General features: G+C 36.1%; 1 protein-coding gene across 8 annotated transcripts; it reads left to right on the forward strand.

Annotated features, from left to right (window-relative positions):
* The first annotated feature begins 9,055 nt into the window (after positions 1 to 9,055).
* CNOT6L (CCR4-NOT transcription complex subunit 6 like) lies at positions 9,056 to 112,073 on the forward strand. 8 transcript variants are annotated; one of them, XM_023637902.2, is made up of 12 exons: positions 9,056 to 9,745; positions 49,728 to 49,849; positions 52,473 to 52,659; positions 53,953 to 54,038; positions 69,585 to 69,674; positions 78,309 to 78,377; positions 79,447 to 79,604; positions 81,627 to 81,781; positions 92,909 to 93,060; positions 96,461 to 96,688; positions 99,314 to 99,516; positions 104,718 to 112,073. In XM_023637902.2, the coding sequence occupies exons 2-12, from the start codon at positions 49,738 to 49,740 to the stop codon at positions 104,928 to 104,930; spliced, it is 1,653 nt and encodes a 550-aa protein (XP_023493670.1). In that variant the 5' UTR covers positions 9,056 to 9,745; positions 49,728 to 49,737; the 3' UTR covers positions 104,931 to 112,073. The 8 variants fall into 8 exon arrangements, with proteins under 8 accessions (XP_023493670.1, XP_070119731.1, XP_023493669.1 ...); XM_070263630.1 differs by lacking the exon at positions 104,718 to 112,073 and adding an exon at positions 102,015 to 102,143 and having other exon boundaries at positions 9,417 to 9,745; XM_023637901.2 differs by lacking the exon at positions 9,056 to 9,745 and adding an exon at positions 9,783 to 10,031.
* The last annotated feature ends 32,106 nt before the right edge of the window (positions 112,074 to 144,179 follow it).

Below are 144,179 nucleotides of genomic sequence, written 5' to 3' on the forward strand. Positions count from 1 at the left end.
AAAATATCCATTCCTCACAATATTTTAGGAAAATTATAGTACTGTGCATGCTTTCAGAATAACATGCCAGGTAGTGAAATCTTGATAAACTGAACAATGTCTTTCCACCTTTTTGTTTCTTTATGCCCTCTTTCTACTTCTCTATTGAATGTGCTGATATTTTAATTAAAAAGCATATAACAAAAATAAAAACAAAAATAAATGCAAAGGTTGAGCATCTACACTCTTTTGGAAATTTGGAATTTCATGGAAATTTCTCATCTGAAAAATCATTCCTATAACAACTGACTGTAACTTTATTACCAGATTCACATATCAGTGTGAGGCCTGAGTTAATGTCATGCAGTCTTTCTATGATTTCAATCTCTAGCTCATGCTTGCTACACAGGATTGCAGGTTGCCCTGAAAAACAAGAACAAGAAAAACAGAAAAGCAAATCCTTCCTCAATGCTTTTAGCATGAGAACACAGTGGCGTTTGGTACTTTTGGTAAAACAGTTATGTGGGTCAACCTGTGCATTAGCATATAATCTTCTTCTATCCACCAAATGAGTTGGTCAGGTAAAAATATTAATTTAATTGATCAGACAATTGTAAATCCTGCACTATTAAAGGAAGGAAGGAAGAACAATGAAAAGGACACCGGTAGATTGGTTCTGGGGAACTGATTAGGGTGTGCTTTCAGAAAACAAGCTATGATAGCTTATAATGAAGAAATTTATTACAGGAAGAGAGCCCAGAGACAAGCTTCTTTTAACCATTTCTTTTGTAATAACACCATTACAAGACTTATAATAATATTTATTATTTCTCATAATATTTTCACTTGTTATCTTCACCTACATGTTGTTTAGGCTATGTAACACCTTGTTTTTATTCTTCTGTTTTTGATAGACAAGAAAGCTCTGAAGTGAAAATCCTGGTAAATTACCAAAGGTAGCAAAACTATTTAATGACAGAATTGGAAGCAGAACCTGGCAGTCTAGCCTCCCAATCCAGTGCAAACAGATCTGTGTATTTCGACAACTTTTCAGGCTATGGTTACCTAAAGATTATTTGTGAAGAGATTTCTTGAATTAAACACACGCTTTAAGTATTTTCTACTTGTGATTATGTCTTTTAATTATGTCAGCATGTTTTGTTTTTATGATTTTTACTTCTGATAAAATCTTACCGAAGAAAGCACAGTAGCTGGTCCTTGAAGGTATCTTTGAAAAATTTGCAATATTAATATAACTCAGCACCAGCCTGTATACTATATCTGTGAATTTAGTCAGGAAACATTGAGTGTCTACTATTGTTAAGCTTAACATTCACTATTTCGTTTGTTTTCATGCCAACCCTGCAAGTCCATATTATATTTATGTTTCAGATGAAGTTAAGCAATTTTCCTAGGATTATATAGTGAGTGGCAGAGCCAGAATTTGTACCCAGATCTGTATTACTCCAAAAACTATAGGCTTTATACTAAACCAAGTTTACACGTCAGAGTCCCTTCTTTCAAAGTGCTGAGGTGTTCCTCCCCAGAGATGGAGAGGAAGAGATATCTGGTTAGGGGGACATCAAGTAAGGCTTTATGAAAGAGGCAGCATTGGAGCTAATGCTTGAAAAATGTGCTTGTTTTGATTGTGTGGAAATGGAAGGTTGAGAAGTGAAAGTAAAGAACAAAGGTACAGAGTGGGAAAGTTAGGGTACATGTAGAGAATAAGTTTGGAGTCCACGTTATAAAGTGTTGGCGTCCACGTTATAAAGATCCTTGAAAAAAAGGCAGTGAGGAGCCTTTACTAATTGCCATTGGCTTAGAAATATAGGTATGACTGTAAAACACAGAGTCCTAAAATTTCAATGGATCTGAGTAAGGAGAAACACCCTCTTCTTAAGGGGAGTTTTTAAAAATTTATAAAGAGTTAAGGGATTCCTTCTACTTAACAACTCAGAATTTAAATATGGATGGTGTTTGGGATACCAAAACAAAGGGGAGCAGGAGAAGAGAGAGAGACACACACACACACAAAGAGAGACAGAGAGAGGGAGAGATAGAGGAATTATTGGTTTTTAAAAACAGACCATGAAAATTTTATTGAAAGTATCTTGCTTTAATTTAGATAAACATAATTGTAAGTTTGCTTTGCTATAGTTAAAACTTTTAGTTATGAAACTCAATACAATGCTTTAACTCTGTTTCTTTGGACTCATGAACATCCAATGTTGAATCGATAGATTGTATGTATACTGCACCTATACTGAGGTTGCCCAGTAGTTTATTTCTGGTGGCAGTGTTTTTAACTGAAACACCTTTTTTCAGTTTCCCTTTCAGCTAGTTGTGTCCTGTCATTAAGTTCTGGCCAATGAAATGTAAGCAAATATTTTTGGGGTGGGCCTTCCAGGAGAGTGCTTCGGGGTGGAAGTAATTTTTGCCTTGCCAGGAAAATGGATGAGATAGCTGCAATCCCAATGGCCATTATATCTCTGATAACCTCGTTGGTGCCTTTGAACAGAAGAGAAAGAAGCACCTATCTTTGTAGATGAATTAGAAAATGTCCCTCTTCTGAGTAGATGCAATACCTCACAGTATAGAGGCCTCACTTGCTTTTTTGGTCAGGTGCCTTTGTAATAAACAAACTGCACAACCATATGAGGTGGCCCGGACAACCTTATTGGACTATGAGGCAGGAAAGGAATCCATGTTTTAAAGACAGCAAAACCAAAGAGAGAAGGAGATGGGTCCTGCTGACCATGGATGTGCCATATCAGCCCTGAATCTACTACTTCCAGACTTCTTTTATGTGAGAGAAAAATAAAATTTATTTTGTTTGTTACTGTTTTCTCTGATGTCTTTTACTAGCAGCTAATGGCTAGTAAATTAAGACCACATGGCATGATTTGAGAAGCACTACCACTAATTACTTAAACAAACGTTTCTTGAGCATTATGTGTCAGACACTCTGTGACATTCTAGGGTTAAAGACAGAGCTTACAATCTAGGATGTGAAAGACAGATGTTTGCTTACATAGATAATTCCAGTATACTGGGACAGGGTTGTTCAGTTTGCATATTGCACAAAAACATCCGGCCAAGAGGTGAGTGGGGGCTGTATTTTGACAGACTGCATTCACCCAGAAGGGGAAGCTTCTCTAGTTCATCTCCACAAATGGGATGCCTCTTTTTAAAGACTATGATTCAACCAATAATAATGTCTTCTTGTAGGTTAGTTCAGTGATTTCCAAACTTGTTTTAGCAGCAGTTAGCCTTCTTTGAAAGAACTTTTATACAGGTATACAATATATTAGTCCAGATGTCTTGGTTGTAGAGGTCTACCTCAAGTTAGTTTAGATGTAGAAAAGAATTTACTAATTAATTTATTGTAGTACTTATTGAAACAGAGGTGGGCACAGTGTGCTAAGGAAATACACAATAGGTCTTTTAGAGAAGGCTTCACAAAGGCAGTGATGCTTGGGCTAAATCTTGAAAGATGATTTCAAGAGGAGGACAGAATGAGAAAGAGCATACCATGCTGAGGAAATAGCACGTGCAAAGATCTAACAGAGCATGTCCTGTTTCAGAAGTGACAAGTAGTTCATTAAAGGCAGGGGTGAGAGAGAGAGAGCTGATGGTTAAATGGCTGCAGGTGGTGACGGTACGAGAGAGGCAGATCATTAACGGACATATTTGCTTGTGAAATTAGGTTTCAGTTTATAAATTTTGAGAAGTCATTGAAAGAGTTTAAATAGCAGAGTAATATGAATAGAATGTTTTAGGAGGATGTTGGGATTATATTTAGTAGGGATACATTAATAGACAAAATGCAAAAGCTCAGACAAGAGGTGACAGGCTGACTTAAGACATTAGCAGTGCATTAGGATGGAGGGAATAGAGTAAGGAAAATATTTAACAGGTCAAATTGGTAGATCATGGTAAGGATGGGAGAGCAAAGGTAAGGATGATTCCTAGGATTCTGCATTGGGTGACCATTCATATGATAACATGACTATTAGCATGGTGGTACTAATTTTAACAAGAGAGGGTCATACAAGGCCAGGAACAGATTTTGGAGGAAAGACAATGAGTTCAGCTTTAGACATACTAATCTCAAAATATGTGCAGACTGTCCACGTGGAGATACGCAGGAGGAAATTGATAATATACATCTGAATATTTGGTGAGAACTCCGGGTTGCAGATGTAGATTTGGGAGTTATAAGCATAAAGACAGTAGTTAAAACTTGTAGATCTGACCATCTAAGACTCAAAGAATGTGTTTGGGTCCAATAAGAAAAACATGTGAATGTCTCAACGAGGAAAAGGGGTCTATTGTGGCCTCCATGCTGCCAAATTATCTTCCCACTAAGCAGTGTCTGCAATTGCCATTGTTGTGATTTATTCTTGTAGGTTAAGGTTGTATCTCTAAGTAATTGCCTCTTAAAAATACCATTGGGAGGAATTAAACAGGCAACACAGTAGTGTAATGAAGAGAACAACTGAACTAGGGATCTAGAGATCAGTTTCTAACACTGACTTTGCCATTGACTGCCTGGGTGATATTCAGCAAATCACTTTGCTTTAGGTTCCTCATGTGGGAAATGAGGACATAAGACCAAGTGACCTTCAACATTTGGTACACTATGATTCTACCAATAATAATGTCTTGTTGTAGTTTAGTTCAGTGATTTTCAAACTTATTTAGCAGCAGTTAAGTCTTTTTTGAAAGAATTTTCACGCAGAAACACAATGGATTAGTCAGGATGTTTTGGTTGCAGAAGTCTAACTCCGGTTAGTTTAGACGTAGAAGAGAATTTACTAGTTAATTTAACTACACTATGCGAAAAGGTGCAGCCGGACCCCATGGATGACTGGAATCTGAGACTGGTGCACCACCAGGACTTGCTCTCTACACTTCTCATCTCTGTGTGATAGCTTCATTCTATACAAGGCAGTATGTGGCCAGTGGCCACTCTCAAGACTTCCTTCTTTCTTCCTTCCTTCCTGTCTTAGACTACCACTATAGTGAAACAGCCCTTCTTCCCTTAGTTCTACCTGAAACATTCTCAGGAAGAACTCAGCTTGCTTTGGCTTGAGTCATATGCCCACCCTTTAGCAAGAAGTTGTGGGACTCTCGTGTGCTGCAGCTGCCACTAGAATCACCTGTTTATAGTAGAGGCAGGAAAGGTTTCCCCAAAGGAAAGGAACATTGTTTGTAGAAAAAGGAAAGTTGGCAGGCAGACAATTAAATGGTCAATATGTAAAACAGATAAAACAGAGGCTTTCTAGTTGAAGTTCCACCTGTCTGGTCCCCTCTGTGTACCCCAGGTGGCTTCTGAAGCATACATTTGAAGACCTCAAGAGGATCCTTGGAATAGAGTATTAAAATAATTAATTTTGTTGATTGGACAGCATGCCAATTGGATAGCGTGCCTCCAAATCCTTGAAAAACTGAAGCACTAGATAGTTACTGATGGTGGTGGTGCTTACCTAGTAGAAAATTCCTGGAAAATACGGAAGTACTAGAAAGAGTGGTGCTGATGTTGACGGGGTTGGGGTGGAGATTCTGAGTATTCAGGGATCAAGGGACTTGAGACAGGGAGCGTAGAGAGGGGAGGCAGGAGGGCACCAAGATGAACTTTGCCTAGTTTGTCATTTTATCTAGGACTAACGTATATATGGCTCACTATTAATCATGGTGGAAAGTGTTCATCTTTGGTAAAGACAGTGGGATGGTCCTTGCTGTCATCAACAGTCATTCTAGAGAAAGGAACAAAGGGGAGGTTGATGCAAAGAGAGAGTTGATGGACCTGAAGAGGGGCAGAGGCAATGAGTAAAGTCACCTTTCTTGGAAGCATACACCCATGGTAGCTGGTACCCAAAAAAATATTAGAAATAAAGTAATGAGGATAGAGGGAGAGAGAGGAAGAGGAATAAGATGAGTAAAAGATGAGAAGACGGAGAGGAGTGTAGTTCAGTAAAAGGTAGAATATATCACTGGAATATAGTTTGGAAGCCCTGTCAGAAGGTCTTGGAAGTAAAAATTCAAGATCATCTTGATTAATACTTGTTTAAAACTTACATTAATGAATATCAGGTAAATTACATTTAATTATTTTACTAATTATACCTTACTGAATAATTTAAATGTGACACTTTTCTTGAAAAGTTATGTAGCTATTAGTATAAAGGTGTGTATTGAAATCAGTAAAACAAAATTTAATTGATCCTTTATCAAATAGTAATAACGTTCTTAAACAAAAACTTTTAAATCTTTGCCTTCTGAGCAAGCTGCTCAACAGAATTTCAGAGAACAGACAAAGGGACATAGTTACAAGGGATCTAATAGGTCCAGCTACCTGTGAACTTCTTTTTCTCCAAGAAAAAACTTGGAGAGATCAGCTTTACTCAAATCAAATATTAATTGCTAATTTGGAAAATACACAGGTGGTCGCTAGAACATCAAGTACCTTTTTTTTATTGAGAAGAAATGAAGCAATTCCATAATAATACGAATATACACAAGTGTTGTTTCAGAACAAACTGTACCTACACAGTGCTGCTATTATATCAACTTGGTCAAAAAGGCTTTACTTAAGCCAAAAGCCTTCACTTGGATAAATCCCTTCTTTAAAGTGATCTTTTCTTACTGTGTTCTTATTTTTAATCTTAATTAATATGAATAATTCCCATGAAATGAGATATCAAAAGAAGGTTACTATTCTGTTGCAAGCTTTGAGCTACTATAAAATGGATTTTTAAAAATGACTTAAGTGCTACTTTTTTGTTGTTGGAATGTTTTATGAATTGGAGTCTTATGAGGAATTTTTTTTATATCTGTGAAGATTTAATTTCTCAGCATTTGTACAGTGCTAACTATTTGAAAATTGCTATTTCTCTAATCTCAATCTCATTGCAAATGAGAAAAACAATAATCTATTTTTTTGGATGATAGTTATACTCAGTAATATATAGAAGTATTGCTTTCCTTTCGTTTTTAGTGAGAGTTAACGTGCCGTGGAATAAAGAGAACATCCCTAGGGTGGAGATTATTTAAACTTAACCTGCATTCAATTGATCTTTTTATAATGAAACCCACTATTTTTTTTAATCCACGATTCTTAACTCTGTCACAATTACAATTATTCCAAGGATTGTGACTCATTTAGTATTTAAAATTTAAAGGCCAACAATGAATATTTCCTATATAAATGTGAGTTTCAGGACCAGCAAAGCCCACCATTTATTAGCGCTTCTTTAACATCCACAAAGGTTCCCCCCTCTTTCCTCATCCCAGTCGGTACTGCTAGTCAGCCTGTGAGAGAGGCAGGTGTCAGATGGCTCAAGGGAAGATACCAGTGTCATCAGCTTTATCCTCCTGGGCATTGTGGTGACTATGAATTTTGTGCCACCTTTCATACTTTCATTTCTGGTTTGTTCTGTGAGAATTTCCTGTTTATGTGTCTGCTTCTCCTACAATGACTGTCAGCTACTGAAGAAGAGGGACTACATATGCGTATCTTTCTATCTGACACTAAATACAACGTCTAGAAGATAAAACACCCTCACAGATGTTTGTTTATTGTATATGAAAGAATAACTAGGAATCTATATATCTGTAGGTATTTGAAGCAGCTTAAATCTGTGAAGATATTCCATTGTCTGATTTCTATATTTTTAGGCGTTTATTTTCCTCTTTTCTTCAACATTTGGTACTATTTCTCCTTGGGGAAGAGTGTTTGTGTGCCAAGGAAAAATGCTGTGGCAAGATGCCACTGAGGCAGGTTTACTATTCTGGGCTCCTGAAGTGACTTGTTTGGCTTTGCACAAAGCCAAAGAAGCTTATTCATTATATGTCAGCCTAGGCTCAAGATAGTGGGAATCAGTGGGACTTCTTCCGGGATAAAGACCATTTTGACACCTATTACACAAGCGGGTATGGGGGTGGTGTTGCTAGCGGGGGAAATGGAAACTTAACACAGGCAGAAAACAAAGTAGCCGCGACGTGCTACGTCCTGAAGGGCTTCTTCACTCACTCACTCACACTTCCTGGTAGCAAAGATGAAAGTGGTGCAGTTGTCCTTCTGCAATGGTGGGCTCTTTTAAAAGCTGATCAGCTCTGGCTAGATGATGATTTGCATTTTTACCGCACCTTTTCCCCCAGGAGATGAAGGCCTTTTACATCAGACAACAGGGTCTAAGATTAAGTGCAACCAACACAATGTGCTTAGTATGCAAAACACCACCCTTGTGGGCAAAAAATACTGAACACTGCTAATAACCCCTTGACTAACACTGGTAAGTACACAAGACCGGAGCATGCATTGAGAAAGAGATTGTGCAAAACTGCAACAGCAGTATTCTGCTTCTAGAGCTGGTATAATTTGTTTTTGAACTGCTGGTGGTAAAAGCTGAAGCTGACTCACAAAAACAAAATTAAATCCCAGAAACTTAAAATGTCAAGGCCACATTCACCAAGTAAACATTAATATTTCCAGTTTACATTTTGATGTTTTCGCTCTGTAGCCGGCGCTGCCAAACTACTTCTATCGCGAGAATGGAAAATTTAGAAAATAAACAGGACCGGGTTATCGCAGAGCGTCACAGGTTCTTTTATTTATCTTTTGGGATACAACTTACAGATGGCACACGTTATTAACAAAAACCCACCGAAGATGTCCGGAAACATTTCCTTTGGTCACTTCACCTCTCCTGGCGTCTCGTTAGCCAGCAGGTCAGCGCTCGGCCTCGCCATCAGGCCGCCTCGCGCGAGCGGGCAGTAAACAGCACCGAGGACACGCACGAACACTGGGTGAGGCGGCCTCGCCAGTCCCTCCCCGACCCCCAACATGGCTTTGTGGCTGTGAATTTCTGATAGGCTACCAGCCTTCCCAGCGCCGCTCGTCACTAAAGCCAAGAACAGAGAGTAAGAAAACAGCAAGGGTAAAGGAGGAAACAGGCAAGATCCCTGGCAGCCGTGCGCGCACGCGCACCGCGACCCAACGAGGCGCCCAGGGGGCGGGGCCAAGGCGCGGCGCTGGAGCTCCGCCCCCTTCCCCCTCACCCCACCCCTCGGCGCAGGGGAGTGACTGACTCCCGCCAGCCCCTCCACGTCAATCAACCCTCCTCCTCGCACTCTCTGCACCTTGTTATTAATCTCAATACCGATATCGCGCGGACGCCTCTCCCCCAGCCCTCGGGGGTGTGAACGTGTGTGAGCGAGAGCAAAGGCACCGAAAGCTGGCGTCTCTGTGCAGCAGCCTCGGCCCCGGCAGCAGCAGGCGCAGCAGGAACCCCCGCAGCGGCGGCAGCCCCAGCGCCAGGAGGCCAAGGCCAAGGCCAGGCTCGGCGCGGCTCTCGGAGTAATAGCCGCGGCTCCGGCGGCTGCGGGGGCGAAGCTTCCTCCGGCGGGGGCCTTCGCGTCGGCGGCCGCGGGGCCTCTCCTGTGCGCCCAGGGTCACCGTCCCCGAAGCCCGGCGGCGCGGCCCTCGTCCCCCTCCCCGCCCCCCATCCGTCTCCTTCTCGCTCCCTTCAGCCGTCCTCCTCGCCACCGCCTCTGCCGTTCCTCAGGCGGCCCGGCCCGGCCCGCCCGCCCCGCGTCCCCTCCGGCCGGTGCCTCTCCCCCCGGCGGGCTGCCTGCATGTCTTTGCTGCACTCAGTCCCGCCGCCACCGCCGCCGCCGCCTCCCCCGCCGCCGCAGCACCAGCACCAGCCGCCCCGCCGCCGCCGCCGCCGCCGCCGCCCGGACCCCGGCGCGCTGAATGCAGGTGAGGAGGGGGCGCAGGCCCTCCGCGACCCAGGCCCGGGCGCCCTCCCCGCGTGCCCGGCCGCGCGCCGGGGTCCGGGCCCTGCCTGGCGCGGCGGCTTCCCTCCGGGGCGGGCGGGAGCGCGGCCCTGCCGTGGGTGTTTGTGTTTGCGTCTGCGGCCGCCGCTCGGGAGGGGAAGCATCGGGGGGGGCCTGGTGCGCGCGCGCGCGTGTTTGTGTGTGTGTGTTTCCCCTGCCGCGGGGAAATGGCTGCTGTTGCTCCTTCTGGGCCGGAGGAAGAGAATGAGGTAGAGAGTGTGTGCGCCTCGGAGTAGGATCGAGTGTTGGGAAGAGGAGCGCGTCCCCGGGGAGATGAGGTGGGAGAGGGACAAATGTGCGTGTGGGTGTGCGAGTTGGGAGTTTGGCGGGCGGAGAGACGGCCTGAAGGACCCACCGCGAGTGGGTGTGTGTCGGGTGTGGGGCTGACCGGCGGCTGTGTCGGAGGCGGCCGAGGTTCCGGGGTGTGTGTGTGTGTGTGTGTTGGGGGGGTCCGCGCCCAGGGCCCGGGACTCTGGGCGCGGGTTCCGTGTGTCCGAGACCCCCGAGCGGCGTGTCCCTCCCGTTCGGTGGCCGAGGCTCCGGAGCCTCCCAGATGAGAGCTGCTCGGCGGGCCCGGGCCCCGGAGAGGGAGTGTGTCCGCGGCACACGCGCGGCAGCCCGGCCGAGAGCGGCGGTCCGGGCCGCGCCGCCCGCCGCGGGCTGCCGTTCCCGCTGCCGCGGCAGGAAGCGCGCCGGCCTGCAGCGCGGCCTAACCGCCTCGGCGCCCGCCGCCTGCTCCCGCCCGCCTCCCGGGCCGCCGGGCCGCGCGGGCCCACGGCGCTGCCTCGGGCCTGGGCAGGTGAGGGTGGCCGGCGGGACGCGCCGGTCGCCGTCGGCCCGGCCGCCGCTGTCCTGAGGAGAGGCGGAGGCGCCCTTCGGCGCTCGCACGGCGGGCTCCCGCGGCTGGCGGGGACCCCGAGGGCAAGTGAAGCAGAGCGGTCGGTCTCGGGGGTCCGCGGTGGCGAGGGCCGTTCTTTCAAGGCTTCCCTCAAGGGCCGTGTGGAGGGATTCAGTCCATATTTTCATTTTTCGTTGCAAATACTTTTTCGTGGGTAAGATGTGTGCATTTTTTTTAAGATAAAAATTCTCTTGGAGAGGCGGGGGAAGGCTTGGAAGCTGACTTCCCTGTCCTCTGGTGTTGGTGGGATTGGATCGGTTTGGGGCGTTTGAAACTGTTCTATCCTGCCTCCTGGGGGAAAGGCGTGCGCGCCGAGCTGAGGGGTCGGGGAGGAAGAGGAAGTTCCCGGAGCTGTCATCCTCCCGCACTCGGCCGCCTAGTTAGCTCGGGCTCTTCGGATGGATTGTGTTCAGGGAGTTTTGCCGAGCCGTTTGTACACATTGGAAGCACTGTGCTACATTTTGGGAGATACTCCCTTATAGCTTGTAGTTAGTTATCTTAATTGCCAATCAAGATAGTCCTGCCCAGACAAACACGTTCTCCCTCACAGTCTCGAAAACCTAGATCAAGCAGCCTCTATTGTCTACTCAGTGTGAGCTCCTGGAAAGCTGTTTCGAGGGTAGTCTAAGTCAGACGCAACTATGAAGATAAATCGGTCAGTGCATTTCAGAACCAGATAGAAATGGTATTAGGATAATTATTTGCTGATTTACTTTATTCACTCTACCCTCTTCCATTTACATCTAGTTGGCTCATCCAGCTGAAACCCTGTGGATAAAGTCGTGATGTGGTTCCCATCCTTGCAGGCCGTGCACTGTACGGTGGCCAGAGATTGCTTTTTTTCTGAACCTGGTGTCACAAAGAAATGTTCCATGCTGGTCACTGGAAAGTGGGGGGAAGAATAGGATGGGTGGAGAGCTGTTTTCTTTGACCACTACTGGAAAAACAACGCATGTGGTTTAGTAGAGAAAGGACTTGTTTTACCGACCTCACAACTCTGGAGGTGCATTTTTCTTAGCTGTTTGACCTTAGGCAAGGTACTTAATATGGATAAGCCTCTGTTTTCTCGTCTGTAATAAGGAGATAATACATATATAGTAAGGTTGTCTGAGAATAGAATGAGAAAACATAATGTTTGGCACATAGTAGATGCTTAGTTAAATGTTAGTTCCTTCTGCAGCCTTGAGTGTGGGTATTGAAAAACATTTCTAAGTAGAAATATTCATTTAATTACGGAGATATTATGTAACTGTAAGTTAAAAATCAAGACAATAGAACGTTTCAGAGTCCTTTGATATACATAGGTATATATAAACAACTTTTAATGTTGTATTTTAGGAGTCTTTTTTTTAGAAATAAGATTGTCATTAAAATAGCCTGTTGTATTAGTTTATAGAGACTATATAGTCATAGTTAATTTTTTTTTCATATTTTGAAGTAGGCCATCTCTATTGCATTACTCTTTTTATGAGTTCTTGCTGTGTTGCCCAGGAAAAAGTTTTTTAAGCTATATGTATCACATATATGTTCCAGTGCAATCACGCTTTAAAAAGGATCCAAGAACTAGGGTTTGCTTTATCTGTATAGATCCAGAAAGTATAAGTGCTACAGAAATTGCTATGTAATCTTTTTAGTTCATGTTGACTGATCCTGGTAAACAAAACCTCTTGGAACATTTTCCTGAATGGAAGCAAAAATCCTCTATCAACTTTCAATAATTTTCCATTTTTATTATTCTGTGTGGAGTAGTAAATGTGTTGTGCATTTAATTTTAACTGTATCGTGGTGGAAAAAATAATGGTATGGAATTTAAGGTAAAGGCAACAGAGAGGTTAAATAAAGGTTTTTTTTTTTTTGGTGAAGGCAGAGTGAAGAGAGGTGGGAGGAGTTTCATTGGTTTAAATTTATAATGTCTCTGTTTACTAATGCCAGGTTTCCCAGTTAGGCCCTATATCAGTATTATTTATATCAGCAGTGTTAAGCTTTAAAAAAAAAACCTAGTAAAGCACTAAAATTTTGAAACATTTGTGAAGGATTTTTGTAAAGGATCGTAGGGACAACTTCACTAGAATGAAAATGTAATGGTTTTGTTAAAGTGTGTTTGTTATGCATGTGTGGGTTTACGATGAACAGAACTATCTGCCGTATGATTATATTTAGAGGAAGAATTCTTACCTTGAAAGTTATAAATGATAATTTTTAATACGTTAAAACTATAAAATAGAAATGAATTTTGTCCTTAACTAGGTATTTGGTAATTTTCATTAGACATTATGAATTATAGTATTTTAGAATACTTCATAGCTTTTTTTTTAGTTTGGGAGAATTGAGGAAAACACTTCTCTGTAATAATTGTGAAAATAGATGATACTGAATTAATGTATAACTATGTGGATTATTGGACAGTGAAATTTATTTTTAAGAGTGGCACTGCTCATGATATCACTGTTTAAACTGAAGGAATTACGTTATAACAAAATCAAGGTGGCAAACTGTTTAGGTTTTAAAATTGAATGTTACTTAAATGGACTTTTAAACAGTCCTTCCAAATTATTTCTTCTTCTTCCAAATTATGTCTTTAATTGGGTGAATTGAAATACTTAAGACTGTCCATGTATTACTTTGAGTAATGCTAATTAGGGTAATAAATACACTCCAAAATTTCAGTGGTTTAACACATATAAATTTGTATTTTGCTCACATAACAGTCTAGTGCAGGTGCTCCTGTTTAGCAGGCTTGTGGCTTTCCTCCATGTGGTAATTGAGGCACCCGGACTCCTTACATCTTATGGCTCTACCATTCCCTAGGGCCTTGGAGCCCTGCCTGTTACCCACAGACCATGTCTTAAGAACCCCCAGACTTAAAGTGACAAACATCTGCCCACATTTCATGCGTGAGAATTTGTCACAGAGCTTTATTTGAGTGTAAGGGGGATGGGAACGTAGTCCCTGGATGGTGGACAGCTTGGGGCATTTCATGATATTATTTTAGATGGTAGCATATATTTATGAAATTATGTCTAAAAGGTAAATTATAATGGTTAAAGATTGCTTTCCATCTTCAAAGAGTAAAATTGGGGGTGGGGGAGGAAGAGAGGGGAAGGAGTAAGAGCCCCAGGAGGAGGAGGAGGGAAGGAGCTCTCTTTATGAGAGGGGTTTGAATGACAAGTGAACTTCAGCTATTTAAAGATACAGGTTTTACGGAGAACATTACAATTGGATTTTATAACCTTTAGAGAGTCTCTCCTTTACTATCCAGTTATAGATTGTTGTTGTGGTCTACTGTGTTCGGGCTGTTTGAGTTCTCTCTCTTTGTACTTTGAAATCATTTGACTTTGAATTTCAGTTTCTGGCGTATAGTTTCATGGGAAACACGTTTTTTGAATTTTCTTTTTCTGTTGTTGAGATAGAGCATTATTATTATTACTACTTTATACTTTAAAGAAATACCGTTTAGGTTGACCTTACTGTGTTTTATTATTTGCTGTTGCTGTTTTTGTAATTCTAAAGTCACTGTAATTAATATATGTGAGCCTTAACCCAGAAAGAACAATAAAATCATCAAGTAAACAACAAAGGTTTAATTATTAACTTTTGCTCATGTTTCATGATGAAAATACTACAACTTTCTTTGACTAAGTGCACTAACACTGAACTTCTGATACATTAAAGGAATTTTATCTCTGGACAACTTTAATTTTAACTGAATTACAACTTATTCTTTCATTGCCTAGGATTATTGTAATGTGAAACCTCAGAGTTCACCTTTACTTATTTTATTCTGAAGAGTTTGGTTAAGGATCTGGGGAGTTTTATATATATCTGTATTCCTCAAAAGGAAGATTTTTGAGTAATTTGGTTAACTTCTCCATGGTAAATGTTTCTAGTATTTTGCATTTTGAAAATTAAAAACCTTGGTTGAGGGCCCATTCTGTACCCATTATTATACTTGGTTCTAAAGAGAAGTATGAAAGAAGTAGAAGAAACCCTTGCAAAGCTTATGGCTTGTGAGTGAGGGAGATAAAACTTATAATTTAGTTACTTCAAAATAATAAATGAACAAGTGCAAGTTACTGTAGTATAAACTGTTTACAGACATTCCGAGAGGGAGTAAGATAAAATGGAATGGTGGGTGGGTCAGGGACTACTTAAAGAAAGAGTTGAGAGGGTTTTTGTTTTTGTTTTTTTGTAACAGCTTTTTAAAGATATAATTCACTTACCAAAGAAGTAGCCCATTTAAAATGTATAACTCAGTAGTGTTAAGTATATTCACAGTTGTACAGCCATCACCACAATTTTATAACATTTTAATTACTGAAATATAAATCCTGTATTTTTTAAGAGTTACCCCTAATTCTCCCATACCCTTAGTTCTAAACAATCAGTGTTCTACTTTCTGACTATATGTTTGCCTATTCTGGACATTTCATACAAATGGAGTCTTAATATAATATGTGGTCTTTTATCATGGGTGTCTTTCACTTGTTTTCAAGGTTCACCATATTTTGTGTAATAGTACTTCATTCTTTTTTATGGCTGCATAATATGCCATTGTATGGATATACCATATTTTGTTTATCTGTCAGCTGATGGACATTTGAGTTGTTTGTACTTTTTGCCTATTATAAATAATTCTGCTATGAACATTCACATTCAAATTTTTGTGTACATAGTTTTCAGTTCTCTAGGGTATATGGCTAGGAGTGGAATTGCTGAATCATGTGATGCCTCTATGTTTAAACTTTTGAGGAACTTTCAGACTGTTTTCCCCAAAGAATGTCACCATTTCACAACCCCACCAGCGGCATATGAGGGCTTCAGTTTCTCCACATACTTGCCAACATTTGTTGTTATCTGTCTTTTTGATCATGGCTCTCCTAGTGAGTGTTAAGTAGTGTGTTATTGTGGGTTTGATTTGCATTTCCCTAATGATGATGAGTGTCTTTTCATTTGCTTATTGGCCATTCATATATCTTTTTTTGAGAGATGTGTATTCAGCTCTTTTGCTGGTTTTTTAATTGTTATTTATCTTTTTATTATTGAATTGTAAGAATCCTTTGTATATTATAGGTACAAGTCCTTTATCACATATGTGATTTGCACATATTTCCCCTATTCAGTGAGTTGTCGTCATTTTCCTGATAGTGTCCTTGGAAGAACAAAAGTTTTTAATTTTGATGAAGTCTAGCTGATTTTTTCTTTTGCTGCTTATGCTTTTGGTGTTATATCTAAGAAACCGTTTACTAATCTGAGGTCACAAAGAGTTCTGCTTCTGTTTTGTCCTAAGAGTCTTTTAGTTTTAGCTCTTACCTTTAGATCTGTGATCCAGTTTGAATTAATTTCTGTCTATGGCCTGTTGTAGGGAGTCTACATTATTCCTTTGCATATGGGTATCCAGTTGTCCCAGTACCATTTGTTGAAAGGACTATTCTTTCCCCGTTGAATTGTCTTGTCAGTCTTGTAGAAAATCAGTTAACCTTAAATGTGAAGGTTTATTTCTGGACTTTCAATTTTATTCCATTAATCTATGTGATGATTCTTATACCAGTACTGTCTTGACCACTGTAGCTTTGTAATTGAGAAATGTGAATCCTCCAACTTCATTCTTCTTTTTCAAGGTTATTTTGGCTTTTTGAGGATCTTTTGTATTTCCATATGAATTTTAGGATAAGCTTGTCAATTTCTTACAGAAGCCAGCTGAGATTTTGATAGGAATTGTGTTAACTGTAGATCAATTTGGGGAGCATTGCTGTAATAATGTTAAGTCTTCCTATTCACAAACATGGGATCTTCTCATTTATTTAGATCTTCTTTGATGTCTTTCAACGGTGTTTTGAAGTTTTCAGAGTATAACTTTTACACTTCTTTTGTTGCCTTTGTTCCTTAATATTTTATTCTTTTAGATGCTATTGTAAATGGAATTGTTTTCTTAATTTCGTTTTTGGGTTGTTCATTCCGAGGGTATAAAAATACAATTGACTTTGTGTATTGATCTTGTATCCTGCAAATTTGATGAACTTGTTTATTAGTTCTGATAGTTTTTTAGTGATTCCGTAGGATTTTCTGTATAACAAGGATCATGTCACCTGTAAATAAATATAGTTTTACTCTTTTGCAATCTGGATGCATTCTGTTTCATCTTACTGCCTAATTGCCATGGCTAAAACCTTCAGTGCATTGTTGAAAAGAAGTGCCAAGAGCACATATCCTTGTCTTGTTCCTGATCTTGGCGGAGGAAGTGTTCAGTCTTTCACTATTAAGTATGATATTAGCTGTGGGGTTTTCATTAATGCTGTTTATCAAGATGAAGAAGTTCCCTTCTATTCCTGGTTTGTTGAGTGTTTTTATCACGAAGGGATGTAAGGGTTCGGTTTTGAGGGAAGTACGAAATATAGATTAGAAAGGTGAAGATGCTGTGTACAGTAATAAGTGGCAGATAATCTTAACTTGCTTGGGAAAGAGGGAGTAGCTTTTTTCTGCCTTTTTCCCACTCCCTTCTTTCCTCCCCTCCCTACTTTTGTTGTTGTTGTTGTTGTTAGAGCCCTAGAAGTCGATTCCTACTCGTAACGACCCTGTGTACAGTAGAGTGGAACTCTGCCTCATCTTTTCGCATCATCATCTCTCCTTTAGGCACTGTATCAGTCAATGCTCCGCTGCTCTCCATAGGATTTTCATGGCCACTTTTTTCGGAAGTGGGTAGTCAGATCCTTCTTCCTAGTCTGTGAGATCTGGAAGCTCTTCTGAAACCTGTTTACCATGGGTGACCCTGCTGGTATTTGAAATAGCAGTGGCATAGCTTTCAGCATCTCAGCAACATGCAGCCATCACGGTATAACAACCCACAGATGGGTGGTGTGGTTCCCTGACCCGGAAACAGCCTGGGCTGCAGCAGTAAGAGCCCCGAATCCACTAACCATCATGGCTGGCCCCCTACTCCTTTAATGCTAATTGTCTTCCCATTAATTCATATACACATTTGGAGAGCCCCTAATCCTCTACTGAAGATTTTTCTGAATAACTCATATTTCTTGAGCAGTGGAGAATATTGTTTCTTTTGAAAAACATTCAATGAAAACAGTGTGGAGAATTTTTTTTCTGACTAATTTGATAGGTAGGTTGGAGGAAGACACAGGAAGCAGAAAGAATATTAAATCATAAATGAAGTGATAACCATAGATTTAAAAAGAAAGGAACAAGACTTTGTTATAATGAGGGTATGGTTAATGAAGAAGTCCGTGTTTAGTCTTTTAAAATTTTTAAAAACATTTTTCAATGAAATCAATATTTATTGAACACCTACAGATGTGCTAGGTAGTGCTAGACCATGAAATACATCCTTGCAACAAAGATGGTAAATTGATTAGAAAAATAATAAGACTTCTGTAGATACATGGACAAAGGATACAGACAGTTCCCAAAAGAGGGCATAGCCTGAAAAAATAAACATGTGAGAAGCCTGATCAAGTAGTGATCAGACGTGCAAGCTAAAACCATAATGAGATAGTTTGTTATCAAATTAACAAGGATTATGAATGAAAAACATTCTCTTTCTTAATTTTACTATAATAATAGCTTCGGGTTTTTGTATTTCAACTGTTTTAATTTGCCAAAATCCACATATTTTGAATTTTAGTTACATTATTTATTAATTATTGTTCCTAGTTGTTTCTAATTAATTACTGTTTTTTAACAAAGTCCTAAATTTGCTTAATCTGATTCTGTCTTACTTTCCAAACCAAACAATCTTTTTGCTTTTTTGTTTTTTTATTGTGGTCACTCGTGTAAATTTATGATGTACTTTGTTGTATTTTGACTTGTGTATACTGCATCGTGTCACCACCAAAAGTCTCGTTCCATCTGTCACCATGCATATGTGCCCCTTTACCCTTTTCACCCTCCTCCCACCCCTTTCTCCTCTGGTAACCGCTAATCTGTTCTCCTTATTTATATGTCATATGGTATTTGTCTTTTTCTGTCTGACTTATTTCATTTAGCATAATACCCTCAAAGTCCCTCCACATTGTTGCAAATGGCATGATTTCATCTTTTTTTATGGCTGAGTAGTATTCCTGTGTGTGTGTGTGTGTGTGTGTGTGTGTGTGTGTGTATACACCACATCTTACCATGTTTATTTTGAATCTGGCTGTCACCTGACTTTTTTCTCAAAACATTTCAGCATCAATGGTTTTGTTTATATAAGTTTTTAAATAATTTTCTAAAAAATTTAATAGCTTTCTTAGGAAACTTTGCTCTACAAGGTAAGGTTATGTTTCACTTGGTGTGATGATGACCCTTTGTTTAATTTTTGAAACTTTGTGTTTCTATGCAGCTGCATTCTGATTAGATATTTCTTAATTTTATTTCTTTCCTTCATGTTATAAGTCTCAGAAGTTAAATAGCTTTGGATTTAGCTAAGAATCTTCCTGTTCACAAGGCAGAATTGGAAAGTGGTAATAAAATTTTTGTTTTGTATTCTCCTTTGTAGCAGGACTATTAGTTTTCATTAATTTTTTTAATCCACTTTAAAACCTCATTACAGATAAAATTTATTTCTAATTTTTTTGAAGAAATACATAGTTCACTTTGCTGTGTGAGAGAATCATCATTCATACTGAAGAGATGCCTGGTAATTTTGGGCTTTCATATTGTTTTCATTTATTAACAACAGAAATTGGTGACACAAATTGGTGACACGAAATAGAAGTTATAATACTTTATCTTCCTTATTTGCATCTGTGGAGAGAACCTCTCTGTCTGTAGTCTTCTGGTTTAGAATCTTTTTATTTTTCTCTTCCCAAATTACTTAAATAGATTTCCTAAATGAGTAATATAGATCAGAGTTATGTAATACCAGTTACAATACTGCTGAGAGGATAGAACTAAATTTAGGATATACCAACCTTGGTGTCTTTCTACACAAAGACTTTGTTTGGATCTTTACATATATATCCCATTGTTATCTGATCATAATGTTTATATTTAAACAAAACCAAAAATCTGGCAAGGTATGTCAGCTATAGGTTCATATTTAGTGCAGTCTTCTGTGACATTTACATATAAATTTATGAAATAATACATTGTGAATTATGTACAGAATGATATCCTTTAAACAGTACAAGAATTTTAATCACTAAAAGTGTATCTCATCTATTAATATTTATTAAGCTTCTACTGACCATAAGCTATTGTATTCAGGGTTTAAAAAGTTTAGAATGTAGTCTTTTCTGCCAGGAAATGGGACTTATATTTATTGGACTACTGAGTACTAAGGACTGTGAAAAGTCACCCCCTTCCCTTTAAATATGCAGTTGAAATTAGTCTTCACAAAAATCCTGTGAATTAGACAGTATATTCTCATTTTGTAGTTGGTTAAGAATGTGAGCCTTCGATCCTTCACTTTCCAGCTCCTGGAAAACTTGTTTAACTTCCCCCATGCTTCAGTTTCCTCATCTGTAATGAGAAAGAGTAATCGTCCTTATCTGAGAGGGCTGTTATGAAGATTAAATGAAGTAATACCTGTAAAGTGCTTAGAACAGTATGTGGCACATTTGTAGTAAAAAAAACAAAACAAAACAAAACAATTCAACATAGCTATTACCGTTTCTTATTATTAGGAGACATACAAGTTGAATAAGTCCTAAATGTTGGTAAAACCAATATTTAAAACAGGATCTGTTTGACTCCACAATACTTACTCTTATGTTTATAGGAGATTTAAGCTGGGTTAAATAGCAGACAACTGAAGGCAGAATATGCTAATATGCTAAATGACAAATAACATTAAGTGCTGTAACATACAGAGTACGTATGAGAGTGTAACCTACAGGGATAAAGAGAGGAGGTAGAAGTTGATCTCACCTTTATTGTTAGGAGAAGGAAGGAAAGGAAAAGTTAATGGATTACTGCAACATTTTCCTTGCTTGTCTCCCAGCATCCGTTTTTGCTCCTTTAACGTCTGTTCCTTTATATACATTTTCACCAGAGATATCCTTGTATACCTCATTCCACATTACTTAAATTCCCTACTTAAAATCCTTCGGTAATAAGAATAGTTCCTGTTTTTTGGTTGCCTACTGTGTGCTAAGGGCAGGAGTTGGCAAGTTTTTTATGTACAGGGCTATAAATAGTAAATATTTTGGCTTCATAGGTGGCATAAGATCTTTGTCCTATGTTCTTTTTTGTTGTTGAAATTTTTTGTTCTTTTAACAATCCTTTAAACATGTAAAATCATTCATCATGGCAAACCAAGCTGTAGTTTGCCGACCCCTGTACTGGGAGATTTACGTGAATTAACTTCTTGTTAGAATCCTGACAAAACTGATATTAATCCCTATTTGATAGTTGAGGAAAATGAATAGAGAGGCAAATTTGATGAAGTCACATAGCAAGTAAGTGACAGAGCTGGAATTTAGATTTAGGTCATTGTAATTCCTAAACCTGTGTACTTTCCATGATATCCTGCTGATGCTTATTGCATTTAGAATAAAATGGAGATTTCATTGCGTTATGTGTAAGGCCCATCATGATCGTGTCCTTGTGTACCTCTCCAGTTTTATCATTTATTACTCCTCTCTCGAAGATATTCCCTAGCCTAGCCATACTGAGTGCCTGTGTAGCCCTGTTTATGCTTTATATGTGCCTACAATACTTTATGACCTCACTTACTTCTTTAATGATTCACCTTGGGTGCTCCCTACTCTGGGAAGTGTTGCCTGACACTTCCAGTCTTTGCTTTGTGGTCTTTCTCTGTGCTTGCCTGGCATCCTGTGCATTCCTTTTTCATAATATTTACCACATTATCTTGTATTTACCTGGTTTATGTCTCTGCTTTTCCATGAGACTGTGAGTTTTTAAGGGCAGAGGTACCTCACCTTTGTAGTTCAGGTGGTTTTGTAGTACGGGCTTAACCTCTAATGTGTGCTAAGTGTTTGGTGTATCTTAGGGGCTTAGTAATTGTTTATTAAATGAAGGAATGATCAGATGGCGTTGCAAATGCTGGAAATTGCACCAGCAAACATGTAGTAGTAGAAAAGCGTGAGTCCAGATTTGAGCACGAGAGGGAAATAGAATTATTTCTGGTTAACTTCCACAGCTTCAGTGGGAACAAGGAGGCTGATAAGGCAAATTGGAGAATGAGTATTATGGAGGAATTTGAATGCTTGGGTAAGGAATTTTAATTTTATTCTGGGTTCAACTCTAGAACAGCAGGTGGCTTTTACATCTATAAATTGAAGTTCTCTTAATATCTGAATTTTATGTTATTATATTGTTTTAGACGCTATTTTGTAGGACATAGCTATATAATAGTTTTGATTAGTGTTACTGCAGATGTGGCTCTAGAATCTCAAGTATCAATATTACTATTCAAGACATATTAGAATTATTGATTTTGAGCAAGTTGATAGTTTGAAAATAATTATTTAACAAGATTAATCTGGTTAAGGTATGCAGAATCAGTTGAGATCGGAATGGGAGGAGGGAAGCTCTTTTTTTAAAGAGAGAAAATTAAAATATGAAGCGAGAGTCAAGAAATAGATCTGTGTCAGTTGGGATAGAAAAGAAAGCTCTTAAGTGACATTGGTGAATATGAAGGAAGAAGTCAGAGATGACTTGAGAAATCAGAAGGAGGAGACAATTTGGGGAAGAAAATTATGAATTTTGTATTAGACAAATTGATTAAGATTGAAATGATCTCTATTTTTGTCTGAATTTAGACTCTGTTCACTTTATGCCTGAATAATTAGAATATCCTCGTGATTGCATGAGTGCTGTGTTTGGATGTGGGTGGATGTTTGGTGGTTTGGAGAAGGCTATGAAGCCTTTGTAGAATAATGATTTTAAATGAATGAAAGAAAATAAGATAAAAAAGGAACCTGTTATATTGAAATACTAAAATATATAAAAACAAATTTGTGATATTTAATGTATGTGCCTCTTTATCAGTGCACTTAAATAATAAGATCTAGCAGTGAGTCTAATTACTAACATAATTTTGAAGTAGTGATATATATAGATGATCTTCAAGATATCTATAGCAACTGTAATATATGAAAATAGAACTTGTGTTAGTGACATATCACAGGTACTGCTAATATTATTATGGTAGGTTGTTTAGGCCTAATGGAAAGAGGTACTAAATTTTAACTGGAGGTTAGTGAAAATAATGATGTAAATTTTCTTCTATACCACTTTACAGATTCCCTTAGATTTATGGACCCCAGGTTAATACTCTTTGCTTGTATTGTCTCCTGGTTTCCATTTTTTCTCTGTATTTTTGTCATAGTACTATACTTTTCTATGCAGATGGTAGTATTTTTTCATCTGCTTTTGGAAATATGTGCCCTTTTAAAAAAAATAAAGTAAAATGATACTGAAGAGCATAATTTTCTGATTATGCTATCTCATGGAGATCAAGACTGTTAGTATAATATATATAGTTCCATTATCTGTTTCTGGGCTATATGTAGTTATCTAACCACATAAACATACATAAGTAGAATCATACTATAGCTACTGTTTTTTAAACTTGCTTTTTCATTTAACAACATATCATGGCCATTTTTCAGCAATAGACATGCCTCATGCTTTTAAAATTTTTATAGCATTTAAAAAAATTGAGATGTATATTACATAACACAAAACTCACCATTTTAAAGTGTACACTTAAGTGGTTTTAGTATTTTCACTGTGTTGTGACCCACCACTACTATTTAATTCCAGAATATTTCCATCACCTTCAAAAGAAACCTCATACCTATTAGCAGTTCCAGTTTACCCATTTCTCCATCTTCTGGCAGCTGCCAATCTACTTACCATCTCTATGGATTTACCTATTCTAGGCAATTAATATAAATGGAATCCTTCCTTTTGTGTTTGACTTCTTGCATTTAGCATAATGTTTTCAAGAATATTCCATGTTGTAGCATGTAACACTTCATTCCTTTTTATGGCTGAATAATATACCATTGTATGGATATATCATATTTTGTTCATCCATTTATCAGCTGATGGACATTTGAGTTGTTTCTACTTTTTGGCTATTATAAATAATTCTGCTATGAACATTCATGTGGAAGTTTTTGTGTGGACATGTTTTCGCTTCTCTTGGGTCTATACCTAGGATGGAATTACTGCATCATATGGTAATTCTATGTTTAACTTTTTGAGAAATTGACAGACTTTTCCACAGCAGCTGTTTCACTTTACATTTCCAAACATCATGCTTTTTACTGGCTGAATTGTAATCCATTTTATTGATGTGCTATAATTCAATCCCCTATTGGTTGGTAATTGATCTTCTGATTTTTGGCAGTTATCAACACTAATACAGTAAAAAGTAATATTTATACACTTTTCCACACTTTTTTAAAGAATAAATTTCTAGTAATGGACTTGCCAGATTAAAATGGTTGCAGATTTAAAATTTTGATACATCTCATTAGGTTGACCTTTAGAAATATATAAATTATATTCCCACTAGTTGTGTAATGGATGCCTGTTTCCCCCAAACTCTTATTCACGTTATTAATCTATGCCATTCTGATAATAAAGTCACATATTTTTAAAAAACTGCAATTATTTGATTAATAGTGGGGTTATATTTTTTCACACTTTTTTGCCCACTCTCTTTATTCTTTTGTGATTTGTCTGATCATGACCTTTACCCTCAATTTTTCTTTTGGGATGTTTACATTTTTTTTCTTATTGATTTTTAAGAGCTGTTTATATTTTAGAAACATTACCTCATTGTCCATTATAAATATTACGGAGACTTCTTGCTCCAGTTTCTTCTTTATGTTTTTGCTTTATAACTTTGCTCTTTGCCTTATGGACATTAACATCTTTTTATATTGTTAATCTGTCATTCTTTTTCTTTATAGTCTTTACATTGCTTAGAAAAGTTTGCTGCACTCCAAGATTATAAGATTCTTATTCTGCATTTTCTTCTAGAAATGTCTAAAATTAAACTTGTCATGGTTTAGTAGAAGCAGCTTGGATTTTGCAGTTGGATTTACTGGTGTTCAAATTCTAGTCCAGTCACTTATTAGCTGTGAGGTGCTGGGTGTTTCACAACTTCTTTGTATTTCAGCTTCTCATTAGTAAAGTGGAATTAATAATACATAGTTTATAATTTTAGTGAAATTAAATGTGATAGTAGATGCAAATTGTCTAACACGGGATCTGGACACAGGCTGGGCATTCAGTGCATGTTTTCTTCTCTCTCCCACTCATAAACTCTTTCTTCTTTCAGCCAATTTAAAATCTGATTCAGAAGATAATGGAGGGGAAAGTTTCAAGAAATAGAGGGTGGTCTTCAGTTTTCAAAACCAAAGAAACCAAATAGGATGAGTACTGACTGAAAAGGAAATTGAAAATCGATTTAGCAATTTGGTAGTCATTTATGTTTAATGAGAACATTTTTCATTAGAGTGATAAGAGAGACTGACATATTCTAATAAGATGAGCACTAAATAAAGCCATATAAAATACATGAAGGATGATATGTGCATATGCAATATATATCCATCATTATTTATAATATCTTTGAGAAATAGTTGTAACTATTCCTTTTTCTCTCATTGTTAGAATGTTAGTAAGAGGATAGGGATGGCAATACTAATACATATATAGTGTATTTATATGTGTGCGTATGAATTGTACACAAATGTAAGTCATTTTTACTATTATTACTTATGAATTACAGTACTTGTAGCACATTTCACAATTAGTCATCACCCTGGTCAAGAACTGCTCCATTCAAATTTTATTCTTCTTGGTATCTCTCTTATGGGATTTACACACATTTCTTCGTCAAATTATGATTATTTGTAAACAGTTATATACCCTTTGTGGAAAGCAACTTTAAATGTATTTTAGAAAGAGATAGGAAGTACATAAATGTTTACAACATAGTAATCACTGTTTACATTTTTCTCATCTTTCCTAGACTATAAGGTTTTTGGGATAAGGAACATAGTTCTAATTAAAAATAATGGGTTTTTGATAAATGTTTATAAAGTATTACATTTTCTTTTCCTCTTTTTGTAAAACAACTTCAAAATAAAGTTTAAAAGATTGTTAATAAAAAATGTATGTTTAGCTCTTCCTCAAATGGAGGAATAGTAGACATGCATTATGTACAACTATGTTTTAGAAAATGATGTCAAATTCTATTCCTTGACTCTGAGTAACTGCTTGTTGTTCCTAGTATGTTGTAAGTATACCGTCCTCATTTTGTCAGCCTCAAAATAAGAAGGAAATTCTGTATTGGTTAGCTCAGGAGGAAGGTAATGAGTTTAAGTAACAAAACAGGAAATTTGTTCCTCTGTGACCTTTGATAAGTTTGTGAAGTTGGCATTTTGACTGCGGGATTGAAATTCAGAAGAGTTTTATATTTAGTCTGCTTTGTTGCTTTTGCAGAGTATCTACCTACCAGGAAAAAATAGGAATCCAAGTTAAAGGCTCTGCTACCTTTGTGGGAAATGATGAACAATACTCTTCCTTCTGCTGACAAAATCTGGGTATCTGTGTTTTACAATGGCTGGTTTTTGCTTTCACTTAGGGCCAAAGTATCCTTTTCCTGGAACCAAGCTTGGCTCAAAGCCTTTGTAAGTTCTCTTATTCTTTATCCTTTTAAGCAACTATTTTAGGAACTATTTTAAAGCTGACATCCCTTCCCTTCAGACCCTTTCCGCTCAGTACAAAGCACCTCCTTCTTGGCAGTCATTTGTAGGAGTAGAGTGGGTACTCTGGTTAAGCATTTATTCATGCCAAAAAGTTAGGGATTAGCTCTATTGTTTAATGCTATCTGTTTAGGATCAATATGAGTCAGCATTGGTCCTGCTTTTTAAATTCTTTCATAATTCATATGCTGGCACCTTGGAACCCTTTCCTGGATGGAACTTTTCTTTGTGCCTTATCACGTTTTATCCCACACAGAGTTGGTTATTAAGGTTTTTCTGTTTTACTCCACTGTTTTTAATGGAGACTTGTAGATTTAGGTACGGCTTTTCCAAATTCTAAACTCTGGCTCTAAGATAAATAAAACTAGCTTTAATACCTTTTTATGTATATTTCACCGTGTATATCTAAAGCTGAAGCAGTGTATTATTTGGTCAAAAGTATGGAACAGCTGTTATGGTTACTCTGACTTTCATCTCAGTCAACTTTGTATTCAAGATTTAATTAAATTATTTTCTAAAGAAATAGAAAAGCTAAAATAATTAGAAAAGCTATTCATCCCAAAAAGGATTCCTTAGTTAAATCCTTAGTTTTTGGTATTATCAAGTGTAATTTTCTGGTAACAGAAAACAAACGATTTATTGAATTAGTATTTATATTTTCTTGATGCAATACAACATTCTTAGTTTATACACAGATTTTTTTTCATACATAAACTTAAGACATTGTATTTGTGAAATACTACTCAATTTTTTTATTTTATGTCCTACTCGAGAGGCACAGCCTGAAATTGGAAGGGAGGAGAAGGAAAAGATGAAGTATTTTATTTTGTATAAAGTGTTAGAATGTTACTTCAGTTTATTTCATGTTTAAACATGTTGGACTGAGTCCAGTTCTTCTAGTGTATTTGTTTCTTTGAATGATAACTCTCATACTCTTGATATGCTTACTTTTTATCTAGATAATCTGTGATCCTTTTGCAGCTGCCCTTGCATCTTGTCTCAGTTTGGGTGTGAACATATTTACTCTTGACTTTGTTTATGGCAGCAAGGATGTTTTCACTTCTAGTAGGTTTGAAGAAACAGACTGTGCTGTGGATTTTTTTTGTGTGTGTGTGAAGATTTTGTGTTTCCTTTTTTTCTCCCCAAAGCCCCCCGGTACATAGTTGTATATTTTGAGTTGTGGGTCCTTCTAGTTGTGGCATGTGGGATGCCGCCTCAGCATGGCTTGATGAGCAGTGCCATGTCTGCGCCCAGGATTCGAACTGGTGAAACCCTAGGCTGTCAAAGCGGACCACGTGAACTTAACCACTCAGCCATGGGGCTGGCCCCTGTGCTGTGGATTTTGTTTGCTCATCTTTCAGGTTGCACAGCCAGTTGATCTAGGAGAATACTTTTCTTTGGGCAGTACTTGTTATTGATTATCAGTTTTAGAAGAGTACTTGCAGCAAACTTTCTGATCTTAAATTGTAGACATCTTGTGAATAGCCTACTCTTGCTTTTGTTTTTTCCCCTCCCACTTAACTTTAATGGGTTAACTAGAGTGGAAAACAGAGGCATTCAAAGGAGAATTTGCAGCAGTCAGATACAGTGACCTTTGATGATCAGTACGTTAAGGAGAATGCTGGAGAATAGACAGATGACTTTGCAAGTTTATCCTTGAACACATGCCAGACAAGTATTGGCTAGATCCATCTTGACTACATAATAGCATCTTGAGTACATAACAAGGTAGAAACCTTGTTCTCATTCTGTGGCTTTTTTCTTGCTTACCTGGATCTTACAACTGTCCTTCTAAGAGGGATGTGAGCTCTGTTAGATTAAGGTTGACAAAGAATTTGGAGGACAAGAGTACAAATAAAAAAATCCCAAGTGATTTTCTTATTCATTTTGTCAGTGTCTGTATTAGTAACTGAAGTAGGAAATGAAAGAAAGAACTGCTGATATGAGAATTCATTAGAGAAATGGGAACATGGTTTTCCTTGTGTTATTTCTAAGTTTGTTGAATAGTAAGCTGCACTATAATTGTGTTATATTTGTTGTTCCTTTGTCAGAAAAATGAACTGTTTCCGAGTCACTACGTAGTCCATTCCGGTTACTTAGATTCAGGGTGATAGGGGTATGATAGTAATAGGATTTGGATATTCCTGGGTCTCTAGACATACTATTAACTATCCATCTGTCCTGTTCTTTAGGGTTGTTGTCCCCTTGGAGTTTCTGAGGGGTCTGTATATATGAAGAAAAATGAGAATTGAATTACTGACTCATTATTAAGAAAGACTTATGCGGGGCTGTTTTCTTTGTTTTTTGTTCTCCTGAGGAAGATTAGCCCTGAGGTGATATCTGCCAATCCTCCTCTTTTTTCTGAGGAAGACTGGCCCTGAGCTAACATCCGTGCCCATCTTCCTCTATTTTATATGTGGGACACCTACCACAGCATGGCTGGACAAGCAGTGCGTAGGTCCGCGCCCAGGATCCAAGCCAGCAAACCCCAGGCCACTGAAGCTGGGCTATTTTAAAATCAAGACCTGTATGGATGTCCTACTCCTCACCTCCTCTACTTCTAGATCAGTTTTTTGGAAATCAGTTTGCCTAAGAATCAGTTTGCTGAAATTATCAAAATGGTTTCCTTTCAGCAAAATTATTTTGAAATTTATCCGTGTTGTCCTCTGTATCAATAGGCCATTCCTTTTATTGTTGAGTAATATATCATTGTTTGTATTTACCACATTTTACTTATCTGTTAGCCTGTTGATAGATATTTAGGTTGTTTCCAGTTTTTGGCTGTTACAGATAAAACTAAGAAATTTGGGATCAGTTGAGTCTTTGAGTGGACATATGTTTTTGTTTTTCTTGGATAAATATCTAGGAGTGGAACGTCTGGGTCATATGATAGGTATATATTTAACTTTTTAAGAAACTGTGTAACTGTTTTCCAAAGTTGTTCTGTTTTTCATTATCAGTGGTGTGTGAATTTCAGTGCTGCACATTCTCACCTGGTCAGGTTTTTGTTTTGTTTTTTTTTTTTTTGCTGAGGAAGATTCACCCTGAGCTAACATCTGTTGCCAATCTTCCTCTTTTAGTATGTGAGCCACTGCCACAGGATGGCCACTGACAGATCAGTGGTGTGGTGTGGGTCTGTGCCTGGGAACTGAACCTGGGCTGCCAAAGCAGAGTGCACTGAACTTAACTACTAGGCCACTGGGGCTGGCCCTGGCCAGTCTTTTTTTTTTTTTTAAAGATTGGCACCTGAGCTAACATCTGTTGCCAATCTTCTTTTTTTTTTTTCTTTTCTTCTTCTTTCTTCCCAAAGGCCCCCAGTACATAGTTGTATATTCTAGTTGTGAGTGCCTCTGGTGTCCCACGTGGGATGCTTCCTCAGCATGGCTTGATGAGCAGTGCCATGTCTGTGCCCAGGATCCAAACTGGTGAAACCCCAGGCTGCTGAAGCAGAGAGCACAAACTTAACCACTTTGCCATGGTGCTGGCCCCTGGTCAGTCTTTTTAATTTTAGCCATTCTAGTAAGTGCATAGTGGTATCTCATTGTGGTTTAATTTTCATTTTCCTAATGACTAATGACATTGAGCATCTTATCATCTGCTTACTTGCCATCTATATATCTTCTTTGGTGAAGTATATGTTAAAATGTTTTGTCCATTAAAATTTTCTTACTGAGTTTTGAGAGTTGCTTGTTTATGCTGGATACACATTCTTTATTATATATATGATTTTCAAATATTTTCTCCCAGTCTGTGGATTGCTTTTTCATTTTCTTGATAATGTCTTTCAAAGAACAAAAGTTCTTGATTTTGATGAAGTTCACCTTACCAGTTTTTTGTTTTATGGATAGTGCTTTTGTTCTGTTATTTAAGAAATCTTTGCCAAACTCACAATCAGTAAGATTTTTCTCTTGTGTTTTCTTCTATATGCTTTATAATTTTAGCTTCTACATTTACAGTTCTCTGTGCCTCTCCGAAATAACTACAATTTAAAGTAGTTGTGAGTACCAAGTGAATTAATAGTACATGTAAATTAATGTTGCTGGTTTGGAGTTAATTTTTGTGTATGATGTGAGGTAAAGGTTGAGGTTCATATGTTTGAATATGACAATCTAATTGCTCCAGCAATTGTTAAAGATTATCCTTTCTCTGTTGAATTGCCTTGGCACTTCTGTTGAAAATTAATTGGCCATATATGTGTGAATTTACTTCTAGACCATCTGTTCTGTTCTCTTAATCTATTTGTTTATGCTAGTACCTCATTACTGTGATTACTACAGCTTTATAATAACTCTTGAAGTTAGGTAGTGTAAGTCCTCTAATTTTGTTTTTCCTTTTCAAAGTTGTTTTGGCTATTCTAGGTCTTTTGTATTTCCATATAAATTTTAGAATAAGCTTGTCAAATTTCTGTAAAAACTGCCTGCTGGGATTTGATTGGGATTACATTAAATCTCTAGATCAATTTGGGGAGAATTAACATTTTAACAATATTGAGTCTTCTGTTCTATGAACGTGATGTATGTCTCCATTTATTTAGCTCTAATTTTTCTCATCAATGTGTTGTAGGTCTCAGTGTACAGGTCTTGTGCATCTTTTTTCATATCAATCCTTAAGTAAGTGTGTATATATATATATATTTTTTTTTAATAAGGGTTTTATTGGTCTTTGTGTTTGGTTTTTTTTTTCTTTTTTTTGGGAAGATTAGCCTGAGCTAACATCTGCCGTCAGTCCTCCTCTTTTTGGTGAGGAAGACTGGCCCTCAGCTAACGTCTGTGCCCATCTTCCTCCACTTTATATGTGGTATCCCTGCCACAGCATGGCTTGCCAAGTGGTGTCTTGTCGCACCTGGGATCCAAACTGGTGAACCCCGGGCTGCCGAAGCGAAACGTGTGAACTTAACCGCTGTGCCACCAGCCAGCCTCTAAGTTTTGATGCTTGTATATTGTTACTTGTATATAGAAATACAACAGATTTTTGGGGGTACATTTATCTTGTATCGTGCAACCTTATTTATTAGTTCTAGTAGCTCTTTTGTAGATTCTGTAGAATTATCTACATATATACAGTCATGTCTGAGAATAAAGGTGAGTTTAATTCTTCCTTCCAGTCTCAGTGCTTTTGTATCTTTTTCTTGCCTGATTGCATGAACTAGAACCTTCAATACAAAGTTGAATAGGTGTAAAAGCAGACATCTTTGCCTTTTAGCAGGAAAGTATTCAGAATTTCACTGTTAAGTATGATGTTAGCTATAGGTTTTTCATAGATGCCATTTATCAGTCTGCGTGTATTCTCTTTTATTTTTTAAATGAGAGTTTTTCTTTTTAAATAGGAATGGTGGTTGGGTTTTTTCAGATGCTTTTTATGCATCTATTGAGATGATCGTATATGTAATTTTAGTCTGGATATAGGTGGAGTATAGGGGATTATATTGATTTTTTTTGAATGTTAACCTTGCGTTCCTGGGATAATCACCACTTGGTATGATGTATCATCCATTTTATGTATTACTGGATTCAATTTGCTAAAATTTTACAAAACGTTTTATGTGCTGTCTTTGTCTGGTTTTGGTATTAGGGTAATGTTCACTTCAACTTTATGGAAGAGTTTGTGTAGAGTTTGTATTGTTTCTTCCTTAAATGCAAAGACGGTGTGAGAACTTTTGGACTACATATGATCTTTGTTTCCTTCTATTTCTAAAATTTTAGTTCCGTTCTTTTCATATAATAGGATGTGTACATTCTTACAAATAAAGGACAACTTCTGTGTTTTATTACTTAATGAATGAACCTATTTGGAGGGAGAGTGAGAGAAGTAAATAAGTTTTGCTAGGTACAGCACGAAGCAAGTTGATGATTGATTTGAATTTTTCAGTGAAGCAGAATTGACTTCAAGGAGCAAGGATCTAAAGGAGAAGGGAAGGCAAGATTTCATATACTTACAGTGGTATGCGAGAGTTGGCTTGTGCTGGCTTGAGGGAGCCAGTTATTAATTTTTCAGGAATTTTGCAAACTAGTTATTACATAGAACCTATTAAAAATTGTATAAAATTAAATCATATTAGAAATAAAGGTAATAAATACTCAAAACTTATCACTTCCTAATTTTACTATTATCTATGCTCTCAAGGTTATTTACATGTGAAATACAATATAAGGCTGTGTTACTGGGCATCCTGTTAATAGCTTGAAATCTGCTTTCATATGGAAGATTTTGTACCACAATTGCATATGGGAGTATTTGTAGCACAGAAATAGGCAAATGCTACTAATAGAGCTTAATTTGTTGATTGTCTAGCCTTAAGTGATGGAAGAAATATTAATAATCCAGGTTAAACTTTAATATCTTCTAAGTCTGTTGGGAATGGTACAGAAAATTAAGGAAACATTCTTCCAATATTAGACAACTGTTATCAGCAAAGAAATTGCTCATGTCATTGACAAACAAGTAAAGTTCTGACCTAAGTCTTTGTTGCTTCACTTTTATCTTTTTAATGTAAATATAATTATCAACCATCATTCATGTTGGAATTGTGCTTGTCAGTTGCAACTGTAAATTTGCCACAGAAACAAGAGTTCAGTAACAGATCAACTAAAAGATTCTGTGAGAGTCAATTGGCTATATGGAATTTATAATAATGAGTATTGTGTATTTTATTATTGTTTGTTAATTTTATGGTACACACACTTTATTTTAGTGAAATTCATAACAAATCGCGCACATCCACACCTTACATACTCTTCCTCCATATAGAGCTTGTCTGTCTTCTGATGTTGAGCATTTCCTATAGTTAGTTATACTGGCTGTGTCTCTTTTGGCTCCCCTGCCCAACACCTGGCAGTCAATGGCAGCTGCTTAGTACTCAGGAAAAGGCCCAGAGTTCCTGTGAAATTTCTCTTTTCTCCTGCTCTGTCCTCAGACTTTTCCAGGTCCAGCATATGAGGCAGTGTGGTGTATTATTGGATAAGACTGGGACTGTAGAACCAGACTGCCTGGTTAAATCCTAGCTCTGCCACCCGCTAGCTGTGTAACCAGAGGCAAGTTCCCTGTGCATCTCTAAAATAGAGATCATTAAAACATGTACAACTTAGAGTTGTTGTGATTACCAAGTGAATTAATACATGTAAAATACCATAGATAATATTTTCATGTGGTTGGTGCTCCTTGAATGGTAGTTATAACCTGTTATTTGTCTCTACTTGGAAATTGCTGAGTGCTCAGCCCCTGGTGGAATAGCTATCTTCTTCTCTTAGCACCTAGAGACAATTTTAATTGGCCAGGATGTCTTCTTGGGTCAAGAACTTATGAATAAATAGAACTCATAGCCTTTGATTTTTCCCTTTCTCTCTATTATATAAATCATATCATGATTTTTTTGCAGTAGTAGTTGATTTTCTAAACACTTGTTTAACATACGCTATATTCTGGACTTATGCTTAGGTCCTTTTTGTGAAGGGATTCTCAACCTTGGCACTGTTGACATTTTGAGCCAGGTATTTTTTGTTGTGAGGTCCTGTCCAGAGCATTGTAGGATGTTTAGCAGCATCTATGACCTCTGCTTACTAGATGCCGTTAGCATTTCCACAAGTTGTGGCAACCAAAAATGTCTCCAGCCATTGCCAAATGTCTCCTGAGGGGCAAAATCACACCTGGTTTAGAACCACTTTTTTAGAGGGGACTTCAGTGTGTGCTGTGATATGAGGCTGTGGTTTGTTATTTTAGTATATTTCTTGAAGAGAGCCATGACACTTTTATTAATCAGTACTTCTTTTTTTGACTGCCATTAGTTTTGCTCTCATATCTTTGCTTTATTTTAGCTACTTGATTTAGGTGCTGCTACTGGGATTGATCAGTAGGGCATCTCTTTTTTTTGGTGACTGCTCAAACTGATGGCTTAAAAAAAATCCTTCTTGCCCATGTAAATCACATGAATTTAGGCATCAAGGGAAGTTCTCCGTGAATAACAATATCCAGGCCTAAACTTTTTTGTATGTAATTGCACTTTGGTTTCAAAAAGAAGAGACAGGGAGTCACACATATTACTGATGATTTCACTTATGTTATGCTCGGAGGTGGTTGGGAAAACAAATAGTTCTCACTCCAAGAAAGGAAATTACTGCTTGGAGGTGGTCTGTTGTCCTTAGGCATTCATAAGTAACCTTTAGGCCCTTCAAAAAAAGGAAATAAGGTATTTTATTTGAATTAAGGTTATTGAACAACTGAAGAATAAATACAGTGTAAAGTATTATTGGTAATAAGTTTTTAAAACATGCTTTTGAATATAATCTTTATACTTCAGATATATATGTGTATCTGTATATTTTGTGGGAATAATATGGTTTTGAATCTGTAAATTAAAAAACATCTGTTGTTTCATTTAGATATGATTTGCCTTATCAGAATATTTTTCATAATACCAAATAATTTTTTAAATATTGTGTTATGTCTATATGAGTGATTTATAAAAGAAAAATATGCTGCATTCATAGCTTAAATAATACCCAAGCAAAATCAGGTTAATTTCCTCAATCAAAATATGGAAAATATGAAAAAATATTGTGGGTGCAGCAGATAAATAAACTTTAGCGAATTATATGCCAATAGTATACTTCTATGGTGTTAGGCTTATAATATCTAAACATTTCACAACATGCTTAAATATACTGCTTTTGATCAAAGAAAATATGGATGTTTAAAAGAATAGTGATTTCTTTATATAACTCATTAATTTTATGAATCTAGGTTTTCTTAAATTATCTTTCTTATTTGGCAGAATTTTATTTCTCATTTTATTAATATTTGTAGTTTTTTACAGTCCAAGATGATTTATCTTGATATTTTATGGATGTCTTTAGATAATATGTAACTTTCTCCATATTGATAACATGCTAGGTTATTAGGATTATGACAAAGATTATTTGTAAAAATGTGAATTTTACATCTATTTTCAAATATATGTCAAATGCCTTTTAATTGTTAGTTAAAAAAGCTCTTTGTGGGGCCGGTCCCGTGGCCGAGTGGTTAAGTTCTCCTGTTCTACTTCGGCTGCCCAGGGTTTCGCTGGTTCGGATCCTGGGCACGGACATGGCAGCACTCGTCAGGCCACGCTGAGGTGGCATCCCACGTGCCACAACTAGAAGGACTCACAACTGAAATATACAACTATGTACTGGGGAGATTTGGGGAGAAAAAGCAGAAAAAAAAAGTCTTTGTAAAATAATACAAAATTATTTTACAAAAGGTCTACACACCTGTTAGAATGACCAAAAATCCAAAACACTGACAACACCAAATGCTGGCAAGAATGTGGAGCAATAGGAACTCTTTCATTGCTGGTGGGAATGCAAAATGCTACAGCTACTTTAGACAACTACTTGGCAGTTTCTTAGAAAACTTAACATATTCTTACCATATGATACAGCCAGTCATGCTCCTTGGTATTTACCTAAATGAATTGGAAACTTACGTCCACACAAAGATTTGCACACGGATGTTTATAGCAGCTTTATTCATAATTACCAAAACTTGGAAGCAACCAAGGTGTTCTTCTGTAGGTGAATGAATAAATAAACTGTGGCACATCTAGATGATAGAATATTATTCAGTGCTAAAAAGAAATGAGCTATCAAGCCATGAAAAGACATGGAGAAACCTTAAATACTTATAAGTGAAAGAAGCCAGTCTGAAAAGGGTATATACTGTATGATTCCAACTTTATGACATTCTGGAAAAGGACGAAACAGTGGAGACAGTAAAAGGATTAGAGGTTACCAGGGATTAGAGGGGAGAGAGGGATGAATAGGCAGAGGGCAGAAGACTTTTAGGGCAATGAAACTATTCTGTAGGATGCTGCAGTGGTAGATACTTGTCATTATACATATGTCAAAACTCATAGAATATAAAACAGCAAGAGTGAACCCTATCGTAAAGTGTGAACTGTAGCTGATGTGTTGTCAGTGTAGGTTCATTGATTGTAGCAAATGTACCACTCTGGTGCTAGATGTTGATAGTAGGGAGGTTGTACTGTTTAGGGACAAGGAGTATGTGGGAACTCTGTACTTTTTCTCAGTTTGGCTGTGAACCTTAAACTGCTCTAAAAAAAATAAAAGCTTATTAATAATAAAAAAGTCCTTTCTTCATGTTACAAGAACAATATATTGTCAATGTAGAAAAGTTAGGAAATATAGCTAAACAAGAAAAATAAAAATTACCCATAATCCTATTATTTTCTTACCTATCCTAGTACCTGTAATCCTACTATTCAATGTATACATTGGTATACATTTTGTATACACACCTTGTTTTGTTACAAAGATGAGATTTAGCTATATATAATCAGCTAGCAATACATCTTGAATGCTTTCCCATGTACTTAAATGTCCAACAGTTTTTAAAAATTCACTTAGTGCCCTTCCACAATTGGAGAATGGACTGTTCTGACTTTTAGAGAGATGCTTTGTGCTAAATATGGATTACCAACTTTCAGTTTAGGCCACAAAAAGTAAATATCCACTCTATACTGATCATAACTTAATGTTTTTCTTTGGGATTATTTATTGCAGCCCTAGTGGTTTAGTGGTTAAGATTTGGAGCTGTCACTGAGGTGGTCCTGATTTGTTTCCTGGTCAGGGAACCACACCAACCTGTTTGTTGGTTGCAATGCTGTGGCAGCTGCGTGTTGTATTGATGCTGAAAGCTATGCCGCCCGTATTTCAAATACCAGCAGGGTCACCCATGGTGGACAGGTTTCAGCAGAGCTTCCAGACTAAGACACACTAGAAGGACCTGACCACCCACTTTGAAAAAAATTGACTATGAAAACCCTATGGATAGCAGCGGAGCATTGTCTGATATAGCACCAGAAGGTGAGATGATGGTGCAGAAAGACGGAGCAGGGATCTGTTCAGCTGTCCACAGGGTCGCTAGGAGTTGGGATTGAATCGATGGCACTGACAACAAATTGCAGAACTGTAGATTGGCACAAATGTTGGGTATTAGGACCAAATGAAAGAATTCTAAGTAAACCAATTTCTATAGTATTTTATATTTTCCGCAGCTTTGAAAAACTGTCATTATTTGAATCCCATATGTTTAATTAAATCATAGAATATTAAGATAGTTATCAGAGGAAGCTTGTAATAGGCTGTTGTCAGTGTAAAAGAGTGACTGGTTTTATTGGAGGCTAGTTCTTGTCTTTAGAGCAAGGATAATAAACAGCAATAAAAGTTGGTTAAAGTTAATTTTATTGATAAGATTGCATAGAATACATGGCCATCCAGTTACTATTGTACATATTTACATCACCATTTTAGAATGCTTGGCATCACTTCCTAACCATCATTGGAGAGTTCTTTTTCATTTATTCACTTCAAAATTGTCTCCTGAGAACATCAGGGTATATTATTTGGTATGTTTCTTCCACTCTAGTTTCTCTCTTCAGCAAGAATCTTGAGGAAACTGAATTTTAGAAAAGTTTTTTCCCCTGAGGGAGTTCATTTGTCTACCTTCCTTTTATGGAGCTACATTGCTATATAGCTCCTTTTCTTTCTGTATTTGATGTATCTATACATAAAATTAAATTACAGTATCTTTCATTAAATAAGTATTATAGAAATTTTATGTTTTTAATGCAGCCATTTATGTATACATTAAATCTGTGTACTGTATACATTACAGTATTTTTCATTAAATATGTTTTAATTCTGAAGTTTTTGAATAAAAATTTGCTGGGATAGACTAATAAATAAAACATTTCTAAAATTATAGCCAAGTATCACTGAGTGGGAATTTTTAATTGGGGCTTAAATTTGGGATTTTGTTGCATTTCTTCTGGGGCATAAAATTATTCTTTTAGATGGAGTAATCTAAATCTAGATTTCTACCTTATATGTTTATTTTCAGAATCTGAAAGAGAGGGTTTATTTTAGAACTAAAAGGTAGACTACTTGCTGACCCTGAAGAATCCCAAATTTATCGATAGTCTGCTTTAAATTGATTCTTTCAGTTTCAAAAAAGAGTATGAATACCCATTTTAGAGTTGGGTCTTACACTAACTGAATCTGTTATTACACTTGTGCTTAGAATTGTGCGTGCTGAAAAATTTGAGTTAAATGTGATGATAGTCAAATGCTGTGTTATAGTCTGCTTTTATGGTGGGAATTGACAAGAATATTTCTGTATTTCATACAAGTACGGGGTTTTTAAGGCATTTATAATTTCTTTAAGAACGCGACAGCTGAATCCCTAGAGGACATAGGTGCACTTGGAAGTGTGACTGGAAGAAGTGCTGTTGAGCAGAAGAAAGTAAAAGGGATTTAAGGAAGAAGGTAACAAGGATTGATAGTATCATGTTTATTATTAGACTCTCTTATGGCTGGCAGTTCTTCCGATTAGGAAAATGATCCATAGCAAAGAGTTAGGAAAGCATAAACAGATTATTGAACTTTCCTCTGCCTACCTGTACAACGCCACCATATCTCCGTGCCTACAGTGATATTTTCCGGCAACCTTGAACTGCTTGTACTCCCTCTCTCTTGTCTGTGTTGGAGGGGGCGAGGGAGAAGATGGGAGGGCGGTTTTCTTACTTTTCAAATGGCCTGGGTCACATAAGCCCTGTTAGCATTTATTAGTCAATAATAAAGTTGACTTGCTGTGACTTTTTGACATTTAAGTTACTAAGAGTCTGCAAAATGTTATAGATTTAACTCTTCCGATTTTACTTGTGAAAGTCAGTTGATGCTGTTTTTAGATGAACTTCGTTATAAATGCCTTCAGGTGAAGATAGAGATAGGGAAATCATACATTCTGTTTATTTGCCTTTTTACTCTCTTAATTGGTTTTTTTGGATGGTAAAGCAGTTTTTCCTCGAGTTGTTCTACTTTACCAAGAAATAAGAAGTCTTAAATTATTTTATTTCCTGAGTGCATTTCTGATGATAATATGGTGAATAATTATAAATTAACCAGTGTGTCTGGTTCACATCATCACAAAAAATTCCTTCATCTCCTTTATAGTTTTTCCCTCCTTCCACCACTAGCCGCTGGCAACCACTTACCAGTTTTCTGTCCCCATAGTTTTGATTATTCTGGAGTGTTGTATAAATGGATTGATATGGTCTATAGCCTTTTTAAAAAAATGAAATATAATTGACGTATAACATTATATTAGTTTTAGGTGTACAACATAAATATTTGATATGTGTATATATTGCGACTTGATTACCATAGAAAGTCTGGTTAACATCCATCACCTCAGATAGTTACAAATTTTTTTTTCTTATAATGAGCACTTTTAGGATCTACTCTCTTTGCAACTTTCAAGTATACAATATAGTATTGTTAACTCTAGTCACCATGTGGTGCATTACATCCCCAGGACTGATTTTTCTTATCACTGGAAGTTTGTACCTTTTGACCCCCTTCATCCATTTTGCCCACTCCCCACCCTCTGCTTCTGGCAACTACTGGTCTGTTCTCTGTGTCTATGAGTGGGTTTTTTTAGATTGTACATATAAGTAAGATCATACAATATTTGTCTTTCCCTGACTTATTTCAGTTAGCATAATGCCTTCAGGGTTCATCTATGATGTTGCACATGACAGGATTTCCTTCTTTGTTTGTGGCTGAATAGTATTCTACTGTGTTTGTGTTTATGTGTATAGGTGTATGTCTGTATGTTAACATATCATCTGTCGATAGACATGGGTTGTTTGCATGTCTTGGCTATTGTAAATAATGCTGCAATGAACATGGGGGCACAGATATCTTCGAGATAGTGATTTTCTTTTCTTCTGATAAGTACCCAGAAGTGGAATTGCTGGATCATATGGTAGTTCTATTTTTAATTTTTTGAGGAGCCTCCATACTGTTTTCTATAGTGGCTACACCAATTTATGCTCTCACCAACGGTGCATAAGAGTTCCCTTTTCTCTACATCCTCGGCAACACTTATCTCTTGTCTTTTTGATAATAGCCATTCTAACAGGTATGAGGTGGTTTCTCATTGTGGTTTTGATTTCCATTTCCCTGATGATTAGTGATGTTGAGCCCCTTTTCATATACCTGTTGCCCATCTGTATGTCTTCTTTGGAAAAATGTCTATTCAGATCCTTTGCCCATGTTTTAATCAGATTTTTTTTTTCTGTTGTATGAGTTCTTTATATATTTTGGATGTTAACTCCTTATCAGATATATGACTTGCAAATATTTTATCCCATTATGTAGGTTTCCTTTTCATTTTGTTGATGGTTTCCTTTGCTGTACAGAAGCTTTTTAGTTTGATATAGTCCCACTTGTTTATTTTTGCTTTTGTTGCCAAGTCCAAAAAAATCATTGCTGAGACCACTGTCAGGGAGCTTACCTCGTATGTTTTCTTCCAGGAGTTTATGGTTTCAAGTGTTACATTCAAGTCTTTCATCCATTTTGAGTTGATTTTTGTGTATGGTGTAGTATAGGGTCCAGTTTCATTCTTTTGCATGTGGCTGTTCAGTTTTTCTAACACCGTTTATTGAAGAAACTGATCTTTTCTTATTATATATTCTTGGCTCCTTTCTCATAAGTTAAATCATCACATTTGCATGGGTTTATTTCTGGGCTCTCTATTCTGTTCCCCTGATCTGTGTGTCTTATTTTTATGCCAACATCATGCTGTTTTGATTGCTATAGCTTTGTAATATAATTTGAAATCAGGAAGCATGATGTCTCCAGCTTTGTTTTCTTTCTCAAGATTGCTTTGGCTATTCAGGATCTTTTGTGGTTTCATACAAATTTTAAGATTGATTGTTTTGTTTGTGTGAAAAGTGCCATTGGGTTATTGATAAGGATTGCATTGATCTATGGATTGCTTTGGATAGTATAGACATTTTAACAATATCAGTTCTTTTAATCCATGAGCATGGAATGACTTGACGTTTATTTGTGTCTTCTTCAGTTTCTTTCATCAGTGTCTTACAGTTTTCAGCATACAGGTCTTTTGTCTCTTTGGTTAACTTTATTCTTAGGTATTTTACTCTTTTTGATGCAATTGTAAATGGGATTGTTTTCTTAACTTCTCTTTTTCATAGTTCATTATTACTGTATAGAATTGCAACAGATTTTTGTATATTATTTTGTATCCTGCAACTTTACTGAATTTATTAGTTCTAACAGTTTTTTGGTGGAGTCTTTAGGGTCTTATACATATACTATTATGTCACTTGCAAACAGAGACAGTTTTACTTCCTTTATGATTTGGATACCCTTTATTTTTCTTGTATAATTGCTCTGGGTAGGACTTTCAGTACTTTTTAAAATAAAGTGACAGAAGTGGGCATCCTTGTCTTGTTTGTATTCTTAGTGGAAAAGCTCTCAGGTTTGGTGATTAAGTGTGATGTTCACTGTGGGCTTGTCATTCATGACCTTTATTATGTTGAGGTATGTTGTATCTAGCCTTTTGAGTATGGCATCTTTAATTTAGCGTAATGCATTTGACATTTATTCAGGATGTATATATCAGTAGTTCAGTCCTTTTTATTGCTGAGTAGTATTTCATTCTATGGCTGTACTACAGTTTATCTAATCATCAGTTGAAGGACGTTGGGATGATTATGAATAAAGTTGCGGCAAACATTTACGTACAGGTTTTTGTGTGAACGTAAGTTTTTATTTTGCTTGGGTAAATACCTAAGGATGGGATTGCTGAGTTGTATAAGTGTATGTTTAACTTTATGAGAAACTACCAAGCTGTTGTCCAAAGTGGCTGTACCATTTTGCTTTCTACCCAGCAAAATATGAGGGGGGGGTGTGTGTGCGTATATGTATGTGTGTGTGTATATGAATATATATATATGAATGTATGTGTGTGTGTGTGTGTATAAATAAACATAGACATATGTGGGCTATGTGTGTATGTATGCAGCATCCTTGTCAGCTCTACATATTCTAAGTTTTTAATTTACTCATTCTAATAGATATGTAGTGATATCTCCTTGTGGTGCCATTTCCCTAATACCTGTTTATTGGGCATCTTTTCATGTGCTTGTTTTCTATCTGTGTATCTTCTTTGGTGAAGTATCTGTGGAAGTCTTCTGCTAATTTTTTTCATTAGGTTCTTTTTCTTATGATCTTGTTTTGAGAGTTCTTTATATATTCTGTAGTGTCTTTTCAGATGTGTTTTGAAAATATTTATTCTCAACCCCAAGCATGTCTTTTTGTTCATCTTTCAAAGAGCAGAGTTTTAAATTTTCATGAAATACAGTTTATCAATATTTTTCTTTTATGGATCATGCCTTTGTGTTTTGTCTAAGAAATATTTGCCTAATCCAAGGTCACAAGATTTTTCTCTTATATTTTCTTCTACAAGTTTTATAGTTTTTGATTTTACACTTAAGTTTATGATCCTTGTAAGTTTTTTTTATGGTCCAAGGTATGGATCAATGCTTATTTATTTATTTTTGCTTATGGATGTCCAGTTGTTCCAGCACCATTTGTTGAAGTGTCTGTCCTTTCTCTGTTGAATTACCTTTGTGGAAAATCTGTTGACCGTCTATGTGTGGGTGTATTTCTAGTTTCCCAGTTCTGTTCCTTTGAACTATATGTGTCTATCCTTTTATCCATACCAAACTGTTTGAATTACTGTAGCTTTGTAGTAACTCTGACTTCAGATAGTGGGTGCATCCAAGTTTCTCTTTCTTTTTCAAAAGTATTTTGGCTATTCTAGGTCCTTCCTTAAAAATTTTAGAATTAGCTTGTTGATTTTCACATGGGAAAATATTCTGAAGAAGAGATGAAAGATGATTTAAGCCAGGAAGGATAATAGGAATTTGACATTCATTGGAAGAAATGAGAATGTGTATTTCTAGGAAATAGAAAATACAAGCTCCACCAAAGAAGTGGAAAGATAGGGGTAGGGAGAAGAAATCATAGTCCAGGAAAGATTGATGTTCAAAATTTTAATCCAGTGTAATTACCTCCCATTTTCTGTAGGATAATTAGGTTGTATTCAGTATCTTCAGATAAGTGGGAGGCATTAACTATGAAGCATTTTAGAGCATAGCGATTGTTAGAGACTAAGACCTAATGTACAGTGAGAGAAGAAGAATTATAAGCTTTGGTTGTCCAAATTGATTGCTAATGAAATAAAATGAAACTTATCTAATAGTAGCTTTATTTTGGAAGTTTGAAGTGATTGGTAGATTTATAATCCTAGGTCTCCATTTTTCCTTTTAGTATATTTACATTTTGTGTTGGCTGCTGCTGTTTAATTTTCCCTTTAGTTGTACTCATTTCTGAATAGTGACAATAGGCAGCAATGCAACCACTTGACGAGGGGGGAAGATAGTAACAAAAAGAAACACCAAATTCTTTATAGAATTATTTGAAAATAAAATATTCTATAACCTTATTTTTCAAATAGTGTGATGAAAATGGTATAAGCTACATGAGGGCAAGAATGTTGTTCATCTTGTTCACTGCTGAGGTTCTAGTGCTTGGTAGAATACATATAATAGTAGGCCTGCAAGAAATATTTGTTGAATAAATGTTAAACTGGCCAGAAACAGGAAATTGAAAAAGTCTGAAGGTTATTTTTCTCATAATGTGACTTTACCATCATAAAACATGGATTTTGTTTTGTTTGTTTAGAATGGTGGCAGAGCTGGAGATATCATAAAAACTTTGAGATTCTTTTGAATGTTTCCATTATCATCATCTGTGGACTTAAGTTGAATGTGTCATTGAAGACAAATGCCATCCAGAGGCCCTTGTTGTAGAAGTGGAGTGGGAATGCTAGTGAAATTATTTGTTTCAGGGTGTCTTCTAAGCTCTTGTGATTGCCATCAATCACTGTTTTTATCAATATAATCCTACTATGTGCAGTGTGATTTGCTAGGTGCTGTTTTTTGGTATCAGCTGGAGAGCCCATTCAGGGAAGGTATAAATTTTATATGACAGTTGTAATGATTAATAGTTGTCCATAGTTAAAAATAGATATTGATGAAGAAATAGAAACTTCAGAAGTGCGGCAACCCAAGGGTTATTTTGCTTTATTAAAGAAGGTAAACTCAGACATATTTAATCAGAAAGGAAAATTGTCTTAATGGTTAAGACCAGATGGGAAGGGTGAATTTTAGTTAAGATGCGTATTCAATAAATAACAATGTATTCCATAACCTTTGAGAATAAATGCCAGTATGAGACAGATTTATCTGAGAATGTGTAAAATATAATAAGTAATTAACATCTTGCTCTAAAATGTAAGCAGAAATACCTAATGTAAGCCTAATTTTGTCTTCTTCCAACTTTGGGAACACTGCCAGTATCTTCATCTCTGCTTAAGATTGCTTTGCAAACTACTATTGAGATGATCACTTAGTATTTCTATGGACATAAGTGCATGTCTAATGGTTTGTATTTTAGGGTTAGATTCATTGAGTTAGAAATCTCTGATTCATTATGAAGCATTCTTTGGTGGTTGTGGCATTCTCTCTTTCTTAGTCTGAATTCTAAATGTAGTAATATTAATTGTGCTGAACTATTGACTGATAGAAAATGACCTTAAATTTAGACAGAGTGGTGAGAAGGAAGCTGTGGTTGAACACCATAAGGACTTATATCTTTATACGCACTGTAGAGCCTACTGTTTTCTTTTAAGTGCTCCAGATGACCAATATTAACAGAAGTTTAGTTCTAGCCTTTAATGCTTTACTGTGATTTGGCTGAGATTTCTTTTTGGTATGTGTGTGTGGGGGGGGTGCAGTTATGCTATGTTATTCTCCTAGCCTCAGTTATAAAACCTGAGATTTGGGATTCCTTACAAATAGTATATTTGGGTGTATTTCATACATATTTTGTAATGTGCTGTTCATAGAAACAGCATGTTATATAGGTGTCTTGTATCTTATTGACAATTTTGGAAACTCCAATTTAAATTTTCCTAGGGCAGAGTAGCCCTAGTGTTACATATGATATTGCTTGTAAGTTTTTAAAAATTAAAAAAAAATTGGAATGAATTTTCCATGAAGTCAGTATTTTACAAGTTCACCTGAAGCTTTTGCTTAGTAGAACAGAAGACTGTCTGAGAAATAAACTAATGAAAATCTTTACTGTGTGGTAGTGATTAATCAGCCTTCAGTGATGGAGATTAAAACTTGTTTACTTTACGGATAGTTTATGTAGGAACTAAGAAGTAGGAGATACTCAGATTTTTTGAACTGCAGCTATTCTCAGAAATTTTGCATTAGAATCTGAGAGGGCTGGGTCTGGCCCAGTAGCATAGTGGTTAAGTTTGTGTGCTTTGCTTTGGTGGCCTGGGGTTCATGGGTTCGGATCTGGGCATGGGCCTACACATGGCTCATCAAACCATGCTATGGCAGCTTCCCACATACAAAAAAACAGAGGAAGATTGGCACAGATATTAGCTCAGGGACAGTCTTCCTCAAGCAAAAAGAGGAAGATTGGCAGCAGATGTTAGCTCAGGGTCAATCTTCCTCACCGGAAAAAGAGAAAAAAGGAATCTGAGAGGGCTGCATAGATGATATGCTGTGGTCCAAGGAATGGAGAGAGTGATGGCAGATTCAAAGAAGTTTATGTAGCTGGTATTTGACGGGGCTATGTGGAGTATTTTTCATAGTGTCTAAATGGAGTTGAAGACTGGGAAGTTAAAAAGGTTGTATTGGGAAGGGGCTTTTAGTTTACTTTGTTACTTTGTGATCACAGAACCTCAGTATAAATTAGGTTGAAGTAATGGGAGGATCCTTTGGGAACTGATGTAAGATTTGTAGAAATTAGAAACTCTTGGGAAAAACCAGTTAAAAAACCTGCCTCTTTAATCAGTATGAAAAAGAAGATAGGGAAAAGAATTAGCTGTTAGGCTTTCCAAAATAAAACATTTCTATTTCTTGGATAAAAAAGTGTCTCTCCCTCAGTATTTAAGCCTTGGAATGACCTATATACGAGGCTATTAGAAACCACATTATTGGTGTCACATTTAGAGATTTAAATTACATTTGAATCGTTATTTTTATATTTTAAGTTATTTTGAAATAGATTTTTGTGGTATGTCTCCAAGGGAAAGTTGATGCTGGGGAACTTAGAGGGGAAGTAAAGCTGAATAGGAAGATTCAGTAGTACCAATTTACTAAGTTTGAGTTCTCTACGTTTTTAGTAGCACATTTGAAAATCTGGGACGGTAGTGATCACCCAAACTGTAGACTCTGCTGAATTACTTAGTTAACCCGAATGAAAAATGTTTTGGCTTCAATCAAATTGTCTAAATCTAGGTTCATTTTGAAGAATTAATTGACTTGTATTTTTGTAGGCTTTCTAATCAAATCCAAAAGAGACCTCCTACCCCTAATATGACAGTATTAATAATGCTTCGGTTTTTACATATGATAGACATTGGTAAACATTTTATGAATCTGTCTTGCAGGAAGAGAGTCCATAAATTTTAATTGACTGACAAAGATGGAAACTTGTGAAAATTTTTTTTTTTGAGGAAGACATCCCTGAGCTAACATCTGCTGCCAGTCCTCTTCTTTTTGCTGAGGAATACTGGCCCTGAGCTAACATCTGTGCCCATCTTCCTCTATTTTATATGTGGGGTGCCTACCACAGCATGGCTTGACAAGTGGTGCATATGTCCGCAACCAGGATCCAAACTGGCGAACCCTGGGCTGCCAAAGCGGAACGTGTGAACTTAACTGCTGCACCAGTAGGCTGGCCCCATGGAAAATTTTTAAAAAAGAAATGTAATTCTGTCTAGTAGCTGTTTTAAGATTAGCATTAGAGGGCCAGAAGACATGGCAATTATTAATCTATCTAGACTTTAAAAATATTTAGGAAAGTTGAACGTGTGGATTAATTACCATTTCTTGAGATTTATTTTTAGAAAACATTGGCTATTAATTGGCTGTGAGATAGGAACGATAGGAGGACAGTGGTAGATTTTAGGATTATAAAGCATATATTCATTCCACAAATACATATTAAGTGCGTACTATGTGTAGGGACTGTATAGAGTTGTAAAAAGGATATGCCTCCACACAAAAGTAACTCATAGTCCTTTTATAAATTTTTTTTTTTGGAAGAGTAGCCCTGAGCCAACTACTGCCAATCCTCCTCTTTTTTCTGAGGAAGACTGGCCCTGAGCTAACATCCATGCCCATCTTCCTCTACTTTATACGTGGGACGCCTACCACAGCATGGCTTTTGCCAAGCAGTCTCATGTCCACACCCGGGATCCAAAGTGGCGAAACCCGGACCGCCGAGAAGTGGAACGTGTGAACTTAACCACTGCGCCACTGGGCCAGCCCAACTCAGAGTCCTCTTAAGGAACATACCATTGAGTGGGAGCCATGATTAAAACAGCCAAATTATGTTAACCTCTAATCTTGTACTGTGTGTTTTATAAAAATGGTCTAAAATTAATGAAACATGTTTTTGCGAATTTGATAGTCTTTGTGTTTCACCTGTCCTCATTGTAGTTAATAGATTTTCAGCATGTCTTTGAATCTGGATCTGTTTGATTTGGTTTTGCTTAAGCTTGTGTTTTTATAGAATCTTATATTAGTAGGCAGAAGTATCCACAGAGATACATGTGCCTTATGATGCACAGTAGAAGTTTTGGAAACCTTGTTATCTAAGCATTTTATTTTCAGAAGTATTTTACATAGGCTGAATGTGGCAGAAAAGAAGTTTTTCCCTGTGGAAAATGATCATATTATTTGTGCTATATGGAGATCTGGGACGTTTATGGGAAATATGGTTTAGTATCACCCAAATTGTATGATAAGGTTAAAGCAGAAGGGCTTAACCTGGAAACTTGGAAGCTAATTACTGTCAAAAGATAACAAATATGGAAAACTTTCTCTTTACCCCTTTTAGTAAGGGAGAAGGAATGACTATTTTACCTTCAGAAATATGAGGCCAAATTATGGTGTGGGAATTTTTGATTGTCCTGTTATAAACTAGCTTTGATTTCTTGATACATGATAGAATACCTCTAATTTTTCTTTGTTTTCTGTATGTAACAAATTTCAGACCACCTGAAAGTAACTCTTCCATTGAGATGTAAGTTCTAAACTCTCCTTAGAAACACTCCCAGATTTAGACACTTCGTTTTGAGATGTGTGTGTGTGTGTATGTATGTAAAAATATGAGCAAAGAATCAACTATAGATACTATGAGGCAATTTACTGATTGCATGCAGGAGTTTAATTAGGTTCAGGACTTTGTCATTTGCTATTCTTGTTAGATCTGAACTGGATTTTATTTTCTGCCAATTGTCAAGCAGTGATTCTTATACTAGACCTCTTGAATGGTTACTTTTAGGGCCATTTGTCATCTGCTTCATACATTGTACAGTTGAGGAATTCTGTGTCTAGTTGGTTGTCACTGATGATTGTTCAGTGATTATTTTGGAGTTTCATGAAGAAGACTGTATAATATTAGTTTCAGTTAGGATGACCATGTAACTCATCATCCAGTTGGGCACTTTTGAGAGTGAAAAGGAATGATATTAATAATTATCTAAGAACAACAGATATAAACCAAGACTGGTCCATGTAAACCAAGATATATGATCATCCTAATTAGGATGCTTTTGATTGCAAGTAACAGAAAACACAACTCAAACTAGTTTAAACAACAAGTGAAATATATTGGTTTCTCTATCCAAAAAGTGCACTGTTTGGGAGTGCTGCAGATATGGTTTGGTGAGGACTCTGGCTTTGTTTCTCTATTTTCTAGACTCTGACTTCCATGGCTGACTTTCTTTATAGTTGTTGGATGGCTGCCAACAGCAGTCCCGTCTATATTATTCTTCATTTGTGACCAGCAGGAGAGAGAAGCCTGCTCCTTCCATAAATTCAGAATGAGTCTTAAGCCTCGTGATTATTAGATATTTCTGAACTAATCTCTACGACAAGGGAAATGTCAAGTGCTGATTGTCTTAGATATGGGATATCTGAATACCACTGAGGCAAGGAGGATAGGATTATCTTGATTGTCTTAGACTAGTCAGAGTCCATTCAGAAAACTGGTCTAGGGTCAGTCTCTCTTGGAAAGCAGGGCAGCTAAATGAGGGGGAAGGGGTGGAATAGATGTTTGAGAAGCAGTTATGTTCACTGTGAAGTCCAGTGTCATTGCTTGTTTGCATTTTCCTTTAGGCATCTGTTACTGAGATCCTGAAAGAGCCTAGCATACCGCAGATGTGTTTTTCTTCTAGTGAGAATTTGTAATATGAAATGACTTAGTAGCCTGGTAAGGGGAGAGGAAAAGAAAACTTACCATCCCTTTTTTTTCTATAAGACTGTAATAATTGTTGATCTTTTTTTTTTTTTTTTTTTTTTACAGACTAATAGGGATGCCAAAGGAAAAATATGATCCTCCAGATCCTCGCAGAATTTATACCATCATGTCAGCAGAGGAGGTAGCCAATGGGAAAAAATCTCACTGGGCAGAATTAGAAATCTCGGGTGAGTGGAATCTGAAACATTTAATCCAGGATGTAATAGCAATAATGAACAAGAGTTGAGTATTCTTATGTTTATTTATTTGTACATTTTTAATTAGACGAACGAATTGAGAAAATACAAGATGCTGAGGTACTAGTGTTTAATTTTTCTGCTTTATCTGTGATTAAATATCTTTTTTTCTATCCTTTCTTTTGAGATTATTACCTCAAGCCAGAGTTGGCGTCTGGAATTGAGGACATTGGGAGTTCAGTTTCTAAGTAAAAGCAGGTTCTTTGATACAATAAGTTTTGTTTTGGCTGTTGCAGAGTAATTATTTTTGCAGATTGAATTCTTTGCCATCCTCCTATCACCCCAGTGTTGGCAGAGTAGGAAACCTAGAAACTGTCTGTTTATTCTACAAATAAGTAATAACTGTGTTATGGGACCTTACATGTTTAGGATTTGTTAAAATAGAATATGAGTCCTAAAGACTCATAACCCCAGTCTAATAGTGAGAAAAACATCAGACAAATGCAAACTGAAGGACATTCTGCAAAATACCTAACTCAAAATTGTCAAGGTCGTGAAAAACAATGAAAGGCTGAGAAACTGTCACATACCAGAGGAGACTAAGGAGACAATGATGACTAAATGCAAAACGGCATCTTGAGTTGAATCTTGGAACAAAAAGATGTAAAAACTGGTGAAATCCAAATAAAGTCTGTAAATTAGTTAATAGTAATGTATCAGTGTTACTTTCCTAGTTTTGACAAATGTGCCATGATAATATAAGATGATAATATTAGGGGAAACTGGGTAAAGGATATACAGAACTCTGTATTATCTTGCTGACTTTTCTGTAACTCTAAAATTATTGTGAAGTTAAAACTTTATTAAAAATAGAATATAAGTACTGTTTTTCTTTTATGAATTGATATGATACAGATTATATATAGAATGTAGTTTTTTCCCGAGTAGGCTTTCTTTTGGAAGAGTTAAACCCACGTTATAGTGTCAGTAGCAAGAATTACCTGTACATTTAGCTAAAAGGTAACTGGGTGGATAGGTGATTCGTAATCAAAAGAATGAATATGAGCAAAGCCTATTAGGTTAACTGGGGTTTCTCAGCTTTGTACTGCTGACACTTAGGGCCAGACAGTTCTGTGTGGTTAGGGGCTGTTGTGTGCACTGTAGGATGTTTGGCAGCATCCCTGGCCCTCTACCCACTAGATGCTAGTAACATTCCTCTAGTTTTGACAACCAAAAATGTCTCCAGATTGTCAAAGTCCTTTGGGGAGCAAATTGTCCCTGGTTGAGAACCACTCAGTTAAACCCTGGGTAAAACTGAAATAAGTTTTTCTTTTACCAGAGCCTCTCTTCACTCGAGAACTTTGTTTCCTATTAAAATGCAAAATCCTAGTTGGCACTTTAAGGCTGATTATAGACAGCATGAAAGAACACTGGTAGAAAGAACCCTGGACAGCAGATCTAAGTTTGAGTTTACTGCTTAACAGCTATATGAAAAGTAACATTTCCCCTTGGAGATTTTTGTGCCCTTTCTACTTTCCACAGCTCTTCTAATCAAAATCTTTTGTTTGGAAAGTGATATGTAATTAAAATACCATTTTACCTTTGTAAAGTTTATGAAATAATCTTCGTATAAATTAATTGCTGAGATAATATCACATTTTGTAGAAGCTGAGGTTAGGTGATTTGCTCAGGCTTATATAGCGAATAAATGGTAAAAATTAGGACTCTGAACCAGATTTTCTGACTTTGTCTAGTACATGTTCCACCATAGCTATCAGATGCTGAGTGGTTGATAAAGCTTTAATGTGTGACTGTTTCCTTGAGTATGCAGTTAATGCAAAAATCTTAAACCACAGTTGTTAATCTGTAATTGTAACATCAGAAAACCAGGGAAATGGTTGGTTGGGGATAAAAATGGCTTTCCTGGTGGCTAATCTAAGGTTGGTTCTAAATCATAGTAATTACTCTTGTCTTTTTAAAGTTTGTGGACTAATTCAGGCCCTGGATATGGATAAACCTTGCACTATTAATTTTCATGGAGTATGTAAGAAATAGTTTTGTTAGGACTGTGACTTAAAAAAAAAATGCGGGGGACTGGCCCCGTGGCCTAGTGGATAAGTTTGGTGCACTCTGCTTTGGCAGCCTGAATTTGCGGGTTTGGATCCCAGACGTGGACCTTGACCACTTGTCATCCATGCTGTGGTGGCAACCCACATACAAAATAGTGGAAGATTGGCACAGATATTAGCTCATAGTGAATCTTCCTCAGCAAAAGAAAAAAATTCAGGATTGCTCTGCCAAAAAAACCTCAGTTCAGCCCCATGCTTTCTCTTTGAGACCATGTCATCACCTTGACACTATTGGTCTCCTCATTATGCCACCTCTCATTTAATACATGGAGGGTCCATGAGAAAGATTGTCAGGCAGAAGTGGCATGAAATTAAAGAAGGGCCAAATGTGTTTGGGGTCAATCAAATGAGATTAAATACAAAATTAAAAAGTCTAAGACAGAATATATGCATATATTTGCAGGCTCTTCTACCACTTTTTACTCCTTGTAGTTCAACCTTTGTCTTGGGCCTAGAGTTTAATACTTCAATATTTTGCCTTTTAGGTAGAGTGCGGAGCTTAAGTACGTCACTTTGGTCATTGACACACTTGACAGCACTGCACCTAAATGACAATTACCTTAGTCGCATTCCACCTGATATTGCCAAGCTTCATAATCTGGTTTACCTGGATCTGTCATCCAATAAACTCAGAAGTTTACCAGCAGAACTAGGAAACATGGTGTCTCTCAGGTGAGGAAATATTATAGATATGACTTAACTATATAAAGTTCGAAATTTACCAAATAAGAACATTATGGGATGTTACTCATCTTACAGTAGGATTTGCATATGTGTTTAAAGATCAAATGATATAAACTGTCTAGGCACAGTGCTTGAGGTGGCCTTCATTGAACATTTGTTTTCCATCCTTTAAATTTGGAGATTTCTGGCTAGAAGTGTGCTTGTATTACCAATTTCTTTTGACAGACTTGAGGTGGGTTGGGACTAAAATACTGAGTCTCGCTTTAGGCTCAAGTGTGTGATGACTAGTCAGAAATAATTGGGAAAATATGATTTGATTATAAGAAAAATTTTAGGAACACATCTCTATTTTATAAGGCAAAGTATCCTTAAGGAAACCTTTTAAAACCTGATAGTAAATGGATTTATTTCTAGTCCTTCAGGGTTCTTTAAGAATTTCTTCATAGGAGAAAATTTTGTGGAATCTCAAGACCTTGTATAAATGTTTCCAGTACAAACAAAGGTTATTTTTCTGTATTATTTATCTGCTGAGTAATAATTTAAAAAAATTACTATCGTATGTTTAAAATTAAACATTTATATTGTTTTAGAATCTTGTTCCTTACTGTCCTCTCACTGTATGTTTCTGTTGGTTTCCTTTTTTTAAAGTACTTTTTAGTTGTCTAATAAGAGGGCTGTTTATTTTTTCTATAGGCTGCCCAGAATTTCATAGTCATAAACTCAGATCATATCTGTGCTGTTGTGTTAGATCTATTATCCTGGGCTTTATTTTTAACGGTCATGTTCTCTGTTAGTCATTATTCTTCATATAGTGTCTTGATGTGATTATAGTTGTGCTCTGTGATAAAAATTGATACAGGCAATTGACTTATAGTTAAATCCTGAAGTTCATAAAAAAAAAAACTTACTTTTTTCTACGAACTAGACTAGGTTCAGGGATATCTGTTATCTTTGGATACTAAGAATATCTGTCACTCTGATTTGCATCTGATAGGCATTTGAGTGAGAGAGAAAAAGGGGGTGGGTTTAGCCTGAGAATGATATCCAGTTCCTACACCTTTAATAATCTGTGTTAGAGAATGAGTAAGTCGTAGAAACACTGTTAACAGTTGTGGCAATTACACATATTGTAGTACTTTAATGTTTCACATTTTTGGATGAGTGTACAAAAATGTGCCTTGAATGTAAACATCGCTCATGATATGTTAGAGCGTTAAGAAAACAATTGTAGATATTAATAAAGCTTGCTATATTAAACTAAAACAATTCTTTTTTGAACAGGGAATTGCTTTTAAATAACAATCTGTTACGGGTTTTGCCTTATGAACTTGGTCGGCTCTTCCAGCTACAAACTCTAGGTTTGAAAGGTGAGTGATTTTTAAAAAAAACAATGGTATTAACACTCAGTGTTGAGTTGTTCTAGCCTTTTAAAGACCATTTTGGGTGCAATATAGGTCAAGTTTTAGTATAATTTTGAGAATGTGACTCTGCTTTCTCTTGAAAGAAATGTGTTCTTCAGTATCAAATTGAGCTTCAAGATTTCAACATGCTGCTATCATTTTAACAAATTTGTATGAGGACATTTTTGTGTTTTGTTTTTGTATTTTACCTTTGATTTTCTATAAAACTCTGAAATTCCTTAGAGGAAGTATTTTAAATTAACACTGTAATTTTTTTCATTGTCGTCCTTTTTTTTTTTTTTAAAAAAAGAATGATTTAATAGAATAAACCTTAACCTTAGCCAGAATGTCTCATCTCAGGTTTTGATAGAGTAGATAAAATAGCATTGACGTATTATATGATTATAGGAGGGGAAACATTATAACAGTAAAAATGAATTATACCAAATAAGTATAATTGTGGGCATACCTTGGAGGTATTGCCAGTTTGGTTCCCGACCACAGAATAAGGCGAATATCACAATAAAGTGAGTCACAAGAATATTTTGGTTTCCCAGTGCACATAAAAATTATGTTTATACTGTAGTTTAGTAAGTGTGCAATAGCATTATGTCTAAAAAACAGTGTACATACCTTAATTAAAAAATATTTTATTGCCAAAAAATGCTAACCATCATCTGAGCCTTCAGCAAGTTGTAATCTTTTTGCCAGTGGAGTATCTTGTAAAAAAGCAAAGTATCTTCAAAGTACAATAAAACCAAGTATACCAGTATTCTAAATAAAATGTATTAATTCAAAATGCAGGCTCCTCTGACGATCTTATCTCAGTTTGAGATGAAAGTCATACTCAATTCATATAAATATTGAAATTTGTATAATTTTCTCTTATGGCATAGCATAGGAAGAAAGGTTTATTTTGAATTCAGAGGAATAAATACAGATGTCCTATATTGCTTAAACATTTTATTCTGTGTTCGTGAGGAATGAACATTAATCAAAGCCTTGTAAAGTATACACCTTCATATATTTTATTTCCTTGTTCAAAGACTATTTGAGTCTTTGTGAACATATTCTATTTGCCTTTGTTTATATCGTATCATGGAACATTAAGATCGAAGCTCGAAGAAGAATATAAAGAATGCTGACTTTGGTTGAAATGACTGAAATGATACTAGGCTTCCTTATATATTTAACCCTTTGTAAATTGGATAATTATGTGAATGATCTAAGTCTTGTGTTTTTAGGTTCTCTAAGATTTTATTGATTTTTTTAAATCATGTATGAAGTGGACAGGGGATACTTATATCTAAAGAATTTTCTTGAACCTTAACCTAAGGCATTTGAAATTTAACTGTTGGGACATTTCACCTTATTCTCTATATGTTAAATCTTACTCTTATAGTTGAAACTGCCATCCAGCTAGAGTTGGAGTGGGTGTAGGTCTGTTCCTTTCTATTAAAAAAAATTATAGGATGGTTGTCATTTTTTATAATCTTAGATTCATGAAATATCAAATTCACACTTTCATACTAATTATAATAACATATTTTTTGTTTAACATATAATAACATAGTTTTAAATAATTTAGAATTCATATTAAGGCAATATCTTCTCTGACATATGGGCCAAAGGGTTGTCCTCAGGCATTAAACATTGATGGTCCCAAGTCATAAAAAATTTAGAACTTCAATAATTGAAAATTTCTAGTTTTTTTACAAGAACGACTTCTCTCTCTTAAAATAAAATGGACCATGGCAGTAGAAGATTCTTTTACTTGTAGATTTTTTTTGTGTGAAATATAATATAAAAGAAGAACAACATAAATTTTAAAGAAAATAAAATGAATAAGTATACACCCATTACCCAACATTCTCAGTACCTTTTTAAAAAATACACTTTGAAAATCTAATTGTCATTCATATAGGAGGCAGAGTACTTATTTCTGTGTTACATAATGAGCTTCTGGAAACCAGTAAGTAAAACAGTAACCTAGTAGAGAGCGTATTAATAGTTTATATAAGAGGATATTCAGATGGCTCTTAAATATAGAAAGTTAATCAACCTTATGCATAATCATAACAATGCAAATTGAAACTATACTCAGTTTTCACCTGTCAGATTGGAAGAATTCCAAAAATTTGGTAAAATAACTGTTGGTGAGGTTATTGGGAAATAGGCACAATCCACCTTGTTGGTGTACATCCCCTGTACCCTGTGAGTTTCCTGTGTGCCTTTTCATGATTACCTCTTCATTGCTTTCCCCACAGGTTATCATTGTCCTGAATTTTGTGTTAGATATCCTTTACCTTTCATTCAGTCATTCAGCAGGTAGTGATGAGCACCTTTTATGTACAAGAACTGGGCTTATTTATGTATCTGTTACAGGTGTTTTAACTTTTATATAGATGGAATCCTACTGAATGTCATTTTCTCTGACTTGTTTCTTTTGAACTTGGTTATGTTGTAGTTTATTTCATTGCTGTATTGCGTTCTGATCTATGAATATGCTGTGATTTATTCATTCTGTAGATATTTAGGTTGTTTTTCCTTTTTTTGCTACTATGAGTAATGCAGTTGTGAACATCCTTGTATGTCTCTCTTGATTAGAGTCCCGAGGAGTGGAATTGTTGGGTTGTAGAGGCCTTTATATCCTTAGCTTTATTAGGTAATGCCATGATGTTTTACAAAGTAGTTGTACTGAAATAGACTCCCCAAAATAATATCGTTTCCATTTTTCTGTCTTCTTCTCAACATTTAGTATTGTCATATCTTAAAATTTTTCCTCATTATTGAGTATGAAATAGTTTTTAGTTGTACTCTTAATTTGCATTTTCCTAATTGCTAATAAGATTGAGTGTCTTTTCACATATGTATTGGCCATGTTTCTTCTGGAAAATTGCTATTGATGTTTTTTGCTCATTTTCACTCAGAGTATTTGTTTCTTACTGATTTGTAGGAGTGCTTAACTTTTGTCTATTTTATGTTGTAAATATCTTCTTTCACTCTGTGACATTTGTTTTCTTTTTTTGGTGAGGAAGATTGGCCCTAAGCTAACATCTGTTGGCAATCTTCCTCTATTTTTTTGCTCCCCAAAACCCCAGTACATAGTTGTATATGCTAGTTGTAAGTAATTGTAGTTCTTCTATGTGGGATGCCACAACAGCATGACTTGATGAGCTGAGCATAGGTCTGTGCCCAGGATCCGAACCAGTGAACCCTGGGCTGCCAAAGCTGAGCATGTGAACTTAACTAGACAGCCATGGAGCCACTCCCTGTGGCTTTTCTTTTTGTTTTCTTTCTTGGTATCTTTTAATGAATAGATTTGATATTTTTATTGTTTTGTTTTCTGATTAGTGCATGTTATGTCTAGTTAAACCCTGCTCCGCTCCAGGTCAGAACTATGTTTTCCTGTATTATCTCCTAAGAGTTGTAAAGTTTTGCTCTTGATAGTTAATTCTTTCATTCATTTGGAATTGATTTTTTAATATGGTATGAAGGGTCTAATTTTGGGAGAGATCTAATCTTGTTTTTCCCTATGAATAACCAATTGTCTCAACACCGTTTCATGAATAGTTTTTTCTTTTTCCACTGATAAGCAAAATCACCTCTCTCATATATCAGCTATGTCTCTCGGTCTTTTTTTGGGATCTCCATTCTGTATATCCAGTAATCAATTTGTCTAATCTTGTGCTAGTTACTAATTTATCATAGTTATTATGGTTTTATATTCAGACTTAATATCTGCTTTGGGAAGTCCCCTTAGGTTTTTCTTTTACAGTGTCTTGGCAGTTTGAGTGTCTTGGATCTTCCTCATACTAAAAAACAGCTTGTTAAGTTTTGTTAAAAATGCTGTTAGGACTTCAGAATTGCATTGAATGTCTAAATTAATTTAGCAAAATTGACATCTTAATTATATTGAATCTTCCTGTCCATGAATTTAGATGCTCTCTCCACTTGTTTAGTTCTTATTTAATGTCTTTGCATAAAATTTTATAACTTTCTGCACACTGACTGGTCAAGCACGTCTTTTGTTGGATTTGTCTCTAGGTACCTTATACGTTTTTGGTTCCTATTGTAAACCCTGTCTTTTCTATTTTTAAACTTGCTTTTTCTGCTTATTTGCTGGTGGGATTTAGAGATAAAATTTTTTAAAAAATTGATCTTATTTCATTCTTGGCTAAATTCTCATTCTTTCTAAAAATTTTTCTGTGAATTCTTTTAGGTTTTGTATGCAGATAATCATAATGACAGTTTTGTTTCTTTCAAATGTGTGTATATTTAATTTATTTTAATGTACTGACTAGGATATTTAGTACAATGTTGAATAGAAGAATCAATACTGGGTATGCTTCTATTCCCAATTTTAAAGGAAATACTTCGAAGTTTTTTCATTAAGAATGATATTTACTCTATATTTTTGGTGAAAAATTTTTTTAGTTTCTAGAAGTTTCCTTATATTTCTACTTTAGTAATCCTTATTTAAGTGCTGAATTTTATTAAATGTTTTTCTTCATCATTGAGATGATTATATTATTTTTCTCATTTCATAGATTGAGGTGGTAAATTACCTGTTTATATATTTTTTTTCCAATTTAAACCACACTTGCATTCTTGAGATAAACCCAACTTGGTGCTTTTGCACAGTGCTGGATTTATTTTAATAATATTTGTCAAGAACTGTGAAGGGTCCGAGATTTTGCCCTACTTGCAAGTTAGTAAGTTAACCACTTATTGTTTCATGGATGGTGGCAGAAGACATGAGACTCCTGGGTCAGAGACAAAGAACATTATTACTCAGGCAACAAGATGGACCCAGACAAATGCTATGTACACAGTGAGTTTGCATTGCAATTGAGTAATCCCGTGTCAAGGGTCCAGCACTTTTCAAGCAAGCAGCAAATCTTGTAGCAAGCAGGAAAAAGCTAGTCCTGCTTCTGCAGGGGATCAAACAGTTACTTGAAAGTATTGCTGTAGTTGTCCTGACTTATTACCTATGTTACTAGCTACAGAAACTGCTTAGTATCAGGAGACAGATTAGCTCAGAATCTGTCATACTTACCAAGAATGAGCAGGGGAAGCACAGAGTCCCTGGTGGACTGCTTCTCCTAATAGAATTTTTAAAGGAATTTTTCACATATGTTCATGAGTAAGATAGACCTGTGTTTTTATTATTCTTACTCCGTTGTTTCAAAGAGTTGTGTAGGATTGAACTAATTTGTTCCTTGAAATTTTGGTAGAACAACTCTATAAAATTATCATTGCCTCGTGTTTTTTTTTGTACCACCTCAATATGTTTGTAGTTACTAGAACTATCGAGGCTTTCTAATTGTTAGTCGGTCAGTTTTGTTGGACCATATTGGAACTGTTGGAATTTGTCAGCTTTTTACCTTTTCGAATTTCTTTGCATAAAAAGTTCATAATATTCTCTTGATATATTTTCATCTATTTATTTTTATTTTTTAATTTTGTATTGAGTGACATTGATGTGTAACATAAATTTCAGGTGTACATCATGTTTTGAAGTCTAGTTGCCATCTGTCACCATACTTATGTGCCCCTTTACTTACCCCCTACCTCTTCCCCCATTCCCCCACCTCCTCCTGCTCTGGTAGCTGCCAGTCTCTTCTCTGTGTCTACGTATTTGTTTGCTTATCTTCCACACATGAGTGAAATCATAATTGTCTTTTTTTCATCTGACTGACTTTGCCTAGTCTCATACTCTCAAGGTCCATCTGTGTTGTTGCAAATGGCAAGATTTCATCTTTTTTATGGCTTAGTATTGCTGTGTGTGTGTGTGTGTGTGTGTGTGTTTGTGTTTGTGTGTACGTATACTACATCTTCTTTATCTGTTCATCCATTGGTGGACACTTAGGTTGCTTCCAGCATTATGAATAATGCTGCAGTGAACCTAAGAGTGCATATATCTTTTCAAATTTGTGTTTTCATTTTCTTTGGATAAATACCCAGCAGTGGAATAGCTGGATCATATGGTAGTTCTATTTTTAATTTGTTGAGGAATCTCCATACTGTTTTCCATAGTCCTATACCAGTTCAGCATCACTAATTAATAGGGAAATGCAAATCAAAGCTACAATGAGATATCACCTCGTGCCCATCAGAATGGCTATTGTTAAAAAGGCAAGAAATAACGAGTGTTAGGATATAGAGAAACAGAAACTCTTGTAAACTGCAGTGGGAATGTATATTGGTACAGCCACTGTGGAAAACACTAAGTATTTTTAATATAGGTTTTTGTATCTTCTTTGACTCTTCAGTTATTTAAAATTTCCATGCGTATGTGATTTTAAATTTAGCCTTTTTATTGTTAGCTTTAAACTTGATTGCATTTTAGACAGGGTAGCCTGTATGAACGAGTGCTTTGACGTTTGTTGATTCTTGCTTTATGGCATAGTATGTGATCAATTTTTGTAAATGTTTTACTGTATCTGAAAAGAATATTGTTTCTCTAATTGCTGGGCACAAGTGTATGTATTTGTCCATTAGATCAAGTTTGTTAGTTCTGTTGCTCAGATTTTCTATATCTTTAGACTTTTTGACTATTTGCTTTTTTGGTAGTTAAGATATTTATGCTAAAATTTCCATTGAAATAGTGTATTTCTTCATTTCCCCATGTAGTTCAGTTAGCTTTTGATTTATATAGTTTCAGGTTATTTTATTAGATATATCAAGTATATTTATATATTGGTGTGTATTGTATATATTGCTATACTTTCTGTTGAATTGAACCTGATATTAGGTTGTGAGCCTCTTTCTCCCTTCTTAGGGTTTTCGCCTTATAGTCTATGTTGTCTAATATAGCTATGCAAGTTTTCTTTTGGTTAATGTTTGTCTAATGTATCTTTTTTTACCCATTTACTTTCAACCTTTCTGTGTACTTATGCTTAGGTGTATCGCTTAACTGGACTTTGTTTTTAATCCAGTCAGACTTTATTTTGTTTTTAATGCATGGATTCACTTGCCTTATCTATAGTGTAATTATTTATATTTTTGTGTTATTGCCATCCTACGTTTTGATTCTACTCTTTGTGATTTTCCTCTTCTTTTTTGCCTTTCTAAAAATGTTTCCCCCCCATTGTTTGTTTCTGTATACTTTCTGTTGGTTTGGAATTTGTACATTTTTTTTCTAGATTCTTAGTGGTTATCCTTAAAATTGTACCTTGAATACATTTTTGAAAAAATTAAATTTTCAGCAACGTTTTTACTGAGCTATAGTTTATATGTAGTGAAATTCACCCCTTTGGGGAATGTTGAAGACATTCACGTTTGGTGAATGTTAGTAGACATATGCAGTTGCATAACCACTTACTACCATTGAGAAATGAAACTGTTCTATCGCCACTCGAAATTCATTTGTGTCTGTGAAGTCAGTGCCGTCTCCAACACTTAGCCCTTGGCAACTACTTTTCCAGAATGTTATGTATGGCAACATACACTATATAACCTTTTGAGTCTGGATTCTTTCATTTAGCATCATACATTTGAGGTTCATCTGTGTTGTTGTGTATATCAGTAGTTCATTTCTATTGCTGAGAATATACCACAGATTTTTGTCCACAAGTTGAAGGACATTTGGGTTGTTTCCAGTTATGGATGATTAGAAATAAAGGCACTTTAAACATTTGAATACAGATTTCTGCATGAAATAAGTTTTTATTTTCCTTGGGCAAATACCTAGGGGTAGGATTGCCAGGTTGTATGATAGATATATAGTAAACTTCATAAGAAACTGCCAAACTCTTTTCTGTAGTGGCTGTATCATTTTGTATTCCCACCAAAAATATGAGAGGGTTTTAGTTGGCATGCATCTTTGTCAGCATGTGGTATTGTCAGTATTTTTTATTTTTGCCATTCTAATAGGATGTAGTAATATCTTCTTGTGGTTTTAATTATCATTTCTCTAATGAATAGTGATAGAGTGTATATTTTCTTGTGTTTATTTGCTGTCTTTTGTCTATTATCGAGTTGCATCTTTCTAATTACTGAGATTTGAGAGTTTATTATAAATTCTGGATTCAGGTTCTTTTCAGGTAAGTATTTTGCAACTGTTTTGTCCCAATCTCTGGCTTGTGTTTCTGTCTTCTTTACAGGGCCTTTCAAAGAGCAGTTTTTCATTTTAATGAAGTTCAATTTATCGTTTGTTTTCTTCTATGGATTATGTCTTTGATGTCACATCTAAGATTTTTGCCTTCCAAATACATGAAGATTTTCTTCTGGAAATTTTGAAGTTAGGTTTTACATTTAGGTCTATGGTCTCTTTTGAGTTAATTTTTGTATATGGTGCAAGGTGTGTTCTTTTGCATATGTACATCCAGTCCAGCACTATTTGTTGAAAAGATTATGCTTTCTACATGGATTCCCTTGCAACTTTGTTAAAATTCAATTGACCCAAATGCGTGTGGGTCTACTGCTAGATTTTCTATTCTGTCCCACTGATCAATGCAATAGCAAAACGTTTGATTACTGTAGCTTTATGAGAAGCCTTGAGATTATGTAGTATGAGTTCTCCAACTTTGTGGTTATTTTTCATAATTGCTTTGACATCTCTAGATGCTTTCATTTCCATATAAATTTTGGAATCAGCTTATATTTTCTGCAGAATATCCTGCTGGAATTTTTATTGGGATTGTCTTGAATATGTATGTCAGTTTTTAGAGATTCAATAGCTTTATCTTGTGAGTTAGTATTGCATCTTCCAATCTGTGAATACAGTCTTCCTCTCCCTTTATGCAGGTCTTCTTTACTTTTACTTCTCTATTGTTTCGTAGTTTTCAGCATGCACATCTTGCAGATATTTTGCTATATTTATTTGATATTTTTGATGCTATTGTAAATGATATAGCTTTTTAAATTTCCAATTATTCATTGGCATTGTATAGAATTAAAATACAATTGCTTGTTAAATATTTTGTATCTGTTGCAACTTTTGTAAACTTATTACTTCTAGGAGCTTTTACACAATTTTAATCTGTGAATAGGGACCGTTTCACTTTCTTCTTTCTGATATGTATTCTTTTAATTTCTTGCCTTATTGCATTGGCTAGGACAATAGAAGTGATGACAGTGTACATCCTTGCCTTGTTCTTGATTTTAGGGAGAAAGCACTCAGTCTTTCACTATTAATTATATCAACTGGAAGTTTTTTGGTAGATGCCTTTTCAGGTTAAATAAATTTCCTTTTATTTCACATTTGCTGAGAGTTTTTCTCATTGATGCAAGTTGAGTTTGATCAAAGGCTTTCTCTGCAATGGTTCAGATGATGATGATGTAACTTTTCTTCTCTAGTCTGTTTATGTGCTGAATTACATTGATGGATTTTCAGATGTTGAACCAGCCTTTTATTCCCATTTTAAATACCACTTAGTCATTATGTAGTCTCTTTAATATATTGTTGGATTTGGTTTGCTAGTATTTTGTTGAAGATTTATACATTTATGATCATAAGACATTGTTCTGTAGTGTTTTTCTTATAGTGTCTTTGGTTTGATATCGGAGTACTGCTGATCTTGTAAAATGGGTTGGAAAGTGTTATTAACACTTTTTATTCCTGGAAGAATGTGCATAACATTTGTATTATTGCTTTCTTAAACTATTGTTAGAATTTTCCAGTAAAACCATATGGGCCTAGAATTTTCTTTGTTGAAAATTTTTAATTACTAATTCAGTTTCTTTCATTGGTACACGACGTTGAGGTTATTCCTTTTTTCTTAGAATAGCCATTCTCTTTTAGTTACTGTTTCCCTGGCATACCTCCTTCTTTTCTTTGACTTTCAAACTATTTTGTGTCTTTGAATCTATAGAGTGTCTTTTATGGACAGCATATAAAGAGTTGTATTTTATTCATCTTGCTAATCTTTGCTTTTAAATCAGAGCGTTTAATCCATGTGGATTTAATGTGTTACTGATAAGACAGGATTTATGTCTGCCATTTTGCTATTTTTTTGATACATCTCATGTCCTTTTTGTTCCTCTGTTCCTCACTGAATGAGTTCTTTTGTGTTAAATGAATATTTTCCAGTGTATCAATTTAATTCACTTGTTTCTTTTGCTGTATTATTTTGAATTATTTTCTAAGTTGGCTACCCTGAAGATTACAGTGAACGTCTTAGTGTATAGCAGTGTAATTTGGGTTAATAGCAACTTAATTTTAATAATATAAAAAAACTTTGCACCTCTAGTTCCATTCACTTATCTTTTATGCTGTTATAAATACCTTTATACATTCTGTGCCCATCCACATAAATTTATAATTATTGCTGTATGCAATTGTCTCTTATATCAGATAGGAGAAAAAAGAGGTTAAAAACCAAAATTACACTTATACTGTTTTTTATATGTACCTATATAGTTATCTTTACTAGTATTCTTTATTATTTCATGTGGATTCAAGTTACTGTCCAGTGCTCTTTCATTTCAGCCTGAAGGAATCCCTTTTGTATTTCCTGTAGGGCTGGTCTGAGTGACGAACTCACTCAGTTTTTGTTTGTTTGGGAATGTCTTAATTTCTCCTTTAATTTTGAAGGAGAGTTTTGCTAGATATAGAATTCTTAGTTGACTTTTTCTTTCAGTACTTTGAGTATGTCATTCTACAGCCTTTTGGCTTCCATAGTTTCTGATGAGAAATCAGCTGATAATTTTATTGAGAATCAGTACATGATGAATCACTACTCTCCTGTTGCTTTCAACATTTTCTCTTTGTCTTTCCATAGTTTGATTATAATTTTTCTAGGTGCATTTCTCTTTCATTTTATGCTACGTGGAGTTTATTGAGCTTCTTGGATGTGTATGTTAAGGTTTTTCATCAAATTTGGGATGCTTTTGGCCATATTTCTTCAAATTTTTTTCCTGTACTTTTCTCCTCTGCTGGAACTCCCTTTATACAAATCTTGGTGCACTTGATGTTGTCTGATAGATCTCTGAGCTTTGTTAATTTTTCTTTGTTCTTTAATTTTTTTTCATTCTTTTTTCTTTCTCTTCCTCAGGGTCTATAACTTCAGCTGACCTATCTTCAAATTAACAGACCCTTACTTCTACCTGTCCAATACTGCTCTTGAGCCCTTCTGGTGATTTTTTCATTCTACTTTCCTGTAGTTTCTATTTGGTTCCTTTTTAGAGTTTTGATTTCTTTTTTGATATTTTCTATTTGGTGAGACATCATTCTCATACTTTTAAGTCTTTAGACATGATTTTCTCTAGCTCTTTGAACATATTAAAATAGTGGATTTTTAAAATCTTTTCTAGTAATTCCTCAGGTACAGCGTTTATTATCCTTGGGTTTCTATTGATTGCTTTATTTTCCTAGTGTATGGGACATAGGCTGTCTTGTTTCTTTGCATGCTTCATAATTTTTTGTTAAGAACTGGACATTTTAAATAATGTGGCAACTCTGAAATCAGAATCTCTCCCCTCCACAGGGTTGTTTGTTGTTGTATTTGCTGTTTGTTGCTTTAGTGACTTTTCAGAACTAATTCTGTAAAGCTCATATTCTTTATCATGTGTGCCCATGGACATCTCTGTTCAGTTTAGTGATCAGCTAATGCTTGAACAGAGATTTCCTTAAATGTCAGGAACCGGTAAATTTCCTGCTCTTGGCCAAGTAGCTCTGTGTGTGTTTTGGGGCACACCTTCATTACTCAGCCAGGAAATTTATAAATCTGCCTTAGTCTTCACTTCCTACTTGTGCAAAGCCTCAAGGTCAGAGAGAGGTGAGAGCTTAGGCTGTTTTTAGGTCTTTGCTAAGCTTGTGCCTAGCCTTTCACATATGGATAGCCTTCTAGGTTCCCAGGAATACGTCAGAACTCTACAAAGCCCCTGTTGACGTCTTACTCCTGAGCTTTTCCTTTTAAGCTTTTTGGTTAGTCTATGGTTTGCCTCAGCTGTTTCCATGACTTCAGTCAGCCATGAAATTAAAGCATTTGCCAGTAATAGTTTCCTCAAACATGCCCCTGACCCACTCCCCTGTCCTCCAGGTAGAAGTCTTTTAGCACTAGACAAGAATCGAGGAACCACCACAAACATCAGACAATGACCAGTCTTTGAGAATGAGGCTTTGAAAGATCTCCAGCTCAGTTTTAGTTGCTCCGGTGATTGCCAAGCTGCCCTGGTAATGAGGAACCAGGAAAAGTTAAAACTCCACAAATTGCTGTCCTTACACATATTCTGCCTTTTTTCTTTAATAAACACTCCTGGGTTGCTACAATCATTTGGTTAATTTTTAGAGTTCTGAAATTTTTGTTGTTGTTGTTGTTACTGTTTTTATGGAAGGGTAAATTTTTGGAGGTCCTTACTCTGCCATTTTTATTCAGTTTTCTTTCTATCTTTTTGAGTGAGCTGTGGTAGTTTCTGTCTTTGAAGGAATTCTTCTAAGTTGTTGAATTTGTAGACATAAAATTTTCTTAACATTCCTTATCCTTCTAATGTCTCAAGGGCTGTTTCCTTTTTCATTCTTGATGTTTATAAGTTGTGTCTTTTTGTCCTTATCAATGATAAGTTTATCAATTTTATTTCCTTTTTCAAAGTACCATCTTTTGGGTTCACTAGTAATCTGATGTTTTTCTGTTTTAAGTTTTACTAATTTCTACTCTTATGCTTATTAATCCCTTCCTTGTTTCTTTGGGGTTCCTTTGCTCTTCTTTTTTTAGATTCTTAAAATGGAAGTTAGATCATAGATTTTAGATCTTTCTTTTCTAATGCAAGCATTTAACACAATAAATTTACCTCTAACCACTGACTTGGCTGCATCCTACAAATATTGATAATGTGTTTTTCATTTTAATTAAATTAAAACATTTTAAAATTCCCTGTGAGTTCGTCTTTGACCTTGGATTATTTAGAAGTGTGATGTTTAATTTTAAAGTACTTTGGAATTTTCTAGGTATCTGTCTCTTGTTGATTTCTAGTTGTGTTTTTATTATGGTCAGATAGTATGCTTTGTGTGATTTCATTTCTTTTTTAAATGTGTTACAGTTTGTTTTCTGGCCGAAAATATGGTCTCTCTTGGTAATGTTCATGTGCTCTTGAAAAGAATGTATATTTTCCTGTTTTTGAGTAAAGTGTTGTATAAATATCAGTTAGCTCAAGTTGATTGACAGTGTTGTTTTGGTCTTCTCCATCTTACTGATTTTCTGTTTACTTTTTCTGTCAACAACTGGTAGAGGAGTGTTGAAGTCTCAAATACCATCTTGCAGTCTTTGGAGCTATTATTCCACTGTATTCTAGCTTCCATTCTTGCTAATGAATTTCATTGCCATTTGCATGTTTTTTCTTTTGAAGTAATTGGTCCTTTTCCCTGTCTGGTTTTAAAGTCTTCTATTTGCTGTTGGAATTCTCTAGTTTTCAGTAAAATGTAAAATGAAGTCCTTTTGTAAACTTCTTTGTATACATCGCGCTTCTTGTATCAGTTTATTCGTGTTTTTAAAAATTAGCTTTTGAAAGTTTGCAGCCTTTTTCTTTTCAAATATTGTCTCTTCTCACTTCTCTCTAATCTCTCTTTCTGGCCAGATTGTGTTTATTATTTGCTATTGTTGTGTGTCAGAGTGTAAAATTTCCTCTGGTGTCCTTGTTTTTATCTCCTCTGTTGTCTTTGGGTTTTCCCAGAGACTCTTTAAATAGAGTCTGAGATTGCAGTTCTTTTAGCTGTAATCCGCTGTTGTTATAGAGGAGCTCTATTGATGTGGTGGTGAGGTGTGGAAGGAGGAGGAGAGTCCTGTAGTTCCATGCTTAGGTCTCAGTCTTTTAATGAGCCTGAGTTGGGTATTGTCCCCTCTCACCCGCCTCGGGCTAGAGAGGGCTGGAGTGTCGGGTATTTCTCTTACCCCAGCTTGGTTAGGCTTTGGTAAAACTGTACTTGCTCTTATTCTGGTAAATAGTTTCCCTTGTGGGAGGACTTGTTAAGGAGGAACATTGCTTTCACCCTCCCCTGCCAGAAGCATGAGGGGATTTTTCTCCAGTCTTTATAGTGAGAACTTGGTGGTGCTCTTGGAGGTAAAACTCAAGGAAGTGTGGGGGCCCCTAAGACTGAGTCCCCTCAAGTTTTTAACTCTCAAGCTAATCTTCTCTGAGCCTCCAGCAGTTTGTCAATTATGACTTAAAGTATTCCAACTGATACTAGTTCCAGTTCTGGGCTTCTGCTTTAGGCTTCTTGCACCAGACTGTGATTCTCTGTGTCTGCCTGTTTGTATTCAGTGTCGCGGTTGCCCTATGACCTTGATTGTTAGGGCAAGAGTGACAACTTCCAACCTCTTTACATGTTGCACCAAAAACCAAAGTCCTGTGCTCTCTTTCTAGAGCTCTAACTTAATGTATATTAAGATTTCTTATTTTAACTCCCTTATGTTTTACCATCTCATGTTTTACATCTTTTTGACTCTCAGTGATACATTTTGGGTAATTTCTTTGAATGTATTTTTTTCTGTTCACTAACTTAATTTTCACCTGTGTCTAATCTACTGGTCCTAACTCATTCATCATGATTTTTTTACCTAGTACTTTATTGAGTTACTCTTACAACACTAGAATACTCAAATACTTAAGTATGCAGCTTGAGTAATTTTGACAAAAGTATACATGTGTGACAACTGCCTAGCTCAAGATATAGGGTATTTCTGTCACCCCAGAAAGTTTCCTTTTCCTACTTTCAAGTCAGTTGGAAACTGCCAACCCAATTTTCACCATAGTTGTTGTACCATTTTACATTTTCACCAACAATTTATGAGAGTTCCAAGTCCCCCACATTCTTTCTAACACTTTCTTGGTCAGTAGTTTTTAATTTTAGCCATTCTGGTGGAAGTATGTTGCACTGAAGATTTTTGTTTGTTTATTGTTCATTTCTGGAAGTTCCATGGTTTTTGTTTTTTCAAATCTGTGTTCTGGACTGTTGTTGCATGCTTGTCTTCTTTATTCCTTAAGGGAAAATATAGACTGTTAACAATAGCTTGTTTTTTGATATTTGATAAACCTGTATTCCTAGTTCTCAGATATCCTTGATCACAGTCATTAAAATAATTCTTACTTTCCTCTCACATTTCACTAATTCATCTTGGTGTAATACATTTTCTTTTCACTTAAAGTATCTTCTTTTCCTCCATAAATATTCTAATTGGTAAGACCTTCCCTCTTTTTTTGTGTCACTCATTCTTTCTCATACAAGGCTATTTGTCCTTCAGTTAGAATATAGTCTTCAAAGATAAATGTAGAACCTATAGGGGTTACTTCAAGGTGCCAAGTTGTGATGTTACTTCAGAATTAACCAAGATGAATATAGATATGTTTATGTATGTATGTATATATGTGATTTTGACAAACCTAAATTATAATTATGCAGTATAACTCTTGAAGTTTTTCTTTATGACAGTCTTAACAAAGAGAATATTTCCTTAAATCTATGTAATTTCTTTAAATTTATGTAACAGATTAAATACAGTAAATTTCACTTTAGAAATTGTCTGGTCTTGCGATTGTAAGTCTTACAGATTTTATTTTTGTCTTCTGCTTTAGGCAATCCTTTATCACAGGATATTCTCAATTTATACCAGGACCCAGATGGAACCCGAAAGCTACTGAACTTCATGCTTGACAATCTTGCAGGTAACTATTAATGACAAAGTGGTGAACTCTGCAGATATTACTGCTAGCTAATATGTCACATATTGCTTAAGAGCATCTGACTTTTTTTTTTTTTTTTTTTTTTATAATTGCTTATAGATTTGGAGTTGCTGCCATTAGTATATCCCATGGTAGTGGGACATTCTTCTTTTCATATACTGAGATTTCTTATTTGGGATTTTTCTTGTTTGTTAAGGTGTGCCTGTATTGCGATGAATTTCCCTCTTAATACAGCTTTTGCTGCATCCCATATGAGTTGCTATGGCATGTTATGATTTTCATTTGTCTCCAGATGTTTTTTGATTTCTCCTTTAATTTCTTCAGTGATCCATTGCTTGTTCAATAACATATTGTTTAGTCTCCACATCTTTGTCCCTTTCTCAGCTTTTTACTTGTAATTAATTTCTAGCTTTAAAGCATTATGATCAGAGAAGATGCTTGTTATTATTTCAATTCTTTTAAGTTTATAGAGTCTTGCCTTGTTTCTCAACATATGGTCTATCCTTGATGACACTGGGTGTTCTGTTCTAACAATGTGTAATATTCTTTCATTTATTGTGCCTTCTCTAATTTCTCTCTGTGTTGAGTTTTAGGTTTCTGTAGTGGTCTTGCACATTTTTTATTAAATTTATTCTAGGTGTTGACTTTTCTTGATGCTCTTACAGTCCTTTTGAAAATAAATCTTAGTGGTTATTGCTGATTTATGGAATACAGTTGAGTTTTGTATATTTATTGGCATTCAACCATCTTGCTAAATGCCTTTGGCAAATACATTTTCAGCCACTTTGCTACCTTCTTTTTAATCCTAATGCATTTTTTATTTCAATTTATACATTCATATCATCTGTAAATAATGACATTTTATTATTCTCTTGCTAATTCTTTTGTCTTTGATTGCTTTTTCTTACCTTACTGCACTTTCTAAGACCACCAGTAAAAAGCTAACTAAAAGTGGTGGTAATGAGCATATTTGTCTAATTTCATAGTTGATTAGCTTTAAGTAATTTATGATTAAGTATGATGTTTAGTGTAGTTTTTATATAGATAAATTTTATCAGATTAAGAAAGTTTTCTTCTATTAGTTTGATAGAGTTTTTATTTTTTAGTATGAATAAATGTTCATCAAATGCCTTTTCTCTATTGAGATGAGTATATGATTTTTGTCCTTTATTCTGTTAATTTGGTAAATGTATTGACTATTTTTCATATTATACCACCTTTGTATTCCTGGGAGAAACCAAAGGAGGTTGTAATATATTACTGTCCTTTTTATATATCCTTGTGTTCAGTTTGCTAATATTTTACTCAGGATTTTTTGCATGTAAGTTTGAGTGAGATTGGCCAGTAATTTTCCTTTCTTCAGTATCCTTGTCAAATTTTCATAGAAAGGTTATGCTGGCCTCATAAAATTTATTGGGAAGTATTTTTTCATTTTATATCTTTTGGAAGGGTTTCTTGAAGATTGGTATTCTTTCTTAATGTTTGGTAAAATACATCTGAACTTGGGGTTTCTTTGTAGGAATTTTTTGATTATTGATTTAATTTCTTTAATAACTATAGTACTGTTCTGATTTTCCGTTTCTCTTTTTATCAGTTTCTGAAAGTTGTGTTTTTTGGTTATTTGCCACTTTTATCTAAATCTTCAAGTTTATTGATATAAAATTGTTCAGCATATCTTTTTATGATATTTTAATGTCCATTTGAGGTATAGTGATGTTTCTTTTCCATTCTAGATATCATTTGTTTTGCCAATATTTACTTCATGCATAGTCTTTCCCAGAGATTTATCAATATTTTCTTTAGGAAAAAAAGAACCAATTTTCAGCTGTGTTGTTCCTCTCTGTTATATGTTGGTTTTTTTTTTTTTTTCACTATCAGTAATTTCTCATTTCTTCCTTCTGCTTTCTTTGGGTTTCATTTGCTGCTCTTTTTCTACCATCTTAACATTTAAATCATTAACTTTCAGGCTTTCTTTTTTTCTCCAAAGCATTCATTTATAAATCTCTCTCTAAACATGGCTTTTAGCTGCATCTCACAAATTTTAAGTGTATTATTTTCCATTATCATTCAGTTCAGCATATTTTCTGATAGTCATCATTTCTTCTTTGACTAATGAGTCATTTAGAAGTTTTTTTTCTTTATTTCCAGGGGAGTTGTAGTTTTCTTTGTCATTGATTCCTAGCTTAATTCCACTGTGGTGAGAGAATGTACTCTCATTGATTAAGTTTTTAAAATGTGTTGTTTATTACTCAGTACATGCTTAATTTTTGTAAATGTTAAGTACGCACTAAAAAAATGTGCATTCTGTAGTTGCTGGGTGCTACATTCTATGTATGTAAAAATTTATTAATTGTTTGAATATGTCATATATACTTACTGATTACTTTGTTTTTATTCATTACTAATAGAGCTATGTTAAAATCTCTCACTTTGTAGATTTGTTTATTCTTGTAGCTCTTAGAATCTTTTAATTATATATTTCAAATGTCTATTTTCATGGATTCCATCATTCTGGTTATTTGAAGCTTTTATCATTATGGTGTTCTTACTCCTTTGATGTTAATAGAGTTACATGAAAAATATATAGCTGTATAAGTTCTCTTTTGGTTAGAATTTGCACTGTGTATCTTTTTCTGTTCTTTTATGTTTAACTTTTCTGTTTCCCTATGCCTTAGTATTTCCTCCTGTCTGCTTGCTTTGGGTTTATTTTATTCTTTTTCTCATTGGAGTAAAAACTTAGGTTGTTGATTTGAGATCTTTCCTCTTTTATAATCTAAGCATGTAGCATTATAAATCTCTCAGAACTGCTTTAGCTGCATTCCACGAATTTTGATACGTGTATTTTCATTATCATTCTGATTAGTGTAATTGCGTCTTCCTCTGACTCATGGATTATTTAGAAATGTATTGTTTAATTTCCTGTTGTTTTTCTGTTATACTTGTTTGATTCCAGTGTGGCACCAGTTGGAAAACATATTCTGTTTTATTTCAGTTCCTTCAAATTTGCTGAGGTTTGTTTTATTGTCTCTCTTGCTGAATGTTCCATCAATGCTTGAAAAAGTATATATTCCATATTTGTTGAGTGCAGTCTTCTTATAAATGTAAACTAGATCATGTTGGTTGTTGATCGTGTTCACTTCTTCTATGTCTTTTCTAATTTTCTGTCTAGTAGTCCTATCAGATGCTGGCATTATAGTGTTGAAATCCCCAAGCATAATTGTAGATTTGTCTGTTTCTCTTTTCAGCTCTGTTAGGTTTTTGTTTTTGTTTTCTTAGGAAGATTAGCCCTGAGCTAACATCCACCGCCAATCCTCCTCCTTCTTTTTTTTTGCTGAGGAAGGCTGGACCTGAGCTAACATCTGTGCCCATTTTCCTCTATTTTATATGTGGGATGCCTGCTACAGCATGGCTTGATAAGTTGTACATAGGTCCACACCTGGGATCTGAACCAGCGAACCCCAGGCCACCGAATTGGAGGACAAGACCTTAACTGCTACACCACCAGTCCAGCCCCTCAACTCTCTTAGTTTTTGGTTCATGTATTTTGAAGCTCTTTTGTTTGGTGTATACATACTTAGGATTGCTACATCTTCTTGATGGATTGATCCTTTTATCATATGTAGTGACTTTCTTTGTTCCTAGTGTTGTCTTTGATAACCACTCTGCTTTTTTCGTTTAATGTTAGCATGGTATATCTTTTTTCATTCTCTTATGTTCAACTTTACTATGTTGTTGTATTTGAAGTGAGTTTCTTGTAGACAGCATACTGTTGAGTCATGTATCATGTTTTTTGTCTACTCCACCAAGATTCTAGTCTTTTAATTTGTGTATCTGGACCATTTACATTTAAAGTAATTATTGATATGTATAACTTAAGTCTGCCATTTTATTACCTGTTTTCTCTGTTTCTCCTTTATTTGTTTATATTTTCTTGGTTTCCTGTGGGTTATCTAAACATTTTTTAGGATTACATCTTGTTTTATTTATGCTGTTTTTTCTGTTTCTTTGTTTTGAAGAAGATTAGCCCTGAGCTAACATCTGCTGCCAGCCCTCCTCTTTTTGCTGAGGAAGATTGGCCTTGAGTTAACATCTGTGCCCATCTCCCTCTATTTGACATGTGGGACGCCTGCCACAGCATGGCTTGATATACGGTGTGTAGATCCACACCTGGGATCTGAACCAGCAAACCCCAGGCCACTGAAGTGGAGTGTGTGAACCCAACCACCAGGCCACTGGGCTGGGCCCTCTTTATACTGTTTTTGAGTATATGACCTTCTATAGTTTTCTTAGTGGTTGCTCTAGATATCGCAATATGCATACTTAACACAGTCTACTGATAATGGTGTTTTGTCACTTTAAGTGAATTATTGATGCCTACTTCGGTTTATGTCCCTTCACCCTCTCCACTTTTAAAATACAATTCTCTAGTTTTTCCTCTACCTACATTGAGGACCACACAAATGTTAAAATTCTGCCTCAGCTGTCAGATATGATTTAAGAACCTCATGTGGAGAAGGATGATCTATTATTTACTGCTAATTTTACTGTCCTTGTTCTTTCCTTTTTTGATGTTCAAATTCTTCTGTTATTTCTGTTCTGTTTAGAGAGCTTCCTTTTGACATTCTTTACGGGTAGGTCTGCTAGCAACAAAGTCTTTTAGTTTTCCTTTGATAACATCTTTATTTCCCCTTAATTTCTGAAGGATAGTTTTGCTGGATACAGAATTTTCAGTTGACAGTTCTTTTTTTTCAGCACTTGAAAAATGTTGTGCCACTTCTGGCTGTCATGGTCTCAGAAGAGAAACCCTTTGTTCCCTTATAGGTAATGTGTCATTTCTCCCTGATGTTTTTGTGATTCTTTGTCTTTAGTTTTCAGCAGTTTAATGATGATGTCTCTTGGTGTGTATTTCTTTGGATTTATTCTACTTGAAGCTTACTCACCTTCTTGAATTTGTAGGTTTGTGTCATTAACTAAATCTGGCAATTTTTAGTCGTTATCTCTTAGAATACTTTTTAAACCCATGTTTTGTCTCTTTTCTTTCTGGACTCTGGTTGTATGAGTCTTAGAGCTTTTGTTGTAGTCCCACAGGTCTCAAACTTTGTTCATTTTTTTTCAGTTTATTTTTTTTTATTGTTTGTATTGAATGAATTCTGTTGATTTGTTCTCAAATTCACTCATATTATCTTTTGTTGTCTTTATTATTGTGCCCTTCTAGTGAGTTTTGTTATTTTGGCTATTGAATTTTTTCAGTTCAGTAATTTCTATTTGGTCCTTTTTTAAAAATATAACTTTTTTTTGCTTGGGTTTTCTAGTTTTTCATTTGTTTCAAGAGGATTTGTTATTACTTCTTCAAGCAACTTTATGATGGCTACTCTAAAATCTCTGTCAGATAATTTCAACCTCTGAATCATCTCTATGCTGATGTCTGTTGATAGTCTTTTCTCACTTAAGTTGTGATTTTCGTGGTCTTTTGTATGACCAGAATTTTCAGTTGTTCCCAGGATATTTTGAATATTAGGAGATTTTTGATCCTTTTTAAATTTCAGGTGTAGCAGGCAATTGCCTAGTTTAGGTTTAGCATGTGGATTCTGTCAGCCCTTCCAGGCTTAACTGACACCTCCGCTGTGGGGAGTCCGGGCCCAGTGCTGCTGGCCACTGTGACATATAGGATGAGTTGGCTTGCTTGGGCTCTGCTAGAGAGGTTACTATCAGCAACATTGATTCACCTGTGCCACTGAGTGTGGATTTCCCACCTAGTCCCCACTAGGCTTCTCCTTTTCTGCTCTGTTGCCCAGAGAAGTCAGGCTTTTCTTGGTTTCTATTTTTTCCTCCCTGTCTATTCCTGGTGGCTCCAGGGCTGGTTGCAGGGCTGTCTATCACCTAGTGTGGCATGTTTGGGAGATAAAAATGGGAGGATTACTGTTTTATCACGTCTTAGGTATGATCTTGAGAGATTATTAAGATCTTAACTGCTGTCTCTTCTCTTTATGATGAGAACAGACTTATCTTCAATTTTGATCCAAATTCTAGTACTGTGTCTAGGACCATACATATTTATCTATTAAACAGTCTTTATTTATTTATTTTAACTTTTAAAAAATTTTGTTGAGGTCATGCTGGCTTATAACATTGTATAAATTTCAGGTGTACATTATTATATTTCAGTTTCTGTGTATACTGCACTATGTTTACCACCAATCGTCTAGTCTTTGTCTGTCACCAAAAATATGTGCCCCTCTATCCCTTTTGCCCTCCCCCTGACCTCTTTCTCCTCTGGTAACCACTGATCTGTTCTCTTTATCTGTTGTTTGTTTCTTCCTCATATGAGTGAAATCATATGGTATTTGTCTTTCTCTGTCTGACTTATTTTGTTTAGCCTAATACTCTCAATGTCCATCCATGTCATTGCAAATGGCACAAATTTGTCCTTTTTTATGGCTGAGTGATATTCCATTGTGTGTGTATATATACATACATACATATATATATGTATATATACACACCACATCTTGTTTATCCATTCATCTGGTGATGGGCACTTATTTTATTTGATAGTAGCCCGTATAACTCTGTATTCCTATCCTTTGTTGTACCATTGGCATTGCAGTTTCATCTTTAAATAAATTAAAGTATATGTTACACTTGAATATATATTCTCCTTGTAAAAAATGTTAAAATTCCTCAGATAAGACTAGAATTTCCTTTGACCCCTGCATGTAAGTACACATGTGTAAGTTGAGTTTGTATCCTTGTAGATATTTGTATAGACATTTACATATGAAAATAAAATGAATAGAAGTTTTATGGTATTTCTTTTCATGTGTTTTAAAATTTTTTTTCTAATAAAATGTTGTATTTTATCATTATGTTTTTCTACTTTTTTTTCCTAAACAGTGTTTGTATATCTTTCTACTTTAGCACGTGTATCTATCCTTGTTCTTTTAAACTGTACCATAGACTTCTGTAAAATGAATATTAGCCATTTACCATTGTTTTTGCTCTCATGAACATGGTGTAATGAACATCTATTTGCGTGCTGCTTTAAGCTGATAGGGCTGATTCCAGGAAATAGGATTCCTGGGTCACAGGGGCATGGATGTTTTAAAATTTAAAATATGATCTAGTTTGTCCTCCCAGAAAGGTGTACCAGTGTGTGTTCCCACCAGCTATATGTGCAAATGTCAGTTTCTTCACTGACCCTGGATGTTAGTAAACTTAAAATTTTTTTTGTCAACCTGTATAAAAACATCCTATCTCAACTTTTTATTTTTCCTGGTTACTAGTGAGATAGAATGTCTTTCCTATGTTGTTGGCTCTCCAGACATTATTGGTGAATGCTATGTGTTTCATTTGTACCTGATATATTGTAACATATTAGTTAAAATGTATTAGTTAAGATTTGGGAAGCACCAAAACTTTGACATCACCGTACTTGTTTTATTTTGAGAATTTTCTTGATTTCTGAATTTTTAACCATTTGCTAATAAGGATCCCAACAACTGGAAAGTTGCTTGTTTGCATTTCATTGTATTTGTATGTTGGGCTTTCTATTTTTGAGATAGTTGACATGATTTGTGCATGGCACTCCTAGCAGGCATGATTATTTTTCAGAATTGAGTATGTTGAACCAGCTGGATGATTTGTTTGTCATCTTATGATAACCTTCATTTCTTTCCTGGCTACATATGGAATGTGCAAAATAATGTTCATTCCACTTTGTGAAAAATATGGATGCTAAAACCAGGCATCCTTTAGGTACACTTTTTGGAACACCAAAATAGTAAAGTGACACTTTTTAATATCTTGGATACTTTGGTTAAAATTTGTGTGGCTGAATGAAGATGGAGTGTTTTTGTTTTAAAAGAATGTATTTCTCAGCCAGTACACTGAGCAAATCTGCAAACTTGAATCAAATGTCCTAGAATTGCAAATATTTTTAAAAGGAAGAAGAAAAAGGGGTAGTTAAATCTTAACTCAGTGAATTTTCTTTCATTTGGTAGTTGGGTAGCATTTAGTTCCGTGGTATTGATAACGATATCTGAGCAATTAATGTTTAACCAGTGCCTGCCTTTTTTCTTTTTATAGTGTAGTTCTAATCTCTTGCTCTGCATGGACATTATAAAAGGGAGAAAGATTAAAATTAGAAATGATAGCCCCATTAGAAAATTTATTAATTTTTATTATACGTTCATATGTGATTTTCTACTTTAAAGATATTTGAGTATTTTAGTTCATCAGTATGTTGGAACTTCACACAGCTTTGATTTCCCAGCAGGGAACAAGGCTAAGTCAACCCAGTTTACATCTGTACTTAAGACATAAGATCCTACTTAAGGTTTTGAATAGGTGCTTTCATAAATACTGTGTAGTTGGAAATGACATTAAGGAGTTTTCTAATATTCTTTTTGTATGTTAGTTATGTGTTTTTTGCATAGCACTTCTTAAACTTTCTTGTCTTATAAATTTTCATTATATTTCAGTATTAGATTTTTAAGTCAGTTTATGGGCCATTATAGCTGAAGAAAAAGCAAAAGTTGATTTAACATTATAAAGTAAATGATACTGATTTTAGAAGCACATGAAATTAATTTATGTTTAAAAAAATTTGTTTTCCAGTTCATCCAGAGCAGCTTCCTCCGAGGCCATGGATTACATTAAAAGAACGAGACCAAATTCTGCCATCAGGTAAATAATTTTTCTTATTCTTCCTTGGCTTTTTCCAGAAATAACTTGAAATGTCATTTGGGCTTTGTGATATAATTAACAGGCCTTCAATTTACCTCCCCTAGGTAGTTGTGTTTAAAAATACTGATGGATAGATTTTAAAAAAAAATTACATGGGGCCAGCCCAGTGGTGTAGTGGTTAAGTTTACATACTCTGCTTTGGTGGCCTGGGGTTCACCAGTTCAGATCCTGGGTGCAGACCTACATACTGCTCAACAAGCCATGCTGTGGTGGCATCCCACATACAGTGTAGAGGAAGATTGGCGCAGATGTTAGCTCAGCAACAGTCTTCCTCAAGCAAAAAGGCGGATAGACAACAGATGTTAGCTCAGGGCCGATCTTCCTCACCAAAAAAAAATTACATTATGGCTTATGTACAAAAATATTGTCTTTCACAATGATGCAACTCTTGATTTTAAAATTATTCCTTGTAATACAGCTTTCCAAATGGCATCTTCACACAGGGTATCAGGTGATTTAAGAAAAATGAGTAATAATGAATTTTCTTCTGAAAAATTTTAAACTACTTAGGTACTTTATCTTCTTGAGCAGGTTGTTAGTCTATATTCTTCCATCTCAGAGCAGTGAAAGCAGTAAGAAGCCCCAAAAAGTATTAAGGTATTAAGTGTGGATATTTTGTTAATAAAAATGAATGATGTTAGAACCTTTTAATGAAAATGAAACTAAAATTTACTTCCGCTCCCTTTATGCAGAGAAGGTTTGCTCAACAAAATATGTACAAAAAATTAGCATTTTGACTTAAAACTTTAATTTTTATTTATTAAAACACATTTCCTAAAAATCTCAAATATGAACTGTTAGTCTAATTCTAGTAAAATAACTGGTGTGATGAACTCCAGTGAAGTTTTATTAGATGTAGTTTAACAGAATCTTGCCTGAGGCATTTCACAATGATGATATTTGAGGTATATTTATATGCCATATGTGCTTGTACACAATATATACATGATACTGCTTAGAAAAAGTTGCCTAATTGTCTCCTTTTGTCTTGTTGCTTTTTTCTTCTTAGCATCATTCACAGTTATGTGTTACAATGTGTTATGTGATAAATACGCCACCCGGCAGCTATATGGCTATTGCCCATCCTGGGCATTAAACTGGGAATACAGGAAAAAGGGAATTATGGAAGAAATTGTTAACTGTGATGCAGATATCATTAGTCTTCAGGTAATGCTATAGAAATTAAATTGTCTTTAACTTAAGGTGTTATGTTAAATGTTAAATATTAATATTAAAGGTGAACTTAAACATAATAGGATACCTTACTTCTGGGAGAGATGTTGTGTTCAAAGCAAAACTCTAAAGGAATTGTTTTCTCTCTTAAAAAAATGACAATTTTAATAAGAACATAAGACATTTCCACAGCGACACTATTTTGCTAAGTTCAGCCATCCATTTCTCATTTACTGTGTTCTTAAGTGAAAATGATCTCACCCATTATTCATGTTAACAGTTTGTCTCATGAACAAATCATTGGTATTGCTGAAAGAGAAAGCTGCAGAAGATTGGTCTTTCTAGAGTATAAATTTAACTTATAATGGAATTTTTAAAAAATTGCTTGCCCACTTGTTGGTCCTTTAATGATAAACATTTAAAAGTATTCTACTATAAATCATGCACTTTTGCTTTATTTTGAAAATCACCTCTGAAATTGACTCTTCTGTTTTACAACACTTGATTTTAATGCATTTAAATGAAAAAGCACCTTTCCATTGAAATATGTATTTTATCACTTCTTTTCATCTCTCAGCTAATGAATAACCAAGAAGGTTTATAGGTAGTATTTAGTAGTTTTTTCCTTCGCAACTTTTCAAAGCATATTAAATATTTATAAAGGTATTTTAAAATTTGAATGTTATAAGTTCACATCTTCTTTTCAGCATGGCCTGAGAAGAAAGTTATTACTTTTTAAATAATATTTTTTGTACTAGAGTAACTTGATAATTTATTTTTGTGTTGTCCATGGTTCATATGACTTCCTGGGAAATAATAATAAGCAAAAATCTTAAAAACTTAAATTTTCTTCTAACTCAGACCTGACACAGAATTTGGAGGAGGAGGAGGCAAATAAAATTAGGCTTGTTGTAGTTAATCGTCTGTCTTTTGATTTTGTGTTTGTAGTAATAGCTTCACACTCTTCTAAGTAAAGTATAGTTTGAAGAATAAAAACATCATAATTAAAAATATATTTTCTTATTGTAAAAGGAATACTGTATTATAAAGTGTTCATTCTAGAGAAGTTGAAAATTTTGAGAAAATATACAGAATGATGGAGGAAAACACGTAATCTCATATCCCAAAGATAGTTGCTGTGTTAAAACTTCTGAAGTATTTCATGTACACATTTTTTTATTCACTTACCTGTTTGTTTATAGATATATTTTCAAAATAAAATTGAGGTCACACTATTGACATATTTTGTTTCTTGTTTATTGCACTTAATGCACTTACCATGTGACTGAAATTCTCCAAAGCAAATTGATTGTGACTATATATTAAATAATTTAGCATTTTCCCTACTGTTGGACATTTAGGCTGTTTGAGTTTTTACTATTATAAAATCGTGTTGTTATGAGCATTATCATACATAAATCATTCATACTTAATTATTTCATTTGGAAAGATTTGTTAAAAATATTTAATGGGTCAAAGAATAAGATAGTCTAACTTAATTACTAAATTAACAGAGACCGTTGGATGATGGGTATTCAGGTACCTAAAAATTCGTTAAAGTAAAATTTTTTTGATAGATCTTAAGCTTCTCACTCTTGGGTATCATTCCTTTCCACCACAGTTGAGAAAGGTAAATAATTTTGAAAATTACCTCTTCATGTATAAAATGTACTATTTTATACCACTTAATCTATAGTATGACCAGTTTTCTTTGTTTAATTACCAGTCTGGAGGAAGTGAAGTATAGTGGAGTAAACTCTAAATTGAGAGTCAAGAGACTTGGGACCAACTAGCTATGTGAGCATGAGAAAATCCTGTGACATTTCTGGTTCTTTCAGATTTAGAAAGCTGCCATTGTCAAATGGCGGCTTCTAACAGTAAGGTAACATGATTAGATAATATTTGTTATATAAATTATTTTATCTTAGTCATATCTTACTTATAATGCTGAAAATTTTTATATCTTAATCAGAGTTTTCCTGTGTCATGTTGATGTTAAATTTTCTTTCATCTTAGGAAGTGGAAACAGAGCAATACTTCACTCTCTTTCTGCCAGCATTGAAGGAGCGTGGATATGATGGATTTTTTTCTCCAAAGTCACGTGCCAAAATAATGTCTGAGCAGGAGAGAAAGCATGTGGATGGTTGTGCAATATTCTTCAAAACAGAAAAGTGAGTTAAGGAGACAAAGTATAATAGTGTAAACTTACTTCTTTAATTATCACATATTTGAAGTTGTCTTTGGTTTGACCCATTTTTATAAAATAAACTAAAAGCTAGAAAGAAAATGATACAGATATAATTAAAACTGTTGGTAATGTTTTATTTCTTATTAGGCTGTGTATTGAAAATAAGAATATTATATTATTCTTTTTTTTTTTCCTGGGAAAGATTTGCTTTGAGCTAACATCTCTTGGCCAATCTTCCTCTCTTTTTTTTGTTTTTGAGGAAGATAAACCCTGAGCTAACATCTGCTGCCAATCCTCCTCTTTCTGCAGAGGAAGCTTGGCGCTGAGCTAACATCTGTGCCCATCTTTCTCTATTTTATATGTAGGACACCTGCCACAGCATGGCTTGATGAGCTATGTGTAGGTCCATGCCCAGGATCCAAACCAGCCAATCCTGGGTCACTGAAGTGAAGCATGTGAACTTAACCGCTATGCCACCAGGCTGGCCCCTAATCCTCCTCTCTTCTTTTTCCTTCCCCAAAGCCCCAGTACATAGTTATGTATGTTAGTTATAGTTCCTTTTAGTTCTTCTATGTGAGCCACCACCACAGCATGGCTACTGACAGGTGAGTGGTGTGGTTCTGTGCCTCGGAACCAAACCCAGGCCGCTGAAGCAGAGCATGCCAAACTTTAACTGCTAGGCCGTCAGGGCTGGCTCTATTCTTTTTGCTTTTATTGCCAAATTACAGTAGAAATTTTAAGAAGTATATACTTGAATGTGGTGTTATAATCAGATGTATTTTCATGAAGTAAAGTATTAGTTTTGATGTAAAAAGAGAAAGTAATACCTTTTAAGATTAGAAATAAGTGATCTGAGTTTCTTTCTGTGATTTATTTTTGATAGTTGACCCTTTTCAGAATCATTCATTTTGTCAACCTTTTCTTCTTTTTCAACTGGTATTTCATACATTTATTTAATCATTTATTCACTAAATGTTTACTGGGCATTTGCTTTGTGACAAGTGCTGTGCTAGTCACAGTAGACACAAAGATAGACAAGACATAGTTCCTAATTCCTCTCAGAACACTAGTCTAGAAGGAAAAGGTAAACATATAAGAAAATCACAATAAAATATGATATATATAAGATAGAGATTTGCATAGATAGATAAGGGAGGACAGAAGAGAGGCACAGAGTTATGGAGGTGGGGAGGTAAAGGATTGATTGAGACAGGAAAATGGAAAGCAATCATTATTCAACATGCAGAAAACATGACCTGTGTGTTTTCCAGGGCTGTTAACGTAGTTGATTAAAATATTATCAAAGATGACAATATTATGGATCTGCTTATTAAAACACATAAAGGATCTTGTAGAGGCCTCTATGCTTTAATATTCTTGAGTTTAAAATGGAAAACAGTATCTGTTCAGCCTACCTACCTGAGGGGTAGTTAGAATTAAATGAGATAATGAATGGGTAGGTACTTTGTAAACCATTAAGTGTCCTGGATATACTTTTATTATTGTTCTGTTTCTCTGTTTCTGTAGTCCTTTGTAATTTTACTAGTTTTCTCTTCTTGGGTTTACTCTGTTATATGCATTGGACTGAGGAACTGCATTTCCTACTTGAGCGTGCAGAGCCATAACACGCTCAGAAGGCTGTCACTTGAATGCTGGCTCAGTGACTAGATGGTTAGAGGCAGATTCTTTTGGTTATCATCTTGAGGAAAAGAGAGAAGCATATTTTTGCCTCATAAAGTTTTAGAGTGGAAAATTTGAAGGAACTTCCCAAAGAATACTGAAATGTGTGAGGTCTGATAGACATTGAATCCCATGGTTAATAATTTGGGGTTGATACATTAGATAGGGAATCATCTGCTTATAGAAGAAGCATATATATGCTTGTGACTCTTTTCCAGTATTTCCCTATTTAATACCTATTACAACAAAGCCAGTTAAATGTTTTTATTGATATAGACATAGTACCAGCGTGGCCTGTTATTTTAAGTAAACAAATTAAATGTGTTTGAAAGATATTTGACTTACTTGTACCTACTTTCCTGTCTTTGAATGTTTAGTAGAGATGTTCTCATTTTGGTTAAGAATTGTGTACAGCTCTGTAGTATTTGAGGTCAGAATATACTAAATTCTTCTAGTGGGTTGGTGATTTTTTAATGAATTTTAGAATAACAATAGCTATTACTTCCATAGTGTTTACATGTCAAGCCTTCTATTTATATGGATTATCTTACTTAATTTTTAAAGCAACCCTCAGAGGTAGGAATAGAGCTATTTCCTCATTTTTATAGATGAAGAAACCAAGGCACGCAGAGTAGTCTGGCTTTTATAGTCAGTGCTTTTAACCAGTAGTAAACTGAATCTTTAGGCTTCTTGTTTGAGCTTTTGATATTACTTCTACCTTTTATAAGGCTACCTCATTTAGGAAAATTGCCTTGAAGTTGATATATGTTACCTATATTCATTTACAAATTTCCTTGAAATGCCATAATTTTAAAAAAAGTACTGATAACTTTTTGAGACATCTAACATTAAGCTCTTTTTCCATTTGCCATTGTTTCTTTCTAAAGGAAGATAATACAGAAAATTTTTATCATTCTCTTCACAGTTTTGAGAGGAAAATCTAAAATGCCTTGATAATTTACTAGAGGTAGTTAAGATTTTAAACTAACTGAAGACTGAGTTTGAGTGTGATACATTATTACATTTTACCTCTTCTAAATAGGACCAAATGCTCATTGATGTCATATTAGCGAACTATCCAATGCCATACTATTTGGAATTTAACACAAAGTATACTACCGTGCCTTTTTCTAGTCTTTCTTCAGATTGGAGAGAGAATACAGTGCAAAGAAAAAGACAGTTTTGAAGCCAGGTGGTTCTTCTACTTAAATACCTGTATAATGTTGAATGAATCACTTACCCTTTCTGGGCTTATTTCCTCATTTGTATATATTTCTATATTACCTTGTAAGATAATTTCTTTATATGATTTACAAAACTAACATAGTCAAAAGGTAGCTGTAGAAGAGTACTTCAACTCTCTGTACTCATTCTCAAAGTCTCATTCTTCTAAAACCAGAGCAACTGATAATTCCTAATCTTCATTGATGACAGTTTTTTCCCTTCATAGAAAACAGTGGTATAGAGTAGGTGACCATAAATGGAAACTGTAGTAGTTACTATTTTTGGCAAAATACTATAATAAAAATCTCATCTATCATGATGAAAAGATAGGATGTTGCTTAGTAAAGGCTAGGATACAGATTACCAATATTCAGAGAATTGGAATACAATAAAATATTCCTTGCATTACATTCAATTTAGTTTAATTTAATCTTTGGGCATTCAGAAGGCACTTCAAAATTAGGCAGCACCTTTTGGCCATCATTATGAACATCATTTTTCAGTTAGTTAGATGCATAGAGATACCATAAAATAGAAATTTCAGTTGATAGAATGCCAGAAATTTTGCCATGTCCTTTTTCTAAATAGTTATTATCTTTAGTCCAAAGTACTGTATAAAATACATATATGTATGTATTTTGTATGTCTGTGTGTATGGAGAGACTGTTATTATAGATAAGTTTTTTAGACACAGAAATTTAAATTTCTTTTTAACATGTTTTGTCCATAGACTTAACAGTAGAAGTGGGGTCTTGGAGCCTGATATATAATTTGAGGAAATCCAAAGAGGAGAAAAATGGAGATGAAACCAGACCTAGATACTAGACTTAGTTGCTGTTCCTGAGGTTAGCAGTTATGATCTGATCATTCTTTGTTTCAAATCAACAAGAAAGGGAAAGATGAGAACAGCAGTTTTAGAACAGCAGATTTAGAACAGCAGTGTGACCGTTACAGTGTGAAGAGGCAATCTCTTCCAATAGGATTGGGAACTAGGTTGCCACGGTGCTTAGTCCTTGTTGTATTGCCCTTGCTTTCTAACCTGCTTCCGGTCTCAGAGGTACCAGGTAAGGCCAAATCCTTGCTTTTCTTCCTGTATTATTCCAGGTAGTTTTGTGCTTGAGAAGAGGGCGTTCAGAGGTTATAGTGTCATTCCAAAATGACGTATTGTGATAATCCTATGTCTCTGGTTTCTCAGTTATTAATTTCTTCTGTCATAGGTGGTGGTTGCATTTAGAAGTTGTCTACATGAGGTTTTTTTTTGTTTTGTTTTGGTCAGGAAGATTGGCCCTGCGCTAACGTCTGTTGCCAATCTTCCTGTTTTTGCTTGAGGAAGATGGTTGCTGAGCTCACATCTGCCAGTCTCCCTCTATTTTCTATGTGGGATGCTGCCATAGCATGGCTTTCATGTCCCTGGGATCCTAACCCATGAACCCTGGGCTGCTGAAGTGGAGTGCATGAACTTAACCACTGTGCTACTGGGCTGGCCCCTCTACATGAGTTTTTAAAAACGGATTATGATTGCTGGTTTGTGATGTTAACTTTCCCATTAAGTTAACATAAAATTATTGCCTTGTGCCTCAGTTTCCTTACCTTTCCAATGTAGATAATAATAACTGTTCCACCCAACTTCAGAGGTTTCTTATGGGGCGAAAATGATTAAGGATGTGGGTGTGCTTTCAGTAGCTAAAAGAGTTTTACAAATATAGGTAGGATGGTGTATATCCACTTTTCTTCTCTATTTATCCCAGTCTCTAAGCTTGCTTTTCTAGTAAATTACTTTCTGGCACTCCCATGATTATTTAAAGGAACCCAAGGACACATTTTTATAGCTGCTTATACTGAATATACAATAAAAACTTCCATTTAGTTTAGGTTTAAGAATGCTTCCTGTGATCCAGAAAGGGTCATAGTTAACTTCTGTTAGTTATATTCTCTTCTTGACTATGTACTACCTTATTCCTTTTGGCTTATAAGTGAATTTGGGGAGGGTACTTAAGTCTTTCAGATTGTTTTGCTTGTTCATAGTTGGCATTCACCATCCTCTCTCTAGCATTAATTTAATCACATCAGAGCCCATAAAATTGTTTCTAGATCACAAGTTAGTAAGAAATTGAGTTACTTCTTTGTTCTATTTGAATGGCTGTTTCAGACATGTTGTTCCTGTATTTGAAACATTCAACCTAATAATCTTTCTCAAATCATGTAAGAAGGATGGGGTCTTTTTTGTTTGATTTTTGGTCATATCAATTTTCATTATATATGATCTCTCTCATACTCGTTTGACCTTCTGTGAAATAAGATTTTTAAAAAGATGAATATACAGGAGAATTCTTTGACTAAGTAAAAAGAAAATAGCATCAAGAATAATTCTTACAGTATCTGTGTACTAGCTACAGACTAGGAATGATAAAATGAAATAGTAAAGTTTAAGATTTTACATATTATGAGGCTGGCCTGGTGGCACAGCGGTTAAGTGCACATGTTCTGCTTTGGTGGCCCAGGGTTTGCTGGTTCAGATCCTGGGTGCAGACATGACACCACTTATCAAGCCATGCTGTGGCAGGCATCCCACATATACAGTAGAGGAAGATGGGCATGGATGTTAGCTCAGGGCCAATCTTCCTCAGCAAAAAGAGGAGGATTGGCAGCAGATGTTAGCTCAGGGCTAATCTTCCTCAAAAAGAAAAAAAGTAAGATTTTAGATATTATCAAGGCTTGATGACTTGAATTTGTGAATGGAAAGTAACTATAAACTAGTATGTCTGGGGGCCGGCCCAGTGGCTCAGCAGTTAAGTTCACAAGTTTCACTTCGGTGGCCCGGGGTTCTCCGGTTCAGATCCTGGATGTGGACATGGCACCGTTTGGCAGGCCATGCTCTGGTAGGCATTCCACATATAAAATAGAGGAAGATGGGCACGGATGTTAGCTCACGGCCGGTGTTCCTCAGCAAAAAGGGGAGGATTGGCAGCAGATGTTAGCTCAGGGCTATTCTTTCTCAGAAAAAAATAACAAAACAAAAAACCAGTATGTCTTATTCAAAGGGAACATCTGATAGGAGGAATGCAGGAAGAGCTCTATATGTCAGAATTTCACCTGTCTGGATATCTTTGAGACATAAAGTAGAAGCAGAGTGGAGTGCATTTGGTTGTGTGTGGCAGGAGGGAGTAAGAAATAGTATTGTTAAGTAGTATGGATAGAATATGGGTAATTATTTCTTACTCTATTATAAATGTATTATAGTATAAAATAAACAAGATAAGTTGTAGGAGATTACAACTATCTGTGCTGGTGCTGGGAATCTCATATTCTAAAGGCAGAGTAACTGAAGAGTTCTTAAGGTTCAAGAAGTATATTTATGCTCTTATTGAATTCTCACTGGAAAAAAGGAACTTTCTTCGATTCCTTGGTTCTTAACTATCTCTTTGGTTCTTCAGCTATTGGTGAAGCTGAAATGATAAAACTCAAGAATGTGACTCTGTCCCCTTTAATATTTCTAAGTGCCAAGGAAGGGAGTGTTAGTTGTAATGACGTATGTACTCTGTTTAGGAAAACTGGTTTTATTTTTCTCAACTTTTTGAACCCAAAGACCTTAAAAATGTGGATACCTCGAGAAGGTAGGAAAGTTTAAGTCCAAAGTAGGACAGTACAGGAGCCGCCCCATGGTATAGCGCTTAAGTATGGGCTCTGTTTTGGTGTCCTGGGTTTCGCCAGTTTGGATCCTGGGCGTGGATCTACACACCGCTTATCAAGCCATGCTGTGGCAGGCATCCCACATATAAAATAGAGGAAGATGGGCACAGATGTTAGTTCAGGGCCAGGCTTCCTCAGCAAAAAGAGGAGGATTGGTGGTGGTCGTTAGCTCAGGGCTAATCTTCCTCGGAAAAAACAACAACAACAACAAAAATCCCTGGGACAATACAATCCTAAATTATACCAATGAGGAAGAAAGCTGTAGGCATCTAATAAGCAGAATAATTGTTTAGGGTTCATTTTAAAAAGATATATATTTTTTTTAATAAAGAAAAGTCAATAACCAAGCGTGTATTTTAAAAAAGGAATTTATGAACCTGTCGTCTTTGCCAATAAAATTAAGAAAAAGCAAAGGTTTGGTGAAAGTGCCAAGGCAACAAGGAGGATATTTTAAATAACATGCACTGTAAAGAAGGGATATACCCATTGTGGATTGTATAATCACTAATTGATAATTGAGGGAAAAAACAGAGCTATAAAACTTCTATTTTGCTTTTATGATCTCTGTTGAGGAAAATTATCTTCAAAGTGGAAAGACTAAGTAAGACCAGGTGAAGAGGAGATTGGCAAACCAAGAAGATGAGATTGGTAAGCGAAGAGAGTCACTAAACTGCCTTAACTAGTTAGGTTTCCAAATCAAGATAATTATATCCCATGGTACCAAAAGATCTTGTGAAAGTATGATTAGAGAACAGACAAGGGTAATCTATTATGAATATTGTAGTATAGGAGAGGTTCTAGGATATTGGAGATGAATGAAGCATCTCATTTTTCAAAAAAACTTTCCAAGCCTCAGTTTTTCTCGTCTTTGTAATGGGAATGGTGATACTGCCTGTTGCAATTTGAGTTATCCAGAGAGAAGACTCTGAGTTAGTTTGGTGTTCAGGAATTTATTAGGGATCAACACCTGTGGAATGGAAGTGGGTAGAAGCAGAATTGGAGAATAGAGCTGTGTTGCAGGCCTGACAGCCTCAGCTGACCCCACTGTAGCTTTGGAGTTAAAATGGCCTGCAAGAGTTAGGGACCAATCCCCAGACCTTTATCTTTTGCTTTTGATCTGTAATTGGATGTTGGCTACTCCCAGAAGTAGTTGACCTTGGGTGAGGCAGCTTTCCGTAACTAGAGCGTTTCCTGAAGTATTCATGAGGAATCTGGGCAGTATATTTCCATGTCCACCCCTTTGCAAAGTTTTTACAAATTTAGGACTAGAATATCTATCTCAGGAAGCTTTTATTGTTTTTATTATTTGTTCTATTGAGAATTTTGATTATTTCAGAGAAGATAGATATATACACATAAGATTTATAAAAGCCAAAAAGTTGGCAGGGATATTTAATCTTTTGGGAAAATAGAATGAAGTTTGAGTACCCTTAATATCTGAATGGGTGAACTAATGAGCAGAATCTCATGAAATGATACTCAACAGAAATAGATAAAGTCTGCTGCTTTTAGATTATTAAAGGAAGAAAAAGAGAGAGAAAATTATTTGAGAATACAGAAAATATTTATATGCAAAAATGGTCGTAATGGCATTAGCTCTAATAGCTCAAATCAGAAGTAACTTAAATGTCCAATACAGAATAGTTAAATAAATTATGGTGAATCTGTATAGTGGACTATAATGCAATCATAAAAATTGATTTTGAGGAATATTTAATTTTGTAGGGACATGTCCCTGATAGAATGTTTATTAATAAGCCAAAATAAACACTGACGGAGTATTTTCCTAATTGTATAAAAATATTTGTGTGCGTGTACATGAAGAAAAGTCTGGGGAAATATATTGACTTGTTAACGTGAATGTTGGGTTGTGGGTGACTTTAAATTTTCTTTGTATTTTCCTCTCATTTCCAAATCTCTACAATAAATAAATGTAACTTAATAAAATCATTTTTTCCACTTGTTTTTAAGCATCCATAAATACAGGACTGAAGAAACCTGGCTGAAAGCAAAAAAGACCAAAAAGTTTTAGATATATATTAGTTCTTATTTGGCTTATAATTAATATCGCTGTCCCCAAAGTGCAATTTCAGTCTTTATTAACAAAAGTACAGTCCAAAATGAAGAAGGCAGTACTTCAGCTGTACCCAATTCTAGGCACTGTACCTTTGGGTAAACTTGAGTTGTTCAAATGAACAACTGTCTTACACCATATATCATATAAGGAATTGATCATTTCTTTTCTAGAAAAGACTTAGGAGGATATTTAGAGTAGTTTCAAGTGGAAGAGAAATTAGACGTATTCTAGATTCCTTTAAAGAAAAGATCTAGATCTAGGTTTAATGGAAGAAAGACACAGGGAAACAAATTTTAGTTAAGGAATACATCTCTAATAATTACACACCCCTCCCCCAGTAATGGCTTCACTTTGGTAGAAGTAAAATATTCCAATACTAAAAGTATTACTATTAAGCAAGATTTTCAGACTTTCCTATAGAATCCTAGGTTCCTATAAATAATTAAGCTGTAATTTAAAAATGTTCACTCAAGTGTATCAAATACCGAATTTTAACACTTTGGAAATCAATAACGTGTTCCTGATGTGCTGCTTAGTTGACTTGTTTTGGTGCAGACCTCTGAATTGAGTTTTTGCCTGCTTGCTTGCTTTTTCTGAGTTCAAGCCTGTTTATTTACCACTTGTATTTGTGTGTCTATGTGAATCAGGATTTTTATTAATAATGTGTAACCAAAAGAAAATACAGGAATAAACTGGATACTGAGACTGATAGAAGACTATAATTAACACCTATATCCTCTTATTTCAAATTTTTATATTCACCAAAACATTCATTGTTTTCAGTGATTGATTTATTCAAACATGATACTGCTTTGATCTGTTTTATATATGGAAATCTTACCAGAAGTTGTTTGAGAAAGGTATTCCACTGCCTAAAGATGTTCAAAAAAGTCTGATATTGAGGATGGTCAATTATACCTATAGAACATATTTTCAATCTGCCTACTTCTCTTTATTTCTCTCGCCTTAGTCTAAGCCACCATCTTCTGTCATCCAGACAACCTCAAAAACTTTCTAATTGGTCTCATAATTCCCACTGTAGGTCCTATAATCCATTCTTCACAAAGCAGCTGGAGTGATCTTAAAAAATATAAATCAAATAATATCATGTTCTTACTTGGAACCTTCAGTCCGTCTTCTTCCTCTCATCTCAAACATCATTTCATATGCTTCTTTTCTATCCTGTAAACCTACAAAGCTGTTTGCTAGCTCAGGACCCTTCACTTCTTCCTCTATTGGAAGCAGGAATGCTCTTCATCCCATTCTTCACCTTGGTAACTCCTCATCTTTTGTGTTTCGGTTTCCACCCTCTTTAGAGTAGAGGGTGGACATTATATTCCCTTTGGGTTAGAAATAGGCACATGACCCCACCTTTTATTTCTCTCAGCGTATCTGAGACATTCAGAATTGGAGCAGGGAGAGGAGTATTGTTTGTCTAGCACAGTGTCCTGCGGCTTAGGAAGATTTTAGTTGGTGCTTTTGAAGGGATGTGCGTGTACATGCTTCTGTTTCAAAGCTAGGAGGAAGATGGGGTGGGAGTGTGTTATAAGAACAAAGGCATCTTCTTTCCACGTAACACCTAGTGAAAAGTAGACAGTATATTTAGTATGTTTTGGTTGTTTATAAATATTTCACGTAGTTAAGAAAATTAGGTTAAATGGCTTTGATGAAGATCATACTACTATTAAATGTCAGTGCTAGACTCAATTCTGTTAAATCCTACAACTCTACAATACTTAATTTGGCACTAAGGAAAGAAAATACTATCAGTGTAGAAGCTATAAGCTCAGAGAAAGCCATTCTTCATCTTACAGAATCTGTTCCTCTTAACACTTGCATATACCCACTTCCAGCTTTCTAGTAAAAGCCAGATGGAAAAATTGGCTTCCTGAGAACTTAGCTGAGATAAGAGTGTCCCTGCATTTTCCTGACAAATCTCTTGATGTAGTAAGAATAAAATTGCAAACAGGGTAGGTAGATTTTATTCTGTTCTTTCTTATTAACTTGCTGTCTCAGTTAAGGTTGTGTTCACCTTTAAATATCAAAAATCCCAACAGTAGCTTAAAGAAATGGGAGAAGGGTAATTTTCTCATACAAGAAGTCCAGAAGTGGCAGTCCAGAACTGGATCCAGCTTCTTCCCCATCAATAGTGGGTTGGCTTTTGCCCTCCTGCTTCTCACCACATGGACAAAAGTCTGAAAGGGCAAAGGGATATATATATACCATCTTTGCTAGGTGGTGCTTCCAAGAAAGTTTTTTACAATAATCAGACTTCTTATGTCTCGTTGGCCAGACTGTATCATATAGCCCCTTGCAGCTAGAAAATGACTAGGGAGACAGTGAATAGTGTCTGCATCTTGTGCTCCCTTCATTTAATGTCGTTTTAGCCTGATATTCCAAGTACCTAATATCATGTTAATACTGCATTGTACCTTTTAGATTTACATTGGTGCAGAAGCATACAGTGGAATTTAACCAAGTGGCAATGGCTAATTCAGATGGATCCGAAGCTATGTTGAACAGAGTGATGACAAAAGATAATATTGGTGTCGCTGTGGTATTAGAGGTCCACAAAGAACTATTTGGAGCAGGTGAGTGCAGTTTAAAATATCGTTACTGAAAATAAACACCATTCTAAGTTTTCCCATCTCAAACAGGTGCAGAGAATCTTGCTGTTATTTATTGCATAGTTATTTTCTTGTCTTAGAGGAAGGTTAAGGGAGATGGGCATGAAAATAGCCGTGATTATGTAAAGCATTATGTATTTCTTGGGATGTTACTTACCAGGTAATCTGTAAAAGGGAAAATCTTTAATATGCTATTAATTCCAAAAGGTTATTTGAAATAGGAAATGTTTTAGTTAGGCTGAATTTGGCAATTATGATGAGTTGGTTCTCTTTTTAGCCATATTTTTAGCTTCTTGATTGTGAAATCTTTTGTCTTTAAGGTTAAGTACTTGGCACGTTTTCTCTAATTTCTTTGTTATATCTCAGTCATTGTCAGGGTAAGAGCAGATCTATTATCTACCTGGTACTTTTCTTTTGCATTTTAGATTATTTATAGCTTCCTTCAAAGTCAGAAACTCATTATTGTGTTTTGCATATCCAGGCCTTTTTCCCCTTTCTACTGCCACCTTTGAGCATTTCATTGTTCACTTAACTATATTTTAGGCAAGAACAAGGAACCACATCAGGGCTTTTATTTAAAAATTTTTTTCTGTACTTACTAGTAGAAAAAAAGATTTTGCCTTGAGTATGGATTTGAATTATTCAGACCATGCATATCTGTCAAACCTTCTTTTCTCATTTTCTTCAATTTATCCATCATGGACAATTTTTTTTTTTTAAAGATTTATTTTTCCTTTTTCTCCCAAAGCCCCCCGGTACATAGTTGTGTGTTTTTAGTTGTGGGTCCTTCTAGTTGTGGCATGTGGGATGCCGCCTCAGCGTGGCTTGATGAGCAGTGCCATGTCTGCACCCAGGACTTGAATCAGTGAAACCTCGGGCTGCCGAAGCACAGCCCGCGAATTTAACCACTCGGCCACAGGGCCGGCCCCAACCATCATTCTTTGATATGAGATTTTAAATTTTCTTCTTTTTTTAGCCTCTTCATTTTTACCTGCTTTTATGTTCTTCCCAGTCTCAGTCTTCTCAAAAGTTTGGTATTTTTTCTTCTGGTAATGTGAAAATTGAATTTCTGTTAGAGTTTTACTCTTCTTTTAATGTACAGAAGAATAATTATAAATTACACAGTGGACACTTTCACCTTCTGAAATATGTCTGTCTTGTACTCCTAGAAGAAGAGTTTAATGTTATAGAGGGTGCCTATGGCCCCTTTGAAGGGGCAAGTTTTTTGATTTTTTTTTTTATGTTATATATCTATTTTATTTTGGGTTTGGGTGGAGGAAAAAAAATAAAGACATCTCTTTTAAGCCTTCATCTTGGCACGTCGGCTGTTGCTTCTGTATGAGTTCCTGATTCACACTACCTATATGATCTGGGACATTATGAAGTAGACTTTATGGTATACAATTTGTATAATATACAAGTATATACATTTGTATAATACATAATAATGGACAATATAAAGTAGACTTGGGTTGATAGTGCCCTGGGTTCCAAGAAAAGGAAATGTGAACACTTGCTAGAGAGATTTATCCTCAACCCAGGACCCACAGGGCTCCCACAGATAAAGTCTTGGTAAAATAAATGCTCCACCTAAAATTCTAAATACAAACTTAGGAAGAGACAAGCCACCTTCAGCTGAGGTATTTTAAGTGAGAAAAGGAAAATGCGTAGAAAGTTTTATAGTATGATCTCATTTTTTTTTGATTATTTGGTTTATTTCTTTTTTTGTAAATTTACTTTTTAATTGTGGTCATAATAGTTTGTAGTATTGTGAAATTTCAGTTGTACATTATCATTTGTCAGACACCATACAAGTGCGAAGGGTCAAGTTTTTAATATTTAATACAGTGAACGTTTAATCTGCAGCGAAAAGTGACACTGTAAAACTTTTAGGAAAAGAAGAGAGCTTAAAGAATTTTGGCTGCAAGTTTTTATCTTATAATTAAATTACTTTAAAAATGACTCTGTCGTGTATAACGGATACTTCAATTACTTGTTTACTCAACATTGAAGGTAATTATACTTGGTAAGACGGAAGGAAACTCATAGTAGACTTAGAAAGTTAGGTGTCTTTCTGCAGAATTTATATTTTCAGTATAAAAATTTGAGACATCTCTAGAAATTCCAGTAGAAGAATGAATTTTTGTATGTTCGCTAATAATCCAACAGTACAAAAGCATGTAAAATAAAGTGAGAGGCCCCTCATGTCATTCATACTCTCTAGGAGTAGCTCTTGTTTATTTCTTTACACATTACTAACATAGAATATATGTATATAGTTTTATTTAAACAGTATCCTACCATCCATGTTGATCTTTTTTTTTTGACTTTGTTCCTTAAATATTTTATGGACATCTTTCTCTGTCAGTACATGTTAACTAAATTTAATTTTCACAATTTTTAATGTATTATCCTGTCTGTCATTTTGAAAATACTATGTTAATATTTATTTTGAGAAGAATAAAAAAACCAGAATTTTAGAGGAAAAAAGAACCTTAGAGATTTTCTGGTTGACTGTCTCATTGTCCAAAGGAACCTGAGCACCAAAAAAGTTAAGTGACTGGCTCAAGACCACGCAAAATAATTAGTAATAAAGCTGGGTCTAAACCAAGTATCCAGACTTTGAAAGCATGCTACTCCCTAATTCTCATTTTTAAAATGACGCTTTATTTGGGTGAATGGTATGAATTTGTTTTGATAGGAAATTCATTTCCTCATTTTATTTTGTATGGGTTAATATAATATTATTGCCTTTTACTCCTGAACCATCACTGATGTGCTTAGGAGGTGTAAGGTTGAATGAGTACTGGGCAAAACCTGCCTCACTGGGTTTTTGTGGTATTTAAATGACAGAAATATTTAAAATGCTTGTTTACACTAAGAACTCAGCAAATCAAGGTACTATAATTAAATGTTGATTGTATCATGGTATAATTGTTAACTCGGACATGTGGAGTAGGAGTCAGCGAAGTTTTCCCCTAAAGTGCCAGATAGTTAATATTTTAGGCCCTGTGGGCCACATACGGTCTCTATCACAGTCTTTTAAAAAATTTTATATAGAACTCTTTAAAAATTTATAACCAGCCTTAGCTCATACGGGCTATACAAAAACAGGTGGTGGGCCAGATTTAGCCCATTGCTGCAGTTTGTCAACCCTAATCTAGAGGAGTATTTCCCATTTTAGGATTACCAGAATCTCAGTACCTTAGCTTCTAAGCACTATTAAGAGATAAAGGGGAAGATATAAATTAATGGAAAAGAGTAAAGAAGTGGCTGTGGGCTTTTGGGAGAAAACGTTAAGTTGCTGCTTTTTCTGATACATAAAGCATAACCGTATCCTCCTTTTTCTAATATTTAAATTTAGGTATGAAGCCTATTCATGCTGCAGACAAACAGCTGCTTATAGTGGCAAATGCCCACATGCATTGGGACCCAGAGTATTCTGATGTGAAACTCATCCAGACCATGATGTTTGTCTCAGAGGTTAAAAACATTCTGGAGAAGGCCTCTAGTAGGCCTGGCAGCCCAACCGCAGATCCTAATTCCATCCCGCTGGTGCTATGTGCAGATCTTAACTCATTGCCAGATTCAGGTATTTATAACATCATTTCCTCATTGCTTTCAATTTTGCTTTTACTTCTGGCTAAAGGGCAGCTAACTCCTAACTTTTGAGTAGAGAATGTCTCCTCTAAATTAGGGAGTGTATCAGTAAGAATCCTAGGGATGGGACATAGGGTAATCGAGGAGAGTTTAGTAAAGAAGCTATTTTGAAAGGTGCCTAGCAGGGGTAAGGGACACAAAACTCTGCCACTAGGGGAGTTAGGAACCCTTTACCACTCCTGTATCTCAAGGGAAAAGTGGTGGAAGCTGTTATCAGAACTTCAAAAAGCAGTTGTAAGGAGGAGATGGCCATGTAATAGGAGTGATGGCTTTGAATTAAGTGATGTGATCAATCCCAGGCAAGCCAACAAAAAAGGAGCTAGGCGAATATATATTCCTACCTCACTCTTCTCCTGTCTTCTGATCTGCCAGTGCTGCCTATTTACCAAATCTACCTACAAACTTAGAAGGGAGGGATTTGCAGCTGATGCAAGTAAAGGTCAGCCTCCTGTGTCACAAAGTGCAGTAGAGAAGGGATCCGAAGAGAGGGAACCAGAAAATATCCAGCACAGGTAGCTATCTGGTTTAACACTGGCAACTTTTAAGTGAATTCATTAAATGATATTTAAATGCTGATATTAAGTGCAGTAGTGATCAAAATCGTCTGAGGATTTCACGTTACTTCTTGAGTTCCACTAATCTACTTTATGTCCTAACATATTATTTTACATCTTTGTAAAAAATCAGTTCTGCATTTTAGATATTAAATTTCAAATGTAAAACATAAAGTATTACTCTTTTGCTGTTATCAAAGCATATTCTAAATATTGTATATTTTCAATAAGCTGTTTTAAATTGTTTAAAATAATCACTCAACAATAAATATTGGAATTTGGAATTGGAATATTCATAAAACTCACAAACCTAGAAAACATCTTTACTTTTCTCCTTAGCAAATAAAATGCTGGAATCATCCTTTCACAAATGTTTGTGTTCAGCTCCTAGCCCCATTGGCACCTTAACCATGTCTTCCTTTCTTAAACCTTTTTTTTTGAGTTGAATTGCTCTCATAGACAAGTTTTCCCCTATCTCATTTGATTTGTTTAAGCCAGTGAGGTGTCATTTTGGCAGCATGGCATAATGAGCTGACTCTGGAACTGGACTGTCAGGTTTGGATCCCGGTTCTACCACTTAGTAGCTGTGCAATCTATGACTAAGTTTCTCATTTTTATTAAAGGGATAATCATTTTATCCACCTCATAGAGATGTTTGTGAGGTTTAAGTGCATAAAGCCCTTAGAACTGTGCCTGGCATGTAGTAAACACTAGATAAGTGATAGCTCCTTTTCACCTATTCAGAATACTGATATTGCACTCATCACTTATTCATTATATGTTGCTGTCGTTCCTTACCACAAAAAGAAAGAGATGACCAACATTGTTCAGTAATCTTCATCATAAGAATGGTTGTGATTTTTTTTTCATGTTTACCTATTCAATGGAAGCAGTGTACTTTTTAATTTTTTTTTTTTTTTTTTTGGTTGAGGAAGATTAGCCCTGAGCTAACATCTGCCACCAATCGTTCTCTTTTTGCTGAGGAAGATTGACCTTGAGCTGACATCTATGCCCATCTTCCTCTATTTTATATGTGGGACACTTGCCACAGCATGGCTTGATAAGCAGTGTGTGGGTCTGCACTTGGGATCCAAACCAGTGAACCCTGGGCCACCAAAGTGGAGTGCACAAATTTAACCACTACGCCACTGGTCTGGCCCTGCTGTGTACTTTTTTTTGATGCTTCTACTCTCTTCAGCTTTTTAGACATCTAATATTTTTGATCAAGTGGTATACTTCTAGCATATGAATATAGAATGATGTTGCCTAGCTGAAGCTAGACATTGAAGTGTTGAAGGTGCAAAATCTATGTTTGTTGTAAATGATTTATTTTTTTTATTGTGTATGCTATATTTTACATATTCCCAAAGTTGTTGATTGCGTAGAATGGTGAAAGGCTAAACAGATGCTTTGGGATTATATTCTAAAAACATTGAGGCTCAAAATCTTCCTGGTGAATGCCGCCCTAGGCCCTGGGAATCTTCTTTAGCCTGCAGAACCGTTAAGAAAACTGACGGGGCACAACAGTTAAGTTCGCATGCTGCGCTTCCGTAGCCTGGGGCTTGCAGGTTTGAATCCTGGGCAGGGACCTACGCACCGCTTATCAAGCCATGCTGTGGCAGGCGTCCCACATACAAAGCAGAGGAAGGTGGGCATAGATGTTAGCTCAGGGCCAATCTTTGTTAGCAAAAAGAGGAGGATGGGCAGTGGATGTTAGCTCAGGGCTAAACCTCAGAAAGAAAGAAAAAAGAAAATAGGATATTTCTGGATGGTCCTGATACTTTTCTCTGAAATAGGCAAATAGCCTTTTGTTTTTGGACCATATGCAATTGCTGATAATTTGATTCTTTTTTAACAACAACAAAAAGGCAGTTTCATATGGCTCAACCTAATAAAACCACTCTGAACCTGGTGCACCTACCTGGGAATGGAGTTTTGCTGTGAAATCTTGTGTAAGGTCTAAATGCTAAATAATAGTATTTCTTCCTTCGTTATTCTACTAGGTGTTGTGGAATATTTAAGCAATGGAGGAGTAGCTGACAACCATAAAGACTTCAAGGAACTAAGGTACAATGAGTGTCTTATGAACTTCAGCTGCAATGGAAAGAATGGAAGCTCAGAAGGGAGAATCACACATGGCTTCCAACTGAAGAGCGCCTATGAAAATAACTTGATGCCTTACACCAATTACACCTTTGATTTCAAAGTGAGTGACAGCCTCTGGGCTGGTGTAGAAATTATTTCACACAAACAAGGAATAAATTATTTATGCTTAAATGTATACTCTTCAGGAATTTTTAGATTTGCAAAATGTCTTGGCTATGTATACACGTAAATTAAGGGGCTTTAGTTAGGTTTTGTGGTGGTTATTGTTGACTTGAGAATTCTTTTTGAACCCTCATTTGTTCAAATTTCAAATAATACTGATTTAGCAAAAACTTTAAAAGGCTTACTATGTGCCAGGCACTGTTCAAAGCACTTTATATTTATTAGCATAGTTAATCCTCACCTATTTGTACCATCACTAACTTTCAGTAAGGATTCAAATAATAAGAACATGATTTAGCTAAACTCACCTTGAATGAATTTTTATAATATTCTCTGAAAATTTTCTTAGTACTTTCCATTGGTTCTTATTTATCTGTGAATTTTCCAGATTTCTTTGAGAGAAGGGGTTAGAGGGGGTACCTAGGGTCTGCTTTACATCCATGTAGTCATACTAATATATTCCCAGGCAGTGGAACACTCCAGCTTAATGAAGGGAAAAGAAACTCTTTTCAAAAAAGTTCAAAAAAAATATCAAAAAGATATTTTTGCAAAATAAGAAAAAAAATTAGCCCATTGTACAAGACTGGTTGTTCTTTAGAAAGATTGATTAGTAGTGGTTTTCTCTAGTTAATTGCTTTCCCTTTGCCAGTTTTCTGATCACTCTATCTACCTGTAGCTCTTCCATTGTGCCTTTCTTTGACTTTCTGGCATTTCAAGCATATATACTAAAATCTTATACTATCCTTAAAAAATGCAGATGTTAGTCATTTGGTGGAAGAAATCTAAAGGGAATTTAATAAAATATCAAAGGAAATTTATGAAATGGGCCTTTACATGTCTTCAGTAACCTTTTTCCATTTTCAGTGCTTGTTAGCCTCTTTCCAAGAAACAAATAGTGGGAAGAAGAAAGAAAATTTGTGTGCTGATGCTGTTAGCTTTTTGTAATCATGAAGTGGAAAAAAATTTGCTTAGAAGAAATTGAATCTAATTTTAGTATGTTTGCTGTTGGAGTAAATAATTCTATTCAGTGATAGTTGGTTTTGTTCATATCACTTGTATGCAGTGATGTTCTGATAAATATTTAATAACCACCTTTATGGGAGAAAAGAAGCCCTAATTTGTTGTGTTTGCTGGTTTCTGTGGAATAAATACTCCCACTGTAGCAGATTTCGAACTCTCAACATAATACCATTGAACACAGAGTTGGTCTGAAGTGCTAAGAAAGCTGGTACTAGCTGACTCTAGCACACCACTGCTCTTGTGTAAGCTTAAAGGAGAACCTCTAGATTTAATGATAGACGGTTTAGTAATCGTTAAATCCTATCTTTGTGATTATAGGGATATGTAGTCACATGTCTGTGTGTGACTGCATCTCCCTAGCACAACATCTCTACCAGCACAACCTGGGAAACCTAAAATAAAGTTCCCCCAAATAAGTGTTCAATAATTTGACAGTTCTGATTCTTGTTTTGGTATGTATGTAGGTAAAAAGACCAAATCATTTCTACCTCATCTATGCTTTTATAAAGATTATTTTTCCTTCTCCATAAAGTAAAAATTAGAGAAACAAAATTTGGGATATTAATTTAAGCCATCTTCCTCAGTCATCTGAATTGTTTTAAATCCTTTGTTGATGTTGCTTCAAAAGATCTTACACGCATTAATAATTGGATCAAAAATCTTATTGAGCCATTTACATTGTCCAAAGAAGTACAGTTAAAGAACCAAAAATGCCAAAAGTGCATGGCTCAGAGAGTTTGATGTTTGGATATATAAGATAGCATGAGAGAGGACAGAGCTATAAATCTGTGGGAGAGAGGCATGTGTGGGAAGACAAATAGGCTGGTTGGCTGGATGGTAGATGGATGTGATGGGAGGGTGGAATGGAATGGGAAGAAAGGATGGCCAGAGAACAAAGGGCATACCTGACTAGAGGAAACTGAGCTTTTAGTCCAAGTAACAGACAATGAACTTTTCAATTTTATAAAAAGCATTTTATGTAATTAGTGCTATACTAATGTTGAAGGCAGTCAGTAAAAAAGGATAGGTAACATCAAATATTAAAATGTCCTGTCATCAGCATTAAATACAGCTCCAAATATAATATCCTGCCATTGCATCAATGGTGTGTTGTTAAATTTTGTTTACTTGGCTTAGCATTTGTTTACTTTCTTGGTTCTTGAATAAGTTAGACATGTAGAAGAGTAGTATTTAGAACTCAGATTCATTTAATCTAGAACTGATTTCGAGTGAACTGAAGGGTAAGCAATTAAGAGAATTACTTCCAGACCAGGTATCTTAGTGAGTTCAGGCTGATGTAACAGAATACCATAGATTGTGAGGCTTATGAAAAACGGAAATTGTTTCTCACAGTTTTGGAGGCTGGAAGTCCAAGATCAGGGTGCCATGTAAACAACAGAAATTTGTTTCTCACAGTTCTAGAGACTGGAAGCTCAAGATCAGGGTGCCAGCATGGTCAGGTTCTGATGAGAACCCTCCTCCGGGTTGCAGACAGCTGTCTTCTCTTTGTATCCTCACATGGCGGAGAAGGCAAGTTTGCTCTCTGGGGTCTCTTTTGAAAGAGCACTAATCCCATTCATGAGGGCTTCACCTTCATGAGCCAGTCACCTCCCAAAGGGCGCACCTCCTAATACCATCACATTAGGGGTTAGAGTTTCGACGTTTCAATTTTGGGGGGACACAAACATTCAGCCAGTATCACCAGATAAGTTGAATAAATAGCTTAATTCAAACACTTTGCTCCTGCTTCCCCCAACCTCCTCAATCTAAGGATGTGCTTGAACCATTTCATGAAAAGAGCAGGGACAGTTTTTCTATTATGTCAGGTAGTAAATCTTTCTCTTTTACGTTATGAAATTTGTGTTATATAATTTTCTCACATTTGTTTACAAAACAAAGCTTAGCATAATGCTAGCTTAAACTCTTTTCGCTGTTTTTACTTTTCTCTCAAATACAGTTCTATATATAGACCATACTCTTTACTAATATAAAAACTGTTTCCAACATTATAGTCTTTTAAAAAAGAAATGGTTTGAATCAAAAAAGGTTAAGAATCATTAGTCTATAACTTCCTTTGTGAATATGATACAATGTACAAATATAGGTACATATGTACACATATTTGGATGAGCTTACAGACAGGACTTGCTAAGGTTTTTGATAAGAGCTTTTACTCTGGATGTTGGAACCAAGAAAATAGTTACAAATGATGCCTTCAATTAAATACATGTTACTTTCTGGAGTGTTTAACATCTTCCTTGGGGCCTGTGTATGCAAAGGATTCTATAACTCTGGCAGCTGATCTGCGTAGTAACACTCTAACAAAGTGTAAGATATAGGAGGTTTTATTGAACATAAGTAATTGAGAATGTTTCATTTGTATTTTGTTTGCTTTATAGTTGAAGCAAAGAGTGGTCTCACAAAGGAAAGTAAACTACTCTGACCCTTGTCAACCCTTTTCCTAAAAACTAGGCATTAGTCAAAATGAAAGGATAATACCTTGTACTAATATCATTTCTTAACTGTTTGGACTTGGAGTATTAATGGCAAAAAGTCCTCCCCTGGATTCAAGCAGGTTCCTTAATTTGTGGTAAAGTAAAGTAACAGTATCTAATGTTGAATAAGACCTTCTGCCTCAAAAGAACTATTTTGTTATTTTGGTCTTGGTCATGTCAAAATCAGCAAACTGAGGTAATTGTTTACAAAATTTCATGATATAAAATTTTTGTCATTAAAAGTTTTTTTTCTTTTTAAAGTAGCCCATTTCACTGTAATACCATTTAAAATATTAACTGTAACTCATTATGTATAGTATTTGTAGATAGATACTTCCAGGTCTGGAAATACCTCTCCATACTTGGGCTCAGGCTCTCTTGATGTGAGTAGGAAGAAATTTGACCTTACTTTCTTGCATACACAGCCTGGGGCAATAAGAACACACTAGTTTTGAAAGTTACTGAGTAGACAAAACAAATCATCTAGCTCTAAGAGATACAACTGATGTATATATGGGTCCCTGCCAAATGTTTTTGCTAAGGTATTGTTATGCAGCAAGGAATCCAGAATTTATAGTATACCAGGATTTGTGAAAACAAGTATTCCAAACTAAAGAACAGATTAAAACAATTAACTGTATGTAGTATTTTTTGTGTATAGTCATCTCTCCTTATCTGTGGTGCATATATTCTAAGACCCCCATTGGATGCTTCAAACCACAGATCGTGCCCAACCCTATACCAAACCCGATACTATGACAGTTGATCTGATAAGCAAGACAGCTAAGTGACCACCAGGCAGGTAGCATATACAGCATGGATACACTGGACAAAGGGATGATTCACCCCTTGGGTGGGATGGAGCAGTATGGTGTAAGATTTCATCACTCTGCTCAGAACAGTGTGCAATTTAAAACTTAAGAATTGTTTATTTCTGGAATTTTCCATTTAATATTTGTGGGCACAGTTGACTGCGGGTAGCTGAAACCAAGGACAGGAAAACCATGGATAAGGAGGGGACTACTGTATGTAGCAAATCTGTGAAAGCTGAACTAGAGTTAGCAAATCTGAAAACATGCTTTACCCTGGCTTTGTTCAGATGTGTTTGGATGTCTTGATGGGCAAATAATTGAAAATAATGCCAATTATCATTAAAAGAATTAATTTGAGTCGTACCTTTTCATTAACTATGTATGTATTTACATAAATATCCTTATTTTCTGTTTATTGTAACTAGTAGATTTAGTGCAGTTTCTATAACATATATACTGATATATTAAATTTCACTAACACAAGTAAGCTAATTCTAAAGATGCCTAGGCATAATTTGATGTGTTTAGGTTCTCAGTTTGCTTATCACTTATGCACAAATGCAAGGCTTTATGATTCCAATAGGGTGCTGTGTTTCCCTGTTGAGCCACCTTTATTTCATGTAATACCCATTGAAGACTTGAGCTTTATTTGACCCATTGTCAATACAACAGGTACCAGAAGTACAGGTTACTCAGTTATTTGGCTTTTACAAATTATGGATTGTTCTTTAAATATCTTGAATTTTCTCTTTTCTAAGCATATGTTTTTCTCCCCCCCCCCCCCCCCCCCCCAACCCCTAATCTCTTTCCAGGGCGTGATTGACTACATTTTCTATTCCAAGACTCATATGAACGTGCTTGGTGTCCTGGGGCCTTTAGATCCTCAATGGCTGGTTGAGAACAACATCACTGGGTGTCCACACCCTCACATCCCTTCAGACCACTTCTCACTGTTAACACAACTTGAACTCCACCCTCCACTCCTGCCTCTTGTCAATGGTGTTCACTTGCCTAATCGGAGGTAGTGGAGTACTGCCCCGCAAAGACGGGGATCTGTTGCTATGGACCTGTACAGTTGTAAATCAAAGTATGTAGGAGTGAAGTATGGCCATCCTTAAGCTGCTTCTTCAGGTTTCTTTCATTATGTGTTTGCTATAAGATTTTGTACATTTTTGTGCATATCGGTATCATTTGGCACTAGGGCTGGAACCAAAGTAATATTCTCTTTCCAAATTTTTAATTTAACGTATTTTTAAATTGGACCTTCATAGAGTCAGCATTCATAATTGATAAATCAACATTTCAAGGCCCAACAGCAGTGTATTTGTTTTTCCAAGACAAATACTTTCTTTTGAATGGTTTCAAATGAGCCAACCATTTTTGTAAAACGCAATTTTTAAAAACTATAAATACAAGATTTTAAACTGAATGATGGCATGCCTTTCAGGGGAAACTTTCTTGAATTTCTGTTTTCCATTATAACAAACTGATTTTTGGCTCCCCAAGTTATTTGCACATTAACAAAGCACTTAAATTTGCTAGATCTGTACAGAAACTATGATATAGCCTTTAGCCATAATAAGAAAAATTGAGAAATTAAAGATGGTTGCACAATATGCTTTCAAAATCAGGCATTTAACAGCACATGACAGTTTGTTGGGGGAAATGCTGGGTTTTTTTTGTTTTTTTTTTTTTTGAGGAATCGCTCTATATTCTCTTCCCCTGTTAGTTAAAACCTTATTAGAAGTATTAATTCTAAGCCTGTCTCTCCAAGTTAATTTATAGGGAAACACTGGGTGATTTTGACTGCCACACATCTTGAAAATAGAATTTGGTATATTTAGGATGCCCACAAAATTAGTGTCCACTATTTTTCATTATCCCCATCTACCCTTTTCTGCTTGATTGTGCTGGAAAAACAGATATTATATGATCTGTATAGCTTTTGCCCTTATAGTCAAATGTTAAAAAAATAACTGCTGAATGAAAAGTCCCTGGTCAAAGTTTTAGAAGGGGAAGGCTGTACAAATAGTTCATGTGTTTCCCAAAGTAGGTCAAGTGGCTGTTGGTTTTGGCTTGTGGAGGTGACAATGGAAAGAATTTGGGGGAGAGAGAACAGGGAGTAGTTGAAAGCCTGGGATCATTTTTCCTGACTCTAGTTGCCAAATGGCCATTATATGCTTTTAATCTTTGTTTCCGTTGTCTGTCAGGGTTGAATTAAGAAGCTACTGGTTTATTCCCAACTGTCGATGCTCTTTAGTTATGTTGGAATCCTTTTTTTGCCCAGGAGGGGCCAGTTGGAAATCTGTGACTCAAGAGGCAGTGAACGTAATACCGTTTTCTGGGGGAAAAATTGGTTGGCTACTTGATGTTAATTATGGCACAGTAACAGGAAAAGGTTGTGTCTGTGTTTTTAAGTTTTTCTTTATTCTGCTTTTTTGCTGCTATAAGAGTTTTCTGAAATTTATATTTTAAACTTTTCATGCACTTTACTGTTTCTAGTGTCAAAATGTGATATTTTTAATAAACAAATTTTCCATTATGTGAATGAAATTTTAAAAGAAAATAGCCTATATTTGTGTCTCACTAATATATAAAGTACAGGTCAAATTTAAATTATTTAATTAGTTTTAAATACATACAATTTGTCTCCTCTTTCAAACCTGACATCTTAGGCTGTTTTATTAGTCTTAAATGATGCATTTTCTTTGGTCGTTTTATAATAATTTCTCCCATAGTAAATTAATCAGGCTATATAAGATAATGTTTCCTTGGAAAGGTAATTTTAGTGGGACGAGAGTGTGGAATGATGTAATATCATATATGGGATTGCATCAGAAGGGTTCTATAAAGCCTAAACTCCCTTTTAAAAGTGCCTAGTGATAGAGGCGTTGTTTGTCATCTATTATAATTGGAATGTCATTGTAGTTGAATGAAGTTTAATGTAAATAAAATATTATTTTAAAAATGTTAAAGTACCAGAATAAACAAATAAACAAAGAGACAACCCTTAAGATGACAGATTTTCCTCAACGTGCAGGTATCCCTTCTTATATACCTCAAGCATTCAACATCTAGCCATGCAAACTGATTACCTGAAGCATAGTACTGGAAAGTAGAATAGCATGAAAAACTTAATTTTGTGGACATTACCTTTTTTTGTAATCAGCTACTGTATGTTTCATTTTAAATCTTTTGTTTTGGGTGGGTTTTCTGCTCTGGAGGTATATGCACTAACAAAACATTTTCCTCCTTTCATATACGCATGTTAATTAGCAATGTGAGCAATATTTCCTACCATACTTCACTCCCAATATTTTTTGAGATGTTTGTATAAAATGGAATTTAAAGTTCACTTATGATTGTATATGAACCACAGAGGAGCCCATTTATTAATAAAAAACTTTTTTAATAGTTAAATGTAGAGGGAAAAAAATAAAAAAAAATTGGGAAACATTGTAAACAGCTTAAGTTTATTTTGTGTATGATCGAGGCACTCTGTTGCAGGAAGGTGTGTAATTGGGTTCTCTCTGCTTCCAAATGCACTCTTTCAAACCATTCATTATCCTGTGTATTTTTAATGTGGTTTTAGTAAATGTTGGTAGTAGCTCTGTTGAAGTAGGTAATTGTGTTATGTTTTGGGTGGCACACACACTTGGGGCATGGTAACCCAGATTTCATGTGCACGGTTCCCCTTGAGCCCACTGCCCAAATTTCACACACCCTTCACCCTTTGTTCCCTTTGTAAAAGGAGTAGTATCTGTTTTGAGCTGCCAATTCAGATGATCAGAAATGCTGCTCTCCTCAGTATTGTCTTGTTAAAACGCATGCCATTTGGAACTTTGGCAGTGAGAAGCCAAAAGGAAGAGGTGAATGACATATGGTATATATTCAATGAAAGTGAAATATTTATGCTCATATACTTTCTAGTTCTCAGAATAAGTTAAATAAGCTTTATACCAAGGGGCTGCTGCATATTTTATCTGAAGATAAAAGAAAATTTGGGCATTTTTAGATTGTGATAATGTGTTTTTTTTTTAACTGTTAAATATGATTTCTAGTATTTGTCTAAGAACTGGAGTGTTCTTTAAATTTATTAAAACAGTGTTGTTTGAGGAAGGGAAAGCTGCACTGTTTGCCGTTACAGCAGTCATCCAAGTGCATGTCAAGTCACCCACTCTCTCAGGCATCAGTATCCGCCTCATAGCTTTACACATTTTGATGGGGAATATTGCAGCATCCTCAGGACTGACATCTGGGAAAGGCTCAAATCCACTTACTGCTCCTTGCTTGTTGACTTTGTTTTAAAATATTGTGCCTGGTGTCAACTTTTAAGCAACAGCACTGCCTAAAAGCAAGCAGAGAACAGAATCCCAGCACCATTCTATAGGCAACTTTTTAGAATTCAGATATAGTAAATCTGTTCAAGATTTATGATGTTTTATGTAAAAAAAAATTTTGTACAACGTAGCTGAATATTTTTGTTTCATTTCTTTGATGTAAGGCGTGTGAACGTTCGTTTGAATATCACGTGTTAAAGTCAGGTATGGCACAATGGGTTCTGAGACCAGCTTTTCCTCCCTCCCATTTGCCTTGTTCCAAGCTCTTTTTTTTCAAATTACTTTTCTGATATTCATAGGCAAATATTTAATTTTACTAATAAGCATCCTGTGTGAATGTATTAAAGAAGCCACTGTGTTTTAGTGTTGTAGTTTGCAGAAATATAAAGCTTCATTTCTTATTTGTCCCTATTCCTTGGTGTTTTAAAGTTCTATATTAAATCACAGAGAAGCAAGGGAGAAAGTTGAAAGAGATCTAAGGCTCATATCACTTGATTCTGTGATGGGTTATATTAGAATTGAGGATGTGGCACATTAAAACTGGAACATGGGCAAACATATTGTGTTCCATTTTAAAATGGTATCTCCTAAGCATACATTGTTAAATGGGTGAAAAATTGTTTGTATTTGCATTTCCAGGAATTTCTAAAAGTCACTAATGGCATCTGTACTTTCAAATAAAATAGCAAGGAGTAGAGAAAGCACAAGAAAAAATAGGTTAAATGTGTTCTTTGATGGAACCAGAGGTATATCATTCATCATTCTTAATACAAGGCTAGATTTTCTAGCAATAAAAATCGACTGTGTCCCAATACTTACTTATTTGTTTTTAAGGTCTTGTATTCTGAGTTCCTGAGGGATTTTAATAGCTTTGTAAAAGGCACTGACTGATCAGTAGCTTTGGTCTCAGAAAATGTCATCAGTTTCTGATACATTTGGCAGCCATAAGAATATGGTTTTGTAGCAAGCAAAGACCTTTTTGGCACGTTTTCAAAATAGCACTCATATACAGTTATATTTTGACAGAAATGTGAATTCTCACATTTGTAGGGTATTCTCTGTCTCTCCCACCTGCCCTCACCTTTAAAAACAATCACCTTTCTAATGTATAGATTTGTTTAAGCTTTTCCTTCTGAATTGTATCGTGTTTGTAGTACTCTGTGAATTATAGGTAGACAAATTAACTAGGGAAATTAGAATATTTTTCTAAGTCAGGAACTTCAACTATAGTTTTGAATTTGTAGACAGATGAGAACTTTTATACTTGTGGTTGCTTTAGGTGATTTTAATTTTCTAACAGCATCATGATCACCAAATTTGAATTCAAACATAAGTAAATTAGTACATCTTCAACCTGGCGTATTTACCAAAGTTGTAATCTGTTTATGAAGAGGATGCCACAGGCATCTTTCATTTTACAGAATGAAATGCAAATCTTTATTGTGTGAGTGTCACCTTAAAGTTTAAGGGTAAAAAGAAAAAAGAAAGCCCACATATTTTTACTTCAGGGTGTTCTGAACAAAATCCACAGAAAGAAAGAGAGAAAAAAAGAACACTTCTTTTCAGGAAGGTGGTAGGGGGGAGCATGCATGTTTCTTGTTTTAACCAAATACCTTCTTTATGTAAGTTTCTCTCTTAAATCACAAGTCCTACAGCAAGAAGTATGGAGATACTAGGAAAAGCCAGCTTTATTAACCTAGTTAGTTATTTCTTTTGGCATAAGTTTGTTTGGTTAGACTTGGGTTATTCTTGGAACCGAAGGAAAACAAGCATGTTGAGGTTTTAGTCAACAAACATTATGACATCTAACTAGTGGAATGTTTTTAAGTAAAATAGCTTTCACTTTCAAACCCTATGAAATAAGGACATTTCTGCCTATTAAATGTTAATTTTTTATGGCACATAGCATAAAATCATCATCATACTGAAATTAGCAGTGTGTCATCAGAAATATGAAAAGGGTGTGCACATGCCAAGTGATATGACTCTTTTGGCACAGCATGGTATATTCAGCTTTCAGACAATTTGAGGAGACATAGTTTGGCGCCTATTAGTAGTAGTTTTGTTATAACAGTCTCCCTGAATTTAGATGATTTTTGTTTGTATGTCTGTCACTTTTAACTCAAAAACATAAGAGTCATAGTAGCCCTCTCAGAAGTGGTCCTTTCTTGCTCATTTCAGTTTTGTGTTTATTTCTAATTACTAAGGTATGACTGTATTTTCTTTCAAGCTTTCAATGGTTACATGTACCACATTTGTTTAATTGGTTACCTTAACACACAATTGGCTCACCCTTGATATGTCAAACAATTGCTTTGCTTCTTATGAACAGGCTTAGTTTCCTGCTACTTGTTTCAATCTTGATGCAGTAAGTGATGCAGTAGTCTGGGTGTGTATTTATTCCGAAACTGTACTGTCCTTTCTTTGTGCTTAACTTGCTAAAAATATATTTGCTTACCTGTGAAATTCCTGAGCGGTGCTCTGCCAACTTTTGGGGGGGAGGCGTTTGGATTGCTGTGTTACTGCACACTGGATCTGGAATTGTTCAGTGTTGTGAGTGGCAAATTTCTTAAACACCAGCAGCACTGAGAAGTGCACTATGGGCATTCGTACAGTTGTCCAAATGCAAGCAATTCTTTCATCTAGGAGAAACTGAGGAATAGAATTCATTGGAGTACTTGGAATATTTCGAGGAGGATAAACGTTTCAGCTTTGGTTTTTGTCGTCTCTGGAGTTGGGTGGTATGGAGGGAGTTTTTTTTTTTTTTTTTTTTTAAGAGAGAGTGTGAATGTATTTTTTCTCTCTGAAAGGGCCAGGGTGTTGGTTGAATACACCATGGATTAATTTATATCTTATGTTATGATTTCTTTCAACCATAAAACAAGTGCCAACTAATTGTCCATGAGACGATCTATTCTTCCACTCAGTTTAACCATTTGAATGGGGGGGGTTCATTTATTTTCATTACTTGGCGTTAAATTAATAATGCATTAGTTTGCGTACATTTGAGTCATTCTGTGGCCTATAAAGTGTTTTTGTAACTAATTTAATGGTTGGAAAGCAAAGCACATGAGTTTAAAACTGAGCAAGATGTTTTGGTAATTTTTCCCCTGAATACTTGGTAGTTTCTACTGATACTATTCCAAAACAAATTCTACTGTTTTAGAGTGTGTATTTACTTTGCTTTTGTCCTAAGAAAAAGCCAAGCACTAAATCAATTTGTTATTGTGTTCCAATAATCAGTTTAAAATCTAAGATTTTCTTTCTTTTTTTTAAATTAGAAGATTTAATGAAGTGCCATGTAATTATAGCTTACTAGTGTTTAATGTTTAATAGACTGGTTCTGTGGTGTTCTAATCATTTAACACTCTGTCATCCCTGGAGAAAGTGATTCTACTCATATTGAACACATTCTCTCTGACAAAATCACCAGCTGCTTTATTTTTCTATTTATTACAGTTAAACAGTTGATGAGGTCTGAATCTTGACCAAACTGCTCAGCTGAGATGTTTTTCACTATAAACACTGTACAAAATGTGCGTGCAAAAGGACACAGTTGGGTGGTAGTATTTTTTCATTAATGTGAACATTGACTAAACAAAGCAGTCCTGCCTTTTAAATCTTGTGGCAGCTCAGAAGGGAGGTGCTTAAGAACCTTAACTACTATGTCAGATGACAAAATACTTTTTTCCATTTTGGAGATTGGGTACTGCTCACACATGATGTATAGGGCTAAATATATGCTTGTTTCCTTGCACCTGTGTACTTCCCCTTCTCTCCCTCCCTTTCCTTCCCCTGTAGGCAATAAATGGCCATTTTGCAACTGCATACCTTTGTCTTGGTTTTTTACTCTTTAAGTGTGCAGTATAAGAGTCTGCTTTTAGGTCCGTACATCTCTTGGAAAGGGAAGTAGGGGGCCAAGGTAATTCAGGCAAAAAATTACAAATTCATGCTATGTTTTTTTTCTGGTGAAAATTACATTACTATTTAAACAATACTTTGTTTAGAATAGGCTTGGAGATTAGTCATAGTTACGGGACTTGCTTTGGCTGAAGAAATCTGAGCAGAGGGACATGTGACACTTCTCAGTAGGGCTTTAAGAGCCAGTGTGCAATTTGCCATATTCCTTTTTCTTGCCCTGGTGATTATGGAAATGTATATTGAGATTGAACCTTTCATCCTAGATCGTTGAGAACATAGGTGAACAGAGCTCCTGTGCTGTCTTACATAGGACGTGTAATGTGAGAGAGAAGCAATTGCCAAATATCAGTGTCTTAATACAATAAATGTTTGCTATTATGGTGTAATCTAACTCATCCTGACAGATAAACAGCCATCAGACAGATCTGCTGAGTTACCAGTATTGACCAATCTCAATGGGTGGATTTGCCAAGACCTAGAGTAAATTTATTCAACAAACATTCAAGTGTCTACTATGAACAAGGTGTTTTGGAGGACACAAAGATGGACAGGCTCCCCATCCTCCAAGAATTCACATTCCAAACCCTTTTCTATTTATGACACAGGAGAAAATATTGAAGTGTTTTAGTCAGATTAAAGATGTCTTAAATCTCAGAATCTTGGAACGGGGACGGAAAGGGCACACAAGTGAAATAGGAATTCTGAAAACTATGGTTAGGGATATTCAGCTGAAAAGTGGTTTTAAGATATAGTGTGATTGGAATCAGATTATTCTTGAAGAGAGACAAACAAAAAACTGAGCTGTCCAACTTAATAAATGCTTAGGGAAGATAAAGGCAGATTATTTTGGGACAGATTGCTAACATCAACAAATTTCTAAGCTGAAAGCTCAGTGCCTACTGATTTGTCCTATGTACCAAGGATCTTACGTGAGCCTGTCGCTGACCCTGAGAACTTCCTCTTACAGAGGCCTTGATGTTGGCCAACCTTTAGGAAGTCACCAAAAATAAAATCACCTCTGAAGTGGATCTTGAAGGGACCAGGTTTTAGGATACTGCCTTATTAAGAAAGCATTCCTAGGATAGGGCAATCAAGGCATTTACCACATGTCCTTGCATTCCATCATGTGGCCTTGGACAAAATGCCATTCTTATTGGCAAAATGAATGTAAGAAACTAGATCTCATGAAATGGTTCTCTTAAAAAGCAGACACAAAGGTATGTATGTAGTTTATGTGGAGAAATGATCCTAAGAAAGAGTAGGAGTCTAGGAAGAATGAAATAGGAAAGGAGGGAAAGCCAAGTCAAGGGTGCATTATTGAGCTGATCGCCTCTGTGGGCAACTGGGGCATAAACCTGCTGACTCTGAGGAGCTGAATACAATGCACCTCAAAATTGTGTTCACGAGGGATGAAAGAGGAGAGAATTTACGTAGGCGCTCCCATCTCCCATGAAGCCAAGGTTACTCCATGGGCATTAATTCCTTTCCCTATTGATTTTTGTGCATGTATCAAATTCACTTAAGCAGATTCCCGCAGATGTCCATTACAATAATAATGGATAAATGGGGTGGCGGTAAGGTACAGAAAGAAACATTTGGTGAGGCAAAGTGCTATTAAATTATACTTGCATGCAACTGGTTGCCGTGGCAATGGTGAGAGTAAGGAAGTGAACTGAGAGGATATGAGGCAGAGCACGAGAGGAGTCTGACATAGTGTACCCCTTGTACCACTAAGATCTGTTTGGACCCACTGTTAAATCCATTTCATCACAGCCTTCTAGGTCATAACAGACTGTAATCTCAACAAAATATAGAGGAATAGTGGAAAAAGGTACAGTCTATTGTTGCAACTGGTTCTGCTACCATTAATGTTTGTCATCTTCCCTCTTCCGTCATGTATTCCAGATTTTGCTCAGCTTTGCACCAGCACATCAGTGGGTCTAGGTTGCTTCCTAAGGTTGGGTGATGCAGACCTTCATCCTAACAAGATGTTTTATGCTTGTTGGGCTGTGGTTGCTAATTTGCCCACTCTTTCCTGGGTGTGAAAGAACCAAGAGCTGCCCAGTGAATCCCTTGGGTTCCAGACACTTCTTCCTGCATCCCATTGTGTAGCAGCAACCCTACCTTCTCATGTCACTATGATGAATCTTTGCTTGTACACCAGCATCGTGAGCCCCAAATGACCCCTTCCTGGGAGCAGCCTACATCCAACGTGTGTATATAAAGCCCCAATATTAGTCCACCTCAGCAACTCTGAAGGGGCATCCCATCTTCAGAGTTCCCCAGGTTACCTTTGTTGGGACTTCATTGTGATGCAGCTACTCCCTTGGTCCAGTTCTGATTCATCTCACAGAGTTTGTTTCTGAGAGCACTCACTAATAAGTTTCTTGCACACTAATCTCCATCTCAGAGTATGCCTCCCAAGGAACACAAGCTGCCACACCAAGTTTCAGGGAGTCATGCCAGCAGCATATTAGGATTGCCTCCAGGACTCCTTGCTAAGACTTTAAATCCTGAATCACTAGAGTGTGTCACCATGTCAATGAATTGTTCTTTATGCGGTCTTATAAAGGCCTCTCTGATATAGCACTTTAAAGATCCACTTCTACATGTTTCTCCAGTGCTTGGTCAAAGTGTTAGCTCAGGTCTTAGAATTCTTTGGGTGTGAAAGCTGTTTTCTTCTGCGGTAGGTGCTGTGATGTTATCATAGTTATTGATCTCAAGTTCAATGAGAGGAGGCATGGGTGGACCTTAAGGAGAACAAGCATCTTTTTATGAGGGACCTGCTACAAGTGAGAATTTTGCAAGTTATTCAGGCAAAGGGAGGTTTCTTTTCTCTAATGAGGGAGAGCGCCCTGAGAGTTCAAGGATATCTGGGGATCCAGGCTTCTCTGGTTTTTCTACCCAAATGTCCCCATCCTAGGTTTTAGAGTCTTAATATGAATGCACAACCTTGATGCCTACGCCTGTTTTCATTGTGGCCCTGCTACTATTATGCAAATCCTGGGCCTGATCTTTAGCACTGTTTGCCCCATGGCTGCTGAAATCTTGGTCATTGAACACTGTTCTGGATATATCTGACTTTCATAGCATGTCTTGAGTTATGGTTGGCTAATCTGAGCTTGTCATTTTCTTTTTTCAAGGTATCTAAAGTCAGTTTTGAGAATCAGACAACCCCATAATCTTTATGCTTACCATTGCGCCGTGCTGTTTAAGTGCTACTGCTTCCCGTGTAAGCTGATGCTTCCCTTCCACCTGTGCTTCAAATCCAGCACCGGTGAAAGTGTACCTGGGTCATAACCAGCAACGGAGTGACTAGAAAGTGATCCAGGTCCAGAATCCCATCTTGAGCATTGGCTTTCTTGGGCTACTTCTAGTACTGGCTGTCTTAGCCTAAGTTCCCCTAAAGGGCAGAGCCTGAGAGATCTTCCTTGCAGGTAGTTTGTTTTGGGATGTGATCTCAAGAAACAAGAGTGGGGACTGGGAAGAGTCAAACAGGGAAGGAAGACAAGCCAATTCAGTGGTGAGTTCCTGAGCTCATCATCTCTGTGTGCAACTGAGGCTTGATCCTACCAGGAACCCTTTGAGGAGCGATATAAAACACACCTGAGAATAGCCACCTGAGGAGTGGAAGAGAAAAAGACCCTCGTGGTCAAAGGTCACTTACCTGGATGTTAGCTCTCTCATACATCAGGCTTAGCTTTTATCTTCAAATATGACAGGGTGAGGATCTTGAACTTTTGTTGAAGCAAATCAAGAAAATATACTTAAAATTACAACAGCAAATGATAAAGTTCTTATTAAAATAAATTGAAGCATATTCCTGTGTTTTCTAAGCATATTATATATACATGTATTCCTTCTTATTTGTGGATCATGGCAAATATGTAAATTAGTATAGAAACTAGAATTTACTGTTATTGGGTTTATTATGTGCCAGGTACTATTTATATGCTTTTTATATACATTAACTCATTTAATCTTCACAACATCCCAATAAAATATGTACTGTAATTCTCTTAATTTTCCAGGTGAAGAAACTGAGGCCCAGAAAGGTTAGTAACCTGAGATCTGTGTGATCTCGGGCATGAGTTGGTGCAGGAAACGGGAAAGGTCTCTGCAGCAGGTCCAGGCTAGAGTGCAAGTGGCTTTCCCATTGGGCCAGGGGACCCTGCAGACCTCTAGTTTTAGAGGTCCAGCTGCTGTTACATAGTGGGAGCAGGGAAGAATGTATTTGTCACCCAGGGAAACACTTGGGTGACTCTTGGTATTTCCTTGCCCCGTTTTGCTGTTAAATTGGCAAGTGCAAGAATCATGGCCTGAAAAGGGCATGGTAATCAGGTTCTAGGTTATCCCACTAAATCAGCTGCCAAGATCAGCAGAAGTGCCAGCTGAGGGTGAGTAGATAATGGAGGAGGGAGATGGAGTGTCAACTGTGGCTGCAGAAACAGCTGCAACGGAAGAGGCTGTAGTTCATCTCACTAACCTTTCCCTTGTAAGAGTCGGGGTGGGTGTGGGGGATGGAGAGGCTTTCAGAATGTTTTATACAAAACAAGTGACTCTGAGTGGCTCACGGTGGTGTGACGTGCTGCTCTGATTCCGCTCTTCAGGACTGAAACAATTATTCTCTCATCTCCTGGGAGTGGGGTCTCCACTGAGACCCTTTCTGAGAATTATCCTAGGCTGAGGAGGCACAGGTCAGGCTCCATTCTGGGACGGGATGCCTATCTGCAGCCAAGGACTGGTGAATGTGGGGTTATTAAGGCTTAGCCCCTTCACATCAATGTGTGACAATTCTGAAGGGACGTGCCAGCCCCCATGGGAATAGCTAAGGCCTTTGTTGTGACTGCATTGCTTTCTTCAATTCCCAAGTTTGATCCTGAGCACTCTCCCAAAAACTTCATGAATGCCAATCTCCATCTCAAAATCTGTTTCCTGGGGTGTCCACATGGTAAGTAATTATACTAGTGCTCCTGGATCATAGAAATCTTGCTTCAGAAAACTTTAGTACTTGGCATATGAAATAAATTTCTAGTATGTTTGTATATATATGTATATGTGGGTATATATTTCATAAGTATATACTAAACACTTAAAACCGTACAGAGCAGAAATAAACATGTAGGCCTTATTTGAAAGGTCAGTGTAGATGAAATGGTGCAATTTATGGGAATTTGTGGTCTCTTCCTCTGAATTAGGTTTAGATGTATCAATAATAAAGGATTGCATTAGTTAGGATTCAGTTGAAAAAATAGAAGCTACTCTATTTCAATCAACATGACTATCATATAGGGAATGAGTTAAATGGTGTAGGAAAAAACAGTCAAACAGTGGATGGTGAAGCAAACCAGAGATTCGCAGCATGTAACACCCACTACAATCTTGAAGCCACTGGAAATCTGGAGGAGTTGGGATTACTTATCTGGAGCTAGAAGCATGGCAGGGGCTGCCTGCGGGAGGTGCTGTCACGAAGGGAGGGGCTGTCTTTTGTGGGCTGGGATCACAAAGACTCAGAGTTCGATGGAAATGCTACCTGTAGCCGTAAAAGGAGAAAGACCCTGGTTTCCCACCATCCCTTCTCCCCAGTTTCCCCCTATGTCTTTCATTGGCTGAACCTAACTAGAAGTGACTGGAAACTGTTGCTTCCTATGGTACATCCAGAATACAGGAACCATGGGGAATGCATGTGGGAACAAGCAAGCAAATCATTAGCATACACTGCTGTTTTTTTTCTTTTTAAGCACTTTATTTGCATCATTTTTTTATTGCGGTAAAAAACACAACATAAAATTTACTGTCTTAACCATTTTTAAGTGTTCAGTTCAGTAGTGTTAAGTACATTCATATTGTTGTGCAATAGATCTCTAGAGCTTTTTCGTCTTGCAAAACTGAAACCATACTCACTGAGCAACAACTTACCATTTCCCCCTCCCTAAAGTGTCTGTCCACTGCCATTCTACTTTCTGTTCCTATAAGTTTGACTACTTTAGAGACCTCATGTGAGTGGAATGCAGTATTTGTCTTTTTGTGACTGGCTTATTTCACTTAGTATAATGTTGTCCAGGTTCATCCATGTTGTAGCATGTGTCAGAATATTCCAGAATGAATAATATTCCATTGGATGTCTATACCACATTTTGCTTATCCATTTGTTGGTGGATGCTTGGATTGCTTCCATATTTTAACTCTTGTGAATAATGCTGCTATGAACATGGGGCAAGAATAATCTCTTTGAGACCCTGTTTTCAATTCTTTGGGTCTATAACCAGAAGTGGAATAGCTGAAACATATGATAATTCTATTTTTGATTTTTTGAGGAACCGTTATGCTATTTTCTACAGTGGCAGTACCATTTTACATTCCCACCAACAGGCACAAGGGTTCCAGTTTCTCTACATCCTAACCAACACGTTATTTTCTGGGTTTTTTGATAGCCATCCTAATGGATATGAGGCAACGGTATCTCATTGTAGTTTTGATTTGCGTTTCCCCAGTTGTGATGTTGAGCATCTTGTCATGAGCTTATTGGCCATTTGTATATCTTCTTTGGAGAAATGTCTGTTCAGGTCCTTTGCCCATTTTAGATTGGGTTGTTTATTTTGTTGTTTTGAATTTTACCAGTTCTCTGTATATCCTGGATATGAATTCCTTATCAGATATGTGATTTGCAAATATTTTCTCTCATTCTGTGGATTGCCTTCTTATTCTATTGGTATTATCCTCTGATGCACAAAAGTTGTCCATTTTGATGAAGTCCAATTTTTCTACTTTTTCTTTTGTTTCTTGTGCCTTTGGTGTAATATCTAAGAAATCACTGACAAATCCAAGGTTGTGAAGCTTTTGCCTTATGTTTTCTTTTAAAAGTTTTGTAGGTTTTAGGTCTTACATTTAGGTCTCTGATTCATTTTGAGTTAATTTTTGTATATGGTGTTAGGTAAAGGTCCAGCTTCATTCTTTTGTATATGGATATCCAGTGTTGCCAGCATTATTTGTTGGAGAGACTGTCCTTTCCCCACCGAATGGTGTTGGCACCCCTGTTAAAAATCATTTGACCATATATGTGAGGGTTTGTTTCTGGGCTCTCTTTTCTGTTTCAATGGCATATATGTCTATTTTTATGCCAGTACCACAGTGTTTTGATTACTGCAGATTTGTAGTAAATTTTGAAATCAGGAAGTGTAAGTCCTCCAGCTTTGTTCTTTTTCTTTGAAGTTGTTTTGGTTATTTGGGGCCCTTGGGTTCTATATAAATTTTGGGATGAATTTTTCTCTTTATGCAAAAAAGATCATGGAGATTTTGATAGGGATTGCATTAAATCTGTAGATAACTTTGAGTAGTATGGACATCTTAATATTAAGTCTTCCAGTCCATAAATATCTTTCCATTTTTTGATGTCTTATTTCTTTCAGCAGTGTTTTATAGAAGTCTTTCACCTCCTTAGTTAATTCCTAAATATTTTATTCTTTTCTATGCTAGTGTAAATGGAATTGTTTTCATAATTTCCTTTTCAGATTGTTGATTGTGAGTGTATACCGATGCAACTTATTTTTGTGTGTTGATTTTGTACCCTTTTATGTTGCTGAATTCATTTATTAGTTCTAATAGTTTTTTTGTGTGGAATCTTTAGAGTTTTCTACACATAAGGTTATCATCTGCAAATAGAGATAATTTTATGTTCTCCTTTCCAATTTAGATGCCTTTTATTTCTTTTTCTTGCCTAGTTGCTCTGGCTAGAACTTCCATTACTATGTTGACTAGAAGTGGTGAAAGTGAGTGTTCCTCCCTTGTTCCTGATCTTAAAGGAAAAGCTTTCAGTCTTTTGCCATTGAGTATAATGTTCGCTTTGGGTTTTTCATATATGGATTTTATTATGTAGAGGTAGTTTCCTTCTATTTCTAGTTTGTTGAGTGCTTTTATCATGAAATGGTGTTGAATTTTGTCAAATACTTTTTCTGCATCAATTGAGATGATCATGTGGGCTTTTTTCCTCCTTCTTCCTATTAATGTGGGTTTTACCTTAATTTTTGTATGTTGAATCATTTTTTCATTCTTGGAGTAAATTCCACTTTGTTATGGTGTACAATCCTTTTAATATGCTTCTGAATTCTGTTTGCTAGTATTTTGTTGGGTATTTTTGCCTCAGTGTTTATAGGGAATATTGGTCTATTTATAGTTTTCTTTTTTTTTAGTGTCTTTGTCCAGCTTTGATATCAGGGTAATTCTGCCTCATAAAATGAGTTTGGAAGTGCTTCCTTCTCTTCAATTTTTGGAAGAATTGGTTTAATTTGTCAATTCTTTGAGAAGAATTGGTTTAATTCTTCTTCAAATGTTTGGTAGAATTCACCAGTGAGGCCATTGGGTCCAGGACTTTTCTTTGTTGGGAGATTTTTTGATTACTGATTCAGTCTCCTTACTAGTATTAGGTCTATTCAAATTTTCTATTTCTTTGTGATTTAGTCTTGGTAAGCTTTGTGTCTCTAGGAATTTGTCCATTTAATCTAGGTTATCCAATTTGTTGGTGTATAGTTCATAGTATTCTCTTATAATCCTTTTATTCCTGTAGAATCAGTAATAATGTCCCCACTTTCATTGCTGATTTTAGTAATTTGAGTCTTCTCTCATTTATTCTTAGTCCATCTAGTATGTTGATTTTTGTTGATGTTTTCAAAGAACCAACTTTTGGTTTCATTGATTTTCTCTATTGTTTTTCTATTTTCTATTTCATTTATCGCTACTCTAATCTTTTTTATTTTCTTCCTTCTGCTCACTTTGGGTTTAGTTTGTTCTTTTTCTAGTTCCTTAAATTGTAAAGTTAGGTTGTTGATTTGAGATTTCTTTTTATTTGATGTAAACATTTATAGCTATAAATTTTCCTCTTAGTTCTGCTTTTGCTGTATCCCTTAGGTTTTGGTATGTTGTGTTTTCATTTTCATTTGTCTCTGAGTATTTTCTAATATCCCTTGTGATTTCTTCTTTCATCCATTGGTGGTTAAAAACATTTTCTTTAATTTCCACAAGTTTGTGCATTTTCTAGTTTTACTTCTATTGTTGATTTAAGTTCATCCTATTGTTGTTGGAGAAGACAGTTTGTATGATGTCTATATTGGCCCACTGCCTTCTGGCCTCCAAAGTTTCTGATGAGAAATCTGTTGATAATCTTATTGAGGATCTCTTTTACGTGATAAGGTGCTTCTTTCTTACTGCTTTCAAGATTCTCTCTTTGTCTTTATCTTTTGAAAGTCTCATTATAATGTGTCTCAGTGTGGGTCTCTTTGAGTTAATCTTTCTTGGAGTTTATTGAGCTTCTTGGATGTTTATATTTATGTCTTTTATCAAATTTGGGAAGTTTTCAGTCATTATTTGTTCGTATATTCTCTCTGCCCCTTTCTCTCTCTCTTCTCTTTCCGGTACTCCCACAAGGCATATGTTGATCTGCTTGATGCTATCCCACAGATCCCTTAGGTTTTGTTCATGTTTATTCAGTCTTTTTTTTTCCTGTTTCTTAGCCTTGATAATTTCCATTATCCTATCTTCAAGTTTACTGATTCTTTCTTCTGCTTGCTCAAATCTTCCTGTGAATCCCTCTAGTGACTTTTTTATTTCAGTTATTGCACTTTTCAGCTCCAGAATTTCTTTTCGTTTTCTTTTCTGGTTTTCTAGCTATTTATTGATATTTTCACTTTGTTTGAACATTACTTTCTTTACTTTTTCTACATTTTCCTTTAGTTTTTTGAGCATCTTTAAGACAGTTGCGATTTTTAAAAAAACTATATATTTAAAGGTAATAATGTGGTAATTCTGGAAATAAAACTCTCCCCTTCCCCAGGGTTGCTGGGTTTTTAAAAATTATGTTTGTTTTTTTGATTCTTATAGGCTGTCTCTGTGCCAAGGATCAGCCTGAGGTGTAAACTTAAGGTCTAATTAGGTCTTTTCTGAGCCTGTGCCTTTCCCTCAGCATGTGTGGTCACTTTCTAATTTTACCTGTAAACGCAGTTGCTTTTCAATGTCTTAGTCTTTAATGGGAAAAAAAGAAAAATGAAGGGGGCAGGGCCCAAGCCCTTTACATTTCCTGGAAGTCACTTCAGCCAGAGAGGAGGGGCTTGCAACAGTGAGGGGAGGTGCAACAGCATTGGCTGCCTGTCTCTTTGCACTGTGTAATCAGAAGCAGCAATTAGCAATCAGAGCACAGATCCTCAATATTTGGAGGACTGGGTCTTTTTTGCCCACTCTGGCTCCTGCAAGCTGTGTACAGGCTGCGCTAGGGATAGGTGCGCAGATGCCTAACATGTAGCTGGGAGTGGGGTAGTTGCTACTGTGCTAAGAGCTGACATTGACCAAATTAATCACAATTTACCTTCTAAGCCTTTCCCTGAAGTTACAAGTCTTTAACAGACTCCAGACTTCTGAAATAGTTACATCAGAGAGACTCTACCAGTGCACTTGTTTTCTAGGTAGGGAGACAGATTCCTGGTACTTTCTACTCTACTATCATCACAGAATCCTGCTCCACTTCTAATCATTTTTAACTTCAATACAACCACAGCCTAATGCTTCTACACAACATTATGCAACTATCTTTTATCTGAATATGCTCATGTCACCAATGCGTTTCTTAATACTGTGGTGAAAGGAATGTCTTCTGGGCCCTTCAAGGTGAAGGTATAGATGGGGCTAGCTAAGTTTGCACATTATGAATCCACTCTAAATTCCCATCTCTAGGATATCCCAGATTCCTTTGCCTATGCTGTGCTACCTAGTCTGGTAGCCACTAGCCTCATGTGGTTATTGAGCACTTGAAATGATAATTTTAAAAAATACACTGGGTTAAAATATGGATACTAGAAAATTAGAAATTATATATGTGGCTCACATTATATTTTTATCTGGATAGTACTGTTCTTCAGTGTGTCAAGCAAGTTCTGCCATCTCTACTTCACACATTTTTGGACTTATTTTAGTAACCTAGTAGGTGGTTAATGCATTTTGTTATCCAATCACCCTAAAATCCATATGTTTAAATCATAACCCCCAAAGATGATAATATTAAGATGTGGTACCTTTGGGAGGTGCTTAAGCTGTAAGAGTGGATCCCTCATGAATGGAATTAGTGCCTTATAAAAGAGACTCCAGAGGGATCCTTTGCCCTTTCTACCATGTGGAGACACAGCAAGAAGGTGCCGGCTATGAATTAAGAAGAGGGCCCTCACCAGAAAGTGTTCATGCTGGTGCCTTGATCTTGGACTTCTAGCCTCCAGAACTGTGAAAAATAAATTTCTGTTGTTTATAAGCTACCAGTCTGTGGTATTTTATTATAGGAGCTGGAACAGACTAAGACATATTCCCATACATGTTACCCAGATTTCTTGCAGTACAAATTCACAAAATTCTACAACTCCTTTGATGTATTTGTTATCTTTTATAGAGCAGCTCCTGCACTTTTCCATCTGGGCTGTGTTGGCATAGAACTCTTGTTATGAGACTAGAGACAATGATGGGTGGTTAGAATGGGTTCTGCAGAGAATAAGCATTTTCTTCTCAGGCAACTGCCATAAGAGAAGTCATGTAAAGGTTTTTATGCATGTGAAGGTTGGTTGCCCCAGGTGGGATGTTAAATTGACAAGAGGAGAACTGCTTCTTCCAGCTAGGTAGGTTCAGGGAGTGGAGAGTTCAGAGTTCGCAGCTCATCTCTGTCTGCCCAAATGTTACCATCCAAAGTCCCAGGGAAATGCTTCTTTCCATATAGGGCCCTTACCTTAGCATAAAATATCTGATAGGACTATACATTTAACTAATGTTGCAACTTTGCAACCTGTATTATCAAGTCTTGGGCCTGATTCTCAGCCATGTCTGTCCTTTGGCTATAGGACTATGGAATGTGGCTACATAGCTTAAGGTTTTGTATTAAAAGTTCAAGGTCTTAGTTTTCTTCTTTGTGTCTACTCTTCAGGACTGTCTGACAACACAATCCCAGAGTTCCATGTTGAGTGTCAGTTTCCTGTGACCATTTCTCATACCAAGAGCTGTATTAGTAAGGGGCCATTCAGAAAAACAGAAACCACTCTGCATATCACAAACAGAAGAAATTTAGTACAGGGGATTTGTTACACATGTAATAGAAGAAAGCAATTAAGAAGATATTGAGGCAGTCCTGAAATTAGGAAAAGCAGGAAACTGCTACCACCATTTGGATGGATGGAGTGTAGAGAGGACAATGTGCTACAAGAGCCTAGAAGCTGAGCCATCTAGTAGGAACTGGAACCTCTTAGTGGCTGTCTTATGAGATCTGAAATACATAGGAGCGATTATCCCATGGGACCCAGTGTCATGGAGGAAACACAGCCACTGCCAGAGATGCCACCAAAGCAGAGAAAGGGAGGGCGAAATACCCTGGTTTCTTCTCTTCTCCCACTATCAAGTGATTCCATAAGGCTTCCCACTCTCCAAACCTACTCAGACACCACTTTCAAAGGAGCCTGGGAAATGTAGACCCTGAGATACAGGCAGAACTAGGGAAGAATGGGAATGAATCTGAGAGCAAGCAAGCAAATTACCAGCACAATAAGATATCTCATTCTTGTAATTATGTATACACTTGGTGCTGTGGGTGGATTCATAAAGATGATATGGTACAGCCTTTGCTTCAGAAAAGCTTGCAAATATATGGCTATATTTATATGTCATTAGTAGTAACACCATGAATGCCAGACGAATCTTGTGTAATCCTAACATTATTTCCTGGTAGGGTTACCTACATATTTCTTCATATAGAAGAAATCATCATAGATATCATAGTTTGAGAGGCATGAAATTACTTAAAGTAGCAAGCTTTGAAATAAGATTCCACCTAAGTACTTTCCTTATTCTGACTACTTTATTCAAAAATCTTCCATGTAGTCGAGAGAATAAGAAAACTCAGAGAACAGCATAATCTTCCCTCCTATGAGCTTGACATTCCTTAGTAATTTGCAACTACATAGCCAAGTTGATTTGTCTAAATTTAGTAGACCACAAATGATGTATGAAAATGAGGTATTAAACATATAGAGAGGAAGTAATATGGAGAATCCTGCTTAGAGATAGTCATTTCTGCTGGAACTTTAATCTTTATTTTTAGTATTTCCATATCTATAAGATATTCTCTGGAGGAAAAAGGGAACCTCCTTCTTTTGTTTTGAGGGTCATATTCTAAGCCAAAATACTCTTGCCAAACTTTTTTTCTTATGCTCTTAATAGTTTGTGAACTGTATTTTCCAAAAATCAGATAAATTTAGAAAGTTTACATTCTATACCAAGGTTTCAAAACAAAACAACAGACTTGATGTTTGAATGTATGAATTCTCTACCCTGTGATCAGGAAGTTAGATTCAGGCATTGACCCAATGATCCATGGAACATTTTCCTTCTTTTTTTTTATCCCCCAGTGGAAGCAAGAAGGATTTGCTAGAGAGGCTGACAGCATGAGAATGTGCTACTTCTTTTAACCCTCGAGATTGGGTTTCTCCTCAGCACAACTGGCCAAGCAGTTGTTTCTAAAGAGTCTTGGATGCTATCCACATGGCCAGGTGCTCAGTTTTACACAGTAATACCTTCTAATAGAACAAGGACAGATCTTTGGTAATCACCATAAACATCTGACTGTGCAAACTTACCACTTCCACACCATATGACACTCAATACTAAACTCAATGAGAAGAAGGCAAAAGATGAATGTTTCTCTACTATCCTGTTGCAGGCCAGCCCATATGCATAGTTTTGAGGGGAAAAAAAAAGGCATAGAGCCATTAGGAAATGCATAGGGTAAGTTAGGGAGGTGAGAGGATACCAAAATTATGTTCTTTTCGCAACTTCCCATTTTTGGAGGATGCAGCAGTTTTTTTCCTCTTTGCACAGTACCCTCAATAAATGTTTGTTAAATAAATTCATTAAAGAAGACTTAGAAATATGATAGCTCTTCAAATATTTGAAAATTGTTATTCTATGGGAGGGGAATTAATTATTGGGCCTATCGTTAATAGCCACTCTTTGTTCTTAGTTTCCCTTCCTTTAAAGATGCACAGAACAATAAATGGGAAAGTTTTAAAATTATTAGAAGTGTTTAAAAGTTGACCACATGGAGACTTCCTTGCTACTACTTCTGGAAGCACCATAGGAGAAAATATGGTTTTGGTAGGCAGTCAGGCTAGATGGTCACTAATTGGCCACCCAACTCTGGCATTTAGAATCTTCAATTTTTATTATCGTTCAGATGGTTATGTTCATGTTTGTTAATAAAAATGTCTTCAAAGTATGCAAAAAATTAAAATATAACTGGGACATAAGGAAATGCAATGGCCAATTTATTTAGCATAATTGAAAAATAGTGCAACTCAACTGAACATGATTAAGTCTCTTTAACTTTGTAGAAAGTTCATTTGATTTTATTACCCTCTCATCTTGAAAGAGAAGATGGGAAATAAATTTGACAGTGAAGGAAAGGGAGGAGTCTACTCTTGTTCTTTGTATTCCTCATGGCTCACTCACTCTTTAAACTATTTGGACCTGGAGAGAAGGAGTTAGTGGAGTAGTGAATTCAGAAGCCCAAATTTGGCCAACTCCTAGGCATCAAATCAATGACCTTGGTCCTCATTTTCCTCCACCTTTCTGTTGCATTCAATCATGATAAGCATTCATTTCTTCTGAAAAAATTTCCATTCTCTTGGCCTTTGTGAACCTTCAGAAGAGTTGAAAAAGACTCAGGAAAAATCATTTCTTCCCTATCTGTCTTACTCCTTTTCTTTCTCTCTTCACTACCCTTGATTTATTCCAAGCATCAGCCCTACTTTCTTCCTTTCCTTTTCATGATTACATCCATCATTCCCATTTAGATGACTCCCTAATGTCTATCTCCACCCTAATCTCTTTATTTTTAGTCCTCTATTTATGACTGCCTCTTTGGAAATTCTTGGGCACACCTAATTTCATTATATTCTGAATTAAATGAATCTTTCCATCATTAGCCCTGTTCCTCCTCTTGGTTTCTTAGGTAGGGTGAGTAAAAGATTCCAGTCAAGATTAGTCTATGGGTTGGGGAGTGATGGAAAGAAAGATGTCAGTCAGATATACTGCAGACATATGATCAGTAGGACTTGATAAGTAATATCCTTCTCTTCTCCATTTTATTAAGTTCAGATTCATTATTGCTAATTTAAGTTGTACAAAGGTCATTGATAGTCTCTTTATTTACTGTTCTGTTTTATAGTTTTATTTGTAAGAGACTTTTAGAAATTCAATACTAAACTCAGTCTGTCAACTTTGTTTTTGCTTTAGGCTCTTAAGTTTCTCAAATTCGACTTCTTCCATTTTGTGGATGTTTTGCAACTTAATCTCCACACTTAGTGGGTGGTGATGTCCGTGCATGGTATAATAGACTAAGGGCAATGAAAAACTAACTAATCAAGTTTGGGAATTCATAACAATGGAAAACTTATCCAGGACTTAATTGAATCTATACTTCCTTCTACCTTTCCTCTGTGTACTTCCTCCTCAAATTCCAAGCCTCAGTGGATGGGCTTTGTTACTGGCCTATACCCATCCTCTCTTTTTCTCTAATGTTTTCTGGGTGTATTCTTCTGACCTGATCACATTCTGAACAAAAACAGAATGACTGGAAGTGGCTCATTTTCTGACAGGGCTGAATTCTGTTTTTAATGCCTGCTGTCTTAATACATATTAAAGAAGCTCCTCCAAGTAGATGCCATTGTCTATCTGTGGAAATACTCAGCTGTCTGGAGGGACAAGTGTTATGTCATGTGGGCTCTCAGTGTCTATTCCTCTATCCTGAAAACAAATGCCAGAGAGAGAAATAAGAAATCCTTTCAGCTATATGCCAAAGGCCTGAACGTGACTTATATTACAGTTTTTAAAAGCATTATAATAATTATTTACCTATTTGCCAGAATTAGGCAATTACTATACAAAAAATTCTGATCTTGCCTGTCTAAAACTGCAGTGATGGGACTGTCATCTTCCCATAGAGCTATGTACTCCTGGGCCACCAGTTTTTCTCGGTTGGCAGTGCCCTGCGTCTTTTCAGGGACACAAGGAGGAGAGTCTTGGTGAAAAGACGAAGTGGGAGAAATGTTGTTCTGCTTGTCTGTGCTGCTTATCCGTGACTCAGAGAGGTGCCAAGGAGAGGGCCTGCGATGACTTTGGGAAGAAAGAGAAGAAAACAGAAAAATGAAAGGGTTGATTTTTATGGTAGTGGTGTTGAAGAATTGGTAGAAGAAAGAGTTCCAGAAACTGGTGGAAGCAGTAAAAATGGTTTATCCCACCTGTTGGTGTGGGTTTATGCTGGTTAACATGCTGTACTTAGAGCAGAGCTGCTGTATTTACATTGATTTGTTACTACTATGAATATTGAAAAGTGCTTTTGAAACTAACAGCAGTTCTCTTTTTATGTTTTTAAGAATATATGTGCGGGAAAAGGATGATTGGGTGAAAATACATCAAAATGGTTACTACTTTTTAATTTGTTTTTGTATTCTGCTTCTTTTCCACTTAACATTATAACTTAAGCATTTCTCCAGGTTAATAAATATACTTCAAAACCGCAGAATATTACAAAGCCATTCAAAAGGTTTTGGTTTTGCTGTCATAGGGCTGAATTTTGTATTTAATGAATATATAAATTGCTTCTAATATTTTGCTGTCATATATCATTGAAACTAATATAAGTGTACTAAAATTTTTCCTTTTCAATATCAAAACTTACTTTGCTGACCCTTAGAATGAGTGGAACTGCAGAGGAACATTAAGATATTATGTGGCTCAGACCTAGCCACTTATGGGAGCTTGGGTTTCTGTTTCACCTCCACTGTTAAAACCCAGGGAGCCAGGGGTTAAACTCCTAGCAGATGGTGCTGCTGCTCATGATGCTGCTGACTGAGCATCCCAGGAATTTAAAGACTTGCTTAGACAGGGTTAATACATGGCCTGTGGGAAGACAGCTGGTCTGTAGCAGAATTAGAGGTCAGGAGGTTAGCCACATTTCCCTGAAAACAGAGGTCGCACCAGAATCAGCATCAGTGAAAGCCATTTAGGGAAAGGAAAAAGCAGAAAGGCTCTATTTAAGGGAGCGGTTGAATGTGAGAGTAGATGGTGCTAGGGTAGTACAAAGTTACTACCAAATATAGAGGAGGGGGATGGGGAAATGAAGCGAGACAGAGACAAGGGTGGCAGAACACTGCCGCCCCAGCCTCCAGTCTTGAGTTGTGGAGAGAGACCATACCTCCAGCCTGTTTCCCAACTCCAAGTCTCATTGTCCTGTGTTTTCACCAGTATGTGGATGTGAATTAGGAGAGTTTTGATTTTGCCAGTCTGTTAGACATTTTACGTGGCAAATTTGCTCCATAAGAGGATACAGTGGGATGTTATCAAGTTGGAAGAAGATATTAATGTCTTGGAATTAAAATCTCCTGAAGGACAGTGGCTGATATGTATTGCAGCCGAAATTCTGCAAAGGCCTTGAGGGTTTATGCCTTGTGGAGCACTGTGGTAGGTGCTATTGGGGTTTGAAATGAGTAAAAGTAAGACAGTTTCGGCTCCCAGGTAGTTTATTGTGTAATACAGGGACAGTGGACCCAGGAAGTAGACAGAAGCATCAGTGACTGTACTAGAAGGTGACTAAGAAAACGAGTACAGAGAAAGTGGTAGAAGGTTCAGAAGCAAAAGAGAGACAAGGATCAGTGAGGAAAAGTGAATTTTTATGAAGGATGTAGGCAAATATTAACAAAGATGTAAGAGGGCTTTACGAGTGAAAGGAATCACGTAAGCAAAGGCACCGAGGGACTATTTCCTCTCTCTCTCACTCACACACACACAGACACACACACACACACACACACACACACGGGGGCATATACTTCATCTTAAAGTACTCTGAGGTCTCTTAAAGGAATAAGTCAACCTATCCTCAACTTCAGTTTTTGGTGTAAAATAATGTTCTATAAATATATTCTGAATATTTTAAGACCCAGTTTTTATATGACTTACAGAATGATACAAGGAAAAAACCATGGGCTTTAATACCAGACAGATTAGGGTTCAAATTTCAATTCATATCCTAGTCATGTGACCTGGAATAAATTGCTCAATCTCTTTGAGCACTTATCTATGAAAAGGGAGAAGATAAGAATGGATTTTGCAAAGTTGCTGTAAGAATTAATAGGAAAATATGTAAATACACTTGCTCAGTTAAGGGTTAGTGTTCTGCATTCCTTGCCTTCACCTCTGTAATGCACCCTCGTCCTGACCAAGTCTGTGCGGTGTCTGCTGGCTGCCTCCTTGATAACACCAGAGGGCGACATCATCCCATTCTTACATTGAAGACTTCCAGGAATTCGAATCTTCTTTGCAGATGGGATTTTACTAAATGCTTCAGCAAGGGAGGAAGCAGAACTCTGTGCTCCAGAACATGAATGGAGCAGTTAGAGATAAACTGTGGAAGGACTTTGGAGCAGCTGCTGTGTCCCTCTGTGAGCAACAGCTGCGAATGAACACGCCACCCGAAGGCACCATGCCAGCCCATCTACTTCTGCCAGCTCGGTTGGGAGGACTTCTGGTGCTAAAAGAGCAACAGAACCTTAGATATGTCATCTAAATGACCTGCTTGATTACTTCTAGAAAACCGCTGTCCTTGTATGAAATCTGTGAAAAGTCTGCTGGAATTTGTTTGCTAGAGAGTCAGAACTAGGGTGATCATATGTTCCAGTTTGCCTGGGGCAGTCCTGGTATATGCCTGGCATAATTATTAACAGTGCCCCTTTTACTCTCAAAGTGTCACACTTTGGAGGATAAGTTAGATGGCCACCATACTTAGACCATCAGACGGGATCTTTACTAACAGTATGGCAAAACTCCTCGGGTCTGGTTAAGACCACGCATGGGCTTTGGAGTCAGAAAGTCACAGACGTATCTGGGTTAAAATCCCTGCTTTGTCTATGTGTCATTGAGAAATTATTTAGCCTTTCTAAGCCTCATTTTCCTGATGTGTAGATTAGAGATAATACTAGGACTCGGATGCAGTGTATCATTTAATCCTCCTCATTAAAGTGCTTACCAGAATCTCTGGCACGTAGTAGTACATGGTAGCTATCCTTGTTATTATTTTTAAGATTCACTAAGATTCAGGCTGTCCCTGAGCTGTATTGATTGAAGAAGAGGGGAAGAAATTGAGGACCAAAGTAAAATGAATTGCTCAAGGTCATAGGGCAATTATTGAGTTGCTTGAGATCACAGGAAATTTCTCAGAAGTCTCCATCTGGTACACCAAGGTGGTTGCTATTTCTGTGGAGATCATTCAAGGTTAAAGATGTGACCCCATTTCTCTCCTGAAGCCTTTAGCAAATCCTGGATACAATGTTATTCTGGAGCTTAGAGGACCAAAGACATTTGACTACAGGATTTTTTTTTTATTTTGTTGTAAAATGTTTCAAACATATGAATAAGAACAGAGAATTTTGTAATGAACACCAGTGTATGTACCTTTATCAAATCCTAACATTATGCTACACTTGCCCAAGTCCTTTTTTCAAAGAAATTAAATGTCATAAATATAATTAAGACCGCCTGTTCACCCTTCCTTTATACAAGCCTCTTCCCTTATTTATTACATTATTTAACAGGTTTTAAACCTTTACTTAAATATCGTAATACCCTTCTGTAGCTTTTTTTGTTTTGCTTAATATGCTTTTGAGGTTTATCCATGCTGATAAATACTGTCTGTAAATACAGTGTAGCATGCCATTATATGAATATTCCACAATTCATTTCTCCGTTTTCCTCTTAACACACATTTCAGTTGGCTCCAGTTTCATGTGTGTGATAGTTTCTCTAGAGGTTATAGCCAGAAGCGAACTTACAGGGGCTTAACATATGTGTGTCTTCAACTTTATTCAATACTGCCAAATTTTGCCAAATATTACCAAAAGTTTTCCAAAGTGATTGTTTCAATTTCCATTGTATTTGGACAATTTTCCCAGAAGAAAATATATTATTTATTTTAAAGAAAAGAACCACAAGTTATTCCAGTGAAAGTAATAGAAAAATCACACTGGTTATGAAGCATATGCACTTTTAACAGGTGGGGAAATGAATATTTATTGGATGCCTACTAAGCGCCAAGCCCCAATGCTAGATGCGTTACATTTGTTCCTTCAATTGCTTTCAATTAATCCCATTACCTATCAGTCACCAACCCTCTTAATTCTACTTCAAAAACATCTCCTAATTTCAACCCTTCCACAATTTCTTAAAGAAGGTTTTGCAAAAGTACCAATGACACCAGCTGAGCTGCAACAACTGTTCTCCTTGCTTTCAATCCATCCTTTGCAGTTGTCGGAATTATTTTTCTAAAAACACAAATGGGATCTTGTCACTCGCTTCTGTGGAAATTTTTTAGAGATTTTCCGTTGACTGGAGGCTAAACTTCCCACTTTTTGGATGGGGTCAGATTTTGACAGTGCTTGCATAACATTGGCCCTTCCCACCCTCACCTCCTTCCCAGCCCTTCACCCTTTATTGTCCTGCCACACCAGATGGACTGGTTCCCCAAATAAGCCATCTGCTTTTCAAACTAGAGAAGAGCCTAAGCAAACCCATGGAAGTTTGAATGTTCCTTCCACCACCCTCACCTCAGGCAGACTTACTGTAACACACAGCTTTGAGTGATTCAGTCTCTGGAGTAGGTGGGGGAGGAGCACTGTGGATGGCTTGCTTCAGAAAGGAAAGATTAGTTCAATGACTCAGCTATGTGTCATGGGTAGGGAGACCATATCACACAATTAAACTTAACCTATATATAATACGTAACTTAACTGGGGACACTTTTATTTTATTGCAGTAGAAATCATGTAACACAAAATTTACTCTTTTAATCGTTTTTAAGTGTACAGGTACAATAGTGTTAATTCTATGCATATTGTTGTGCAACAGATCTCTAGAACTTTTCATATGGCAAAACTGAAACTCTATAGCCATTGAACAAAAACTCCCCTTTTCCCCCTTCCTCTAGCCCCTGGAAACCATCATTCTATTCTGTTTCTAAAAGTCCAACTACTTTAGATACCTTATAGGGAATCATGCAATATTTGTCTTTTTGTGACTGGCTTAGTTTACTTAGCATAATGCCCTCAAGGGTCATCCATGTTGCCACAAGTGGCAGGATTTTCTTCTTTTCTAAGGCTGAATAATATTCTGTTGGATGTGTATACCACACTTTCTTATCCATTCATCCTTTAACAGACATTTAGTTTGCTTCCACCTCTTGGCTTTGTGAATAATGCTGCAATAATCATGTGTGTGCCAATAGCTCTTTGAAATTCTGTTCTCAGTTCTCTTGGATATATATACTCAGATGTAGGACTGCTGGATGCTATGGTAATTCTACTTTTAATTTTTTGAGAAACCTCCATACTGCTTTTTTTTTTTTTTTTAAAGATTTTTTTATTTTTTCCTTTTTCTCCCCAAAGCCCCCCGGTACATAGTTGTATATTCTTTGTTGTGGGTCCTTCTAGTTGTGGCATGTGGGACGCTGCCTCAGCGTGGTTTGATGAGCAGTGTCATGTCCGCGCCCAGGATTCGAACCAACGAAACACTGGGCCGCCTGCAGCGGAGCGCGCGAACTTAACCGCTCGGCCATGGGGCCAGCCCCCATACTGCTTTTTTTAATAGCTGTAACAATTTGTATTCCCACCAATGGTGCACAAAGATTCCAATTTCTTCACATTCTTACCAATACTGGTTATTTTCTGTTTTTGATAGTCCCATCCTAATGGGGGTGAGGCAATAGCTCATTGTGGTTTTGATTTGCATTTCTCTGATGATTACTGATGTTGAGCATCTTTTCATATACTTGTTGGCTATTTGTATATCTTCTTTGGAGAAATATTTAACCAAGTTCTTTGCTCATTTTTAAATCAGGTTATTTGTTGGTGTTGAACTGTAGGAATTCTTTAGATATTCTGGATATTAACCCCTTATCAGATGTAATGTTTGCAAATATTTTCTCCCACTCCATAGGTTGCCTTTTCACTCTGTTGATTATTTCCTTTGCTGCACAGAAGTTTTAAAGTTTGATGTATTTATCTATCTATTTTTGCTTTTGTTGCCTGTACCTTTGGTGTCACATCCAAGAAATAATTACAAAATCCAGTGTCATGAACCTTTCCCCCTATATTTTCTTCTAGGAGTTTTATAATTTCAGTTCATATGTTTAGATCTTTAACCCATTTTGAGTTCATTTTTGTATGTAGCGTAAGGTGTGTGGTAAAGATCCAATTTCATTCTTTTGCATATGGATATACAGTTTTCCTAACATCATTTATTGAAGAGACCATTCTGTATTGTGTAGTCTTGGCATCCTTGCAGAAGATCATTTGACCATATACATGATGGTTTATTTCTGGGCTGTCTATTCTGTTCCATTGGTCTGTATGTCTGTCTTTATGCCAGAGCCATGCTATTTTGATTACTGTAGCTTTGTGATATGTTTGAAACCAGGAAATGAAAGGCCTCCAGCTTTATTTTTCTTTTTCAAGATTGTTTTGGCTGTTGGGAATCCTTTGAGGTTTCATATGAATTTTAAGATGGTCTTTTTCTATTTCTTTAAAAAAAATGCTATTGAGATTTTGATGGAGATTTCATTGAATATGTAGACTGCTTTGGATAGTAAGGACATTTTAACAATTTTAACTCTTCCAATCCATGAACATGGGATGTCTTTATATTTATTTGTGTCTTTAACATCTTTCAATAATGTTTTGTAGTTCATTATACACACCTTTCATCTCCTTCATTAACTTAATTCTTAAGTATTTTATTCTGTTTGATGTTATTGTAAATGGGATTGTTTTCTTAATTTTCTTTTCAGAATATTCATTGTATATAGAAATACAACTGACTTTTTGTGTGTTGATTTTCTATCTCACAACTTTGCTGAACTCATTTATTAGTACTAACGATTTTTTTGTGGAATCTTTAGGGTTTACTACATATAAGATCATGTCATCTATAATAATTTTAATTCTTCCTTTCCAATTTGGATGACTTTATTTCTTTTTCTTGCCTAATTGTTCTGGCTAAAACTTCCATTACTGTGTTGAATAGAAGTGGTGAAAGTTGGCATTCCTCCCTTGTTCCTGATCTTAGAGGAAAAGATTTCAGTCTTTTACCATTGCGTATGATGTTTGCTCTGGGTTTTTCATTTACGGCTTTTATTATGTTGAGGTAGTTTTCTATTTTTTATTTTGTTGAGTGTTTTTATCATGAAATGGTGTTTAATTTTGTCAAGTGCTTTTTCTGCATCAATTGAGATGATCGTGTGATTTCCCTCCTTCATTTTATTGATGTGGTGTATTACAGTGATTGATTTTTGTATGTTGAAGCATCCTTGCATTCCAGGAATAAATTCCATTTGGTCATGGTGTATAATCTTTTAAATATGCTGATGAATTCTGTTTGCTAGTATTTTGTTGAGGATTTTTACATCAACGTTCAGCAGGGATATTAATCTGTATTTTTCTTTTCTTATAGTATCTTTGTTTGGCCTTGGTATCTGAGCAATGTTGGCCTCATAAAATGTGTTTAAAGTGATCCCTCATTTTCAATTTTTGGAACAGTTTGAGAAGGATTGGTTTAATTCTTCTTTAAATGTTTGGTAGAATTCTCCAGTGAAGCCATCAGGTCTTTTCTTTGTTGGGAGATTTTTGCATAATGATTAAATCTCTTTACTAGTTACAGATCTGTTCAGATTTTTTATTTCTTCGTGATTCAGTCCTGGTGGGTTGTATGTTTGTAGGACTTTATTATTTTTTTCTAGGTCATCCAATTTGTTAGAATATAATTGGTCATAGTAGTCTTTTATAATCCTTTTTATTTTTGTGACATCAGTTGTAATATCTCCTCTCTCATTTCTGATTTTTGTTATTTGAGTATTCTCTCTTCTTTTTGCTAGTCTGCTAAGAGTTTGTCAATTTTGTCGATCTTTTAAAAAAACCAATTGACTTTTTCTATTTTCTATTTCATTTATTTCTGCTCTAATCTTCATTATTTCCTTCCTTCTGCTAACTTTGGTTTTAGTTTTTTCTAGTTTTTATAATTCCTTGAGGTATAAAGTGAAATTGTTGAGTTGAGGTCTTTCTTATTCTATATTGTAGGCATTTACTACTATAAACTTCGCTCTTAGCACTGCTTTTGCTGCATCCTGAAGTTTTGATATATTGTATTATCATTTCCATTTGTCTCAAAATATTTTCTAATTTCCCTTCTGATTTCTTCTTTAACCCATTTGTTGTTCAAGAGTGTATTGTTTAACTACCACATATTTGTGAATTTTACAGTTCTAATTTTGCTATTGATTTCTAATTTAATTCCTTTGTGACTGGAAAAGATGCTTAGTATGATATTAATCTACTTAAATCTGTTAAGACTTGTTTTGTGGCCTAAAATGTGCTCTATCTTAGAGAATGTTCTATGCACACTTGAGAAGAATACATATTTTGCTGTTGTTGGTTGAGAGTTCTGTATATGTCTGTTAGGTCCAATCAGTCTATAGTGTTGTTCAAGTCTTCTGTTTCTCCTTACTGATCTTCTGTCTGATTGGTTTATTCATTATTGAAAGTGGGATATGGAAATATCCTATTATTATTATATTACTCTCTACTTTTTCCTTCAATTCTGTTAACGTTTGCTTCATATATTTGAGTTCTCTGGTGTTAGGTGCATATATATTTATAATTACATTTTCCTGATGAACTGACCCTTTTGTCATTTTGTAATGTTCTTTGTCTCTTGTGACAATTTTTGTGACTTAAAGTCTATTCTGTCTGATATAAGTATGGCCACCCCTGCTCTCTTTTGTTACCATTTGCATCGACTTTTTCCATCCTGTCACTTTCAGTCTGTGTGTGTCCTTACATCTAAAGTGAGTCCTTTGTAGATAGCATATACTTGGATCTTGTTTGGTTTTTTTAAGTCCATTTATCTACTCTATATCTTTTGATTTGTGAAGTTTAATCCTTTTATACTTAAACTAATTACCAATAGGGAAGGACTTACTATTGCCATTTTGTTAATTTTTTTTTCTTATGTCTTGTAGCTATTTTCTTCCTCTCTTGCTGTCTTCCTTTGTGTTTTGTTGATTTTTTGTAGTGCATGTGTGATACCTTTCTCATTGTTGAGATATTTTCTTTGTGATTACCACGGGGGTTATTTAAAACATCTTATAACAATCTATTTTAAACTGATAACAATTTAACTTTAATTGTGTACAAAAACTCTAGTCTTTTACAACTCCCTCACTTATATTATCCATGTCAAAAATTACATCTTTTTATATGTATATTCATTAACATAGTTTTATAGTTATTTTTTATGCTTTTACATTTTAAATTCTATCCCAGAATTAAAAGTGATTTACACACCACCATTGCAGTATTACAGGATTCTGTATTAGTCTATATATTTAGCTTTCCTAGAGACCTAGATATTTTTGTATGTTTTTGTGTTGCTTTCTAGCAACCTCTCTTTTCAGTTTGAAGGACTCCCTTGAGCATTTCTTGTAAGGCAAGTCTAGTGGTAATGAACTCCCTCAGCTTTTGTTTATCTGGGAAAGTCTTTATTTCTCCTTCATTTTTGAACGACAGTTTTGCCAGATGTAGGATTCTTATTTGGCAGGTTTTTTTTTCTTTCCACAGTTTGAATATATTATCCCACTCTCTGCTGGCCTACAAGGTTTCTTCTAAGAAATCTGCAATAATCTTATGAGAGGTTCCTTGTATATGACAAGTCACCTATCTCTTGCTGCTTTTAAGATTTCTTCCTCTGTCTGACTGTTGACAGCTTGATTGTAATGTGTCTTGGCATGGGGTTCTTTGGATATATCCGAGTTGGTATTTGTTGAGCTTCTTGAATTTGGATGTTCGTTTCCTTCCTCAGATTTAGGAAGTTTTTGGCCATTATTTCTTAAAATAAGCTCTCTGCCCCTTTTTCTCTCTTCTCCTTCTGAGTCTCCTAAAATGATCCAGAAATACTCCCATAAAGTGGTCTGCTCTGTGCTTTCCAATGAATCCCTTAGATCTTCTTCTCTTTTCTTTATTCTTTTTGCTCCTTTGATTCAATAGTTTCAAGTGACCTGTCTTTAAGTTCACTGATTCTTCTGCTTGATCAAATCTGTGTTTGAAACCCTCTAGTAAGTTTTTCAATTCAGTTACTCTATTCTTCAACTACAAACTTTCTGTTTGGTTCTTTTTTATAGTGCCTATCTCTTTGTTGGTATTCTCATTTTTGTTCATGCATCATTTCCAAATTTTGTTTAGTTGTCTATCTGTGTTCTCTTCTAGCTCATTGAGCTTTTTTGAGATGGTTATTTTAAATTCTCTGTCACATAATTCATAGATTTCTGTTTCTTTAGGGTCAGTTTCTGGAGATGTATTTTTTTCTTTTGAATGTGCTATGTTTCCCTGTTGCTTCATATGCTTTGTTATATTTTTCTGGGATTTGAGCATTTGAAGAACAGCTACCTTTTCTAGTCTTCATGGACTGGTTTTGTCTAGGGCAAGACCTTCACCAATCAGCCTGGATAGAGATTCTAGAGGCTTCTCAAACCATTTTTGGGGATGTATCTTCTCTGGGCTTGTACACATAATTTCCCAGTTAGAGAGGTTTGTCTGTTTCTCTTTTGGAGCTCATAATCTGGTTTCTCTCTGAACTGCAGGTTCTCTTGAGCTAAAACAAACCACTGAGCTTTCCTCTGTTTTCAGTTCCCCTCAGGCATCCAAAGTACGTCAATTTCTTATCAGCATTAAAAGCTGGGCTAGACAGGAACCAGTCCTTGGTAGTCCCTGAAAAACTGGAATGTTGGACATAATGTTCTGCTCTTTCCCTCCTGAAGGAGAAGTCATGAGTTGGGTATTTTCTTCTGATTGAGCCTAAGTGTGCCAGCTTGGAGGAAGGGTTATCTTGGGTGAAAGGCAATGGCTTTTATTACTCATTTCAATACAGCTGTTCTTGCCTCTGCACTTTCCTGAGTTACTGTAACTTCTTAACTGGTTTTTGGAGTTCTCAAAAAGGCTTTTTGTACCATACACTGTTGTTAAATTGGTGTCTGAAGAAAGAATGAGGTCTGGGGCTTCCTATTCTGCCATTTTGTTGATGTCACTCCTTAACTGTGGAAATTTTTGAAAGGGGATAGTTAAAATCATTAAAATTATATAATTTTTTGAAATTTATTATCTATGTAAAATATTGGTAGACTTATAAAATAGTTCTGTTTAAAAATACTTGCAATAAAAATATCATGTATTTTTGTACATTAAATCAAAATATTATAACTATAAAAACCAAGTAAGTTTATCTTCAGTGTTGAAATTTTAAACTGAATTTACAATAACATTTACAATAATGAGAGCTATTTCACTTTTATCATAGTGAACTTCCAACCCTGATTCCCTGCAGTGGAAGAAAACAATGAGCTATTATTGGACTTAGCCTAACTGACTTTCTCTTTAAAGTATCTGAAGTCTTTGAGACAAAACTGACATAATTTAACACTTAAGAAGTTCTTCTGCCATTGGAGCCAACACATTGACAGTTCTCACTTCACTTTTGTACATGCAAAGAACACTTAGAATTGAAAATGAGCAAAGTAATTTATAAGTTTTCTCCAAATGAAAAGTCATTCTTCACCTGGGGATATGTAAGTACCAACTTCTGAGGCAGCACATGTTAAATCAACTTCTTTGGGCACAGTTTTTATGTAACAACCACTAATATTTTTTAGGAAGAATTACCGGGTCTCTTTTTTTAAAATAATCATTGTGTTGAAGTGTAAGTCATGTATTTCACAGAAAACTGCACAGATTATAAGCGTAGAGTTCACAGGACACATTTGGATCAAGAAATAGAACATTAGCAGCACAGCATTCCCCCACTATTGTACACCCTTTCTTCCCAAGGGTAATCATTATCCTGACACCCAGCACCATCATTTAGTGTTGCTTACATTTGGACTTCACATAAATGGCATCACACTTTATGCATTTTTTTTTTTTTGCTTCTCTCTCTTTTCCCTCAATATCGTATTTGTGAAGTTCATCCAGTTGTATATAAAAGGAATTTGTCTCTTTGCTGCAAAATATTCTTTTTTGTGAATGCCACAATTTATTTAGCCATTCTACTAAATTTCTACTATTTCTTTTCAGTTTGGCTGTTATAAACATTATTATGCCTTTTTGGGTGGATAGGTAGTTTTTTGCTGAGTATGTACCTAGGAATAGAATTGCTCTTTCGTAGGGTAGGCATATGTTAAGCTTTAATAGATACTTCTTATCAGATGCTTAGCATCTGGATTGCTCAGTCTCTATTTCCTGCACACACTTCACATGTCTTTCATCTGTAATTTCCCACATTTCCTGTCTGGAGGCCTGGTAGCTTCAGGCATCTCACAGGCTATGGAGTGGGCCACTGCATAATTAGCTAATACACCAAGTGGCCATTGAAAGCAGCAGCATGGAATCCTTCCCTCCTCTCCTTTGTTTGTAGGGAAGGGGTGAGCTTGATTAGCTTCCCCCAAAGCCCAGGAGGTGGGTGTGGCGGGCTTATTGCTAGTAAATAAGAGGGCATCTGGAGACTGATATTTCCTTTCCTACTTGGGTCTACCATCTGCCACTGGTCTTGTCACCTGCTTCTACCTGAGAAGGGGAAAGGTCAAGAAAGAGGTCTGAGAAGACGTACTGTGTGGTAATGCCAGGCCAGGTGGGAAACTTGTGTTTCCAGATAGGTACAGAAAATGAACCTGGCCCATTCCTATACACTTCAGAATTGGTCCATGGAGATAGCTGGGGTTTTGGGTGGCAGGCTTACTATTCCATTGTGGGGGAAAGGGGCATGTGCATCAGAGGGATATGGTATGAGGCCAACAGCTGGAAGATGTGGTGAGTTACTTGGGATAAATTCTGCATCAGTGAATCTGTTGGGTACTGGCTTCCCCCACCATGTCTGTGGATGGCAAGCTTAATCAGTGGTGATGACCAAGAGAAAGGAAACATCAGCATTGCCTAGGCTGTCCCATAACCAGATGTCTTTTTGTCTTACTCCTCTCTGGGTGAACTCAGAAGAAGGGAAGCTGTGAGGAAAGAAGGGTGTGATGTGAAAGAGCCAACCACAACCCATACTTGCCTAAGTTGTAGTCTAGTTGCAAGGTAGGCAAGGGGAACCTCAATCAAATAAGTGATTGAAATTTTAAATTAAACAGAACTAATTCTTAGTAAGAAAAACATTCTTCTTAAAATTTTTAAAATTTTAAAATTTTTTATTTTTTTTGTGAGGAAGATTGGCCCTGAGCTAACATCTCTTGCCAATCTTCCTCTTTTTGCTTCAGGAAGATTGTCGTTGAGCTAACGTCTGTGCCAGTCTTCCTCTTTTTTATGTGGGATTCTGCCACAGTGTGGCTTGATGAGTGGTGCGAGGTCCATGCCCGGGACCCAAACCTGCGAACCCCAGGCCACTGAAGTGGAGCATGAACTTAACCACTATACCACCAGGCTGGCCCCACATTCTTCTTTTTATAACCAAAAGGGACAGCAAATTATGGGCTAGGACTGAGGTGATATTAGGGGTCCTGCTACCAGTGAAAGGGAGGATTAACAGAGCAGAATTGAAAACACTTACTGGAAAAATAAAATAGTTCTATGTTTATGCCCGAGTTGTTGAGACTGCTCAGTCAAATTGGTTACATAATCTGACATAAATTCCTTGGCTAACGTCATCCTGCACCAAGAGGACAAGGCCTGCATCTGTTTTCACCCCCACTATACTCGTATGCTCAGCATAGGACCTGGGACATAGCAGATGCTGGTTCAATATTTGCTGAATGGTAGCATGAATGATCTGTTTTTCTTGTTACCATATTTTTGTGTTCTAGTTAAATAATTGCACAGACTCACAATGATAATTAAACTCTCTCTGAAAGCAGTAATCCATGAAGGTATAATACCATGTTATAGTGTCCCTCGGTATCCACAGGGGTTTGGTTCCAGGACCCACTTTGGATACCAAAATCCGTGGATGTTCAAGTCCTTTATATAAAATGGCATAGTATTTGCACATAACCTATGCACATCCTGCTGTATAGTTTAAATAATCTCTAGAATACTTATAATACCTAATACAATGTAAATGCTATATAAATAGTTGTTATACTGTATTTTTTAGGACATAATGACAAGGAAAAAAGTCTCTACGTGTTCAGTACAGACACAACCATCGTAGACCTTTTCATCTGTGGTTGGTTGAATCTGCTGATGCAGAACCTGTGGATAGGGAGGGCTGACTGTGTTCAATTTGCAGCATCTTTTGAAAAATCTAGCTTTACATTCTAGAATCAAAGAGTTAGTAAGAGTTACAAAAATTCTGCTTTTTAATTGGAAACTAGTGTTAGTCGATGTATAACTTTAATTTATTACCTAAATTGAGAAAAAACTGAACAAAAAAATGTGGTTATCAAGTTAAACAAATGCTTTATTTTATATGTCTATAAGATTCTTCCCAAATTGGTTCACTTTGCAACAGGAAGCAGATTGGGTTATGAGTTGCCTATTGCTACTCAGAGTTTGAAGTTTCTGGTGTTTTTATTACATTAAGAAAGATTTTTTCCAAGAAAATCCAATTACTAGTGACACAAATAACTGGATTTCAACCAGTGCCAGAATGGGCAATACAATGGGCCAAGGATGAAGTGATCATCTGTTCAAGTTCAGTGTGACCCAGGGATCCACCCACTTTTTTGGGGGGAAGAGGGGATACTATTTGGCGCATTTAATTACTAACAGAAGCTTATCCTACAATGATCAATTATAAGGTAAGTCTATGGCATGAACTCAAGGACATTAGTACAGCAAGGTTCATAACAAGTCATTTATATTCATTTTCTTTAATAATCTGTTAGAGGCCTCTACTAGAACAAATAAGCAACACTTCTTTTTTATTTTTAATAAACTTTTTGTTTTAGAACACGAGTACAGAGAGTTCCCATATACCCCACACCCAGTTTTCCTATTGTTAATATTTTCCACTAGTATGGTAAATTTGCTGTAATTAATGAACCAATATTCATGCATTATTAGCTTAAATCCATAATTTATTCAGATTTCCTTAGTTGTTTTTTTTTCTTCACCTAATGTTCTTTTTGTGTTCCAGGATCCCATTCAGAATACCACATTACATTTAGTTGTCATATCTGCTTGGGCTCCTCTTGACTGTGACAGTCTCTCTCTCCTTGTTTTTGATGATCTTGACAATTTTCAGGAGTATTCATCAGGCATTTTGTGGAATGTCCCTCATTTGAGATTTTTCTGATTTTTTTTGTGTCTAGACTGGAGTTGTGTGTTTTGAGGGGAGGGCAAGAGAGATAAAGGGCCATTCTCATCACATCATGTCAATGGTACGTACTATCAACATGACTTACCACTGTTGATGTTGACTGGACCCACTGCTTGGTGATAGTGTTTATCAGGTTTCTTTACTGGAAAGTTACTCTTTCTCCCCATTTCCATACTTTACTCTTTGGAGTGAAGTTAGATTCATCTACTTTTGAGAGCAGCTCAAATTTCTCTGAAGTTCTAGTTTTAATTTTATTCTGCCACTACTTTCTGCACTAAGTCATACATGGTTATGCACACATGCACAAGTGAACACAAACACATACACAAGCTCTTTCTCTCTCATCTCTATACAGAGAGCTCTGTAAAAGTCTGTACAGAGGTCTCAAATTCAGAATCCAGGCTACGAACAACAAGATCTCGCTATACCAGAAGCTTATCAGAGACTATAGATTGAAACCATAGATTTGAAAGGAAATTGTTTTTTTATTCAGGTACATTCAGAGATGAAACTCAAGGCGGAAAGGATGAAACAAGTTTCTAGCCCTTGTTTTGATAGACTCGGGAGAAAATGATAGTAAAATATGAATCCAGCACTCTT

The sequence above is a fragment of the Equus caballus genome, chromosome 3, assembly GCF_041296265.1.
Source record: "Equus caballus isolate H_3958 breed thoroughbred chromosome 3, TB-T2T, whole genome shotgun sequence".
In the NCBI taxonomy this organism is placed as follows: Eukaryota; Metazoa; Chordata; class Mammalia; order Perissodactyla; family Equidae; genus Equus; species Equus caballus.

Coding starts and splice junctions, on each gene's coding strand:
- CNOT6L (XM_023637901.2), top strand. Junction 52,660..53,952: donor GGAAACATGGTGTCTCTCAG/GTGAGGAAATAT, acceptor TTTTTTGAACAG/GGAATTGCTTTTAAATAACA. Junction 96,689..99,313: donor TAACTCATTGCCAGATTCAG/GTATTTATAACA, acceptor TTATTCTACTAG/GTGTTGTGGAATATTTAAGC.